The sequence below is a fragment of the Henckelia pumila genome, unplaced genomic scaffold (assembly GCF_033568475.1).
Source record: "Henckelia pumila isolate YLH828 unplaced genomic scaffold, ASM3356847v2 CTG_461:::fragment_3, whole genome shotgun sequence".
In the NCBI taxonomy this organism is placed as follows: domain Eukaryota; kingdom Viridiplantae; phylum Streptophyta; class Magnoliopsida; order Lamiales; family Gesneriaceae; genus Henckelia; species Henckelia pumila.
In genome coordinates, this window is record NW_027331831.1 from 3,800,447 (window position 1) to 3,943,449 (window position 143,003).

Here is a 143,003-nt window from a genome sequence, read left to right on the forward strand (position 1 = left end):
TTGTACCAAACGCAGCCTGGGTGTATTGACCTGTTCTCGAACCACCTACTTAACAACTAAAAGCATTCATACTATGGGTGTATTGACCTGTTCTCGAACCACCTACTTAACAACTAAAACCATGCGATTAACTTAATAAGTACGAAATCAATTAAAAGTAACGGAAGCTTGAAACCTTACGACAAAATACAACGACACCAAAACCCAAATGAAATATAGTTAAACAACCAAATCGAATAGTACTGAATACTCTCACTGAAACAAAAAACAATCACGATCCTCCAAAACAGCTGCAACCCCAGCCTTAACGACCACTCCATCGGATCCGTCCAAATTAAGTCTTGCCTCGTGGAATGAGGTGTCCAAAACAAAAAAAACTAGGAACGTGAGCGATAACATCGCTCAATACGGAAGTATGAATATACACATGCAATGACTGCGTGAATGTAAATGTATGGGTACCAGAAACCTATCACGGTAGAACTCTGCACAGTCAAGAGGCGTCATGTATGTAGTACCCTGGGCCGTCGCATTAGGAGGTGGCTCACACACCAGAAATAATATATGGATATAGCTGACCTGATCCCAAACTCACAGGTCTAACCATCCACTCGAAATAAGGGGCTGAGTGCCCCACTATAGACTATCACAAAGTATAGAGTCAACGTGATAATGCATGCAACACAATAATCATGACATAATATATGCACATAAAACATGACAGATAACATGCAAATATAGAACATGTATACTCAATCAAGATATCTCGGATAGTAGGTTCGTACCTCTAAACGACAACCTAACAACTATGGCTCACAAGTTCAAGTTTGTAAGCAAGTAATTATCATATCACTAATTTTTTTTAAAATCCTTAACAAAACTAATAGCTACTCTCAAAAGCTAATTATGAGTCTGGACTTATAATGCGTCCGTCGTCGGTCCACTTATGACAATGACCCCAAACTCTAGGCACAACTTCGTTACGATCTCGGAAGGGCTTCGATATTGCCCGACCTTCGAGACGACCCCTTAAAGCCTAAAATAATATACTGGAAAGGGAAAGGAGCTGTGGAATTCACAGTTAGAAATGGCAGCTTCGACCCTCATTTATAGATAGAGTTCGGACGTTCCGATCAGCGTTCAAAGCTTCCGATCGTTCAATCAGAGCTTTCGATCTCTGTCCACTGAAAGCATGTCCTGTGATTGGACAATTCATGTTGTCGACAAATTTCAGAGCTTCTGAACTAGGGGTTCAGAACTTCTAAACTTGCCCCTATCTAATCACCAATCAGAAACGTATATATGTCTGTCGGGAAAAAAGTTGGACCTTTCGAATTTCTCGGTGCCTCCGATCTACACCCTAACCTTCCAAACTCGTTCAGAGCTTTCGATCTGCATTTCGGAGCTCTCGAACTACTCAGACCCCTGGGGCTCCCCTGAAGATTTTATGATGTCTTGAATCCCATTTTTTAGTTATTCTACTTAAATAAAGATTCCTTACTCATGCTTTGACCACTTAAATATGTTAAAGGAAATTTAATTACCTAAACATGAATCGAGTTACTACGGGTGAGATTTGAAGTCAAAGATCTTAGTGTTCTTGATGATCACTTTTGTGATTTAAATTATGATTAAGTGGCGATTACAATTTTGCCTCTGCCTATAATATATAATTTTATTTTAGTTTGTAATTGTAAAATTGTGATTTTAATCGAAGAATGTAAATTATTATTAATCCACATGCTATTTTAATCCACAAAAATTATTGGGTGTTATTTATTTATTTTAAAAAATTAATAAATTAAGTAAAAAATTTTCCATAAATAAGGGTTAAATAGAATGAAATGTATTTGATGATGTCGGAATTTTACCTCGGGTTCGGTCTGGTAGAATGGATCCTCCAATTTCTTTATAGAGTAGGTCGGGTCGGGTGTGGCGAACTGCACAAGCAACAGCTAGGTCAAAAGGACGTCGAAGGTGTTTTCGGTGTGACCCCTCCGATGCCTAAGTCAGTGTCTTGAAGGCAGAGGGTATGATTAATGCGAAAACTTAGAGATATGAGTGCGTGAATATAAAAGTAAGAGTGAGTGTTGATGAATAATGAATACTGAATGAACTCAACCATAACAATACCTGTATTTATAGGGGAAAATAGAATAAGTTACCTAGTCGAATTCTAACATGTTAGGGAGTAGGACTCCTCACTCATTGGTCCCTTTGTAAGCTTATCTCTATCTCATAAATATTTGATAAGATCTAAGCTTATCTCGTATATATCAAAAATCCCACTTGAATTAGAAAAAGATTGTACATGGCCCATTAAAGCATAACCTAGCTCGGCCCATTATGACCAGCCCAGGTCATGACAAAACCCAACATAGCTTTGGACTGGACTGGACCCTACCACCTTGGGCTATGCTAGGTAAACCCATTATAAACGGGCTCGGGTGGAAATATTTTATCGGAGTAACAATAGTACCTCCCTAACTGGTCTAAAAGAAGAATGAGTTTAGACCAATTACTCAGTCCTGACCCCGTTCTATACAGGCTTTGTACAGACAGCCCAGAATTGAACCCACAAGATGTGTTTCTTTGAACGGTCCAGATCAAGATCCGCGTGATGTGCTTTTAATGGACGACTCAGATGTCTCAGGACGGTGCATCTCCCGAAGCCTTAGTGGCTCTGACCTGTCCCGTCCCGAACCGTAGATCAAGAAGCTAATCGACGGCTTAGATCATCTCACCTCCTCTATAAATAGGTCAGTAAAAATTTTGTTTTTTACTTTTCACTTTTGTACTGTCACGCTGCCAAAATTTCAAGAGCTCCCCCGACCCGGACTACTTGCTCCCGACCTGCTCATTTACTTACCAAGCTTCAACTGTTCCACCTGTAAGTCTTCCTTTCACTAGGTTAGTTAACATGTCTTCCCCAGATGAGACCTCTATTAGAGAAATAGTAGAATTTGTTGAAACACCCAGCTCTCCCCTTAACAACCCCGAGTCCTCCGACTCGGATAATCCAAGCTCAGACCTGGATCTGTCGGAGACTCGTATAGAAAAATTAAAGCGATTGCACAAACTCAGGTCGGATGAAGCCCGATTATCTGCCAAAGGGAAACAATGGTATGAAGTCCTGGCCTCCCATCTAAGTACAGACCTAGGTCCCCTCATTAGGGAGAAATCAGGAATGCCCGATACCTATGATCTTATAATCCCGGGCCGTAAAGACCGGGCTCACAGACCCCCTCCTAATTTCTTGAGCTTCAGCCTAGATCAAATCAAGATGGGTTTAAGATTTCCAGTCCCGAACTGCATTTCCTACTTGTGTCAATACTTTTGTGTGTGCCCGAGTCAATTATCCCCGAACTCTTTTAGTTCAATTCTATCATTAGGTGTACTTTTCTGTTTCTTCCGAATTCCCTTAGACATAGAAAATTTTATTTACTTCTTGAAAATTAAGAAAACCGCCCCGGGCCGCTTCTATATTTCCATGCGACCCGAATACCCCTTTCTGAAGGGTAAGCCTAGCTCCCACAAAGGCTGGACAAACAGATACTTTTTTGTCAACCCCAACCAGGCATGGGAATGCCGGTCTAACTGGGCTATGAACTTTACCAGTCCTGAACTGCCAGCTTTACCTACTCACAACTTTACCAATTTTATCAATACCATGTCTGCGCAAACTTTTGATATTGAGAGCCTGATTGAGGAGGATCTGCTATGTCATTATGGCTTCAGTGGGAAGGGAGTAGAGATCCAAGGGGATGTAGGTAGTACCCCTGTACCCGTGCTATCCTTATCTTAGACTGATTCCCCTCATGCCTTTGATTTACCGTATTTTTATATATGTATACATTTTTTATTTTTAGACAACAGGATCAAATCTGCCGCTATGCCTGCCAACTTCAGAGCTGCACTGAAGAACTTGAAGAGGAAGAAAACAGAGGACAGTGAGGCCAGAACTCATCCCGAACCTCCTCCCCCTGAACAGTCAAAAAAGAAAGCTTCCAAAACCAAGGAAAAGCCCAGCGCCAATCTTCCCGAGCTTGAGCAGCCGTCCATTGTTTCCTCGTCCCAAGCCCGTGGCAAAGAACCCATAATAGAGTTCGGGTCCCTACCTGACGCTGAACCTCAGGCAATGCCAGATCAGCCCGGGGTCCCAGAGATGTCATTTTTCTCGAAGCCCGACCCCCAAGGGTGCCTAGGCATAATGCAGAACCTGATTTCTCGTTCTGATTTAAAAATCCTTCAAGGAGTGCCTACCTTGGAGGCTGAAAAGAACTTCGCTCTTGCATCCCTGCAGGTATATTGCATTTTTTGATCTTACCTTGTGTACGGAGCTGTCATGTACCGAGCTGGGTTTTAACCTTCATGTTTTCACAGGCTCTAGCTTGGGGAGGGGAGATCACCAGCCGAGCTTTCAAAGACCGGGAGGAACACAACCTGAACCAGGAGGCCTTCGTTGCTCGGATTTCTGAGCTCACACAAAAAACCCGGGAAATGAAGGCTGATCATGATGAAAAGGTGACCGAGATGAGGGTGGAGATTGAATCAATACGGGATGCTCTGGAGGCTGCTCATAAAAAGACTGCCGAGCTGGAAGTGGACAAGATTGAACTAAAGAACCAAGCATGGGCCCTGACTCGGGAACTTGAGGCTGCGAAGGAGGTCGGGAAAAGAGAATTCTTGAATTCCGCTGATTTTGCTAACGTCGTAGCTGAGAAGGCAGCTACTTTTTTTGACGAGGGTTTTAAGGGGTGCTTAGTCCAGTTCAGGGCTAATGGGTATTCCGAGACCGAGCACCCCGCCCTTTTCCTGGACTGTTCCAAGGCCCTAGATGACATGCCTGATGAGGACTCCGAGGAGGCCGAGCCGGAGAGAACAACAAGTCCCGGCCAGAACTCAAGGCCACAGGATGCCCCCACCCCTTGATTATTTCTTCTTCCTGCTCTGAATTGTCTAAAAACATGATATGAATGATACCCTGCGTGGTCATCGATTTTTGTTATTGCTCGGGTCGGGCTGACACATTGTTGCTATGAATGAACGTTTATTTCTTATTCTATTTTTAGTTCGGGTTTCTTTAAAAAATGTGAGAAATTTTACCAAGTCCGACTGTTTTAAGGCCCCGATCTGCGTGTGCCCGGACTGTTTTAATAACTGAAACCAAACTTATCATGCAAGTTTATAAGGTCCCGACCTATATGTACCCGGACTGGTTTAATAACTGACCAAACTTTTATCATGCAAGTTTATAAGGTCCCGACCTATATGTACCCGGACTGGTTTAATAACTGACCAAACTTTTATCATGAAAGTTTATAAGGTCCCGACCTATATATGCCCGAACTGACTTAATAACTGAGCAAACTTATGCAAGTTTATGAAGTCCCGACCTATATATGCCCGAACTGACTTAATTACGGCAGGACGATAATGAATTTATTCAACCTTAATTCAGCCCCTGAGATCGATCCATATTTAAACTTTTAAGTTCTAAGTACCGTTAATGGAAATTGTTTTAATGCTAAACCTGCTTACTACCGAAGTAGTTGATGTGCTGGACCTGCTCAGCTATTAGGCTCTAATACTGATATGGGTTTTAAGTGTCAGACCTGCCTGGGCTTTGAGACCACTAATGTAGATTTTGAGTGCCAGACCTGCCTGAGCTTTGAGACCACTGATGTGGATTTTAAGTGCCAGACCTGTCTGGGCTTTGAGACCACTGATGTGGATTTTTAATGCCAGACCTGCCTGGGCTTTTGAGACCACTGATGTGGATTTTGAGTGCCAGACCTGCCTGGGCTTTGAGACCACTGATGTGGATTTTGAGTGCCAGACCTGCCTGGGCTTTGAGACCACTGATGTGGATTTTAAGTGCCAGACCTGCCTGGGCTTTGAGACCACTGATGTGGATTTTAAGTGCCAGACCTGCCTGGGCTTTGAGACCACTGATGTGGATTTTAAGTGTCAGACCTGCCTGGGCTTTGAGACCACTGATGTGGATTTTGAGTGCCAGACCTGCCTGGGCTTTGAGACCACTGATGTGGATTTTAAGTGCCAGACCTGCCTGGGCTTTGAGACCAGTGATGTGGATTTTAAGTGCCAGACCTGCCTGGGCTTTGAGACCACTGATGTGGATTTTAAGTGTCAGACCTGCATGGGCTTTGCAAGGTATGTTTCTCAAAAAGTTGTTTTATAAAAATAGACCAAAACTTTTCAGCGCCATATTTCCAAAATAAAATTGACACTAGACAGGAATGATCCTAATGTAAACAAGAAAACTTCAAAAATATAAATAACTGGTTAAGTGTCAGTTTAGTGAAAAATAGATAACATGATGAGGCCCGAACTGAGCTGTTAGGAATAATATTTTTTCAAGTGCTGAGCGTTCCATGGCCTTTTTCCCTTTTTACCTTGAGCATCTTCCAAGTAATATGCGGCTACTCCGGCTTTTCCTATCACTTTGAATGAGCCTTCATACTTGGCTTCTAGCTTTCCTCGTTCCCCTTGATGTTGTATTTTTCGCATAACCAGGTCTCCCTCTTGGAAAACCTTGGGGTATACTCTTTTGTTGTATGCTTGAGTCATTCGTTTGCGATAGGCCGCTAGCCTAATTGCAGCTCGGGACCTGTTTTCTTCGAGTAAATCTAGATCCATTGCTCGTAATTCTTGATTGTTTTCCCCATACGCCATGATTCTTGCACTCTCTTGCCCTATCTCTGCTGGGAGCACCGCTTCAGTCCCGTATACCATGCTGAAAGGGGTTTCACCTGTACCGGACCGAGTTGTAGTTCGGTAGGACCACAATACGGAAGGGAGCTCATCTGCCCACTTGCCCTTAGCCGCATCCAGTCGTGTCTTGAGAGCTTGGACTATCGTTCTATTGGTAACTTCGACCTGTCCATTCCCCTGTGGATACGCGACAGAGGTGAAAACCTGTTCAATCTTCATTTCTTGACACCATGCTCGGACTTTAGACCCACAGAACTGTCGCCCATTGTCTGACACTAGCCTGCGAGGGATCCCAAAGCGACATACTATATTTTTCCATAAAAAATTGAGTACTTCGTTCTCCGTAATCTTCGCAAGGGGTTCGGCCTCCACCCATTTGGAAAAGTAATCGACTGCGACCAACAAGAATTTCCTTTGTCCTGTGCTAACAGGGAATGGCCCTACTATGTCCATCCCCCATTGGTCAAAAGGGCAAGCAGCCACCACTGCCTTCATGTACTCTGCAGGTCTCCACTGTAGGTTAGCGTGTCTTTGGCAATTATAGCACGAATGAACCAGATCTGAGGAGTCTTTGCGCATAGTAGGCCAAAAGAAACCAGCGAGAAGAGCTTTGCGAGCTAGGGCAAGACTGCCCAGGTGACTTCCGCAAGACCCTTCATGAATTTCTCGTAATACGTAATTTGCCTCGTCAGGGCCTAAACACTTTAACAAGGGCTGAGAGAAAGATCTCTTGAACAAAATTTGATCGATCATGACGAAGCGAAGAGCCCTTCTTTTTACTTCCTTGGCCTTTTTGTTATCATTTGGTAATTCCTTCTTAGTCAGATATGTGTGTATGTCATATCTCCAATCCCCTTCTGGTACTTGAGTTAGCATATCATCAAGAGTTTCCAACTGAGACACAAGTTCCCGACCTGCAACAATGGGATCAGGCCGATCATTCAATGCACTAGCTAGGCGAGCCAAATGGTCGGCCTTGATGTTCTCAGCGCGAGAGATGAGCTCTAAATTCAGCTCGGTGAATCCTTCCTTAGCTGTGTCTAATGCCTTAGCATATTTCCTCATTTTATCATCTTTGAACTCAAACTTTTCGTTGCTCTGCTGAATAGCTAGTTGGGAATCGGAATATAGAGTAGCCCGGGAGATACCCAAATTCCGTGTTGCCTTAAGTCCGAGTAGCAATGCCTCATATTCTGCTTCATTGTTAGAGGCTCTGAAGTCCAATCTGATTGATATATTAGTTTCTTCACCCCAAGGTGAGATGATCACGATTCCAGCTCCGCTCCCTGACTGACATGATGACCCATCTACAAAAATCTTCCATAGCTCTTCTTGTTCTAGCTGGACTGTCTCTGCCAAGAAGTCAGCCAGGGCTTGAGCTTTTATAGCTGTTCGAGGTTCAAACTTGAGATCGTACTCACTCAATTCTGTGATCCATCTGACCAGTCTACCTGATGCATCTGGATTAGTTGCAATTTTTCCCAGGATGCTATTGGTGAGCACGGTGATGGGATATGACAGGAAGTAAGGCCGTAATTTTCTTGCGGTGATTACCAGAGCTAAGGCAAGTTTTTCTTGGGTTAAATAATTGAGCTCGGCTCCCTTCAAGACATGACTCACAAAACAAACAGGCTGATGATTTGCCCCGTCCTTCCTGACCAGGACTGAACTGGCTGCTCGGAGTGTGACTGCCAGATATAGGAACAACTCTTCCCCTGAAATAGGCTTATTCAGCACGGGCAATTGTTTTAAATAGGTCTTCAAATCCTGGAAGGCCTTCTCACTTTCCTCATTCCATTCGAAATTTTTGGTCTTTCGCAGTGCCTTGAAGAAAGATAAACTTTTATCTGCAGATCTGCTTATAAACCGGGCTAATGCGGTAATTCTTCCTGTCAGCCTTTGTACTTCCTGTACATTTCTGGGCGAGCTCATAGAAATGATAGCTTGAACTTTTTCAGGATTTGCCTCAATTCCCCTTATCGTAACCATATAACCTAGGAATTTACCAGCCCGGACTCCAAAAGTACACTTGCTAGGGTTTAGCTTCAATTGATAATTTTTCAATGTTTGGAATGTTTGAGCCAGGTCGGTGATGAACTGGTCTGCAGTTCGGGTTTTGATCAGGATATCATCAACGTATACCTCAATGTTTTTTCCAATTTGTTGCTCGAACACTTTGTCCATTAGTCTCTGATATGTTGCCCCGACATTTTTGAGTCCAAACGGCATGACCACATAACAATAAGTTCCAGTTGATGTGACAAAACTCACTTTGTCTTTGTCCACTTTTGCCAAGGGAATTTGGTGATATCCCCGATAAGCATCCAAGAAACTGAGTAATTCATGCCCTGCAGTCGAATCAACCAGCTGATCGATTCTAGGTAGGGGGTAACAATCTTTAGGGCATGCTTTATTCAAATCTCAAAAATCTACACACATGCGCCATTTTCCCGTAGACTTTGGAACTAGGACTATGTTGGACAACCAGGTCGGGAAGTGGATTTCTTCAATGTGCCCCGCCTTGAGTAACTCGTCCACCTGCTCCTTTATTACTGCATCCTTTTCAGGACCGAAGTGTCGTTTCTTTTGAATAATAGGGCGATAACCTTTTATCACATTGAGCTTGTGTTCTGATATTTCCCGATGGACCCCTACCAGGTCTGAAACTGACCATGCAAAGACGTCTTTATTTTTTTGCAAGCATTCCAGCAGTGTTCGCTTCAACTCTGTTTCCAGGGTTCGAGAAATTTTTACTACCCCGAAAGGAAGGGGAGATTATTACTTCTTCAGTTTCTTCTTCAGTGGTGACAGATGTATCTTCTATCAAGTTGATTTTTTCCATGCCAGAAATTCCAGGTCGGTCGACGTTATCAGTCCTGGCTACTTTTTGCTCTATTCTGACCTCCTCCACATAACACTTGTGCGAAATAACTTGATCACCTTGCACCTCCCCAACCTCATTACCCACTGGGAATTTCATTTTCTGATGCAGAGCTGATGCCACAGCCATGAAAGTGGTCATGGCAGGTCTGCCTAGTATAGCATTATAAGCGGATGGGGCATCCACTATAATGAAACTTATAATTCGGGTTTTGCGAGTGTTGTTTTTTCCAAGAGTTAAGGGTAGGTGGACTAATCCAACAGGTCGGATGGCATGACCCGTGAAACCAAAGAGTGATGTTACCACAGGCTCCATCTTGTACTGTCCCAAATCCATTTGATTTATTGCTTCTTGGAATAAAACATTGACTGAACTGCCTGAATCCACGAATATCCGAGCTACGTCATAGTTTGCGACTGTGGCCCTTATTACCAGCGCATCGTTATGGTTGCTGGAAACCCCTTTCAAATCTTCTGGACCAAAGGAGAGGGTCGGGCCAGTATGGAAGATTTGATTCCCAATCTCCATATTTATTAATTTTCTACTGCTAGTTTTCCTAGCTCGATTGGAATCTCCGTCAGTAGGGCCTCCAGAAATCATGTTTATAATTCCTCTAACAGGCGGAGCTGGTCTTTGATGAGCTCGGTCATCATCGGGCTGGCCCTGATTCAGGTGATTGAAATCTTCATGGGGAGGAGCAGTCCTGGCTCTTTGCCTCGGTCTTTCTTGCTGTCTCTTGTTCGGGCGATATCCCTCTTGACGGGTCAATATATTTTTTAATTCAGCATGTTGTTGTATTATTCTTTCAATCTCTTGATCTAATTGACGACAGTTCTCAGTAATATGCCCATACTCATTATGAAAGTGACAATATTTATCTGATTCCCTGTTCCGAGGTCCCTTCTCAGTCCATGGAGGCCTTTGTGTGAGCTTCCGATCATCACAAATTTGGAGGGCTCGGACTTTACTCATGCGCAAGGGAGTGAAAGAGCTGAATTCTCCCAACAGCGCAGGTCGGAATGGTTGTCCCATTCCTGTCCCATTGCTCGGAACCCTATTGCCCTTTGGACTTTTTGGTCGCTCCCTCTTCACAGCTGCTCGCGAGACCTGAATCTCTTCCATGTTGACATATTTCTCAGCTCGGGCAAGTAATTCCTCATACGTCTCCGGCGGCCTTTTTATTAAAGATTTAAGAAAATCTTTTGTATCCAGCCCTTGCATGAATGCGCTGATGAGCAGGTCTGGGGTAGCCATGGGTACCTCGAGAGCCAAGGCACTAAACCTTCGAATGTATGCCCTCAAATTTTCATATTCCCGTTGTTTGATTGCAAAGAGACTGAAAGTAGTGGTAGGATGCTTTTTGCTACTAGCAAAGTGATGCAAAAAGGATTTGCTAAAATCCTTGAATTCCTTGATCTCCCCAGCGCGTAACGTATTGAACCATTGCTGGGCTGGTCCAATGAGAGTAGTAAGGAAAGCCCTATACTTGATCGGATCCGAATATTTATGCAGCAGAGCTGCATTCTCGAAGCGTGCTAAATGTTCCTTTGGATCGCCTTTACCATCGCACTCCCCGACGTGGGGCAATTTAAATTGTTTGGGAAGGTCAGCGTCCAATATCTCCTGAGTAAAAGGAATGTTTCTGATTGTGGTAGCTAGGTACCCGGCCTGCTTCTTCCTGAGCTGCTCCATTTCTTCCTTCAATTTTTTGATCTCCTCGAGGTGGGCATTATGATCGGGGTGCGGAATATTTGCCTCATCCCTCTCTGCCAAAGCCCTCTGAACAGCCTGTAACAACTCTAAATTAGGATGATTTCCATTCTGATCAGCCATCGAAACTCTTTTTCTTCAAATTCCCACAGACGGCGCCAATTGATGATGTCGGAATTTTATCTCGGATTCGGTCTGGTAGAATGGATCCTCCAATTTCTTTATAGAGTAGGTCGGGTCGGTTGTGGCGGAACTGCACAAGCAACAGCTAGGTCAAAGGGACGCCGAAGGTGTTTTCGGCGTGACCCCTCCGATGCCTAAGTCAGTGTCTTGAAGGCAGAGGGTATGATTAATGCGAAAACTGAGAGATATGAGTGCGTGAATATAAAAGTAAGAGTGAGTGTTGATGAATAATGAATACTGAATGAACTCAACCATAACAATACCTGTATTTATAGGGGAAAATAGAATAAGTTACCTAGTCGAATTCTAACATGTTAGGGAGTAGGACTCCTCACTCATTGGTCCCTTTGTAAGCTTATCTCTATCTCATAAATATTTGATAAGATCTAAGCTTATCTCGTATATATCAAAAATCCCACTTGAATTAGAAAAAGATTGCACATGGCCCATTAAAGCATAACTAGCTCGGCCCATTATGACCAGCCCAGGTCATGACAAAACCCAACATAGCTTTGGACTGGACTGGACCCTACCACCTTGGGCTATGCTAGGTAAACCCATTATAAACGGGCTCGGGTGGAAATATTTTATCGGAGTAACAGTATTAAAATTGAAATACATCTTAAATTATTTGAATTTTTATTCATGTTTTTATAATATTTTAAAAAATAGTTTGCATATATTAATTTTTTTGGAAAGTAAAGGGTATTAATGTAATATTTCTAGGTTGGAAAAAAATCAGTTAAAATGATTATTTATCTTACTTTTTGTTTGTAATAAAACATCAAATTTTTAAGTTTAAATTAGATAAATATAAATGAAAATTATAAATTAATACGAGGCATGAAAAAGTAAGTAAATACGAGAATCGAGATTGATATTATCTCATGCTTATTCCAGCAAGAAAACACAATTTTAGCACAAAAAGTAAACTTTATAGTAAGTTGGGTCAAGTAAGATGTCCATCGCGCAAAATTAAGTACGAGATGATATAGTAAGAGATTCTACGGGCAAAAAAAAATTAAAAGACAAAAAATATTAAATAAATAAAAACTAAAAAAAGTTTAAATCTTTAAAGAAAAGAGAGAGGAAACAAGCCCTAGCCGCTGGTCATCTTCTTCACTCTCTGCTCTATCGCTCTTCAGGTATAAACCCTTCTCCTTCTTCTTTCTATTATTCGTATCGCGTAGTTATTCATTGGAATGACACTTTTCTGATTGTTTCTGTTCAAATCCTAAACAAGCATTTGAAAGTTTAGTTCGTTAATTAATCCTATGTGCAAGGATGGTGCTCAAATTTCTGCTCCTCATTCTCATCCAGCAAACCATCACCATATTTACATTTATGGGGCGACCAGTTTAACTTTTTTATTTTGCGAATTCGATGTTTTGTTCTTGCATTTATTCTTTCATCATGGTTTCCGAGCTGGGTTTCACGATGGAGTACACATATGAAAGCCATCTCAAGCTAACTCTATTTTTATCCTGCTCGTTTGCTATGATGAAATTGCTGTACCGGAGAATAAATTTTGATCCAGCGCCCCAAATTATAGCTGTGGGGATTGAATATCCTGCAAATGGTGATAGTCCAATGTCTTATTGTCAGTTTTAAACTGCACAAAGCCACAAACACAATGCACAAAAAATTGGTTATGGTTATAAATCATTTTGTTATTGCAATTAGTAGTTTTACTTGTATCCAGGGCTTATGCATCCTTTTTACTTTGTGTAATTTTTCTCCCAGACTCAGAGGCTGAGGCCTTTGTAATTTTGAACTGGAGTAGAACATAATTATCCCCTGTTGTAGTTTCCAAGTTCTGTGGTTGCAAACTGGAATTCAGAAGATCAAAACTTGTTCAAGCTTCCAAGTGCTGTAACTTTTGGTTGTTCACAATGGTGTCCTTTTCTTAACTAAATCTTATCAATCTGTTGGAAATAAGATATGTTGATTTATTTATTTTTAATATTTCCCTGGAGGTTCATCTGCATGTGTAGTTGGGACAGTTGTTGTCATGTTGTGAAATTGATGTAGTTATAAGTTATTCAGTCTGGATTTCTTGTGTTGGGGATGCTACATAATTTTTGTGTATGCCAATTGGCAATAGCTCACCTGATTACATATTATACGTTTTCTTTTGGTTGAAGCAGTTATTTCACCAACCTGAGATGACCAGTAGAGAAGACGCAGATGTTGACGACGACTTTAGTGAAATATACAAAGCATATACTGGTCCTCTCGGATCTAATGCAAACAACGCACCAGACAATATGACAACAAACAAACGATCTCATGTGGGTTCAGATGAAGACGAGGTAGCCCGTGACCCAAATGCCGTCCCAACAGATTTTACTAGCCGAGAAGCAAAGGTTTGGGAGGCTAAATCTAAAGCTACTGAAAAGAACTGGAAGAAAAGGAAAGAGGAAGAAATGATCTGTAAAATATGTGGTGAATCAGGCCACTTCACTCAGGTTCTTTTTACCCCTTTCCTCTTTTTTTTTTTAATTTTTTTTTACATACCTATGTTGCCCCCCTTTTCTCCACTCCCATAAGATACCATAGTCAATAGCATTTGATATTACTGTACAGGAGGCTCTCTTAGGTGATATTTTTTTGGACTGAAGAAGCTTGGCGATGGTGCCTGATTTTGTTTTTCAATTATTAAAGAGTCAAGGTCAACAACATCTGGTGTTCAAATGTATATATATATATTAAAACATAATGGTGTAGGGGTGTGGCATTTTCTTGATCTAATTTAGCTTTCTCTTTGTGCATCCCACCTTATTTCGCTATGTTTGCTTAGGAACCCATGACAGTTGTATGCTTTTGGGGAGAGATTGCATTGTTTTGTGATTTATGATGTTTGGTAAATTATGCTGTTTTTAGGGCTGCCCATCTACTCTCGGAGCTAGTCGCAAGTCTCAAGATTTCTTTGAAAGGGTTCCTGCGAGAGATCCTCATGTCAAAGCATTATTCTCTGAAAAGGTGGTGAATAAAATTGAGAAGGATGTTGGTTGTAAAATCAAAATAGAAGAAAAATTTATCATTGTTAGCGGCAAGGATAGGCTAATCTTGAAAAAAGGTGTTGACGCGGTTCATAAAATTAAAGAAGAGGGAGAACACAAGGGTATCCATAAATTCCCAGAAGAGGCTGAGCACAAAGTTTCTTCTGGTTCTCCTATTTCCTGGTCCAGGTCACCTGAACGCAGAAGTCCTGCCACCTCTCGATTAGGAAGAACTGATTCCCAAAGGTCTCATCCTAGCCCTCATAATTCAGCACATAACCCACACAAGTATGGAAGAACGGAGAAATTTGTGGAAGACCGTGTTCGTGACGATTTGCTGAAATTGTCTAGTGGCTCTCCCCAAGGTAAAATTAGAATTTAATCTGCCAGAGCTTTTGAATAGCAATATATCGGCCTTAGTTCTTTAGGTCTGTTCTTTCATCTGAGCTTCTCAACCAATAGTATCCTTACAGTTAATTTAGCAAAGGATTTATATGTTACCCATTTTTCTAGTCTACCTTTTCCATTAATACTTCTAGTTGCTCATCCATTTTTTTGCAGCAAGAGGTAAGTTTTACGCTCAAGCCTTCTGTTCGATTCTGAATAACATTCGTGGTGGTTCTGAAATGAAAGGACGGACTCTCCAAATGATTTTTTTTAATTGAAAGCAATCAAGTCTCATTTTGCTTCAGAGGATTCACTAAGAGAATTTAAGATAGTGTCTCATGATAAAGCTGCCAACATTGTTAGAGATCTTGAATGAAGTGCTTAATACAGTCTTCCTTTGGTGAAGCTTCGGGTAATGATGGAGGTAGAGGTCGAGCTAGCCGTTCAAAGTCACCTGCACGGCCGTCTTTCATTGGAAACACCTATAATTCATTTGATGGTCATAGTCAGAACAGAGGTGGCTACAAGACTGATGGATGGAATCTCGACAAAGGTGAAGCTGACCTACAATTGAATCATAATGTTGACCACTCTTCCTTTCCTAGAACATTGGAGGAATTAGAATTGCAATACAAAAGGGAGGCAATGGATCTTGCTAGACTACGCGACAAAGAAGAAGATGAGGAAATTTATAGGCATCGTGAGGTTTGTTATGCATCATTATGCATCTGTGTTGAAATCATTCAATTTGTTGTTTACTAGAACATGTTGAATGAAACATCGATCTCAAATAATGAGAATCAGTCGAAGTTGCATTTGGAAAATATCTGAATGCCATCATGTTCTATGTGCTATCCCTTTGGCGCTCAAAACATATTTATTTTATTGAATTGTTTCTTGGTTTTTTCCCCCCCAATTTAAGGCTGTTAGGGAAATCAGGGAGAGTTACATAAAAAATGTGGCTGTGCTCAAGGATTCACATGCAAAATTGTGGGAAGAGTTTCTTCAAGTTGAAGGTCAAAGGAGACAGCAACAAGCACGCCATCGCGTTCCAGTTTCTGGGTATGGTGATTACAAACAACCAAGCTTTCAAGATTTTGATAATTCAAGTGGCAATCATCATCATGCTGGACCCAGTGTACCAATGGATTCAAGGGGCAGGTACCAAAGTGCCATGGAAAGTTATCCTTCTTCTAGACCTGACACATATGTTGAAGTTCAGCGTCACAGGCGCGATGATTTTGGGAAAGCCTATAATCGATACTAAATTGGTTGATTAAAATTGTTGGTGAGTTGTCTTATCCCTAGTCATTCTACCAATGTTTGCAGCCATTTTAGCAAGATTTAGGATTTATTTACCTGATAACATTATTTTGTGACAGATATGAGTCAGGCTGGTATCCCCTAGTGAAATACAGGAGTTCTGTACTGTACTGTACACATTAGTATATTAATACAAAGGCTTTTCCAGTCTTTGGAGTGGGAGACAATTTGTAAATGTGATTTATATTCCACTCTACTTCAATACATTGTAGTCTAAATTATCGCTTAAAAATTTTCAGGATCTTCGCTACAAGTATTGCGTAGGGAGCCCACATTATAGGTAAGTATGCCTATCATGTTCTCAGCTCCGGAAGACTTGAGCTACTCTTTGCTGATGTTAAACTGTCACCTGTTGCTTCTAATTTAATTGCGCGAGAGTTCATCGTGGAAATGTCTCTTCCTTTTGGCCTGTGACTGTTTTCATATCAACATTCTTCGATTCAAAGAAGAAAACGAGAGTCGTTGGCTGCGATTTAGCTTATTATTTTCCTTCGTTTCGTGGTGTTTCTGCGTGCGACTCCGGAGGTTGTCTTTTTATTTTTCTCAATAGAAGCTGAAGTTTTAATTCATATAATAATTTCTGCTTTTAAATTTTGGTTTATAAAGTTTTTTACTTTATGTATGTACATGTTTTTTAAAACATTCTCTGTGTTTATAAGTGAACTTAAAATATATGTTTGGACAATTCTTATAAAAAGTTTTTGTGAAAATTATTTTTAAAAAAGTGTTTTTTAAGCATAATTTTTTTTAGTAAACATTGTAGATGCGTTTATTTATTTATTTTTATATATATATTTTTATATTTGACGTCCATGAAGAAAATTAGGTACATAACATTAGAAGGATGGTTTAATTATGCATATTTATTATTAAAATAGGTTTTAAAACACTTTATAAAATAGTACTTAGTTCAAAAGGTTAAACACCATGTTTTATAGACTGTTTTATGTGGAGAGGGTTTTATTGCTGAATAAAGAGACACATTTAAATTTGTTTAAAAAAGGTTAGGTACATTTGTTGGTACTTTTCAAAATGTAAAATATTCTACGTTACTTTCTCAGGATAGTTTGTTACAATCGTTACCGCTCCAATCTTGAAATTAAAATACTTATTTGAAGATGAACTCATGAGCATGTACCAAGACGAGCACAAATTAAAAGCGATTCGAAGTCGAAAGCTAATGAACAAAAATAAAAAAAATAAAAAATGCAGTACTCGTAGAGCAATAAAAAAGTATATGTTTCGATGTGAGAAATACGCAGAAGAGAATCACTGTGGTTTCAATAAAGGCCAAATACATCCAGTTAGCAACTCTATTTTAGTAAAACATGCATCCATGTTTATTTATTTATTATTTATCAAGAGCAAAAAACTATTTCCACACACAGAAACGAGAAGCATCATTAGGAAGGGGGAAATAAACAGATAAACGAGTCCAAAATGGTTCATTTCATCCTAACACATAAAGGATGTATTCTAATGCCGAATCCAATAGTTTAAAATCGATTTGGATACGTGAGATCCATAAAAATATATATACTCTTGGTAGCCAAATTAAAATCAGACAATTAGGCGAAGCATGATGTACTACCATTATGCTAGCATTAGCTCAACTGTCCAAAGGACCCACATGTCGAGTCTTGAATTCAAAATCTTATATATATATATATATATATATATATATTTATCAATAAGTTTTATTTATATTTATCTTAAATTTGGGGGGATGGTTGGGTTTTGGTGAACGATTCAACGAATGTTTGACTAGCAAGGAATCCTTTGCATAAAGAAATAGGTGTAGTTGTAACGTAGTTGGCTCTTCAAACATTACAACAATGTCCCCTTTTTTGCGCTTCAAAGCACGAGACCGTATTCTTGCACTGTTTTTGAGCAACCTGTTCCTCTTGTCTCCTCCACCCACCAAGATCATTTTTTTTAATGTATTTTATGTTCATCCCTTGAAAATGTATAGTGCATAATTTAGGCCTTTAATGTCGGCTCCGTTGCATGGAAATCTTGGCTCGTTTCGGTATTTGTCTGCCTTATAAAATACATGGGGTGTGACTCAAAAGTTGGCAACACCCGCTAAGTGTTGTTGAAAAACCAAAAATTACACGGAATTATCAAATGGGCAGCGCTCAAATTCCAGTATGGAAAAGGAATGTTTCGGAATGGCTTCAATATGCAGATCATGAGGATGATGAAGTCAAAGGAAAGTCCAGTTTACCTGTGATCACTGAGCCAGAAACTCCCAATGAGCCAATGGAGTTCTTGTCCAGGTCTTGGAGTCTTTCTGCAAATGAAATATCCAAGGCGTTTGCGAAAAAGCAGATGCCGCCGGCGTTTGACAGCAGTTTAGGTGCGATTCCGGAGATAGCCACAGCGAAACAGTTTGTAAGTTGAGCAAAATCCATTAATGAACCTCAATCATGTATGTCTCTTGCTGGCTCGAGTTGCATGGTTCAAGCTCAGCTTGAGCTAGACGATGGGTCGGGTCGAGTTTGAGTATTAGGCTCGATTATCTGTCCAGCACAGCTAAATATATCACAATGTTTATTCATTTTTGAAATAACATTGATCTAGTGCTTCATCGAGCTCAAGTACCAAATATTTTTTCAAACTCTAGCAAATCTTGACTCTATGTGATCACACCCGATCCACAGACACATACTCAAGATGTTTAGTTAAAAGAGTAATCTTGAAACCTCATTTCCATGACAATTTAGTAATTTCCTGCAGTCAGGCAAGGTGATGAAACCTGTAAAAGGTGAAACAAGATCGGGGGCAATTGGTAGGCTCTTGTTTCAGCACAAGGAGTCGGCTAATAGTGGTAACATGGTGAAAAAGAAAGACAAGGCGCGCATGGAAAATGCTCACATGCATTCTGTTGTCTCTGTTGCCGGGCTAGCAGCAGCACTGGCTGCCGCTACTGCAACTGAGAATTCCAAAGGTTCGAGCTCGAAAATGAGCATGGCATTGGCCTCGGCCACACAGCTCTTGGCCTCATACTGCATCGAGTTGGCTGAAACATCAGGAGTAGATCACCAGCGTGTGGAGTCCATTGTCAAATCATCAGTAGGCTCCTGCACTGCAAGTGACCTGCTAACTTTCACAGCTGCCGCAGCAACTGGTATGAATCGATCCTTCTCAGATAATTTTGTGTGGTGCAAGTGATTCTTACACGTTCATACTTGAATTTAGAGTACTCAAAGTCGAAAATATTCTTCTAGATGTAATAAAGAGCTACATTGAGAATGATACGTTCACCCTGGTCTAATTTCATGGATATGCACACGCAGATGCGGATTTAGGATCCCAGAAGTTGGGATAAGATTTTTAATTAGCTGTTTTTACAGTGATTCTTACAAAGTTTCATGCATAATTAATAGCCTTGCGCGGAGAAGCAGCTTTAAAAGCAAGATTACCCCAGGAAGCAAAGAGGAGTGCAACTATAAGCCCATACGACAAGGGCATGGTAGATGCTCACAGAAAAATCCAGGAAGGGTATATCCCTTGTGAAGGTGACTTACTACAACAAACCCAACAAGGTATATCATATCCTCAGTCAAGATCAAATAGCCTGTATTAAGAGTGCCATATAGTTTAAGACAAACCGTCGAAATCTTAAAGTTCATGAACTCAAATCTATTGATAATTATCAAACAAAACAAGGATGCCATAACTCGCTGTCATAGTTCCTAAACATCCAATTTTATTTCTGCTCACGAGTGGCAATGGTCATTTTGAGGAGTCTAACTTGACGTTTATTCGAATTTCTTAGGTGGGCTAAGATGGAAACATGTCTCTGTATTCATCAACAAGAAATTCCAGGTATGTAGAACAGTGTATAGGTGTAGAAACGAACATAGTACTCATACAACATCTTTGCATAGCTGACGAAAACAAATGTTGCGGCTGCAGGTAACAATAAGACTGAAGAGTAAACATGTTGGTGGAGCCTTCTCCAAGAAGAAAGAAAGTGAGTTCTCAACATTTTGCTAGCAGCACTAATGGTGAATTGTATAAAGCATGAAATATAGCACTAATTTTGGATATGTATGTATATATATATATATAGGTATCTTATACGAAGTGATTGATGAGAGTGATGGATGGCCATTCAAGAAAGAAAGGGACAACATGGAAGTGTACTTTGGGGTTAAAACCTCTCAGGGTCTGATGGAGTTCAAATGCAAGAACAAGATACACAGACAGAAGTGGGTGGACGGTATTCGGAGCATTATCCACGGAAGAAGTTGTGTTCAAGAAGCTGAGAACTACTTGAGAATGTTGAAGATCAATGATAACATTTGAATCCTTCACATTAATACTACTACTACTATGTATATTTTACAAATCTGTGATTTTATTGATCATTCTTCCAAGGGATTTTTCAGTCGATTATGGGACTATTACATTGATTTTTCAAAAAAAATGTTTTTTTTTGCCAATTCCACGCAAGACAGGGAGCAAATGCAATTTACCTATTTTGTCGTTACATCGGTGAAGATTGTACTACTTCGATTGTGCATTGTGTTTAAAAATAACAAGAGCAAATAAAGCTTTAATGTCACCAGGCAGCATTCAATATTTTAGGAAACTTCTAAGAAATCGAGAATGGAACTTTTTGACGGTTCATTTCAACCTACCTTTATAGGCATTACCCCCATGATAGATCTAAGGGTCCTCATTTATCAATACATGTGGAGTCCACTAAAAAATAATTAACCTCATATTTATTGGTAAATATACACCGTTAGATCTACGTCAAGACAGTGCCTGTATAGGTAGGATCTAACTTACCATTTTTGACATCATGATATGGTTAACTAATCTAGTTGGTCCATATAGCTTCTCCGTCCCCATTTTACTAAAGTTGCATTGGGATGAAAAAATTTGATTTCGAGTGATGAATTTGATTTGGCAAAAGATTTAAATAATGGATTTGAAATAACAACCATCTTGGATATATTTCAAATCCATCATAATTGCATATGTATAGATAGCAAGAATCCACCCAACATAAATTCATCCCAACAATCAAATGGACATGAAATTCATAACTTCAAATCCGTTCATCAAAGCGAAACCTAAAATGTAATAACTTAGGTAGAACATAACTTTTCTAAACTGAGCAGAATAAATGGGCAAAACAAGATTAATTTTACTGAAAACTGAACCCTTTCATTCAAGATCTAGGCTGAGATTCATATCCGAAAGGAAAATAGATATTACGTCTCAAATGTAACATAAAAAATAATTGTCTAAATACACACCGGGAACATGAAATTTGTCGAAGTTTGCACCGATTTCTGGCCCCATTTCCTTACTTCCTGATAACCAGACTAGTTTTGATTCCTCGACTGTCTTTCTGAAACACTCAACGCATGTTTCACGACAAAGATTAGCAAGCACAAACCATCAAAGTAGCCACAAACATAATATTTGAAATAAAACACAAAAAATAGGATTTTGTAGAAATAAACAGAGTTGGACATATAATACTTAGTAACATCTTTGTGATTTTTGAAAACTTTGCTCATGAATTTAAATTTCAGGTCGTTTCACAATATATGAGAAAGTTGAATAAGCTGAGCCAAATAATCTCCAAACCACTCATTTACATAAAAAACACTTGATTGAGTACGGAATTGAAAACCGTCGCGCATTTCAAATTATTTGCTCCTAACCCAAAAACTATCAGCATAGATACAAATATGGGGGTGTCTTAGTTACAAGTGATGAATAAAACGTTGGATTTTGAGTGCATAGCAAAATAATTGAATCCAAGTAAAGCTTTAATAGAGCAAATAAGAATCAGCTCAATGCAAACAAAATCAGTTATAAAAAATGCCGGAAGCTAGAGCTTTGACAATGTGAAGACTGAAGAGGCAATTCACTGCCTCTTGTCCGCCTTTTGTAATTGTTAACTGTTTATAATTTGATATAATATCGTTTCCTATCCAAAAGAAAGAAAAAAGAGAAGAGGCAATTCACTGTTGAAAAATAAATCGGTCAACATTAAAAATGCAATTTTGAAAAGGGAAACTGGTATTTACCATCATGCCACCTTCCCAGTGCTTCACCCATGCGGATCCTGTCGCCCCTCTTGATGCAAAACTTGAAATCTGATGACCCATCTCTGTTTGTAGAATATTGTGAATTTGGTGCTTGAAAAACTAGCACAACAGTTGATCCCATGTTGAAAGCAGCAAGCTGAAAATTATGTTGAGAAAACTGCAGTTATTAATCAGCTTCCCAGTTTGGTAAGCTTGATTAAGCTTGGATTGTTAAAGAAGCCCATGTTTGAATTGATTTTTGTAGTTGGACTATGATATGGATTGATAAAAGTTGGACTAGCTCATTGACAACCCATCAACACAATCTAGGTTGGATTATATTTATCCACATTGATTACAAAAATAATTTACAAAAATACCCCTTCACTATAAATAATAAAAAAACACAACTCTTTTGAATAACTTTGTTTTTAATAATAATAATTGAGAGAAGGGCATTTTGGTCAACCTAAACTATTTATACTAACTTATCTCACTTTTAAAAATCATATCAAACATAAAAAAAAGCTATCAAATACATATTTATTTATCCTTATCAATCACTTATCAATCAACATTCTAATCTATGAGTTATCACATCTTTATACCAAACGGGGCCTTAAAGTAAGGATAAATAGATTCATCAGCCATGAGATGCGGCATCACTACAAACTGAAAAGTCGTCCATACCACACCACATCTGTGTTCTCTTCCAAGCTATAAGTCAAGTATAGCCAGCTTGAGCTCAATATTACTTGTGCAAAAGTTCGTGGGCTGGCTCATGAGTTTATGATTAGTTTTCAAAAAGCTTTTTATAATTTTCCTAACATATATTGTATTATAAATTTAATATAATTCATTATTATATGTAAAAAAACTATTCTTATTACATATTATTGCCAATAATATAAACAAAACTATGAATAAGCTCATGAACCTTGAACTCACGAACGCGTCCATGAAGCAAAATTAGTGGGTCAAGATCTCAAGCTAAACTCAAAATCCCGATATTGAACTCAAACTCAAGCTTCTTCATTTTGAGTATAAGCTTGAGCTCCAATTTTTTTTTCCGGTCAGTTATACTCCATTTGCTATCTCACACCTGACTTGAAGTAGTGGTGCAAGCAAATTGAGAGACACAAAAAAAAAAAAGCTTGACTCGAGCTAGGTTTTGGACAAGTCAGTGTTTTGGTTGACCTCAAAAGACTCAAATGCTGTCGGGCTTCCCAAGTTAAGGTATGCATTCATTTATCATTTCCATATTGTATAAATTGCTATAACTGATTTTATAAAAACTAATTAGCAGCGTAGCTCTGCCCATTTGATCATAATATTTTCACGATAGATATAGATGGTGCATATCCTTTTATACCTCATCTCCCTTCTTAAGGGTCAGTCCCATTCCTTCAGGTTCGTACAACCGTTCGTCTGGGGGCTCTGAATGTAGCAGCTTCTTGTGAGGATGATTTGTCCGCAGTCTTGGTTCAATAAAAAGCTGTAATCAGATTAAATATATAAAGACAAGATTGTAGCATGTGAATCCCAGGAAAAGAGTAAAGGTAGAGTAGCAAACCAAATAAAAAATTATCGGCCCAATAAAATGATGAAGTCCAGAGAGACCTTATTCATTCTCACCAATTCATTCGGACTGAGAGTAGAACATGCTTTTATTCTTTATCAACACAATTGCTGTTTTCCATAACATTCCAGCATTTAATTCCACAGTCAAAACACTTGCCGTAAAAACAATTGATCGTGAGAGGAAACTTGCTCACATTTTCTAGATTCTTTATGACAACAAAGAAAGCTGCTGAATATAATTTTTTGTATCAAAAAGATTTTAAATAACTCTTTCAACTGCCAATAAAAGTAAAAAGTAATTACTTTATAGATATTTGATACTGCAACCATTATAATTCAGTAAGGATATCAATTCCAAAAGTTTCATGTCATTCTGTTAATGAACCGGTATAAACCATGTTCAACGGCCACACTGAACGTAAAGAAAAGAAACAGTTGAGATCTTCTATGGATGTCAACCTCAATGGAACCAATGTTGGTCGCGCCAACTGCTGCCATGGCCATGTAACCTTCTCGCCACTGACCTTCAAGCACCACCTGGTAATTTGATTATTATTCAGTATAGCTTCAACACTTTGTTGCGAACAAAAAAGAAAATAAATTGGTTCAAATGGTAGAAAGATATCAAAGATATACTCACCGTGAACTAGAATGACAACTTATTACCTACTAATTGTGTTGCATCTATGCTAGATATACTTATCAAGCTGCTTTTGAGGCAGGGTTTCTTCGATAATAAAGTCGAATTGACGTGATTAAGATATTAAATTGTCCTTTCATTATGACAAAATTTGAGACTAAAGATCTTGAAACCTTGAGATATTACTTATGGCACTTTTAACAAATGAATGGAATTGTTGGGAAATAAGAATCCCCTTTAATGTTCAACACATAGGTCATGATCTAGATAAAAGAAACATGGCTTAGTCATCAGAAATGCTTTCTGCAAGAATATCATGTGGCGCAATTGTGATTAACTTGGTGCCATGCCCAGCTGGCCTCAATATTAAAAAATAAAATATAGGAGAAGAAGCAAGGTCAGTATGTATCAGAATTACCCTTTCATTTTCTACATAAAGATTTCTGATAGTTCTTGCAGCACGCTCATTTACTGGAAAAAGATTACCTACATGGAAAAGGGTTAAGAGCTCAAGAAAGTTTAAGCTTTAACATAGTTAATGTGATGAAGAAGGTGTAAATGATACAAAAGCAACATACAAATTCTAGATTTGTTATTTCAACTACAACTACTTCCAATCAAAGCAATAAGTCGCCCCTATTTAAACTCTCTTAAGACACTAAAAAATTCTTCTCTAAATCCAGCATCATTAGATCAGCTGCATGTTCAACCCCCAATAACATCCTTTGGAATAAATAAGACTGAAACCTCTAAAAGTTCAGAATTTCAAAGATAACTTTCCAGGATAGTTTAGACAGTTGTAATGGGCAAGGCAATTCTCTGAGGACACACATCAACAAGACCAAATAATAATTTTTATTTACCATTTGCGACAACTTTATCTTGGTTTTATGCTATTTGACAGTGACTACCTGTTTATGCATGCTAGTGTGCATTCAGTATTTTCCATATAGTTTTATATCCCCATGCATCAACGCAGCACGGGATGTCAGCACCAAATTAGATAATGAGGTCATGAATCTCATACATATCAATGTCAGTAATCGGCAGAATAATGAATCCTCAGTAGGCATCACCTTTAAAATGCCGACGGACGATAATATTCCAATCAACTGGAGAGTGTATCCGGTGGTAATCTCCAGGATTCAAGTAAATCACGCAGTAAAAAAGGCCTTTCATAGGTCTGCATTGAAAGAAAACACACAAAAGATTCAAGTCACATTTTAGTATTTTACAATTCTATATTTCTAAACCATCTCTTTTTCTTTTTTTCAAAAAAATAAAATAGAATATTGTAGACAGATGGGTTTAAATCAAGATCAACCCTGCTATTGATTAAAACAGAGGTACACCAAGGAAGGTCAAGCCAGTATATAAATCACCACTTTCTTATTACTAATGAGTTGACAATCCATGTCCGGATTTCTTGTTCCAGTAGCAATGAAATGATAGTTAAAAATTAAAATCATCATTGAGCATTATGAGGACTCTAGTATTACTATAAGGAGTATAATAAGCTGATTGAGTGGCACCGCTTAATCATCGACTTGCATCAGATTTGTCAATGTTGTGAGAATGGTATAAGCAGTCACATTGTGGTTTGAATCTTACTCGGTACGAATGATGCAACTTAGACATTCAACTCTTTCTCAAAGAAATTTTAAGATGAAGACGTGTTCGGGCACAAGTCAATAACTGTTAATTTTTAAGGATAGTCATATTTTTGTAAAGTCGCAATCTATCGTTAAATAGAATCAATTACAATTATTAGGGCTAGAATGATTCCATCGATTACTCGTTTTCTTCTATTTACTGTACCCGTCTTTTATCGATTAGATAAGAAACAATACTTTCCTCTCTATGTTTTCTGATTCTCTTATCAGCAATGATACATAGAAGTTTTAGCTAAAATATTAAAATTAACTAGAAGTTAATATGATCATTAACATATTTGGATACTAGTGTTGCAGTAAACAATTTTTTCCTTACAGGAAGGAGATTATTTCTTACACGATCGATGATGTATTTCTAACTTTAGGAGAAGCCAAGGAAACTCTCCACCATGACTTCCGCTTCTCAACTCTCTCTATACACTCCTCGGCATTTTCTTGATCAATATCCTCCGCGGGAAGCATTGGAAGAAGCGAGTTCGTACCAATAAGTGAAGAAGCGGAATAAGAAAATCCTTTTACTTGCTCAATCATTGCTCCTGGTCCTGTTAACTGACCGAATCTCATGACAGTGCCATCAACAGGACTAGCCTACAAAATAACAATATACAGCGAAAAAGAAATTTAGAAATTGCCGAGGGGAAATAGAAAGAAAGAATATAAATGAGCCTCGTTACCAGTTACCAGACAATATGGATCCGAATCAATGGGCCTCGAGCCCTCTTTCAACATGCGAACAAAAAAATCCTTCAGAGAAGCATACTCCTCCAAAGGTAGCTGAACCTCTTCCAAATCTGAATTACAAACACAAGATCTCAGCATACCACTACAAAGGCTTATCGAGAAAATAACCCATAGTTCAAAATTCCATAGAATGTCGATAACTAAAAAATGAGAAATCATACTAGAGTGAAATGCACGAGCCCATGCTTTATATACATATGGTCGCATCCAGATGGGAAGTTCCTAGTCAAGATTCTTTAGCATGTTATTATTAAGTCATAACATAATCGAGAATCAAAATGTCAAGAAACTCACCATGCTAGTCAAGGATCCCCAAAATCTTGAAATAGAGCGCAGAGGTAGCAATCTCAAGAATCTAGCCTATCAACAACAAGAGTGACATGTGATAAAGAATAATTACATCCAATAATATCGAAACTTGAACTAAGCATAAAATTTACCTTAGCATCAGGGTGAAACTCCAATTCAACTCCTTTTTCCCTTGCCTCTTCAATCTATTCCTCCAGTATTAGGGAAAATACATTATACATTAATCACAACTCATTGAATTAACAGTTTTTCAGAATGATGGATAAAATAATATGATTAGGTCAAAATATCAAAGCTATTGTAGCAATAGTCAATATGTTGAAGGAAAGATGAAAAATGTTGTCTCCAAAATACTAAAGAGCAACAGTTGAAGAAAACATATCATTTCTTTTAAAATATACAACAAAAATTAACAATCGAGGTGCTTCCAAAAAATAGGACCGCGAAGATAAATAAATTTCTATGATCAATGTACAAAATGTCATTCTAGAGAAAAAGACCCATGGCAATTTAAAAAGAGACTAATTTGCCATGATACTAGAAGATTTATAAAACATAGAAGATAGTGGTAGGGGGAAAAAAAGGGCCCTGTTGATTTATCGTTTTGTCACCTTTTTTGAACATGCTTCGTCACTAACACAGCAGAATCTTATTCATTATTTTGATAATTCTAAAACCAGCTTGCATCCCTTTTAGTTTCCTCTAGGTGAAAACAAGAAATGACAAGATTTTCACCTACAGGAAACTAAAAGGGATGCATTAAACAGGAAAAAAACACCAACAAATAATTCAGAACCAAAGAGCGCCCTACCCTACTCTGCTTAATCATTTTTTTCATCTGCTCCCACTCATACCAAATAGCAAATCATCACTTCTATATTTATTTTGTTAACTATGTCATCCTCGTAGAACATTATTCCAACATTTCATAACCATGACTGGATACTTAAATGTGGGGGCAGAAAAATTTTAAGGTTTACATTTTTATAAACAAAATTACCATTTTATCATGATAAAGCCGACGAGCATGAAGAGCACCAAGCATAACTATAGTTGCGACGGTTGCACCAGGCACCAACAAAAAATTTCCTGCACATAATTTAATCACTGAGTAATCAATGAGTTATTAGTATTGTGCACAATCAAGTTCTAAATAACAAAACAAAGAGTATTGAGAATGATATGCACTTACATAGGATAACACAGAAGAGGTAGTTGTATTCGATTTTCTCAAGTGTTGCAATATATACTTGACATTTTTTAATAAGAGAATATGAACACCAAACTTTGGGTTTCACATAAGTTGGGTATCTTTTAAAACCATTCAACATTTCAAGCACCATGTTTTTATTACTATAAAGCAAAGACATTGTTGTTTGCAACCCAATAACTAATTGCAACTATGTTAATTGAATATGTGGTCTCAACTCTGATACAAGTTATAGGATATAACTGACGGTAAAATGCAATTCAAACCTTTTACATTGCACAATATCTCATACACTAAGTTTCAATTGTAGTGTCATAAAGGCTATTATTGCTTCCGAGACTTGTGTTTGAAGTAACTAGAGCCTGGGAATTGGAAATGAATATGATACCACCAACTCTGGAAACAATTACATCGGTTGGTTATTTAGCTTCTCAAGTAGAGAAGTTTCCACCTAAGAGTCCAGTAACTAATTGTCTTCATCTATTACAAAATCAACTTTCTTTGTTGTTCAAACAATATTTCTTCCCCTATCACTATCACAACCGCTTCGCTGCATCAGTAACCAAATAAATACATTACATACAAGAAAAACTAAATCAAAAACAGTTTCAGATAACAGGACAAGCTTTAATATTTCCTACCAACCGTTCACCATTACATTTAAACTTCGTGAGATAAGAAATTAATCGAGCAACAGTATAAACATGAAATTCAGTTGAACCTTGCGAGCTGCTGCCATTGCCAGCACCTCCGGAAGACACTCGCGCTTGGGCGGGTTGTACTTTGCGGAGGAAAGTAGCGAAGCGGAAACGGCGGAGCTGATAAATTCTGTTGCAATTGGGAAAGGTAAATACCCGAGAATCCCTCCACTTCATCGTCCTCCCGCGAGTACAGTGCTGTGTTTATCTACAATATATACGCCGAGAAATTTTTTATCCAAACTCTCTCCGCTGCCTTAGAAAACCTCCCCGCCGCCGCTTTTGCCCTCTGCACACGGTGGTCGTTTCTGGTCAAAAATACAAACACACGCGTTTATATACATACTTGACTTTCGACCCCACACAATCTTTTCCTCGCATTATAAATTTTTTTAAAAAAGAAAAACGTATTTCAAATTTAAATTTAATTTTAAAAAATAAAAAAACTATCATTTTTTCAAAAACTCCCTTATTTTAAATATACAACCATACAAGTGTACTAACTTGCAATAATTATAACATGAACTTCATTTTGTATAGGTAAATGAGTAGTCTATCGTAAACGGTCAATTATTTTTATATTTATAATAAAAATAATGTTTTTGATATGTGATATCATTTCATGAATTTTTTTTTTTTTTTTGTGAATATTTAATTTCTAGATTCTTTTGATCCATTACTTAATTCAATTTTCTAGATTCTTTTGATCCAATACTAATTCAATGTGTTAATTTGAACTGAATACCAACATTATTAGGATAAACACATACATAAAATATTGTTTTAAAATTTTTAAACAATATATTTAAATTTAAATATGTATACAGACATAAATCATAATCATATACAGATTAAGAACGTGTTAGGTCGAATAAGCCAACCGAAGTAAAACACTTACGTTTTGTACTTTTCTTAAAAAAAAAAAAAGTGTTTGATTACAGAAAAAGTCTTAAAAAACAATTATTTTAAGTATTTTTTTAGAAGCTAAAAATTTTGACTGTTGATATTTTTAAATTCTGTATCCAAAACTCACTTTGGCTGAGGGACAAACCAGGGGAAGTACTTGCTATTACCTAAATGGCCAAAAATAAAAATAAATAATAATTAGCTATTTAATTTTAATTACAAAAAAAAAATGAGAAAATAGGAAAGTCGTTACCTTCCCTCCACCTCATCCTCTTTCTCCGTTTGGAAAATTTCCCTCTCTCTTTCATTTGTCGTCATCAACAAATTTCCTTATCTCTCGTTGGCTTTCTATGATCGATCTTTGTTTCGAGGTATCTCGTCTTTTGCCTTTTCGTTTCGTCTCCATGAATTAACCAGTCACCACTAAATTTATTTTTCCATGTTGATGTATGCGTTAATTTGCTTCTTTATCATAGAATTTTAGCTGCTCCTTATTGATCTGAACGTCAGATACGTGATTGGTTTTTTTGTTAGAAATTAATGGATTTAGAGGAATCGTATGGATGTTATTTTGCCATCTTGTTCATGTATCCTTATGTTAGTCTGTTCTTACGAAAAAAAAAGTTTGCTTTTTTGTTTCCTTCTAGTGAACTAATAATCTTGAGTTGGTCCGCGAAATTCTGTTTATTTACCGGTGCAAGGGTCTCGGCCTTGTCCCCTGTGTGCCTTGTGGGTGTTGATTGTTTTCTCTGAGTCCTTTCCTTCGGCTTTCATCGCGGTTTGAAGTAATGTTCAATATTTCCATTTCTTTCCCAGGGGGTGGAAGGGTAAAAGGAGGAGTTAGCGAACTCGGTCAGCAATTTTTTTCCCACTTGGCATAGGAAAAAATCACTCCTGAATGTCTGCTGTGTATAACAAGTTTTGGCCTGAAGGTTTTTACAAGTTTTCTGATGTTAGGTATCCGTATGCTGGTAATTTATAGCCATATGTACCATCGCGGTTGAGTGTTTCTAATTTAACTTCGTCTCAGCTGTGTTTATACAATGAGAAAGTGAGCGTGTTCGGCAATAAAATGGTAGTAGATGTGTTATGCAACACTGTCTTGGCATCTAGTCATGAAGAGAATCTGACAGTAAAGTCGGAGTTTTGGTCTCAAGAAGCATTAAAGATGTTCAAAGTTCAGTATGGCATTAATCTACTCGTGGAAGTAATGACCAGCCGATATCTTTTGTATAATTTTCGAGGTTGAGTTTATTCTTACATGTTTTTAAGGCAAGACAAGATACACTGTTTGTACAAGAATGGCTAAGCTGTTGCTGCGGTTGATAGTCGTTCTGATTTTTAGAATTGACTGGAAGAAGTTGTTTTTTGTTGGTGCGGTTCTTACCATAATTAGTATTGTGATTCAGATTTCTTCACTTCCTTATCCATTGGATGAATGGATTTTTCAGCCACCGACTTCAGTTTCATCTTACAAACAAATCAACACTGGTGTACATTTGGGTAAAACCGATCCTTTGCCAGTGCATAGTCATCATGAAACCACTCAAGATGCCCCTGTTGCAGATTCACTTAATTCTTCCATGGAACTGAATCAATCAATGATAAGTTCTGCCAAGGAAGATAGAGCGCCGAGAAGGAGGAGGAGGAGGAGAAGAAGTAATGTAAAGTCGATTGATATAGTTACTCCACCCTCCTCTCCTTCTTTCGTCAAAAAACTGCCTAGCCACTTGTTGGTAGGTATTGCTGTTGTTAAAATTATTAGCTTTGAAATATAAAAGTTTCAAGCAAATATCTCTCTCTCTCTCTCTCTCAGACATCTTCTCTGTGCAGAGGTATCTATCGTCGCTGAAACCAGATGATGCACTTGCATTTGCTAAAAGAGACATTGAGAACGCCACACTAGTTAATGACGATGATCCAGAATTATATGCCCCTTTATTTCGAAATATCTCCACTTTCAAGAGGTACATCTTTTAAGAGAATGCATCATCGTTGACATTTTCGGTTTTCCTAAGCTTTGGAAGCACGTTAATGCTTTTGTTTTTACCTTAGATTCCCCGCTACTTCTCAAACTTTGTGTACATGGATTGGATTTTAGTTTCATTCTTAATTTTCAGTTTTCTGCCTCATGATCTTACAGCTTTATTGTTATTTGCATACAGTAGATCATTTAAAGTAGTAAAATTTGGCTCTGTTCCAAATCGGTGATGGATCTGAATCAGGGGTTTCAAAGGTGGTTGTGATTGAATGGGTGCAGATAGATCAAAAATTGGTATGTTGAGAGTGTAGCCTTTTATTCAGATCTGGACTTAACATCTAGATTCTAACAAGCAAATAAAAGAGGAAAAGACAGAAAATATATTAACTGAATGGAAGATGGTAAGTGAAACACCTTTCAAATGTTAGAAAGGAGGAAAACAAGACTGCAACCGACAAAGAGTATAAAAGGGGATGGGGGCAATGAGTTGAATAAAATGAAGGTTGTGGGATGTTGGAAAATTTGTTATGGACAAATGGATGGTGAATGAGGCTTTATGCTCATTGTCTCACATTGATAAAATGTGGGAATAAATTGCACTATATAATGTCAAAGTTTAGACAATGGGTTGGGGGCCTAAGGAGTACCCATGTTTGTTAAAGGGAGCGGACCTAGTCTAGGCTAGGTTCGAACCATTAGCCACACGCGCGCCGCCGCCGTCCGGCCGGCTGGGCTGGCTTTTGACATGAATATAACTTTTTTGGATATTTTATTTTGCTTCCGAATCAGTGCAACCATCCAACTCGAATCAGTGCAACTTTTCGTGTGAACGGGCACGACTTTTGGTCCGAAACAGTGCGTCCTTTCGGCTGAACAGGTGCATCTCTTCAGACCGAACCATTGCAACTTTTCGGCCATGCATGCATCGAAGGGGTGCAACCGTCCGAGGCAGCCTTCCAACGTCTATAAATAGATAGCCCCTGCATTCATTCGAACTTACCAATTCACTCATTCTTTCTTCTCTTGTCTTGCATAGAGAGTTCTGATCTCTCTTGTTTCTCTTCATAAAAGAGTTTCTTTAAAGCACTTTGTGTTCGAAGTTCTTTGGGTTTGCAGTGCTGCTACTCAAAGTTGTAAAGCGTTCTATCTTGGAAGACACTTTGCACAATCCCGTTAGCACCTAGGCGGGGCAAATTTTGTCTTAAAGAAAAAGAGTTAAACTCTTAGCTCGCTGTTTTGATCGTGTGGTTGCAAGTGGTGAAATTTGTCGCTACAAGTTTAAGACAAAATTTTCGTTTCATGGCTACTGATCCATCTGCCAGTATTACGCCCCCACCACCGCCCCCTGTTACGCCACCACCACATGATACGCCGCCGCCACCTACGGCCCCTGCTTGTACTGCCCATGCCGAGAAACCTGAGAAGTTCTCCGGTACTGACTTCAAAACATGGCAGCAGAAGATGTTGTTTTACCTCACAACACTTCATCTTGCGAGGTTTCTGAAGGAAGTCGTTGCTGTTCCGGCACCGGATGCTGACACACAAACAAGGTCTGCTTTCGATGCATGGTGTCACAGCGACTTCTTGTGCCGAAACTACATACTGAATGGGTTGGACAATACACTGTATAGTGTATATTCTGCAACCAAGACTGCTAAGGAACTATGGGAATCCTTGGAGAAAAAATATAAGACCGAGGATGCTGGCACAAAGAAATTTGTAGTCGAAAAGTTTCTTGAGTTCAAAATGGTTGATACCAAGATGGTGATTAGCCAAGTGCAAGAGTTCCAAATCATCATCCATGATATAATGGCCGAAGGGATGATGATCAGTGAGTCCTTCCAAGTTGCTGCTATAATCGAGAAGCTTCCTCTTTTATGGAAAGACTTCAAGAATTATTTAAAGCATAAACGCAAGGAAATGGGGCTCGAGGACTTGATAGTAAGGCTGCGAATTGAGGAAGACAATCGCAAGTCGTAGAACAAAGCTGGTAAGATACCGATGGAAGCGAAGGCAAATTTGGTGGAGCCAAACGCTATGAAGAAAAGAAAGCATTTTGGAAAAGATGTGAAGCAAGGGAAGAACAAGAAATGGAAAGGAACATGTTGGAACTGTGGGAAGACGAACCACAAGGCCAAGGATTGTCGCTTACCGAAGAAGGACAATCAATACCGGGCAAATGTGGTCCAACACAAATCTGTGCCTATTGATTTGTCCGAGATAGATCTGTCAGCAGTGATCTTTGAGGCTAACATGGTTGATCATCCCAAAGAATGGTTTATCGACACTGGAGCTACACGACATGTCTGTGCTGACAAGGATCTATTCTCGAAGTATACTCCTATAAGTGGACGAGAGCTCTATATGGGTAACAATGCGACTTCTAAGATCGTTGGATTAGGCAAAGTGGTGATCAAGATGACTTCGGGAAAAGAGCTTACCCTCATCGATGTCCTCCATGTTCCGGACATAAGAAAGAATCTTGTATCAGGGTCTAGACTGGTCAAGGCCGGATTTAAAATAGTGTTTGAAGCCGGCAAAGTTGTAATCATGAAAAATGGACAGTTCCTAGGAAAAGGATATATAGAAAAGGGACTGTTCAAAATGAATGTAATGACTGTACTTCGTGATCTTGAAAGTAATAAAGTTAATGCTTTGAATTACTTGGTTGAATGTTCTAATTTATGGCATACTAGATTAGGACATGTTAACTTCAACACTTTGAGAAAACTTGGGAAATTAAATCTTATTCCAAGAACTAAGATTGATTCAAACTACAAATGTGAAATATGTGTTGAAGCTAAATTAACTAAAGTACATTTTCACACCGTGGAAAGAAGTACAATACCTCTAGAACTAATTCACACTGATGTTTGTGATTTAAAGTTTGTGCAAACTAGAGGTGGAAAAAAGTACTTTATTACATTCATAGATGATTGCACAAGATTCTGTTATGTGTTTCTTTTAAGAAGCAAAGATGAAGCTCTTGAATCATTTAAGACCTATAAGAATGAAGTTGAAAATCAATTAGGCAAAAGAATCAAGAAAATTTGTAGTGATAGAGGAGGTGAATATGTTGCTCCATTTGAAGAATTTTGCACTAAATCTGGCATTATTCATCAAACAAGTGCTCCTTATTCACCACAATCTAATGGTGTTGCGGAAAGAAAAAACCGTACTCTGAAAGAAATGATGAATGCCATGCTAATAAGTTCTGGACTTCCCCAAAACTTGTGGGGGGAAGCAATACTTTCGGCAAATCATATTCTTAACAAAATTCCACATAAAAAGAAAAATGAAACTCCTTACGAATTGTGGAAAGGACATAAGCCCTCATACAAATACTTGAAAGTGTGGGGGTGTTTGGCGAAAGTAGAAATACCAAAGCCAAAACAAGTGAAGATTGGACCTAAGACTGTAGATTGCATCTTCATTGGATATGCAAACAACAGTAGTGCATATAGATTCCTAGTGCACAAGTCAGTGATTCCTGATATATATGAAAATACCATTATTGAATCAAGGAATGCTGCATTTTTTGAGAACGTCTTTCCTTGTAACGAAGGAAAAGAAAAGAGATCTTCAAAAAGAGTTCATGAATCCAATAATGAGGAAACTCATGAAAACGAAGAACCAAGGCGTAGTAAGAGAGCTAAAATAGCTAAAACTTTTGGTCCTGATTTTCTTAGTTATGCTATAGAAAATGATCCAAGGACCTTAAGCGAAGCGTTATCTAGTCCTGACGCTCCGCTTTGGAAAGAGGCCATAAAAAGCGAAATAGATTCCATCATGCAAAATCATACTTGGGAGTTAGTAGATCTCCCACCGGGAAGCAAAACTTTAGGATGCAAATGGATCCTAAAAAGAAAATACAAAGCTGATGGATCTGTTGAAAAATACAAAGCAAGGTTAGTGGCCAAAGGATTTAGACAAAAATAAGAGTTGGATTTCTTCGACACTTATTCACCTGTTACAAGAATAACGTTTATTCGAGTACTTATAGCAATTTCTGCTTTAAATAATCTCGAAATTCATCAAATGGATGTTAAAACGGCCTTTTTAAATGGTGAGTTAGAGGAAGAAATATATATGGCACAACCTGAAGGATTCATTGCTCCCGGTCAAGAAAAGAAAGTGTGTCAACTCATTAAATCATTGTATGGGCTCAAACAAGCTCCTAAACAATGGCACGAAAAGTTTAACAAAACAATGATGTCAAATGGATTCAAGATTAATGAGTGTGATAAATGTGTTTATATAAAAGGCACACATGACTCATATGTAATTGTTTGTCTATATGTAGACGACATGCTCATAATGGGTAGTAATCATGATATCATCATGAAAACTAAAAAAATGTTGACAAAACATTTTGATATGAAAGATATGGGAGAAGCTGACGTTATCTTAGGAATTAAGATTGTAAAAGCGCCTGAAGGAATTATCCTAACACAATCTCATTACATTGAGAAAGTACTTAGGAAATTCAACGCATATGACGTCACACCGTTAAAATCACCCGTGGATTTAAGTTTACATTTATCCAAAAATCGAGGTGAACCCGTATCTCAACAGCAATATGCAAGGATAATTGGGAGTCTAATGTATATTACAAATTGTACTCGTCCTGATATTGCATACTCAATAAATAAATTGAGTAGATTTACAAGTAATCCTAGTAATGATCATTGGAAAGCGTTGGAAAGAGTATTTAAATACTTAAAGTATTCAATGGACTATGGATTACATTATGCAACATATCCTTCCGTACTAGAAGGATACTGTGATGCAAATTGGATATCCGACACAAAAGATTCTAAATCCACAAGTGGATATGTGTTCATCATCGGTGGAGGAGCTGTGTCGTGGAAATCCTCAAAACAAACGTGTATAGCTTTTTCCACAATGGAATCGGAATTCATAGCTTTAGACAAAGCGGAAGAAGAAGCGGAATGACTTCGTAATTTTCTAGAAGATATTCCGTGTTGGACGAAACCAGTGCCAGCAATTATGATACATTGCGATAGTCAGTCGGCTATTGGTAGGGCACAAAGTAGTATGTATAATGGTAAGTCAAGACACATACGTCGAAGACATAATACCATTAGGCAGTTGATCTCAAATGGAGTTATCGCAGTTGATTATGTAAAATCAAAAGATAACTTAGCGGATCCGTTGACAAAAGGTTTAGGGAGAGATCAAGTAAACTGCTTATCAAGAGGAATGAGATTAAAACCTACAAAATTAAAGAATATTCATAGCGGAAACCCAACCTTGTAGATTGGAGATCCCAAGATCTTGGTTCAATGGGAAAATCAAGTTATGAATGTTAAAATGTGGGAATAAATTGCACTATATAATGTCAAAGTTTAGACAATGGGTTGGGGCCCCAAGAGGTACCCATGTTTGTTAAAGGGAGCGGACCTAGTCTAGGCTAGGTTCGAACCATTAGCCACACGCGCGCGCGCGCCGCCGCCGCCGTCCGTCCGACCGGCCGACCGGCCGGCACGGCACGGTCACGGGCACGGGCATGGGCTGGGCTGGCTTTGACATGAATATAACTTTTTTGGACAAAAATTAATTAAATATTTTATTTTGCTTCCGAATCAGTGCAACCATCCAGCTCGAATCAGTGCAACTTTTCGTGTGAACGGGCACGACTTTTGGTCCGAAACAGTGCGTCCTTTCGGCTGAACAGGTGCATCTCTTCAGACCGAACCATTGCAACTTTTCGGCCATGCATGCATCGAAGGGGTGCAACCGTCCGAGGCAGCCTTCCAACGTCTATAAATAGATAGCCCCTGCATTCATTTGAACTTACCAATTCACTCATTCTTTCTTCTCTTGTCTTGCATAGAGAGTTTTGATCTCTCTTGTTTCTCTTCATAAAAGAGTTTCTTTAAAGCACTTTGTGTTCGAAGTTCTTTGGGTTTGCAGTGCTGCTACTCAAAGTTGTAAAGCGTTCTATCTTGGGAGACACTTTGCACAATCCCGTTAGCATCTAGGTGGGGCAAATTTTGTCTTAAAGAAAAAGAGTTAAACTCTTGGCTCGCTGTTTTGATCGTGTGGTTGCAAGTGGTGAAATTTGTCGCTACATGGGATTCAATCAACAAGTTTTTAAAACATTTTTGTAATATTCTAACATGTTATTAATTATTAAATATATAAAGGTGTGTATACATGACTTGCGAACTATTGAACAAACTGACTTGGACTTGAAACTAATTTCAAGCGTGTACAAACTTAACTCAAATTATTATCAAATATAATGCAAGTTCACTTGGAAAACTCGTTAACCAGTCTGGTTTTTATACACCACTATTTGAAATGCATAGGCTGAGTTGGAGGATCGATTTTTAATTGCAGACGTATGCCTTTGTTGATTTACATTCTGTTTGGAATTTCTTGTGCTGTAAGAGAAATTATTTCTAGTTCACCCATTCAGAGTTTGTTGTGCACCACTTGCATTGTTATATCATACATAAAGTAAAGAGTTCATAAAATTGAATGTGTAGAAGTTGTGCATATCCTGTTAAGTAATCAATTGTCTTAGAACTTTTAATTCAGAATTTCTTTTGGGAAACATATTTTTGCTCCAGGAGCTATGGATGGATGGAATGGATGTTAAAAGTTTACATTTATGAAGAGGGAGAAAGACCTATTTTTCATGAGCCTCATCTTTACGGGATTTACTCATCCGAAGGATGGTTTTTAAAGTTGATGGAAGAAAACAGACAATTTGTGACGAAGGATCCTGAAAAAGCTCATTTGTTCTACCTACCATACAGTGCTCGCCAGTTACAGACGGCTCTCTACGTCCCAAACTCGCATAATCTGAGGCCCTTATCAATCTTTCTTAGGGACTATGTGAACATGCTGGCTGCAAAATATCCATTCTGGAATCGGACTCATGGCTCAGATCATTTTCTTGTTGCTTGCCATGACTGGGTACTGTGATTTGCTGACATGAACACTAACTCACACAGACTATATATAAAAACAGCATTGTAGGCAGCTGTTATTTCAGTTTGCACCAAGAAGTCTGGCATCATTCAACAATTTAGCCAACTGCAAATTTATTTAGTTTTATGTTTATGCAATTTGAATCACTTTCCAATACCATATCTGCTATCCTTCAGAATCATGCTTCAGTATTTGATTTTAAATGCTTGCATTATGTAAGACATTCAACTTGCTTCATTAATATAAGGAGTGTCAATCATGTCTGGTAAACTGAGGCTCAGCAAACCATTTAAACTGCTTCGACACTGCTCTGAGCGTTTTACATTGTATTTTTATTCTCAATGATGCCAGAGCATGGAAATGTTGTTTTAGCATATTTAATTGCGATTTATAACTAGAATACTGTATGTTTTCTGCTGTTGAGCCATGCTTATAATTATCTATGTGGTCTAGGGTCGCAGGAGTTGATTGTTGCCTAAATTTAATTGTACCTTTTCATTTGTCTCAACTTTCTCTGTTGCATTATCACTTCACAGGGTCCTTACACTTTAGTCCTGCATGAGGAGCTTGCAAGAAACACTATTAAAGCTTTGTGCAACGCAGATGCGTCTGAGAGGATCTTTATTGCAGGAAAGGATGTGTCGTTGCCCGAAACTACCATAAGGAATCCTAAAAGGCCCCTTAGGAACGTTGGTGGGAAAAGGGTGTCACAGCGTCCAATTCTTGCGTTTTATGCAGGACGCATGCATGGCAGGGTTCGTCCGATACTTCTCAAGTACTGGGGCGACAAGGATGATGATATGCGGATTTATGGGCCATTGCCTAATAGAGTATCAAGAAACATGTCTTACCCCGAGCATATGAAATCCAGTAAATACTGCCTTTGTCCCATGGGATTTGAAGTCAACAGTCCAAGAATCGTCGAGGCCATATATTATGAGTGTGTTCCTGTCATTATAGCTGATAATTTTGTTCCTCCCTTCAGTGAAGTTCTCGATTGGGATGCCTTTTCAGTCACTGTTGCTGAGAAGGATATCCCAAAGTTGAAGGAGATACTCGTATCCATCCCGTTGAGACGGTATCTTGTCATGCAAACAAATGTGAAGATGCTGCAGAAGCATTTCCACTGGAATGCAAGACCAATCCGATATGATCTGTTCCATATGATTCTTCATTCTATATGGTCTAGCAGGCTTAATCAGATTCAGATACCCCATTCGTCGTGAGCTTCGTGAGGTATTTTCATGTGGGATTTGCTGTTGAAGCAAGAAATAAGCTTGGATAGAGGTAGTTCGATCTTTTATATTTCCCTGGGCAATTCATTTTCAAGGGCCTATACATTGTGACAGGTGAAGGCAAAAACATACGATAACTAGGCCTATTTCGGGTCCTCGTTTCCTTATCTACCGAAATATGTTCACACAATTGCTGATCTTTACGTCGAAACTGTGAAATGCCACATCGAATGCGTTTGCTTAGTAGCATGAACATGTTAGCACGAATTTTGTCACTTGTAACAATGGCAGATTGAGAGTTGCATCCCGAATTCGTCGTCTTTTACGAGTCTGCAGGACTTATCTGCGCATCAGGTCAGTGTTGAGTTCTGCAACCGGCCGTGGATAAAATTTCAGGTATCACGAGTCTTGTAAATATATTTAGAATATTTCTTGAATACTACATCGTCTTCTTTGGGCAATTTCTTGAGGAAAAGCGTTTGCATTTGGATTTTGCTTCATGACCTAAGCCATTCAGGAGCTATATCATTTTTTTTTTCCTTCTTTCGTCAAGTAATTAGAATTGGTTTGATGCTTCTTTATGTTTTCAGATGATTATTAATTCTTGTTTTAATTCAAACTTCTTTGGGGATTTGACAAGTAGTATCAAATCTCAAATATTGTCGCAACATGTCTTTTGTTATTAGTGGTTATATAATTGACTAGGAAAATTATGAAATTCATAAATTTAAATTATCAACAACAATAATATCAGTAAATAAGAAGAAGAGGGCTAATAGAGAAGGATTTAAAGAATCTTACAATTTCACATATCATTTAAAATATCGATCATAAAATATATATTTTATTGTTGGTATTTCAAACCTTGATCATGTAAAGTATATAATATATATATATATATATATATATATATATATATATATTAGAATTATTGTAGTATTTCATTTAATTATGAAGACTAATTAATGTACTGCAAATAAATATTAGAAAAATTCAAAGAAAGTCTAGACATTTTGAATGATGAATAATGGGATAAATAAAATAGATATATGATAATAGTTTAAAAAATATCGATAAAATTACTTAAATATAAAATTAAGTGAAGATATAGGACAAATGAAATGGATTAAAAACTCTTGAAAGTGTATAATAATAATAATAATAATAATAATAATAATAATAATAATAATAATAATAATAATAATAATAATAATAATAATGAGATATTAATTCGTAACAAAAACTTTTATTTATTTATTTTATTTATTTTTTTGGTTGGGGGCGGAGGAGGTTGTGTTTATTTAACAGAGTTATCAATTAGATGTTAAATCACTAACAAACATTTCGTTCGCGTGGAGAATTTCTGTTCTATGTCCAATTGACCTATTCTGCCACCGCTCCTCACGAAAGAATGAAGTGGTCGAATTTTTTTAACAAAACATTTGATTCTCATTTCCTTTGAACTGAGGAGTAATTTCATTAAATTTCTTGAACGTATTGACATCGTTGGTTTCATGTCTCGAATTTCAATAATTATTGATCATGCCTGGATAGCAAGGTCAACTGTTCAAAGTTCGGGTCGACAATAACAAAGTTGGAGTTCATGTTTTTCACTGATGGATTACAAGTCAAGTAGATTTTATTGGTTTGCAACATGATTTTAAATTATGGGATAATATTGGAAAAGACAAGGGCAAGATTCACTTTCCTCCAGATCTTTAATCATGAGAACTTCGGGTGTAACATGTGAGATTCGGTCTTATCGATGCTATCCGTTGGAACAGTGCCCAATAGAATATCCAATTATCCAACTTTTTTGCACGCCAGATATGCGTAATAAGATTAGTTGTTGCGACCATAAATTATGCAGTCATGTTGGATCTTTTAACATGAACATTTCAAACGAGATATAAGAAATGTTTGGGATTGCTTCTAAGAACGTTTTCTTAAATATAAGTATGATCGATATAATGCCGATTTTATAATAACTAACCTTTATTCATATAAACTTTTTTGTACCATAGGCATAGAATGTCGAAATACATTGTACTTGTATGAAAAAGAGTTGGACAAATCAGATGCATGGCTAGCCTTATATCATAAAATGTGCCCGCCGTTCCTGAGATAAAATTGGACAAGTTTAATTCGGTGAGGTCGGTTATGATGACAGCATAATTCTACCGACTTTAATTGACTAAAAAACATATCCATAAGGATGGAGGTGGAAATAAGTTTAAGAACTTAGTAATTTTATTATTTATTATATTATATTCTAATTATCATTATATAATATATGACCATAATCTATAATACTTTTTCAAATGAAAAGAACTCACCGGATCAGGGGAATTAGGACGACAAGTCACAAGAATCATCGCAAAAACCAAGACTGGTTCAGTGGTCATAATTAAGATGACAATAACCAAAAGAATCGATCATTAAGATAAACATTTCTTGCAAAACTGAAAACCTACTAGGCTACTAATATTTACAAATGTTAATGATTTGTGTGTGGCACAATCAAGTTTAAACTTGCAAAAACCAAAACCCAACCAAGTGAACCAACAACAAATCATTAGCTTTCTGGATATTGGGGACTCCAACGAAACATAAGGCCAGTTGAAACATACTGCTGAACTCAATGATAGATAGCATCACCGGTTAAGAGGCAGAGCCAGAGGCTGGCGTTCTCGATGGCGAGCTTGATTCCTTGAGGGCCTGTATTCAACAAGTTCCAATTCGCAAGCATGTTCATTTACACTTTCAAGCAGTAATTAACATAAGCCTAAACACAATTGAGCAAGAAAAAGGAGGAAGAGCACGCTAGGATCAACAACTCATGGAGATGGAAAGACATAATTCTCTCATTCATATTCAGAAGAGCTGTAACTATATAAACAAAATTCGACAACCAGATTAAGCAAGAAAGACTGATAACGTGTTAACTTCTTCATAGACAAGGTAAACCCGAATAAACAATATTCTTCTACCAAGAAGCAGCAAGCCTTCACTGCTCCAACTGTCCTACCATTTCGAACCATCTAAACAAAACTACACAAATCCACAGTCTGTTAAATCGATTCCAGAACAGGCTCACAAGTCCTCTCCAATTCCGAAAGCAAAAGCACTCTGTATACCAACCAACACATCATCATCCCCTTCGAAAAACTCCACTCCACCTCCATCATCCTTATTCGTCGAGCCTCCGAAAGCAAACTTGGAATCCTCATTCCCATTCACATTTAAATCCCTCTCTGCCCCAACATCATTCATGGTATGCGTAACATTCCTATCAATTCTATTGCCTCTCCCCATCAACTTCTTTGAAATCAATGCCACAGATTTTCTCCTACGCCCGGTCTCCTTCACACCATTCTCCGTGGACCTACGGCCACGACTTTCGGGTTTTTCAGCCTCGGTATCCATACATTTACTCATGAACCCACTACTACTAGCTTCACCTACAGATCTCTTCTTTTTACCTCGACCAGGATGTTGAAATTCATTATTATCTTCGACTTCTTTAGCTTCATAAGCAGTACCCCAAGTTCCCTCGGTATTACATTTATCTTTAACATTGCTTCCTGGAATCGTGTACCCAAATGGTAACCACAGAACTTCTCCATTTACATCCCCATTGGTTTTACGCAACTCTAGTGGCATAAACCCCGGACACCAGTAATGCCCCTTTTCAATCAGCTCCGCTGGTGGCGCTCCAACCGCCACCGCGTGAAACCCTCTTCCACAGCTCCCATTCGTGCACCTCAAACAGCAGTCCTCAAAAACCCTTTCATACTGGTACACGTAGTAGCAGTAAGGGCACACTGTCCAAAACGCATCACCGCCATTTTCTGACGGACAGCCACTCAAATTCCTCATCAACTCTCCATCGAATCGAGCCTTTTCCAAAGGGTTAGATAGCACGGACCACCCTTTGAGAACAGCCTCATAAGCTTCGGAAGAATTCGGGTACGGGTTCACATTCGGGTCCAAAATGGACGTTAGGGTTTTGAAGCTGGACCCAATTTGGTCAGTGTCGGACTCGAAGCGAGGTAGATTGAAAATGGTGTAGTAATCGGGAAGTGTAGGTGTGATTTTGGGGACGGAGAGAACGGAAGCTATGGAGAGGATTTTGGTGGGGCCGGAGTGAGTCGGTTCCGATTCCTTCGCGCGTAAGGCGTACGACTGGCAGTCGGCGAAGCTCCGATGCTCGAGAAAATAAACCGCTGCGGCGAGGTAGCGGCGGGTCTCCGGTTTGGCATCCTCTTGACCCGGTGAAGAATTTCGGGTACCCATTTTTGGGAACAAATAAAACCGTACTGGCTCAAAATAACATTCTCGGTAAATGCCTCTCAGATATCTCGACCTAAATACCACGTATGGACTATGGATCGAACCGATATTTGTAATATTTAAAAATACGTTATCAAGATTTAATTCCAAAATTGCTGGTGTAGATTTCGTATTGACTACAATGCTTATTTATAATTTATAATTGATATTGTTGGAAAAGGTGATCGACGAGCAAACTGTTGGGAGCTGTTTTTGATATATTTTTTTCGACGTTTAAATCAGATATTTAGATAGAGAGATTACAGTGAGTGTTGTGTGTGAATGAGAGAAATTGAGTGAATCCAATAAAATGATCAATCTTGGTATTTTTAGGGAAGGTCACCAGATTTGATGCCATATTTTCTTAACGAAAATCCTTCCTCACAGGGATCATGATCCCGTGAATCTCGGCGGGGATCCCGCTTAGTTCTTTCCCTAAAGATGGAAGGTTGAGTCTTTCCTAATGCGAACAAACTCGTCCTACAGGTCGATGGTGACGAGATAATCTGGTGAGGGTTAATCATCTCAGGGGCATGATGTGCCGACCTGACTATCTGGCCGACTTGGTTGTTCTACCAACCTGACTGTCTGACTTGTTTTCATTTTTTTCTTTTAACTTGTAGTTACTTTCATTTTTTTTTTTTTATCTTTTTTATCGATCATAAAAGGATCGATAATAGTATATTATATATAGTATATGATATATGTTAGAACCAAATGGGGGGATTTAGGTTCTATTGGCAACTTTAGCAATTTAAAGCGATTATGCAAATACGCAAGCGGAAGACTTAAAACAATTAATAATAAGTGCGGTAAATAAATGCGTAATGTAAATAAAGCAGTAAAAGGGATAAGAGATGTTTATGAAAGTTCGACGATAAATCGTCTACGTCTCCCCTTCTTGGTTAAGATCGATTAACCAAGGATCCACTAGCACTTCGAACGAATTGGCTTTGATGGCTCCAAGATAGCCTTACAACTTGACACGATCACCGCGCCGATACAACTCAACACTTGGCCGTAAGGGCTTCAAGGATAGCCACAACACTCACAACACTTGGCTTCACACTCAAGTGTTTACACCAACGATTTTCACAACCCCGGATACAACTCGATATATGAATATATTTTGAAAGGTCAAAGGGGCTACAAATTGCTCAACAAATAGCTCAAATAATGCTTAAGAGGATTGAGAGACTTGAAGATGTTGGGATGCTTGAAATGGTCTCGGAATGCCTCTATTTATAGCTGAAAATTCGGCATCGATCTGAACTTCCGTTCCTAGCATCGGAGCTTCCGAAATTTGAATTCTGAGTCACGCGGTTTGTACAGGATCGGAACTTCCGATCCCACTTCGGAGCTTCTGATCGGCGCATTAAATATGTTGTCGGGCAAAAGTCTTCCGAACAAGATTATCAGGCCGCCGTTGCAGATTGGAACTTCCGATCTATGATCGGTGCTTCCGATCTCGTCACTTCTAGCTTCCGTTCTGCTTCCGAACAATATAAAATTCTTTGAAAATAGATCGGAGCTTCCGAACCTTGATCGGAACGTCCGATCGTCCCTTAGCTTCCGAAGGTCCTTCTGATCCTGATCAGAGGTTCCGAACTCCAATCGGAGCTTCCGAACTCGTAGCAGTATAAGTCTTTGAAATTTGTTTCTGATCTTGAATAAACTTGTACGCAATTGAGCCTTGAAAATTTTAACTCTGTAATAAGCTCATTGTAAACATTAGTAACATTTTAACCTAGTTTTGTTAATCATCAAAACATAGACAAAAGGACCTTGTTAATGCATTAAAAACATTAATCTCACAATCGAGATTTATATGCGTTTAAGGCGTAACAATCTCCCCCTTTTTGATGATCACAAAACTTGGTTAAAAATAGAAAATAAAAATAGACAGTAAAAAGCATATAAGTATTTAAATTTCTTTTAAAAACTCCTTCTAAAATAAGCAACAAAGTTTTTAACAAATAAATAATTTTTACTCAATTTAACTGATTAACCAATTAATTCTCCCCCTTTTTGTGATAAGCAAAAAGTAATAATAAGTGAATAAAAGAGAATGAATATAAACTATTTTATTCCAATAGAATTTAAATTTTACATAAGACCAAATACAACTTAAAATGCAAAATAAAAATCTAAGAGTCATCATCGCGAGTCGGCGGAGGATAGCGAGAGGTGAACTCATCAAATCGGGTCTCCAAAGAAGCAACTCTAGCAGTCAACTCGGAAAAGTGAGTGTGCATGCTCGTCTCTATACGATGAAGTGTCTCGAATAGACGGTCGCTAGGGAATTGGTTTGCTGGGGTTGCAGGGACCTCAGGAGTTTGGAAAGGAACATCTTCAAGGTTGGCCGCAAAAGCCTCAAAACCGGAAGATGATGGAATATCAGAGTTAGGAGGACCAGTCGGAAAACCTTTGATTTGGATAGAGTGGGGAAGAGAGGAATATGGTAAATGAAAGGCAGAAATAGGTAAAAATCTAGAAAATACTCTTCCTCGATCTTCAACCCATCGAGAGTACACAGGATTCCAGGATAAATACATCCTGGTGATAGACTGATGGTTAAAGATGTGACTTGGTGGGATTTCAATAGAAGGTATCCCCTCAAATTCAACATCGAAATGACTCAAAATCCGGTTGATAAACCGGGCATAAGGAAAAGAAACCTTTTTCACCGTCTTTGCCGTGTGATGCATAGTCGGCATAACAAGGCGCGGAAGGTTAAAAGGTCGAGATGAAATGATATGAAATAGAATGTATAAATCTAAATATTTGCAAGTGGAGAGGTCTCCACTGCGAGGAACGATAGAAGTGGTAATGAGTTTTTGAATGATTTGAAAATCAAGACAAAGACTCTTGAGGTGGATACGATCATCAGCAGCAATAGCTGGACGACCAAGAATGGTAGAAAGTAACAACTCGCGATCAAAAGTAGGATCATTTTGAGGCCAGTTTTGCGAGAAGTATTCACCGGGTCCATTCCTGGGAAGATCAAACCAGGAGGACAAATCAGCAGAAGAAAAACGAATATGCCTGCCTTGAACAATCGTGGCAATGGTGACCTCACCATGACCTAATTCGAGTTCAAGATTGGCATAAAACTCGTGAATGAGAGAAATGTAGATGGAGTCAGGGACAGATGGAAGAAAGAAAGATTCCCACTGTTGAGCCTTGATAAGGTCCAACAGAAGGAGAAGAGACTGGGCCAAATAGGTGGAATCTAAGATACGACCAGGATGAATAGTACGGTCCTGATAGTCTTCGGGAATGGGCCTAGAGATAGCAGGTTGGGTCAGATCATGGGATTGGGCTTGGCTTGTAGTGGCTAAAGCACGACGGCGTTTGGATGCCATTTAGAGAGGTTTGGATCGGATTAAAGGGAGAAAAGAAGATGATTTCTAGGTGTGAAAAATCGGAATGAGCGATCTGATATTTATAGGGACGGAATCGATCGGAAGCTCCGATCTGCGATTGGACGTTCCGATCGTGCGGTCGACTTAAATCAAGACACGTGTCGATCGGAAGCTCCGAACGTTCTTCGGACGTTCCGATCCTGAAGCGGTAATTAATTTTAAGGCGGTGAAAATAATTCAAAAAGCCAGATAAGATGTGGATCGGAGGTTCTGATTTGTGATCGGAGGTTCCGATCTATGTTTTGGAGGAAAAAATTACCGCGTAGAATAGGAAATGGCGGGATAGGGATCGGAGGTTCCGATCCAGAATCGGTGGTTCCGATCCACCTGAGGTAAAAATGCGATTTTTGACTCTTTAATTTTAAATTTTGCAAATTAATTCTTAAACAGATAAATCATATAAAAATGTGAGCTTTATAATATTGAAAAATACAATTAATTTGTATTATCCAACATTAATTTGCTCGAATTTTAATATTAAGCTCTCCCTTAATATGACATTAATTTTAACTTATGTCTACAAGCGATTACAACTCAATCATGCCAAGTTCACCACGCAAACGAATAAAAGTATTTTCATCTAGTGGTTTAGTAAAAATATCAGCAATTTGATTTGACGTGTCAACATATTGAAGTTCAACTTCATTTCGTTCGATGTGGTCACGAATAAAATGATGACGAATGTTAATATGTTTGGTACGCGAATGTTGAATCAGATTCTTTGTAAGACAAATCGCGCTAGTGTTGTCATAGAAAATAAGGATTTTTGAAAAAGATACACCATAGTCAAGCAATTGATGCTTCATCCAAAGAATTTGCGCACAACAACTACTGGCAGCCATATATTCGGCTTCGGTCGTTGACAACGCAACACAATTTTGTTTCTTTGAAAACCAAGAAACTAAACAATTTCCTAAAAAGAAACAGGTTCCACTAGTGCTTTTCCTGTCCACCTTATATCCACCAAAGTCGGCATCACAGTAAGCTATTAAATCAAAGAAAGAATTTTTCGAATACCACAAGCCGAGATTTGGAGTATTTGAAAGATATTTGAAAATGCGTTTTAAGGCGAACAAATGTGATTCCTTTGGACATGATTGAAATCGTGTACACAAGCAAACACTAAACATAATGTCAGGTCTACTAGCAGTAGCATAAAGTAAGGAGCCAATCATACTACGAAAGGAAGATTGATCTACAGTTTTACCATTTTCATCCTTGTCGAGTCTGATTGCTGTGCTCATCCGTGTGGATGATGATTTTGTGTTCTTCATCCCAAACTTCTTTAGAATTTCCTTGATGTATTTGCTTTGATTCACAAAGAACTCATCCTTGCACTGTTTGATTTGCAATCTGAGGAAATAGTTAAGTTCCCCCATCATGCTCATCTCAAAGTGTTCCTGCATAAGCTTGGAGAAATCTTGACAGAGAGTTTCGTCAGTAGAACTAAATATTATATCATCAACATAAATTTGCACAATAAAAAGATTATTTTTGACATTCTTGGTGAATAAAGTAATGTTGATCTTTCCTCGAAAAACCATTTGAAAGCAAGAAAGTAGACAGTTTATCATACCAAGCTCTAGGAGCTTGTTTCAATTCATACAAAGCTTTGTTTAATCTATACACATGATCAGGCAGTAAAACATCAACAAAGCCATCAGGTTGTTCAATATAAACTTCTTCTTTCAATTCACCATTCAGGAAAGCACTCTTAACATCCATTTGAAATAACTTAAAATTTCTAGAGCAAGCAAAAGCAAGTAGCATGCGAATGGATTCTAGTCTAGCAACAGGCGCATATGTCTCATCATAATCAATGCCTTCTTCTTGACTATAACCTTTCGCTACAAGCCTAGCTTTATTTCTAGTAATAGTGCCATGCTCATCAAGTTTATTCCTATAAACCCATTTAGTGCCAATAATAGATCTATCATGCGGCCTAGGAACAAGATTCCAAACATCATTACGTTTAAACTCATTCAATTCATCTTGCATAGCAATAATCCAAGAATCATCTAATAAAGCATCATTAATGCACTTAGGTTCAACATGTGAAACAAAAGCAAGATGATTGCAAATATTATTAATTGAAGAGCGAGTGGTTACTCCCTTCGAAGGACTTCCAATGATAAGATCCATAGGATGATCTTTGTGAAGCGTCCAATCCTTCGGAAATGGTGTTTCCTCAACAGAAACATCTAAATCATTTAGACTTGATGAAGCCATCTCTTCTTTGAGTAATTTTACATCATCATTGTTAGTGCGAGAGACTATTGACATAGATTCATCAAATACAACATGCATAGATTCTTCAACAAGTAAAGTACGTTTATTAAAAACTCTAAAAGCCTTACTTGTTGTGGAATATCCAAGAAAAATATCTTTGTCGGATTTGGCATCAAATTTGTCAAGGTTGTCCTTACCGTTATTATGTATATAGCATTTGGAACCGAAAGCCCGAAAGTATGAAATGTTAGGCTTTCTCCCTCTCCATAATTCATATGGAGTTTTCTTGAGTATTGGCCTTATTGATACACGATTGATGATGTAACAAGCAGTGTTCATTGCTTCAGCCCAAAAATATTTTGGTAGAGAATGCTCACATATCATGGTCCTCGCAATCTCTACGAGTGTCTTATTTTTCCTCTCAACGACCCCGTTTTGTTGAGGAGTCCTAGGACAAGAAAAATTGTGACCAATGCCTTTCTCTTCACAAAAAATTGTAAAACTCTCATTTTGAAATTCAGTTCCGTGGTCACTACGGATCTGTTTGATAGAAAGATTTTTCTCATTCTCAACATGTTTGACAAAAGTTTTAAAATAATCAAAGGCATCATTTTTGTGGGCTAAAAACAATGTCCATGTGAAACGAGAGAAATCATCCACAATGACAAATGCATAAAACTTCCCTCCTAGGCTAGCGTTCCTCGAGGGACCACATAGATCTAGATGGAGAAGTTCAAGGGGCATAGAAGTTGATACAAAATTTTTGCTTTTAAAAGATTCTCTTGTATGTTTGCCAATTTAACATGCATCACAAACAGAATCTAATTTTAAATTAAGTTTTGGCATACCAACAACTAAATCAAGTTTAAAAAGTTTTTCTATGGTACTAGGACCAACATGACCTAGTCGTCTATGCCAAAGAATGTTGTCATCAACATTCAAAGATACAAGGCTTTTGATATTTGATAAAGATAAATTATTTAAAGAAACCTTGTATACATTTTCACTTCTATATCTGTAGTAACCCAGATTCTATTTTAAGATAATAATATATTAAACATGATTAAGGGTTAGTAATTTCGGAGTGTTATTGGACTTCGGAAGGGAATATGGACTTTTGATTTTGGGCCGGATCGGAAGCTCCGAACTCAGATCGGAAGCTCCGATCCTAGCCACTTCGGAAGCTCAGCGGAAGCACCAAGATCGGAAGCTCCGATCCTGGAACGGACGTTCCGATCTCCAGCTGCCAGCAATGCTCGATGACTCAGTCGCGAGTTTTGACAAGTATTGAACGTAGAGCAGATCGGAAGCTCCGATCGCCAGATCGGAAGTTCCGATCCCGACGTGTCACACATGCACGCAGTGAGCTGGATCGGAAGCTCCGATCCTGAAATCGGAAGTTCCGATCCTGGCCGGGAATTTTGCCTATAAATAGGGCTTCTCAGATTCATTTCTAAATACGAATTCCCGAGTTTCTTTCTTCAGTTATATAGTTTGAGATATACACTTGAGGGCCCTATCGGTTATAATAGAGGTTCTGGAATAACCAAGGTGCGGTTATAGTCATCCGGGACTAGCGACTTCAAAGGGCTAACTACGGACGAAGGTATGGTCCGGGAATCTATTTAAGTTTTGGGAGTACTTATTAGCTTAGTTAAGGCTTATAGAATTTATGTAGTGATACGGTGAACTTTTGAATATAGGCTTGGAACCTAGGATCTTACTATACTTGAACTAACCTAGAGGTACATACACATTGACTGAGATTGCCAGCGGGTATACATGTTTATATGTTGCATTTATTTGGCATTATTATATGGCATGATGTATGATTTACCATTTTCTATACTCATATGTCATGTGCATATACACGTTGAGCCTATACCTTGTTATACCTGACTATAGAGCCGCTCAGCTCTATACTCGATAGTCTGTCACTGAGAGTACTGCGACGGCGGGGGCATTTATGTCTGTCTATTCTAGTGTACTAGACGAGTGTGGTTGCACCCAGAGGTTGATCCGCGCGGTGGCAGCACTCATGTGGCGCCGGTTCTGAGCATGACTTTTTAGATGACCCTGTACCAGTCATCATGTTGCATGCATTATATACATATGTTTACTCATGTCTATGTACTGGGCGTTAGCGCTCACGTCCTAGTTGTTATCTTGGACACCTTATTCCATGGGACAGGTCGCAGGATGGACGGAGCCGGTAGTTCGAGGCAGGACTAGGGAGCCGGATCTTTTCAGGAGAATTTATACAGCATGATTTGTTTTAGTTGTTTACTGTTTAAGTATTTCGATTTGGTTGTATCACTACAGATTTAAGCCTGGATTATGTTACTAAGCTGATATGTAAATTATGGTTTTGTTTCCGCATGTTTTACTCTGTTAAGTTATTTTGCTGTATTAAGTTTAATGCATGCTATTAGTTGCCAGTTACTAGGTGATACCATGCAAGGTCACTACATTTTTGGTATCAGAGCATGCTTAGATTTTGGGATTAGTACTTGGGATTTAGAATTAGATTTGAGTAATTCTTGCGCATTTGGGATTTTAATGTGCAATTCTTTTCAGGATATGGCTGACGAGAGTCACGGTAGTGTTGGCCAGGGAGGTGGTCATCATCATCATCGTCACCGCCATCATGATGATCATCATCGTCATCATGAGGGTAGACATCGCTACTCTATCAATAAGTTCATGCAAGTAGGACCGAAACCTTTGGTGGGAGGCGAGAATCCTGAACAGGCGAGGAGTTGGATGTCTAAACTCGAGAGTACTTTTCGTGCTTTCGATTGTACTGAGGATCAGAAATTGGAAGTTCTAGAATTTGTTCTAGAGGATCGAGCACGTTTTTGGTGGGATGCCAAAGCTGCTCAGGCAAGTACTGAGAGAGGACAGGTGACTTGGGGGGATTTCTGTCGGGAGTTCCAGAAACTGTATTTTCCTCCGGCTATTCGCCAAGCACGATCTATGGAGTTGCTTACTCTGAGGCAAGGATCAATGACTATTGATCAATATCAGCAACGATTTCTTGATCTGCTACCTTTCAGTCCTCATATCAATGAGAGTGATGCATCGAAGTATGATATCTTTCTACAAGGTTTGAACCAAGATATCTACTCTCAGGTTGTCATCTGTGATGACCCGGTATCTTTTGAGACTTTGGTGAACCGTTGCCGTCTTGTGGAGACTAGCAACAGGCGGGCACAGTTGATGATGCTAGGACAGTCTAGTGGATCTTTTGAGCCTCGAGCTCAATCTGTTGTGCAATCTGGACCTACGTCTTCTTCTACTCCTACTACTTCATCTGGATCTCGTGGTTCACGAGGTATGTTCCGTTTTGGGAAGAAGAAGAAGAAGGAGGAGTTTTGTAGTCACTATGGAGGGAAGCATCCTGCAGCTTCATGTCGGAGAGCTACTGGTGCTTGTTATATTTGCGGTCAGCAGGGACATCTGCGGAGAGATTGTCCTCAGCGCATGGGTTCTGCTAGTGGATTGGGATCACAGGTTGGATCTCAGGCTTCTATTGTTCCACGTCAGCAGCCAGCACCACAGAGTTCTTCTGGTTATCATCCCCAGACTCAAGGGCAGGTGTTTGCTCTGTCTCAGGAGCAGGCTACAGAGGGAAGTGATCACATGGTGGCAGATACCTTTATGTTATGTGGTATTCCTGCACTTGTATTAATTGATACTGGAGCATCACATTCCTTCATTTCTAGTCGCTTTGTTAAGAGACATAGATTACCTTATGTATCAGTAGATATGGATTTATTTGTATCTACTCCGTTGAAGCAAGAGATAGTAACTAAGCGTCTAGTGATGGGTTGCCTTCTGGAGTTTGAGGGTAATGTGTTAGCAGCTAATTTGATGATATTAGCGATGACAGATTTTGATTGTATCTTGGGAATAGATATGTTGACTTTGTATCACGCTACTATGGATTTTTATCTGCGTCTGGTACAGTTTCATCCGGATGAGGGTGATAGCTGGTATTTTTATGGTGAGGGTGCGCGACCTCCGATGCCATGTCTTGGAGTCAGGTGGGGAGGGCTACCTCATCTATGCAGTTGATATGTCCACGAGTAGTACGGGTATTGATCAGTTACCGGTTGTCAGCGAGTTTCCTGATGTATTCCCTGATGAGATTCCTGGTTTTCCTCCGGTGCGAGAGGTTGAATTTGGTATTGATTTAGTACCAGGAACTACGCCTATATCCCGAGCACCTTATTGTCTAGCACCTTCAAAGATGAGGGAATTGAAACAGCAGTTACAGGATCTGCTTGATAAGGGATATATCCGTCCGAGTGTTTCTCCATAGGGAGCACCTGTTTTGTTCGTCAAGAAGAAATATGGATCGATGCGATTGTGTATTGATTACAGGCAGTTGAATCGTGTCACCATCAAGAATAAGTATCCTTTGCCGCGGATTGATGATATGTTCGATCAACTACAGGGTACTTCTGTTTACTCCAAGATAGATCTGAGATCTGGTTACCATCAGATGTGGTACGAGACTCAGATATATCTACGACTGCTTTCAGGACCAGATACGGGCATTATGAATTTCTGGTGATGTCATTCGGTTTAACGAATGCACCGGCAGTCTTCATTAATCTGATGAATCAGATAGTATCTGGATAGATTTGTCATCGTCTTCATTGATGATATTCTTGTCTATTCTCATGACAAGGATGAGCATGCACAACATCTAAGGATTGTTTTACAGACGTTACGAGATAATCAGCTGTATGCGAAATTGAGCAAGTGTGAATTTTGGCTTGATCGGGTAGTGTTTCTCGGTCATGTGATTTCTAATGAAGGGATATCTGTTGATCCTAGTAAGATAGAGGCAGTGCTGAACTGGTCTCGTCCGACGACGGTTGTTGAGATTCGTAGTTTCTTGGGTCTAGCTGGATATTACCGTCGGTTCATCGAGAATTTTGCACAGTTGGCAAGGCCTTTGACTCAGCTTACTCGGAAAGATGTTTTCTTCATATGGTCCTCGAATTGTGAGGAGTCATTTTACGAGCTGCGTAGACGTCTTACTACTGCACCTGTGCTAGCTCTACCTTCTGGATCAGGAGGTTATGTTGTCTATACTGATGCCTCTGGTCAGGGGTTAGGATGTGTTTTGACACAGCATGGACATGTTATTGCCTATGCTTCTCGACAGTTGAAGACGCATGAGACTAACTATCCAGTGCGTGATCTCGAGTTGGCCGCCATTGTATTTGCGCTCAAGATTTGGAGGCATTATCTTTATGGTGAGAAATTTGAGATATTCACGGATCACAAGAGTTTGAAGTATTTATTCACTCAGGCGGAGTTGAATATGCGACAGAGACGCTGGATGGATCTTCTGAAGGATTATGATTGTGAAATCAAATATCATCCAGGTTCTGTTAATCTTACTGCTGATGCCTTGAGTCGGCAGGTGAGACTTTCTGCACTTCAGACTAGTGAAGTATCTCATATGATTCAAGAGTGCTGTTCATTGAGTTTTACGCTCAAGCACAAGAAAGGGAGAAATGGGATTCGATTGTATACTATTCTATCTGAGCCAGCATTGTATTCTCGGATCAGAGATGCTCAGATATCTGATGTTAAGACTCAGCGTTTGGCACGTCTGGCCAATGGAGTTAATACATCTGGATTTCATTTTCAGGCAGATGGTTTATTGTGTCTATCTAATCGAGTGGTTGTACCTAATGTTGCGGAGCTCAGGAACGATATTCTTTCTCAAGCTCACAAGAGTCGATTATCAGTTCATCCTGGTAGCATGAAAATGTATAAGGACTTGCGAACTAGATTTTGGTGGAAAGGGATGAAGAGGAGTGTGTATCAATTTGTTTCGAGATGTTTGGTTTGTCAACAGGTCAAGGATGAACATCGACGACCAGGTGGATTACTGCAGAATCTTGAGATTCCCGAATGGAAGTGGGAGCACGTAACTATGGATTTTGTCACCCACTTACCTATGACTTCACGTCAGTGTGATGCTATCTGGGTCGTTGTTGACCGTTTGACAAAATCAGCACACTTTATTCCTTATAACCGGGAATATTCTTATGATCGCATGACACGTTTTTATATCCAAGAGATAGTGCGATTACATGGGATTCCAGTGAGCATAGTCAGTGATAGAGACCCGCGATTTACCTCACGTTTCTAGGGTAGTTTTCAGGAGGCGTTGAGTACCACTCTAAGTTTGAGCACTGCATATCATCCGGAGACTGACGGGCAGTCAGAGCGGACGATTCGTAAGCTGGAGGATATGCTACGTTCTTCTGTCATGGATTTTGGCTTATCTTGGCAGGATCAGTTACCTTTGATCGAATTTACCTATAATAACAGTTATCATCGTAGTATTGATATGACACCTTTCGAGGCATTGTACGGTCGACGGTGTCGTACTCCGTTATTCTGGGATAAAGTCGGGGAACGACAAGTCGAGGGTCCTGAATTGGTGCAGCAGATTGTAGACAAGGTAGATTTGATCAAACATATGATCAAAGTTGCTCAAGATAGACAAGCCAGTTATGCTAATATTCGCCGCAGGCCACTTCAGTTTGAGCCTGGTGAATATGTGTTCCTTCGAGTATCACCTTTCAGAAAGGTGATGAGATTCGGCGTGAAAGGCAAGTTATCTCCTCGTTTCATTGGGCCTTTCCAGATACTGGAAAAGATCGGAGATGTTGCATATCGTTTGGCGTTACCGCCAAATCTTTCCAGTATACATAATGTTTTTCATGTGTCGTTGCTTCGACAGTACATAGCTGATGAATATCATGTGATTCAGTCTACTGATATTCAGCTAGAGCCAGATCTGTCTTTTGTTGAACGATCAATCCGTATCCTAGACAGGAAGGAGAAAGTTCTTCGGAACAAGACTATACCACTTGTGATGGTACAGTGGCAGCGCCGAGGCGTTGAAGAAGCAACTTGGGAAACTGAGAGTCGTATGCAAGCGGAATATCCTGAGTTGTTTGCTTTGTACTTTTGATTTACCATGTAAGATGTAATTACAGTTGTTGTAATAAAACATGGTTTGATGTTTCATATTGTTATCTTGATTTTGTCTTTAGATGTTATTTCGCGGACGAAATATCTAAAGGTGGGGAGAATGTAGTAACCCAGATTCCATTTTAAGATAATAATATGTTAAACATGATTAAGGGTTAGTAATTTCGGAGTGTTATTGGACTTCGGAAGGGAATATGGGCTTTTGATTTTGGGCCGGATCGGAAGATCCAAACTCAGATCGGAAGCTCCGATCCTAGCCACTTTGGAAGCTCAGCGGAAGCACCGAGATCGGAAGCTCCGATCCTGGAACGGACGTTCCGATCTCCAGCTGCCAGCAATGCTCGATGACTCAGCCGCGAGTTTTGATAAGTGTTGAACGTAGAGCAGATCGGAAGCTCCGATCGCCCGATCGGAAGTTCCGATCCCGACGTGTCACACATGCACGCAGTGAGCTGGATCGGAAGCTCCGATCCTAAAATCGGAAGTTCCGATCCTGGCCGGGAATTTTGCCTATAAATAGGGCTTCTCAGATTCATTTCTAAATACGAATTCCCGAGCTTCTTTCTTCAGTTATATAGTGTGAGATATACACTTGAGGGCCCTATCGGTTATAATAAAGGTTCTGGAATAACCAAGGTGTGGTTATAGTCATCCGGGACTAGCGACTTCAAAGGGCTAACTAAGGACGAAGGTATGGTCCGGGAATCTATTTAAGTTTTGGGAGTACTTATTAGCTTAGTTAAGGCTTATAGAATTTATGTAGTGATACGGTGAACTTTTGAATATAGGCTTGGAACCTAGGATCTTACTATACTTGAACTAACCTAGAGGTATGTACACATTGACTGAGATTGCCAGCGGGTATACATGTTTATATGTTGCATTTATTTGGCATTATTATATGGAATGATGTATGATTTACCGTTTTCTATACTCATATGTCATGTGTATATACGCGTTGAGCCTATACCTTGTTATATCTGACTATAGAGCCGCTCAACTCTATACTCAATAGTCTGTCACTGAGAGTACCGCGATGGCGGGGGCATTTATATCTGTCTACTCTGGTGTACTAGACGAGTGTGATTGCACCCAGAGGTTGATCCGCGCGGTGGCAGCACTCATGTGGCGTCGGTTCTGAGCATGACTTTTCAGATGACCCTGTACCAGTCATCATGTTGCATGCATTATATACATATGTTTACTCATGTCTATGTACTGGGCGTTAGCGCTCACGTCCTAGTTGTTATCTTGGACACCCTATTCCATGGGGCAGGTCACAGGATGGACGGAGCCGGTAGTTCGAGGCAGGACTAGGGAGCCGGATCTTTTCAGGGGAATTTATACAGCAGGATTTGTTTTAGCTGTATAATGTTTACTGTTTAAGTATTTCGATTTGGTTGTATCACTACAGATTTAAGCCTGGATTATGTTACTAAGCTGATATGTAAATTATGGTTTTGTTTCCGCATGTTTTACTCTGTTAAGTTATTTTGCTGTATTAAGTTTAATGCATGTTATTAGTTGCCAGTTAGTAGGTGATACCATGCAAGGTCACTACAATATCCTTTGAAATTTATGGATTTGTCAGATGTGAGTGATATAGTGCAGTGTTGGGGAGTGAATTTGACTTCATAACCTCTATCGCACAATTGACTTATGCTTAGTAAGTTATGCTTAAGCCCTTTCACTAGGAGTACATCATCAATCAAGCAGGATTCAGATATACCTATTAAGCCGATTCCTTCGATAACTCCTTTGCTGTTGTCTCCAAATGTGACAGTTCCTTTCTCCTTTGGTTTGATGGATTGGAGTAGCTCTTTGTTCCCGGTCATATGTCTAGAACATCCACTGTCTAGATACCATATGCTTGGAAGAACAGCTTTCCTATTTCCCTGCAAAAATTTATTTTGGTACCTTTTAGTTCTTTTGGGTCCACAGAGTTAGAAAAAAGAAATACAAAATAGATTTCTAAGAGTTCAGTCTCTCATAGCGACATCATCGCCACTTTCCAAGAGTGCTCCCAGTAGTAGGTAGGGCTATGACCTCTTTAAAAACCTATTTTCTTGGACAGAGCAGCGTTCATCAGTAAGACCAGTCGCAAGTCAAGGCAGTTTAAACCGGTCTATGATGAACTCTCTTAGATCATGATCTCATAATGCCAACTGATGAGTTGTTAAGTACTCTTAGGCCTCCATTTCATATAACTTTTTTGATCATATTGAAATCTCAAGGATCTACATTTATATCTAGCATGACCAATTTTACAACAATAAGAGCATGTAGGGGGTGATCTCATTTTTGCTTTAGCAATTAGATTAGTAAAGTCTATTGATTTCTTACAGTACCCTATTCCACCCTTATCAAAACTACATTTTTGCATGCTAAGTAAATTATTCAAATTATTACTACTAACATTGAACTTATCAAAAGATTTTTCTAAGTGAGCTATGTCATCCTTTAATCTTAGGTTTTCATGCTCCTTAGTCTCTAATTCATGTTTGAGCTTTCTATTTTCTTTTCTAAGAGATTTAGCCATATCAAACATGTTTTTATATGCATGTAGAAGTTCGTCATAGGAAGGTACCTCGTCATCGTCGTCGGAGACGATGTCATCACTTTTAGCCATGAGGCAGATGTTTGCTTCCTCCTCGTCATCGTCGCTATCACTCCAAGTGGCTATGAGTGCTTTCTTCTTTCCTTTGTCAACTTTCTTCTTGAGAGGACACTCATTTGCATAGTGGCCTTGTTGTTGACAGTTGTAGCAGGTAACTTCTTTGTCCGTCTTATTTTTGAAGTTGTTTCCTCACATAAATCTTTTGAATTTTCTTGCAAAGAGTGCTATATCATCATCTTCATCTTCTTCTTTAGATTGGCTAGATAGAGCAATCCTCTTTGCCTTGATATCTTCTTTCTTTATTTCCTTTCTTGTAGACAATTCCAACTCATGGGTTTTTAGAGTTCCATGGAGTTGATCAAGGTCATAGGAAGCGGTGTCGCCTTTGTTGGATTCTATGATAGCCGTCCTCTTGGCATCCCACTCCTTGGGTAAGGCGCGTAGAGCTCTCCTCCACACTTGTTTGGTTGGATATTGTTTCCCAAGTTGGGCTAACTCATTGATGATTTGAGTAAGACTTCGAAACATTGTGTCAACATCCTCATTGGTTTCCATCTCAAATGTTTCGTATTTGAGTTGGAGTAGATCGATCTTTGTCTCTTTGACTTGATTAGTCCCTTCATGGCATATCTCCAACTTATCCCATATCTCTTTAGCGGATGAGAACATCGAGATCTGATTGTATTCGTTCATATCTAAGGAACAATGAAGAATATTCATGGCTTTAGCATTTTGAGATATAAGTTTCATATCCTCCTTAGAAAAGTCGTCCATTCCCTTAGGAATTTTGACACCCTCAACCTCTTTAGTAGGTATGTAGGGACCTTTCACAGTAACCTTCCAAAGGTCATAGTCTACGGATTGGATATATAGGGACATTCGATTTTTTCAATATCCGTAGTTTATGTCATTGAAAAGAGAAGGACGATTTGTTGATTGCCCTTGAGCATAGTCGCTCGCAAGATTTTCCATAAGAACCTTTTTGAAAATATTTTGAAAAGGGTGGCTCTGATACCACTTGTTAGAACCTAATGGGGAGGGAATTAGGTTCTATTGGCAAATTTAGCAATTTAAATCGATTATGCAAATACGCAAGCGGAAGACTTAAAGCAATTAATAATAAGTGCGGTAAATAAATACGTAATGTAAATAAAGCAGTAAAAGGGATAAGAGATGTTTATGGAAGTTCGACGATAAATCTTCTACGTCTCCCCTTCTTGGTTAAGATCGATTAACCAAGGATCCACTAGCACTTCGAACGACTTGGCTTTAATGGCTCCAAGAATAGCCTTACAACTTGACACGATCACCGCGCCGATACAACTCAATACTTGGCCTTAAGGTCTCCAAGGATAGCCACAACACTCACAACACTTGGCTTCACACTCAAGTGTTTACACCAACGATTTTCACAACCCCGGATACAACTCGATATATGAATATATTTTGAAAGCTCAAAGGGGCTACAAATTGCTCAACAAATAGCTCAAATAATGCTTAAGAGGATTGAGAGACTTGAAGATGTTGGAATGCTTGAAATGGTCTCGGAATGCCTCTATTTATAGCTGAAAATTCGGCATCGATCGGAACTTCCGTTCCCAGCATCGGAGCTTCCGAAATTTGAATTCTGAGTCACGCGGTTTGTACAGGATCGGAACTTTCGATCCCACTTCGGAGCTTTCGATCGGCGCATTAAATATGTTGTCGGGCAAAAGTCTTCCGGACAAGATTATCAGGCCGCCGTTGCAGATCGGAACTTCCGATCTATGATCGGTGCTTCCGATCTCGTCACTTCGTAGCTTCCGTTCTGCTTCCGAACAATATAAAATTCCTTAAAAATAGATCGGAGCTTCCGAACCTTGATCGGAACGTCCGATCGTCCCTTAGCTTCCGAAGGTCCTTCTGATCCTGATCGAAGGTTCCGAACTCCAATCGGAGCTTCCGAACTCGTAGCAGTATAAGTCTTTGAAATTTGTTTCTGATCTTGAATAAACTTGTACGCAATTGAGCCTTGAAAATTTTAACTCTGTAATAAGCTCATTGTAAACATTAGTAACATTTTAACCTAGTTTTGTTAATCATCAAAACATAGACAAAAGGGCCTTGTTAATGCATTAAAAACATTAATCTCACAATCGAGATTTATATGCGTTTAAGGCGTAACTATATATATATATATATATATATATATATATATATATATATATGTATAATATGATAGATAGATATATCAATCAAAAGAAATGAACCTAATTTTTGCACTATCCATATTTACACTTCTTATAAAAGACATGTTTAGAATTAATAATACACGGATACAGAACATCTTCGCATATATATATACACACACACACTAATTTTCATAATTTATACTTATTATATAATACTTGCACAACTTATAATAACCGGTTTGATGTATCAAATTGCATCAAATTTCTTCTCATTTTACCTCAAAATTTAACTCGGCTCTTCTTTAAGTTAAATCTCAACTCTACACATCTTCTTTCACTCTAACATCTTTTTTAGTAATTACATTTTGGCGAGAAATTACTATATTTAGTAAAAACTCAGTTTATATATATATATATATATATATATATATATATATATGGATAGATTGCTGGTGTAGATTTCGTATTGACTACAATGCTTATTTATTTTTTATAATTGATATTGTTGGAAAAGGAGATCGACGAGCTAGAGACATGTTTAGAATTAATAATACACATATACAAAACATCATCGCTCACATACATAATATATTAATTTTCATAATCTATACTTATTATATATATAATACTTGCACACTTTATAATAACCGGTTTGATGTATAAAATTACATCAAATTTTTTCTCAATTTACCTCAAAATTTAACTCAACTCTTCTTTAAGTTATATCTCAAATGACTAACTTATCCTATTTTTTTTTTTCTCTACACATCTTCTTTCACTCTAACATCTTTCCCAAATTTAATCTGGTTATAAATTCCTATTAAATTATTTACCCAAAATTTCAAATGTAGGTAAAACGACGTGAAATTAAGAGTCCAATAATAAGAAAAATGATTATATTATTACTATGGTTATAAAAATCATGATAATTATTTTATCACACGATACATGCGTGTCCATAGTTCACTAGTTTAGATAACATATCCACGTGCGAATCACGTGCTTCTCGTCAGTGCGTAGGAAGATAGAAAAATATAAATGGCCGGAGACAAAAATTATGCATCTCCCTCGAGTTCAAGAAAATTTTTGACCCATTCCAAGCCCTGTGTTCCTGGAATGGATGGTTCACATGATCCACTGCAGGTTTCTTCTTCTTCTTCTTCATCATTTACATGATCATCACAACTACTCTGCATCGAATTCTCATTGCCCAAGCATGAGTGTATTATCGATGAAGCTGGTAATTTCTTCATTAATTTCGCTTTCTTACTCAAATGAGAATTCCAATAATTCTTTATCTCATTATCCGTTCTGCCTGGAATTCTTCGCGCAATCAATGACCACCTATATATTATAAAACGTAACGTACCCATTAAATAGTATATATAATAATTACCTATATATATTATTAATTAATAATTACCTATTTCCTAAAAGCCTGTGAAGTCTAAGTATCAAATCATCTTCTGCATCAGAGATATTGCCTCTCTTAATATCAGGTTTAAGATAATTCAACCATCTTAACCTGCAACTTTTTCCACACCTATTCAAACCTACAAAAGGAAACAAAAGATTTTAATTAGTTTCAATAAAAATAATCTGTATACAAATATGTGTCCATGTAATATGTATTTTTTCAAAAAATGTCAATATGCAATTTATAAAAAAGATATTATCCACAAGAATGTTAGCTTGGCAGTACCTGATTTGTTAGCCACTGATTTCCACTTCTTGGGGCCATGTTTCTCTATGTACTGAGCTAGTTTTCTATCCTCTTCAGCTGTCCAAGCCCCTCTGTTGAATGATCCCGATCCCGATCCCGATCCCGATCCCGATCCCGATCCTCCGGTTTTCTCCGAAGCCATATATATGTATATTCAAGGTTTGCTCAGACTTGTATCTTTTCGCATATCATTATTTATATTATTTTTATTTATCTATAAATATACAGGGAGTAACGAAGAGAAAATCGTCGCGGGGGTTAAGAGATATAGAAATAGACGTAGCTGACTGGCTAGTGAACCGCGTGTGTACGAGCATATAAATATATATATTTATACTTTTCAATTATTATCAAGAATTCCGCAAACATGAACGTTAGTTAATTAATTACTCACGCAACAAGACAATGGACTTCAACTACCACTTCTTGTCATGTCGTGCAGTTGCCAAGCGCAAGTGTCGATGCTACCCACAAATACTACCCATGGATATTACTCCATGGACACGTTTTTCATCGGCCAATCATGTGGGCTCGACATAAAATTGGCCAATAAAAAACTGACACTATGCCCTCACTGCAGCATTCATCGATTTTTCTGTTGCAAAGCATCGTAAATTTATAAACTATTATTTGGATAATGATATACGTATACATAAAGAGTTACATGTCATATTAAGTTTTAGGAAAGTATCTCAATTTTTTTTTAAAATTTTTTTCTTTTCAACTTACAATTATTTTTCTTGTTCAAAATTTTTTTTAATAAAAATATTATTATTTTTATTTATTACTTACTTATAGAATTAATTTTACCGAGTTTAACAAAAATAATTATTTTATAAAATTTTAAAAATAATTATTTACTGAATTCAAAAAAAAAATTATTTATTTTTATGGTAAATATATTTTAAAATTTTTAACATCAAACTTTCAAATTTAAATCATATATAGGCTAGATTTTATTATTATTTATTTAAATTAAAATATATTTATTATTATGCGTGTTAATTAATTTTTTGTTAAAAAACAACAAAATAAAAAATCAAATCATGTAAGTTTGGGTTGATCGGGTTAGTCGAGTTCGGATCGATCTCTTTTGGATTTATTCACGCATATATATATACTCATCTATTACATTTTTCTGAATGAATCTCCGTGTGAATAGGTTCACGCATATATACTCATCTTACATATTTCTACAAAAACAAAAAAAAAAATTGTAACTAACTAAAGTGAGAATTCCATCGCCCTTTGCGTGATGTAATCTTCACGGCTTCACCCCACGCAGGCTTGTGACGTCCTCTCAAAACTTCAGATATCGGCGTTTCTTGGGCTGAAATAGATGTATACCCTTTGGTCTCTAAGTTCTTTTGTACTTGGCCTGACTATTTTGATATTATCCCCATCCGGCCCATTCTTTAACTTGCTGCCCCAATAAAATAGAATGTGTCTCAATAATTATTGGACTATTATATATATATATATATATATATATATATATATATATATATATATATGTTTGATATTCTGAATACTCATCGTGAGAATCGGTTGACATGACATCTTACATTCAATATGTGAATGTCGTATCAGTACTTGATCCTCATGTTAGGTGATCATGAGATCAAAACTCTATAATATATGTAGATAGAGAGAGCACTTCCATGTGTAGATAAATTGAAAAGTAACTATTAATTTCCATATTTTGAAAAAAATAGCTTATAACAGATTGCCTAGTATGGTTTACCTGGCTAACGTAATTTGCAGGATGTTGCGTAAGTATGGAGGTTTATATGATGCGCACCGAAAGGTAGCGGCTGCGGATTCTCACATCATAAAAAATATAAAAAAATAAAAATATCTAGGGATGTAAACGAGCCGAGCCGAGCCGAGCCGAGCCAAGTCGAACTTTTGAATGTTCAAGCTCGGTTCATTTATAACCGAGCCGAGCCCGAGCTTATTTAACGAATATATTCATGGCTCACGAGCTTAATCGAGCTTTTATCGAGCCTAAACGAGTTTAATATATTTAAACTATAAATTTAAATATTCATTAAATTAATTAAAAACTAAATTATATATTTTAAAAAAATATAATATTATTATTAAAATTTGTAATTTTATTCTAATAAATTAATTTTTATAGATTTTTCAATATTTTTCATAAGTAAAGTGTAAATTTATAAATTAAATATCAATACTATTATTTTTTCGTCTAAGAGATGACTTACGAGCTTGTTAACGAGCCTGTTAACAAGCATGTTCACGAGCTAACGAAACGAATATTGTAAAACGAGAGCTTGGTACGTTTGCCTTAACGAACCTCATTAAACGAGCTCGAACGAGCTTTTAATGAGCCGAGCCCCGAACAGCTTGCGAACTGTTCGGCTCATTTACATCCCTAAAAATATCTCAAACTCTAATAAAACAAATTAAGCAGTCCGACTGTGGCAAAAAGAAAAAAAACAGAAAGAAAGAAATTCAAATTTGACCTTCCCGAACCATGTATGACGCAAATAGAGTTGGGCTCAAGTAAATGCCCAGGAAATACAACAATATTAATAGGCGTATTCGGAGTGAAATTTGAAATGGTATACATTTTGACTTTAATAATTTGGGTAAATGATATTTTTGGCCATTTGGTTCACTCATTTTTCCTACATATTTTGATTTTATAGTCGATTAGGTTCTCAAATTTTGGTTTTATTGTTTTAACTTTCATAATATATATATTTATTGTATTAAGTTCAAACTGCCTTTATTTGTACTTTACAGTTGTCAACAGCTTAGAACCATTCAAGACAGTTCAAGCCATTTAGAACCGTTCAAAAAGGCTCAAGACAGTTCAAGCTAAGATCAAAACCGTACAAGATCATTTCAAAGACTTGCAAACTATTCGAACATATCAACTGCTCAGGGTATATCTGAAGATCTCAACCGCTGACAAGCAATCAACTTACCATAACAGTTCAAACCGCAGACCGTTGGAAATATTATCGTTGAACTGATAAATCCACTTCAATATTCGTGCAAGAGAAGTCACTCTATGTATACTTCAAAAAGTTCTGACAAAATCGTTGGACATCGATGAGTAAAGAACATATATTCAAATATTTTCCAAAAGTAATAACCGAAAACTGTCTACTTTATTTGTAACAGCAATCACTCTCACCCATTTCAGGAACTATCTACTACATCTTTACTTCTCGCATTAAATAAAAGATACAATCGAACGTTAGCAAAGTTATCTACAAATAGAGGATGCCAAGTGATGTTTCAGAACACACGAAATTATCGCATTGAAAATCACAAGCTTGCATTCTCAAAGCACTATCAAAGTTTAACTCTATTTTGCTCAATTAATTGCTCACACTTATCAGAAAATGAATCAGATAATCAAAGATCGATCACGGAGGCTTAAAGAGTTAATCGTTAATCTTTAAATTATTGAAGGAGTTGCTCACCAATTTGAATCTAATGATTTTGAGTATAAAACTTCATAAAAACTCTTGGATCGTTTTCCACATTTACTTTGTGGTTTAACTGTTTTAAAGTTGAGAAAAACAGGTCTTTGATAGCAAACTTATCAAGACAGTTTGCAATATTTGTCAAAATATTTGAAATATTATAAGACTGTGTATTCACACCTTCTACATACACAACCGATCGATAAAAACATATATATTTATTGCTAGAGTTCATTTCTTATTCTTGCAATCCATAGTTACAAGGTTATACATATCTTACTATATTATTAAAGTAGCTAGAGACCCTCTAATTAACAAACTTTCAGTTAATTGGTGAAACTTGATTTGAAATTACCATTATCTCCTAACTTAATTTTCAATAAAACCAAAATTATTGGGCAAAATAGTCATTTTATATAGTTTCATCTTTTTTAGCCATTAAAAGCTCACTTTGTGTTCTTTGATATTATTTTATTTACAAATATGACACTCACTTTATAAGATATATATATTTTTTGTGAATATTTGTTTATGAAAACGTTATATTTTTATTATTTTTTAATTTTACAATTTATTATTTATTGTTTTATTATTTTTTAATTTTACAATTTATTATTTATTGTATTTTTTAAAAAATGAAATGTACGAGCACGCAACGCGTGCAGCGGAATACTAGTAGTAATAAGGTGAGAAATGTTTGGATCGAAATTATTTAATTTGTTAGCCAAATATTAAACGTGAATTGAACAGAAACAATATACTAATAACAAGTAATGATCGTAGTACAATACAACAATATAATGAGTGCTTAACTACTGATCAACAGTAATAAAAAACTGATTAAGCAGCAAGAGAAACAGTAAAGCAAATGATAAATAATAAAAAAAACTGTAAAGCAAACCGAGGCCTGTAACAATTACAATTTTCTTAAAACAGATTCATCGCCTCCACAAGATGCTTGAGGATCAACACGTACAGACGTCTATTTTTCATGATACAACGGAAAAACCAGTAGCAAACTAAGCACAATTTCACTATTCCGACGAATTGAATCGTACCTTCACCTTATCATCAAAACTTAACGGAGGCCAAATGAAAAGCTAGCAATATGACAATGCAAGAGAATTTTTGAGTGAGATCTTGAATATTGTGTGTGTGGATTGAGAAAATGAGCACACTATTTATAAGCTTCAAAAAGCACAACAAGAGTCATAAGATTAATTAACTCAATTAATCTTTCATTTAACTCAAGAATGTGGAAAACCAAAAGTTTCAAATTACTTCTAGAATGTGGAGAGCCAAATGACACTCTCATATTCATAATCCATTATTTGCATTCAAAAATTTTATTTAAATATATTTCCAACATAATATTTAAATAAGATGAATTGCGGATTCTCGTATAAGATGGACTACCCATTTATTCTTCGAGAGGGAATATTTAACAAATGATTTTTAGTTTGTTTGACCCGAATTTAAAATCTAACTTTTTAAATTTTTTAACATTTGTTTGATATCTATACTTCCTACGTGTTTCATGTTTGAAAGTTATTTTGCAAAATAATAATAACAATAACAATAACAATAAAAATAAAAACAATTATTATTATTATTGAAAAAATGTCACAATTCGAAAAAAAAATGTTGGACGAAGAACATTTTTCAAACTATGTCACGAGATACAAACCTACCAAAATATAATATTTTTTATTAAATAAAACTGGAATATTAGTACAATTTGAGACGAATGTGTTTTTGGTCCAGAAACTATATAATCATATAGCACAGTCCAAACCCCCCCTTTTTTTAAAAAAAAAAAAAAACTATTATATAGGTAACCAAAATAATTAATGATGTGTAAAACTTTTACCCTTGATTATTTACGCGTTGTTTAATTTCTATGAAATACTTATGTGAAATTCAGCTTCATGACTTCGTGATCAATTCTTAAGTACAAGTACACACACGAAATCTCTTTGGCTCAGATTAATTTTTAAATATTATAATCGTTACGCGATGTGAATGTATAAAAAGTGAGAGTATTCATAATCGAGAGATTAAAAATCATAATTCTTGAATAATTAAAATTTAATTTGTTAATTTCGATAAATTTCGCTACTTCAAAATAAATTGTAATGGTTGGAAAAAAAATAAAAAGTTCAAGTCATATTTATTTCCGTATAATTATAAATTCATGATATTCTAAAATGAGTTCCAATATATATTGTATATAAAATTTAACTTTTTTTTGTTAAGGAAAAATTACAATTTTGGTCCGATAATTTTGTATTAATGATTTTGGTCCTTTATGTTTTCAAATTTCAGTTTCGTCTTGTGTGTTTCAATTTCCGACAATTTTAGTCATTTTTATCGAAATGTTGATATAATACTGCACATGTCAACGCTGTTAATTGAAATATGACAACATAGATGATCAAAATCACAAAAAGACAAACATACATGATCAAAAAAATAAATTTTTTTGTTAATAATATATAATTTATTAAATTAAATTCAAACCCGCTCTCATTTTAATTTCTGAACCGTTCTTGTATCATGATCTTAAAGTGAGTTGTTCTAACCCTTCAACTTAATTTAATAATATGATAGCCAGTAAGTATTGGTTTATTACATATTCAAATACATTGTTTATATTTTTAAAAAAAATCAGATCCAGCAAGAAAAATCAGTTGGATGTAAAGACACCATCACACCAATGTAGAAATTATTGGTTCAAAATCTTTGAAGTGTCCAAGTACCAAAAAGAAGAGTAGTTTATTCAAAAGCGTGAAGCCAATTTACTCAATTTAACGATTAATTAATTTGTGTTGTATAATTAAAAATTATTTAATTTGATCCTATTTATTGTGCTTTACACCACACATTCAATTGATTAATGGGTGTCGTAATCATAAAACAGTATCCTATTTAAAATCACGTAATTTTATAACATTATGATTATATGATTGTGTGAACCTGAGCTACACACACAAATATATAATATTATTATGAGAGTATGCTATTAGACATTTTATGAGCACTGTAAATGTTCACATGAACACTTTGTGTTATGTGTATCAACGATCCCTTCATATATATTTTTAAATCTTGATTACTGTGTTGCATTAAATGTTTTATGATTTTCACATAAACATCGATATCTTGTGGCGTTCATAATCTTGATAATTGTGTTGTATTAAATGTTTTACGGTTTTCACACATGAACATCTTGTGGCGTCCAAGGCTCAAAATATCAAAATTATATATATATATATATATATATATATATATATATATATATATATATATATTAGAGTTTTTTTCAAGTGCCCACCTACCATGCCCATCATCATGCTCACCAATGATGTGACACTATTCAATTGGACCTACAATTTATCACATCTTTATCACATCCAATAGAATAGTGCCACATCATTGGTGGACATGGTAGGTGGGCACTTAAAAAAAATTCTATATATATATATATATTCTCTTTTATTTATTAGTAGGTTCACATATTAAAGTGTTTTTTGCCATTTGGAGGTAAGATTTAATTAATTGGTGAGTGAAAGTTAATTTCGGCGCAAAGTTAACTTTTTCAAAGTTGATTAAATCAGGATTGCAGAGGAGGTTTAAAATACATACAGGATTATGATTTTCATTGAGAAAATAAAACTCATTTATATTTTTTATGATTACGAAATATTTTTGTTGGTCCACAAATTATTTTTCAGTGTAGTATAGATTACTATCACAAAAACTTCAGTAAAATTGTCTTACGGTTTAATTTTGTATGACGTACAGATCTTTGACACGACCCAACTCATGAAAAAAATATTAATTTTATGTAAAAAAAAAAAAATATGACTTTTAATTTCAAATATAGTCTAGGTCGAGACCATATCACAATAGACTTATCCTACCATCACGGAGGTGATGGCCGGATGAGACTAGTCAACGATATACAAAAACTCTAGTGAGACGGTCTTTCACGTTAATCTTTTGAGACATATATATTATTTGGATCACCCGTGAAAAAAATTATTATTTTTATATCAAAAATATTACTTTTATTGTAAATATGAGCATGTTTAACTCTCTCAAAGATAAAGATATATGAGACTGTCTCACAAGACACCTGCCCCTAACGAGATAGAGAGATGCATGATAGGATATAGAGATTACGATAAAACAAATTACATTTAATTTACAGTCTAATTATACACGTCTCGCTCATCTCATCATAAGTTATGCATTAATTTTAACTTAACTTTGTGTAATAGTTTTATTTTTAGTTTAATATTGAGAATGCAAAGTTCATGAGAGGGAAATTATAAAATGACCTAACTGATTTTAATATATAAAAAAAAGTGTAAAATTGCACCTCCTCAAGTGGAAATCAATAAGTTTGGTGACTGTCTGCCTCAATAATCCATATGACATATCCAAGTTGGTTATATGTGTGACAATTCAATTTGCCATTTAATTAATTATTTAATTTCTTTCGCAATATAATTGTTTGGCGACGTCATAATTAATTTGTGTTAAAAGTTAAAACGTTTCACGACTTTTTAGCACAATTGGTCTTATTAATTAATGGTATCTGACTCACAACTACAATGCACTGATGTAAAAGATCCATGGTGGATACTTCTTCCATTTCTCCTACACATGATTTATATATGATGCATATATTTTTGTTTATTCTAAATGTATATATATAGAAAATTAATGACTATTTTTATATAACTCGGATAACGTATATGTATGTTCGATTCGACTCTGCTTATGTACACATGTATATAAATATAAATAAAAAAATACTCATGTATGTCGTATGCGCGCACTCAAAAGATAGATATAAAGAAATTGTTTTTACTTTATTTTTTTTATATTGAATGTGGCTCTTGATGGGCAGAAAATTCCATTGCTGTGATCATGTATACATGGTGTTGATACGCTGTGAAAAGTGGATACGACGTTGGATGCGATATCTTTGGTGAATTTAAAAAACTTGAAAAGTTTGAGGTTTTAAAGGGGCATTGTGTATTAAATACAAAGATTAGATTGTGGATGATCTATATAATGATTTTGTCACATGCGTGCAATATTGTAGTTAGTTTTATAACCACACGACAGATCGAGTTATTTTTGTATAAAAATATTTGGATGGACACAAATGTGATTTTTGGAATTACGTAAAAATACAGAACAAAGATTATTATTACTTTTTTCGAAAAAAAAAAAGACAAATTCATGTTACTGGTTTTATATTTTTGTCTATTGACTCATTCTGTAATTTTAATACCCAAAGAGCCCAAAAAGTTATCTTTTATTATTATTATTATTATTATTATTATTATTATTATTATTATTATTATTATTATTATTATTATTATTATTGTTATTATTATTATTATTATTATTATTATTATTATTATTATGAGACACTTCGAATTTTTTAAAACTATTAGTTGTACTTTTATCTTAGAGCTAGCCATCATGATACCCGAAATTTTCAATAAATATTTATTGGGTAAATTATATACTTCTAGTTTCGTATGTTTGTTTATTTGTGATTTTGATCCTTTATGTTATCAAATTTCAGTTTTATTTTGCTTTTTTTTTTTTTACAATCTAAGTATTTTATCTTATACGATAACACTGGTGCAACGTGTGTAGTGTCATGTGATATGTCAAAATTCCTAATAAAAGAACTAAAATTACCAAGACTCAAATGATATAATTAATATTAAGATTTAAATTTGATAATATAGAAAATTAAAATCACGAAACAAATATACAAAGATAAAAAATATGATTTTCTTTAAATTTTCTTTCATGTAATAATAATAATTATAAAAGTCAACTTTATGATCGGGGCAAGTAAAATAGGACAAGTAGGAAACAAAATAATTAAATTTTTGACATTTTTATTATTTCCGATTAGGGCAAGTATTCTCGGCCAACACAACTCAAGCGAAGAAAATTCAAATTTTCTTACATAATTGCTACTCAACTGTATCTAATATTCTCAAGAATACATTAGTTTTTATATTGAAAAGTGGATTTTCGCGTTCCAAAAAAAAAAAAAAAACATAACAAAAAGGATTTGTTGCATTTTTGTGTAATGTCATGAAAGCATTAATACTGAATATTGATTCTGTATCATTGAATGGATGAATCATGAGAAAAATATTTTGGTTTTGTAACTTACACATTTTTCATTTTTTATTTTGTTATATAGGTCAATTATTAGTTTAGTCCACTAACTAGTACCATATTTTTCATTTAATTTGAACATTTTTCTCTGGAATATTGACGTGATATTAAATAAGTCAACAATGTTTGATGTCACGTCATCATTTTTCAATACATTACGAGGAAAAAGATCTGCTTTCCCATAAATCCATCTAAAAGTTATTTGTTTCTGTTTTCCATTTTTTTTCTGTAAATTTGCCTCAGACTTCTTTTTTCTTAAAAAAAATAAAATAAATCACAACGATTTCTTTCATTTAGTTTCGTATTAATCATGTGGACCTGTGGCTTCGAAATACTACTCCACAATTTGGTAATATATACTAATTAGAAATGGATGTTTTAATTTCGACTATTTATATTTATATTAGCAGGAATCGCCCTTGTTCATGTCATAAAACTAAGAGGTGGCTAAATCTTGCATACAGTGGATGGCTACGTTTGTATACCAAAACGACAACAAAAAAAAAAATGTTTACAGTGGATGGCTACGTTTAAATATCTTTGTTTTAATTTTTACGGAGTTTTTTTCTATAAATTTTACAAGATAATGCATGGATATTTGAAATAAGAAGCTGCATAATGTACTATTTAAATATTCAGATTTCTTACACAATAGAATCTGGATATTTAAAATAAAAAATATACGATATATTACTTAAATATCTTTATTTTTCTATTAATCTAATAAGATAGTATGCGGATATCTAAAAAGTACATACTATACTTTAAGTTTGTCAAATACTATTGGTCATAGACTTTTGTATCACTTAAGCATTGAAAAACACCTATAAATTCTCATAAACCAACAAAATTTATGATCACACTATCAAAAACAGAAAATGGTCAATTAACAATAAATAGTGATTATGTTGGTTTTGAGTCTTATGTTATTAATTGATATACAGATCGATCGATGCATGACATTTTATAAAAAAAAATATTAAGAATTTAATTTTTTCGTGATTATTTTAGAAAAAAATATTAGTAACATAAATTATATTTTAAAAACATAAACCGTATTCGATATGGTACTGTACGATACGGTATACCACCCTAATACATCATAAATATAAGAAAACTACGGTATTATTATATAAAGTTTTATATCGTAATTTTAAAGAAAATTTAATTTTTGCATGATTATTTTAGAGAAAATATTTGTAACATAAATTATATTTTAAAAACATAAACCGTTTTCGATATGGTATGGTACGATACGGTATACCACCCTAATACATCATAAATATAAGAAAATTACGTATTGTTATATACAGTTTTATACCGTACCAAAATTTCAGTATCGTTATATATAGTTTTATACCGAAAAAAAACCTTATATTTGTAAAATTTATTTTTATAAAAACCAAATATATATATTTTTAAATACTGTTTCGGTATTCGATCGGTACACCGGTATATACCGAATTTTTAAATTTCATACTGTTACTGTATCGAAAAATTCAATATCGTTACCGTACCGAAAATTAGGTAAATTCGGTATTTTTTTATACGAAAAATTCGAATTGGTGTTTTTTTTCCACCCCTATGATGTATGCATTTATTGTACCAAACCTACTAAAAAATCGACGAACCAGGTGAGTTGCCTAAATTGCGTCAAATTAAATATGGACATTGATTCCAAAGTAATTAATAATGTCATTTAGAAAGTTCTCCGAACAATATTCCCATGGTAATTGATAAATAATTATTAAAACATTTATTCAGCCTTACAAATATAAGTTTATTAATATTCAATTATTCATAACAGATACATTATGATATCAAATATATATCATGATGTTTAGTTTTACAAATATAAATTGATAATATTGATAAAATATGGAGAATTAATGTTATTGACATTCCAAAAAGTATTAATCACACTCCAAATTATATTTTTATTATACTAATTGACAAAATTACTCTTATTTATGAATTTTTAAATACATATAAAATCTTGTTTGACCTTCCAAACTTATACTTTTGCATTTATTATGAAATTTATTATGTTTACATTATTCATAGATTTATTCTAGATATAATCAAACAATAAAATTTTAACAACTCAAGTACAAAAATATTAATATATTTTATGTTTTATCTCGAATTCTAAAAAATATTATAAAACTTTGGTTAAATCAAATTAAATATTAATTATTATCTAAATTGGTATATAATTTTTATTTTATTATATCATGATTATCTCGATTATTAATTTTAATGACATATATTATTTTATTTTAATTCATTAAATATTTGAAAATTTGACCAAAAAATAAATTGAAGTTCCGGGAATATATTTGTTATTTTTATTTTAAAAAATATTCAATTTCCTTTAGTTATTGAAAATATTTACTTAATTTTATTACTTAGAAATAAATTATTCTGATTAGTATCATTTTAATTATTTTATTTTATTGGTTTCCCAATCAAGTGATCACACAGTAATATACATTATTTAGTTTATAGTGAAAATAATATTACAATTCACAATATATTATAAAAAAATTAAAATAAATTTTATATTCCATTTTTGAATATAATATATTTTTATTTAAAAATTATGTTATTACTTTGATAAGCAAAATATCGAGTCATATAAACTAATGTAATTAATGGTATAAAATTTTTTTATAACTATATAAATATTTAATAATTCATTTAAATTTTAATATTATTTCTATTGTATAAAATAATTAAAAATCCTTCAAATTCAGTCAATACGACGATAGATTATATTTGTAGGCGGTTTACTATATAATTTTTTTTTCTATTTTGAAAATTAGTTTTAAGATTTTCTCCAAAAATAATTGATTGCTTATTTATTTGTTTATTAATTATACAAGTTGGTTTATATTATGTATGTGTTTAAATTTAGAATTTGAAAACTTAACTAAAGAATATGAAAGTATGATATTGTCAATATATAAATAAAAATTAAAGTGGAATGTGATCATTAGTATTTTTTGGATGATAAATAACACTCCTCGTAAAAGATCATTAACAATAATATAATATAAGATAGCAAAGATCATGATGTTTGAGGAAGTTGTGCAGAAATTCATTGGTTATCATGTTGTTGAAGATGCAAGCAAATTGTTAATACGTACTTTAGGTCGTAAATGGACACCTTCGACGACTAAAATCACTTTTGATTAACATGAATCACAATAGATAGTCGTGAAAAATCGACAAATCATTCACCAATAAATCAAACATATTGTCGGAGAAGGAAGATCATCAAATAACAACAAAGCAGGAAAAAAATGTGATAAGAAGCAAACTATATGAGCATTTTTGAAACACGTGTCTCCCAAAAAATGACATGATAAATGTTGAAAACGATGAAATAGGTCATTATACCAAAATAAACACTTGGAATTTAATTCTGATTGGGTTATATATTGCGTGGTTGATACGTTTCACAAGTCATCATTAATGGGTTAATGAGATCCTAATTCCAATCATATGGATAATACCCAAATCATTCATCTAAGGATCTACATCTTAACACACATGCATAACTAATATTATAGGGTTGACATGACAAATCATGGGTTGTGAAATAAGTTAGTTCAACTCACCAGGGTATTACCCATTACGGGTAATGCTACGTGTACACAGAGTCTTACACGTTGGGTTACACATGAGACTTAAAATTACATGATTATTCTTGCACTTTATTTGGAAAAAATCTTTCAAAAATACATGTAGGATAATCATGTAATTTTAAGTCTCATGTATAATCCAACATGTAAGACTCTGTGTACACGCAACATTACTCATTACCCTAATAAGAGATCTAACAACCCATGAGTTGTTACGTCAACCCTATAATATTAATTATGCATATGCGTTGAGATATGGACCCTGGATAAATGATTTGGGTATTACCTATATAATAGGATCTCATTAACCATGTATATGCTTTCATACACATTGAGTAATATGGAGATGCAAATTATATCAGATAGTGTGTGGATTTACAGCAGTTACCAAACATGCTAATTAAGATTAGATGTTGATGTGGGTTTTGATGCATATGGTAATCGGTTTAGTGTTGGGGTTGTGGTAAGAGATTTTCAAGGTTTAGTATGAGGGCCAGCAGTTCGTTTTTGTATGGATTTTTTACTTCGTTGCGATTTTAAGGATGTATGCATTTATTCTGATTCAACACAAGTGATACAAACCATCAATGAGCCGGAGGAAGATTTGGGCCCCTACCGATGCAACCGCGAAGGCTATACAAGATACATTGAAATCTGATTGATTTGTATCACTTCAACATATGCGACGATCAGCGAATGAAGTGACGCATCTTTTGGCCCGATCGAAAGGCAATATATGGATTAATATAGATATATATTCTTAGGTGGCTTCAAAACTGTGTAACTAAGGATATTGTATCTTAGTTTAATGGAAGATTTTATTTTGAAAAAAAATAATAATAATAATAAATAAATAAACAAGACACATTGTGCACATATATATATACATGCACACGCGTGCATGTTCTTGAAAATACGAACATATATAAACATCAGACACATACATACATATATACATATACACACACATATACATACATATACATATACACACACATATACATACATATACACACACACAGAAATATATATACATACATATATATATATATATATATATATATATTCAAGTCGATCGAGTTCCATAGTGGGGAAACCATTAATATAAAAACTCATAGGCTAATGTCTCAAATCTGACCAAACATATTAATCAAAGACAAAATCAATACAAATGTTAGGTCTTGTGTGACCATGTCACAATAATAAACTTTACCATCCTTATAAAGGACAAACAACATGTAAATTAATAATGTATATATCATTGTCAAAAAAAAAAATGTATATATCAATGTCCGTAGCCAATATTTCGCCATATGGATTTCTTCGTTTCCAATACTTCATCCTCCAATCTCAGCCGTCCATTTTGCTTTTAAACCTCTATATATACCCCTCCAAAGGCTCCCACTTAATTTCAGCTTGCAGCCTTGTTATATATTCCCACAACTCCTCATCAAATGGCATCGTCCTTAGAAGTATTATCCAAGGAGGTTATAGTCCATTCCCATTACTACTAATTATTTACATTTTGTCCTTCATTTTCAAAATAGCTAGCTAGCTCGCTTAGCAAATTCTTGTACTCGATCGATCTTTCTATATATATATTCACTTGGAAATATCGAGTGAGTGACTGAATGAATGAATAAATAAAAATTGTTTTTTTCTTCGATACATAGGTTCATTTGAAGGGGGAGGAAGAAAGGTTTACCGGGGATGGAAGTGTGGATTTGCATGGGAAGCCAGCAACAAGAGATAAAACTGGAAAATGGGTTGCGGGAACTATAATTCTTCGTAAGTCCTTGGTTAATTTACGTGAATATTTTTCAAAAATATATTACACCCACAATTAATACTGATCAGTGTATGTATTTCACATTTCCAATATTTTATTTTTGCGTTTTTTTTTGTGGTAGATATGTACAAGTAACTATTAAAGAATTAGCACATGAAATTTATAAAATTATTTAGTCATTTAATTAGCTAGTGGCCGGAGATGCTTGAGTTCGGTTTTTTTCCTCGTTTCTTTTAAGCAAGTTCGGGAGGGGTCAAATTAGTATCCAATTGTTGGTCTGTTTTATGAATTATGCGCCGCCTTTTATGTGATAATACACCATAAACTCTAAAATGATACGAACCACTAAAATAAGATATATATACGATCACTACTATTATATTATATATTATAGTCATCTTAGTATATTTTTATTTTCGTTAATAATAATAGTAGTAGTAGTAGTAGTAGTAGTAGTAAGGTATTATTGTATTATGTATATTAATGCAATGAATACCATGCATGAATACTCTTTTATGGTACCTACACACGCACATATGAATACTCTTCCCGACGTGTTGCTATCTGAGAACATTTTGATTTGGTAGAAGAAAGAAAATAAAATAAAAGAAACAAAAGAAGAGAAGAGAAAAGAAAAGAAAAGACTTTACAATTTTGAAATATTAATAAATTTTTCAATATTCTTTTTGGTTGCTTCGCATTTGCATAGATTTTACACATATATATATATATATTGAAGAGACTCAAACCATACTCTTTTAAAAGCATAGATTATAGACACATATATATATAGGCAAGAGTAGTATAGTGGGGGAGAATTAAAATATACTTTAAAACTTTAATCACATAACTTGGATGAGAAATAGTTGAAAATGTATATGACCAAGCAAGGGTCCCATTCAAGTTTCATTAGTACTGATTCTATTTTTTTGTAAATAAGACTATTCATTAGCTTTCTCTGTCGGCCAATTAAATTAATTAGAGCTCAAAGATTAAATGTGACGAATTCAATAGTTAAACTTTAATTTTATATATATATCTTTACTCAAATATATATGAAGTAGAATATATCTTGTTCAATGGTGCAGTGAATCAAGGTTTGGCTACTCTTGCATTCTTCGGAGTTGGAGTGAACTTGGTGTTATTCCTGACTAGGGTTTTGCAACAAGACAACGCCGATGCAGCCAACAGCGTCAGCAAATGGACCGGAACTGTGTATATATTCTCCCTCGTCGGCGCCTTCCTCAGCGACTCTTACTGGGGACGATACAAAACTTGTGCCATTTTTCAGATCATCTTTGTCCTTGTAAGTATACGTTAGAATCAAGTGGACTCTACGTGGGATCCACATGATCCATCGCTCTGCAGTGCACACGACAAGCAAGGATGAGACTATGCTGCACCCAGAGTTCTTCTCCAGGTGCAGCACAGCCGTTGGATCAAGAGCTCAAACATGAAATCATGTGGGAGCTCCCATGATCCAACGGCTAAGCTCCACCAGGTGTAGCATAATCTCACCCCAACAAGCAAGCTGTAGAGTATTGTTTTTTTTTTAATTTTTAATTTTTTTTGTTCTATTAGGAATATGCATGGTTTTGAAGCCACTTGACCATATGATTAAAGAGGAAAAAAAATTATAAAGAATATTTTTATTGTTACAAAAAAATCTCAACACAAAAAATGATAATATAAATAGATTAAATTATTTTTGTCACTTAGTATAAATGTCAAATTTGTTGAATCCAAGAATCTAACAACATGATGGTGTGTATATGGTTTGTAGGGGCTGGCGTTGCTCTCACTATCAACACAAATTTTCTTGCTCAAACCCCATGGCTGCGGAGGTGAGTCGAGTAAGTGCGAATCCCATTCGAGCTGGCAGATCAGTCTCTTCTACATCTCCATCTACATGGTTGCACTGGGGAATGGAGGCTACCAGCCTAACATCGCCACGTTCGGGGCCGATCAGTTCGACGAAGAGCACCCGAAAGAAGGGCACTCGAAAGTGGCCTTTTTCAGCTACTTCTATCTGGCATTGAACATCGGATCCCTCTTCTCCAATACCATTTTGAGCTACTTTGAGGATGAAGGGATGTGGGCACTTGGATTATGGGCTTCTACCGCGTCGGCTTTCGCAGCTCTAGTACTCTTTGTTGCTGGTACCAAGAGATATCGGCATTTTAAGCCCAGTGGCAATCCCCTGTCTCGGTTTTGCCAGGTTTTCGCCGCGGCTGCAAAGAAATTCTCTCTCAGTTTCTCTCCCGGCGAGGATGATCTATGCGAGGGCGACGCGAAAGAGAACTCCAACTCAGGTGCTAGGAAAATGCTCCACACTCATGGTTTCAAGTGAGTATAATGTACATTTGATACGAAAAACTATTCATATTAATGAAAACATTTATAATCATTGCCCTGTTTCACAAAGCTAACACAAACTTCACTGAATAATGCAGATTTCTGGACCGAGCGGCGTACATTACCTCGCGAGATTTGGAGCACATGAAGGAGAATGCGCGCAACCCTTGGCGCCTATGTCCTGTTTCTCAAGTTGAAGAAGTGAAGTGCATACTGAGACTCATCCCCATTTGGCTCTGCACCATAATCTACTCGGTCGTCTTCACACAAATGGCTTCGCTCTTCGTCGAACAAGGCGATGCAATGAACACCGAGATCTCAAGCTTCCGGATCCCGCCAGCAAGCATGTCCAGCTTCGACATCCTAAGCGTAGCCTTCTTCATCTTCCTGTACAGAAGAGTGATCGACCCAATCGTATACAGGGTCCGTGGAAAGAGCCTCACTGAGCTTCAGAGGATGGGGATAGGCCTGGTTATAGCGATCTCGGCCATGGTCTCCGCTGGCATCGTCGAGTGCTATAGGCTCAAGTACGCTAGAAAGGACTGCAGACACTGTCAAGGGTCGAGTTCCTTGAGCATCTTCTGGCAGGTCCCTCAGTACGCGCTCATCGGTGCATCGGAGGTGTTCATGTACGTAGGGCAGCTGGAGTTTTTCAACGCACAGGCGCCCGATGGGCTCAAGAGCTTCGGGAGCGCCTTGTGCATGACCTCCATATCATTGGGGAACTATGTAAGCAGTTTGCTTGTCTCTATCGTGATCAAGATCTCGTCCGAGGATAACATGCCCGGATGGATACCGGGGAACCTTAACAAGGGTCATCTAGACCGGTTCTACTTCCTTCTAGCCGGCCTAACGGCCGTCGATCTGATCATGTACATCGTGTGTGCCAAGTGGTACCAGAATGTGAAACATGAAGACAAGTCTGATCAAGAAGACGATGAGGCCGACGATTTCGAAGTTTAATGACTTGGAACCACGTACACTTGGCTGAACATGATCATATGCAATAAAGATAGATTACTGACCTTAGTTCAAGAGAGTGTTCTGTCCTGGTACTGTATCAGAGGGAATTGATCGAAATGAATCTTCGGAATTTAATCCAAATGAATTCGAGGTTGAGAGAATTATCTATTCGAATTTGAATAGAAGTGTAACCGATAATATATATATTTAAGGGTTGGATTTTTTTATGTCCAAACATTCTTGAAGCCTGCTCTAAAAGAGAATTTTAAATTTGTCCAACTTTCTATTTCACAAACGATCTCAACGACCCTCATTAAACGAGCTCAAACGAGCTTTTATTTCCATCCCTACCTCCAAACAACTTCATGTATAACAGTAAATAATTTGTAATGAACTGCAAAATTGTAATCACATCTGATGAATCAATTCATTTTACAATGTCGAACTACAATAAACAATAATAATAACAACAACAATATTGATGAATGATGAAAAATCTGCATATCAAATGCTAGGTGCAAATCGTAAGAGTGTACGTGTATATTTCCTACGCTCAAAGAACAACCAAGGACGAACAGAACAATAACGAAAGTGTACGTATATTTTCATACAAGGATAGTCGAAGGATTTCTTCATGATCTGAAGCAGCACCTTCGCCCACCGTAATCGCGTAGTATTTATTGTTTCGCAGCAAACTATTGAACAAAACTCTCGAATCTTTATTCAGCAAGATTACCACCATTTCAAGTCCATCATCCTTGGTCATTCAAAAGGGGGCTGGATGCAGGCCCTGCAACAAACAATAACAAAAACAATTTGAGACAAAGCAATGGATTTTTCGCGACGACACAAGATAGAAGCAAAAATCTACCTGTGCGAATTTTATGTCTCCCGTCTAGCCGTTTGTTTAATTTTTCTCTTAATTCGATCAGTACTAGATGAGATAAAAGCAGACCGGCAGCAAAGGCACCGATTATGAGCATCAAGAAAACTGCATCCCATCCATTGGATGAAAGAAATCCGGTCAAAAGAGGGCCTAGAGCAGCACCCAGAGAACCCGTACCATCGATGATGGCCGTGACCGTTGCAAGTGCTCGAGAATTGCCTTTTAAAGAACTATGAGTGCCGAGATCAGCAGAGACTGCGGTTGTAATGAGTGCATAAGGCCCGTTTACAAACAGACCAACTATCATCATAAGCAAAATGTTAACTGCCCTTGATGTGCTTCCATATTTACGGTATAGAAGAATTGACGGGATCGCAGCATACATGAAGCTGGCAGCTGTGGTAGCCCGAGCTTTTAGTTTATCAGATATATAACCAGCAAGAACTCCACCAAATATTCCTCCAACATCAAACAGAGTCGAAAGATTTCCAGCCGTCTTCACTGACATATATTGTCCCCCAATGGCTGTAATCAACATGCCAAGAAACCGGTTAAGACTTTGACAAATAAACAACAAGAAGAATGATAACTAGCTCAGAAGCATTCACAGATGCATTTCCAAAACAAAAAAAAAAACAGTCGAACAAAACTAATATCTGTAATCATCTACTACGGGTCATAGAATGAGGTCCTTCGGACAAACAGAGACAAATTGAAACTATGGCTTGAATCTTTTAACAATACACAAGGCATCCTAAACAACTTATATCAAATTTATTCAATTCCGATGTCTCCAATTTTGGTCTTAGGAGACCTTCACTTGTAACTCTGTTGAAACTAGTAGTTATCAGGACAGCCTATTACAACTATTCACCAAATATATGTCTCCAAAGTTTGACTTTTTTTTTTCTTTTTTCGTAATGATAGCTTATAGCTTCGGAGATTGATTGTACATGTAGGTAGCTTCTCCCTATATATATTGGATTCATTTTGATTAATAATGACGGAAACTGCATAGAAACGCAAACATATAATAAGGGCATAATAAGATATTCATCAAGTGAAGAGCTTTGAAAATACCAGTCTGGCTAAGGTAGAATGGCAACCAATAAAGAAACGTGTATGCAACCATCTTTGCAAAAAAGAGACACAGTGCAAATGGAATAACTCCCGGTATCGAACAAGCTTCAAGGAGTCCAACACTTTTTCTATTTCCAGAATCATTTCTGCCATTCACTTCATTGCCCTCAGCAAGCTTTCCCGATATCTGAGCTTCTTCATCTTCCGGTACCGATACAAACTCGGAAGATGGACCATTAAGTCTAGGGAATCCAACATCCTCAGGGTAAGCAGGCAAAAACAAGTATACAATTATCCCACTCATGAATATAAATGCCCCTGGAAGGATAAAAGCCCAGCCCCATCCATACTCTAGAACACCGGCAGCAAGCAAGGATCCAGCAATGTTACCAACCGAAGTATGTGCATTCCAAATACCCATTATAAGTCCTCTCTTCCTCTTCCCAAACCAGTTGCCTATAACAGCGACTACAGAAGGCCAACCTGTAGCCTGGAACAACCCCGCCAGCATTTGCATCCCCAAATAAAACCAAAATACATGGACATCAAAGAAATAACCCATCCCAAACAAAGCCACAAAAGTGCCACTCCCAATCATACCCGTGGTCAAGAACAACCGTAGGTCCAATGTGTCACCTAAATGCCCAGCCACGTACATTCCCACAGCATAACAAGAAAGAAAAGCCACATCAATCACTCCCAACTTCCACGTACCATCCTTCCCATCGAAAGGAGCCCAACCCATATTTTTCTTAACCATATCCCCATCATCACTCATCACCACCAACTCGTTCTTAACAAACAGATTGCCAACCGGCCAAGGTCGAAAGCTGACAAAGTTACTATTAGACTCCGGATGAAGAACACTCTTAACTATGCTACTGGGCTTTCTGGAAGCATGGTAGGAAGTATAAGCTATGAAAGTAACAATCAAAACAGTATATCTGTACGTGCTCAGAGTCCAACCCCTCCCCCTAATGCTCCTAACAACAGAAATCCCCGGTGGGTATCCTCCCATTTCACTCACTCACTCAAATCGTCACAACACAAATAAACGGCCTCGAATCACCTGAAATTTTCCACAAAAAATACAGTCTTGGAAGAAAAACAATAAGCCCGTTAAACCAGCGCACGTATATTCAACGTAAAAGCAAAGCGTTACCGTGACAGGGGACCCAATTCGTAACAACACGCAGACGAAGCAAAAGCTCCCATGAATCTTGTGTCGATTATTTGCACGGTTTCAAAATTGTTCCTGGGATCCAAAGATATATGCGTGTTTCATGAGAGAGATGGGGGAGCGGAGAGAGACATGTGGCAGCACAATAGGCGACCCGAGAAGAGGCTCAACATACATTGGGATTCGCGATAGTGACTGCATTTTCACACGTCTCACCATTTATCGCAAGCCACACACGCATGTGTGTTGCGTAATATGAATCATATGATAGCGAGACCAGTCATATGTGTCCGTAATTATACCAATAATTGTGTGTTTTCAAATTATTTATTACTATTATATATCTGCTCTTTCTAGGTGAAAACCAAAACCTAAACAAAACCCCGAAGATAACACAATAATAAGACACAAACGTGGCAGCTTATCTCGAAACCTAGTGAAGTGACGCCAACAAATTCATTAAAATTATTATTATTATATAAATTGGATAATATAATAATGAGCATCATAAAAATATATATCATATATCAAAACTCTAATATTTCAATTAAAAAATAAAACGCAAAAACTCATGTGAGACGATTTTTTTACGGGTTAATTTTATGATAAAGATCTCTTATTCGGGTCATTCATAAAAAAATATTACTTTTTATTATAAACATGGGCAAAGTTGACAATTTCTCACGAATAAAGTTCTGTGAGACCGTCTAAAAAGAGACTACTACTAATTAAAATATGGGTTAGTCTATGCTACACCGAAAGTGTTTCTTCCCCTATTTCAATATCATTAGATCACGTGGAACCCATATATTTTTATGCAAATTGACATATGTCTTGATGATCCAATGATTGATATTTGACCACATCATGGGGGAAAAGTACTCAGGTGTAGCATAGAATAATCCTTAAAATATAATATTTATAACTATGATTTATGGATTAAAAATAGTCTCATGTCAGATGGTTTTACGGATCTTTATCTGAAATATGGGTCGATCGATTTATATTTATAACGGAAAGTAATATTTTTGACATGAAAAATAATATTTTTTTTATGAATTAGGTCAAGTAAGATGTATGTCTCACAGAATTGACTCGTGAGATCATCTCACATAAGTTTTGTTAAAAATATAACTTATTAGGATCGAGTTTTTTTTTTTAACACAAAAACTCATGTAAAATGGTTTCACGGATCAATTTTGTTATACGAATATCGTATTTGAGTCACACATGAAAAAAATAATATTTTTTTATTATTATAAATAAGATTAGAGTAAACCTATTTCATAATAAACTTACTCTTTTTTAAATTGGTATTTCCTCCTTATAATGCATTCAGTATATATATATTAATTTATTACAATAGCAATACATTTGACATAAAAAATTATATTTTTCATGATATCGCGAACAATAAAATATATATCTCACAAAATTGACTCTGATATCGTTTCATAAGAGTTTTTGTGTACCTGCAATTATACGTGTGTTGTGTCTATGGAGTATATGTGTGGATTAATGTTTTGTATCATTCGATCACACAAACAAAAACATCTGTATTTATTGCACATATGGATAGTGATTATCCAATCATAAAAGCTATTTTAATATATCTGTCTTTCTCCTGGCCCCTCCATTAACTAATGAAGCAACTAAAAATAGCAAAATATATGTGTGTATATTTACGTGTGTGTATATATATATATGTATGTGTATATATATTACTCTCAGCAATTTTTGAGGGGGCGTAATTCATTTTCCGCCACCCAAAATCGATTTATTTATTGATTTCTGTTCCATGCATTCTACTTGATCCTTATTTCTCGTCTCTTTGATTAGCTCTCTTGGTTTTGTGATTATTCTATCATTCATTGTTATGCTATATTTTCTTTTTTCTTTTTCTTTTTCTTTTTTTGTATCTGATCGATCTTTAATTTGCTGGGATCACTCACAATTTAATTAATTTGTTAATCTGCTACGATGACTGTTGCTAAGCAATTGGTCTCTGTGCGGCCGGAGGAGCTCAGATTTCAATGTACCTTTTTTTCCTTTTTCATTACGATTATTATTTGGTTTCCCTTCTTGTTATTATTATTATTATTATGAACTAATTATTTAGTTAATTCTTAGGGAATATTATTCATGGACATGCTACATGTTGCATGAAAATATTTAGGACGTGCAATTAGTCGAGCTAACTAGTTTTTCGTGATCCATTCGGTTCGAGTTCGGTTATCGTGGTGTTCGATATATTACATGTTCTTTGAAAATTCTTGAACGGTTTCGTGATCTTTATTATTGTTATTATTGTTATTCGTAGATTCGAATATGTGTGTGTGTGTGTGTTTTTGTATATGTTGATTAAATATTGGACAATTTGAAAAACTTGTGTTTATGACTTATCGATTATCGGTTTTTTTTGTGGGGTCATTTTATCAGTTGAATTGGAGCAACAAAGTTATTGCGATCTTAAAGTTACAAACAACACAGAGAACAATGTTGCATTCAAGGTATTATAAATTTATATATGATTCGTGTTCAATTTTTCGTGTGTAGAAATTATTTTATCCTCAATCCATGAAATTTATTTAAAATTTGGTTTAGGTGAAAACAACCTCTCCAAAAAAATATTACGTGAGACCAAACACTGGTGTAATTCATCCATGGGATTCGTGTGTCATAAGAGGTGATTTTTCTCATTACCATTTTACACTTCGCTAAAGCCTGAATTAAGGATCTGTGTAATATAATTACATGTGGATTAATTTATGATAAAATTTTGGAAAGGATTTTAAGGTTGAATATTTGACTTTTGTAGCTATGTTTGTGTCAATCATATATACATAATTGATTCAAAGCGAACAAGGATAAGAAATAAGGGTCTCGTAATAAATTCTTGATGTTAATACATTAAATGAATGACAACAAATGTAAAAATTTTGGCATCAAAATGGTTTCAAAAGCTATATGATGATTGTTTGTGTATGTATAATATAATGTTGATGTTTTTGTTCAGTTACTCTTCAAGCTCAGAAGGAGTATCCTCCAGAAATGCAATGTAAAGATAAGTTTCTCCTTCAAAGCACAGTCGTGCCTCCAAATACAGAAGTGGATGATCTTCCACAAGATACTGTAAGTACCTAATTCCGCCAATCGAACTGTTTTGCTCGACTGAAGTTGTCCGGTTCATCATCCATTTTTGAGTACATGAGCTAGTTTTTGCAATGGGAATTTTGAAGTGGAGTTTTGTTGCAACAGTTCAACAAGGAGGGTGCAAAACCATTAGAGGAATGCAAGCTTAGAGTTGTGTACATGCCTCCTCACACGTCTTCTGATAAATTGGATGATGGAATTAAACAAAACAATCCAGTAAGTTCAAATAATCTTTTTTTTTTATCACCTGAGAACGCATAGCTGCCATCATTCGGTAGACAATGAGTAGACTTCGGGGCTAACGCAATAGCTTACAAATCATGCTAACCAATGCGATCAGCTCGCCCGAAATGGGGTTGGTAAGGAGACTCAAACTTCTGACCATTAGTCAAACGTTCACTTACTCCACCAACTCGGACACCCCTTTAAAGACAAATTACCTATCTTTTGAACTCATGCCTTCTTGTCTTGATCAATTACACATATAATCTCTTGAAACACGGTTTGATTATATATCTAATTCTAAACAATAATGAGGGTGTTCCCAAGTGATTAACTAGTCATGTCTTCACTTCAAAGGTGGGCAATGAAAAATTATCCACAGTAAGTAACAACCAGACTAACCAGTAAGCCTCATAAGAGCATCACAATATTCATCCCAATTCTGGTGTCTACAAATTCTCCATCAAATTATTCATCTAATTCCCAAGTAGAACTTACCATATAATTTATAGCATTGATAGGTACTCAGATGGGAGCTGATTAATTTGTGGTAATCATGGTGTGCAGGATCAGGTTTTGCAACGGCTTCAGGATGAGAGGGATAAAGCCGTTAGACAAACTCAACAGCTCCAGCAAGACCTGGTTTGTACTATAATACTCCTGTTGTATAAGAGTAACATATATACTACCTGGGATTTTTCCAAGAGGCAGAGAATGTTATGCATATACAAGTTTTCTACATATATATTTTTTCGAAAGGGCGAAATTCATTTTCATATCAAGAACAGATGATTGTATTTGAGCCTTGCCGCTTCATCTTCTTAACTTGCAGGAAATTCTTAAGAGACAAAGAAATCGGGGAAGTGTTGAAGGGTTCTCCTTCAAATTTTTGCTGCTTGTGGGACTCATAGGGATCACAGCAGGATTCCTTTTAAAGTTACTGCTGTCTACACCTTCCACAGATTAAAACAAAATCTCACCTTAATTGTTTGGATCATGTGGTAGTCACCCTGTGAAAAAAGATCAATGGGTCTGATCGAACAATCATTTTTTTATTTAGTTTATCCACATATACTTTTTCATATTGGCAAATTCTGTAACCAACTTTTCCAAAATGTAATACACAGCATATAATGAAATATTATTCTCACCTGGACGATCTCAAAAGCATATCGGTGTTAGTTGATTTGCGAGGTCTAGACGCAGAGGAATCAATCGGTGTTCTTTGGTGCTGAACAAGCGACACCCATATATGGCAAGCCATTGACATAGGAAACCATGTTCTTAGGTTTTCTTTTCTCAAGAGTTTGTTGCAACTAGTATGACTGAAGTTATCAAAAATCTTATCAATGAACTTGGCAGGTTCGTAAGTCATATCTACTGATCTACATAAAATCTCACTTTCAGAAATAAATCTCATGAAAACTTGTAACTATACGCTCCATTAACATGATAAACGTGGAAAATTTATGCACGCTCTATGCAATATCCCAGAACACCATTCAGTTTGAAAGAATAGAAGTATAAGCATGAATCAACGATGGGAACATAAATTATACATATTATGAAGCATTAGATCAAACCAAGGAATCTAGAACAAAAAAGAATCTCACATTTGAGAAAATTATAAATTATAAATAAAGAAAAAATTCAAACTTTTATTACAGAGGACAGTGGAGAAATCGCTGAAAGACCAACTAAACAGTTACTTGTCCATACATATTGGAGAAACAGAGTTGGTACAGGGAATGAACAGATTTAGAATTACAGTCTACAAACAATTTCTACATATAATAGAACAACACATGGTAAGTAAATTTACAACAAAACATTCACAAAAATGTTTCATGTGGCTGACATTGTTGGCGCATGAGAACTGAGAGTCGCGCCTTGTCTATGCAGTTTTTGTTTTCTAACAGCCACATGACATGAGGCAAAAAACTCGTGCTTGAGCGCTTCCTCTGCACTGATCCTCAACCGAGGATTAACTGTTAAACATTTATCCACCAAATCTAAAAGCGATTTGGGTATGTTTTCAAGGAACTGTGGTCTTCGTGTATTCTGTACACACCAATCTAGAAGCTTTACGGGCAACATATATTTTGCGTCGAGTAAATCCTGTTTTCAGCAAGGTAATCTAAGAGGGAATGTGAGATATGAAAAACAACATATAGAACAGGTAGTAGCGACAATACCGTAGAAAATGATGACTCCTGGTTGTGTAGCTTGGCTACTTCCCAGAGATCTTCACTGCCCCTTAATTTTGCTATCTCTTTTATATTCCTGTCCATCATTATACACAGCACGCCGAAGCAAGAATATCTAAGTTCAAGTGTATGGGGGCAAAACGAGTTGAATCAAACCATTACAAATATGTTTTGATATACAAGCTAAAGCTTGAGTTCTATTGTGCCCACTCAAGTATAACTTCAAGCTCAAAAAATGAATTTCAATTTTGAAGAAATAACATTTTTGAGCCTCAGTCTGGCTTGAGATATAGTTCGAGTTAGAGCTGAATACATAATGTTTGAGCTTGACTTTGAACATTAACAAGCAAGCACTTGAAATACGATTCAAGTTTAAAAGCACGTTAGTTTCCAATACATTTTTACACAATATCCTAAATATACTAATGTTCACAGTGCCTGCAAGCTATAGAACATAACAATTTGAACCCAAAACCAAATGGAGATACTCTTGAATATGTTGAAATTAGATTCAAATTTGAAATTTTAAAAAATGAATCAAATTTTGTTGCAACCAATTTGAAAAGCTTGTAACCCTGTGTTTACTCCTCTATTCAAGGCTTTTAACTGCTCTTACTGGTCAGGGTCGCCAACGAAAGGTGTTCGTCCAATCATCAGGTATATTAAAGTTACTCCAGCAGACCAAATATCTACTTTAGGACCTTGATGTGGAGATCTGAGCAGCACCTGCACAATGCACTTTTTCAGTAAATAAATGGTATTGCCGTGCTTTGTTTTTCTGAGTGAAGATTTTGTTTTTACCGTTACTGGTACCAATTTATTATCCATTTATGAAATGATCACCCTGTTGATGTTCAGTGAACACTAATACATGACCAAGTTTATGCCACCAAATATTCTATCATTGTCGAAAAAGGGAAAGAAAACGATGACACATGCAAGTAATTCCCAAAAACCATAATTGTCTTCGTTCCCTAGATCAGTTTTTGAAATCACGACATACATTACAGAATAGATTAGGAGGTTTTACAACCTTTGCAACCTATTCCAATGATATTTTATTTTTCTCGGTTTTCTGTTTTCTATTAAATCAAATAAAAGTGTTGCCTTGTAGGTGTAAGAATTTGACAGCTTAAATGGTTTTTTAATTTAGTCATTGAGCTGGTGACCCAAACTCATCAATTCTGACAATCAGAGTTTTATAGGTTACATGAATATTTAAGCCTTGTCAATCAAATGCCAGTAAAAAGGTGCAGGCTTCTTACCTCTGGAGCCCGAAAACCTTTAGTTCCCACACATGGACCTTCTCGTTTGTTCTTTCTCTCACCTATAGACAATACAACATATTCCATCACCACAATCCAACTGCCCAACTCACGAGGATACAAACAAAAATTATAAGAGAGGGGGGGGGGGGGGGGTGCACAAAACCTCTATTCTTTAATAATCCTGCTCCACCAATCACCACTTCAGAGACATGGAAAGGCATTGGAGTCGGATAAAAGAATTTTCTATCTAAATTTGTAGGAGGAGCAGCAACTCTTTTGCGCTTAGAAGTGGGAGCATTTACTGATTCACTGTTTCCACCCTGCAAGGCTTCCTGCACAAGGTTTATCAACTCTTTCCTACCTTGGTTTGGCATGGGTTCTCTCAACCTTTCTGCTGATTGGGTTTTTGTGCTAGTTGGATCCTTTGCGGAAGTTATCCCAGAGCCATCTGCACCCTGGCTTTTGATGTTGTTCCTACTGCAAGTGCCAGTGAAAATTTTTGCTTGGCCAATATTCCTTTTCAGATTGCTGGCTGGTAGCAAGGGCTTCATGCCTTTTCCTGCATTCTGGCTGATGACTTCGGGAAACCTGCCATTGGGGAAATTCCTATTTTTCACAGGTAGAGACTTTGTTTGGGAAAGAGAAATATGATCGATGTTTACACCATGCCCTGACTTTGAATTAGCTGTGAAAATGTTAAAATGATATAAGAAAACACTTTCAATTTATCAAATATTGTGTAAAATTGCTCTTGGAGCAAACCTAAAAATATCATACCATAAAGCATTAGCATAATAAGTTCAGATTGGGTTATTTGGGCATAAGATTATTCGTCTTTGAAATAAAAAAGAAGAATTTATGACAATATAATGAGTTCACTTTAGAGAACAAGTACTAACCAGTGGACCCGAATTTTTTGTGCAAATCCTGATAGAAACGAGGAGAAGAACCAATATAGACTATCAGATAATTGGCTATCAGATAATGTGCATCAAATACAAAAAGGAAGCTTCACGCATTGGAAAGGTTAAAAGTAGCACAATTCACAAGTTAGCTTCACTTACCAAGGCAAGATTGAAATCAATGAGGTAGCCTTTATTGACCTTGCGGGAGAAAAGAAAGTTTCCAGGTTTAACATCTCGATGAACTATGCCCTAAAAGCATGAGAAGAAGTTCAGAACTCATTCTTGGAAGATAATTTTGTAGCACAATTTATGGATCCACTTAGATATTCTTACTTGCTTGTGCAAACCAGCTAGGGCTCTAAACATGCAATAGCCATACCATTGCAGCTGAAAGACATCTATTTCTTTCTTCAACACCTGTGGATAACAGAATGAAATGGAAAACATGGTAAATGAAGAAATTACACAAGTTAAGAAAATGAAAGTAATGATTATAACCTCAGGTCTATCATGCTCAACATGCTCCAACACAAGGCAATCTGAATTCCCATTCTTCAATGAACCTTCGAATTTGATCACAAAGTTTTTTCCCCTATTATAAGAGGGAAAACCAAAACAAAAACAAAATTGAACATTAAATCTTGTTTTCAAAAAAAATTTCTGTATGAATTGGTGTAACAATAAACATTTAATGTATTTTATATGTATTTTTACCCAAATCTCTCCAGCATTTTTAACTCGTTGTACACATGATTTCTATTAGCATTGACATGAGGACCTGAAAAAAATAAATAAATTAGCACATTTAAAAGGTATCATTAGGCTGAATATGCCCTTTGTTTTATTATAGATTCTAATGGACCACCAACAACGCACTCTAGCTGCTATTAGTGTAACCTCCAATTGAGGAAGTCATTCGGTTAATGTCGCCCTTGTCAAGGAATATACCACCAATGAAGAACTCATGAGAAAAATAGCATTACAGAGTGATATTCAAAAAGCAGTCAATAGTTTCAAGTTTCGACAAAATTTCAGTTGAAGAGCACGGGATAGGGTGCCACTCCTACTAGTTTGGTCAGAGACTAACAGTTTGAGGTCTTCGCAAGTTAAAATCACAGATGATCTCCAATAGGTCGTTTCTACTTGCTTAACTAAGCTTCTGACAAGAGAGTAGGTTCATTATCTTGCGTGCTAGCATTGTTATTAATAGTAAGCTTTTTCAACAGAAAGGAAAATATGACATGAACAAACTTTAATTACTACTATTAACATATATAGTGCCCCACATTTGATGGCGAAAGCAACCCCGTCAGATTTTCTTATTGCCTTGTAAACTGTGCCATAACCTCCTGCATAATGACATCAACATAAAGGTAAATCATAGAATAAATAAAGTCCGGAGACATATGTGACTTTTTATTAATTAATTAATTAATATTTAAAATGGCGCAACACCTGACCCCTCTTCTTCTTCTATAGTAAAGGATTTGAATTTGGGAAATGGTTTGTTCTCAATACCATTCTGCAAAATAAATATGCATCACTTTCAGCGAGATATTTATTGGTTAGACCAAATGTTAATACATATATGTACAACAGAAACCTGAGGTGCCAGCTTACTGGAGGAGTTGAAAGACTTTTCCCTGTTCTCTGTTACTGTTTCAATTCTCAAATTAATATTCATATTTTGGTCAAGGGTGCTTTTCAACTTTTTCTTGGCTGGGATTGGCTTCTTTTCTATTTTAATGTTCTGTGGCTCTGCATGATGACCAATATGCTTGCAATTCTCCATGGTCTGGCTGGTAGTATTTTTTCTAGAACTCGGTGCGTTCTTTTCATCAGAATTTGGGGTGTCTTCCTCACACAGCAGATGCGCTTCTGTTCTCGATTTGTCCTGAAGAAGAGCCACATGATTGGCTTCTGCCACATTTTTACTTCCAGATTCATATTTACAAAGTGGCAGAATTTCTTTATGCCCTCTGCATCTACCAGAATCTCTTAATAATAGTCCTTTCCCTTTCTCATTGAAATCCGTGGTAAACGAGGCACAAGCATCAGCAACCTCTCTTTTTACTCGTGAATTTGTTATCTGCTGATCTAATTCCAACTGAGATGAAGAACCAACAAGGGCACCACAAAGAGAATTCGTGGCATCAATTTTACAAACTTGGCTCACATTTGAACTGCCCAAAATTTGTTGTGGACGTGAGAACCTTGGAGGAGGCATGGATTTCATTATCTGTTCTATGACCAAGGGTTTGAGTGGAAGCGGGATTCTATCACAAAACTCATAGTCAGGATGTGTGCATCCAGAACAGTTCCAGTGCAAAAAGCTATCATCCATCCCCTTATTTCCATGTCCATTATTTTCAATTTCATGAACTACTTGTTCCGAAATGGAATTTGTCAGCATGGGTGCTGTGGATATAACTTTTGACTGTTCCTGGAATGTCAAGATTGAAGAGAAATTAGACCGGTTCATTGTGTTTCTGCTCGATTCTCCATCAAGGGAATACTCCTGAAGCAACAAACAGTTAAAGGTGGTTGAAAATCAGCACAGAGTTTATGCTAACAAGTAGAGTAATAAATCAGAATAATAATTATTGAATATCCCACAACACTGAAATATTCTGTGACAGGAAACTAGAGAAAGAGATGCTAAATCATAATCAATATGTTTAAATTTCTTTTTTTTTATGAAACATGTGGCTTATGCCTTGAAACTTCAATGATAGTTTTATCATGAATCTTTATATCATGGAGGAAACCATATTGACCACTCAGGCTGTAAATTAATCATAAAAGATATGCCAATAGAAGTCAGGCAATAAGTTGGACAATAAAAGACATGAGTGGTTGATAGAATAGAAGAGTCATTATTGTATCTACATACTGCAAATCATGGAAAAAATTAATTAGTGAATTAAACATGTACATTAAGTTGGAAATGAATTAGAAAGGATTGATGTTCGTATGTTAGTCTATTCAGATTTATTGGAATTTTTAAACGTGATTTTTACATAAATATGTAGCCATCTCGATTCATTTCTCAGTTTACCTACTGACTACACAAATTGCTCTTGCATGACTTTATCTTGATAAAAGAACGTATATTATATAAAATAAAATAGAAGTCACTGAAATTACTTGAAAACGAACATTTTGAAAACTGCTGGGCATCACATTGTCGCTTTGATCCGAATTCTCCTCCTCTGCGGGAAATTAAAAAAGTTCAAAGTCCAAGGTGAAAGCAAAGAACGAGCAAGATTAAAAACATTAAAAATAATAATTTTACCGCTAAAATCCTTGAATATTGTCCTTTTCATCACAGAGAGATTATCAACCTCCGGTCTCATTCTCTTCCTTCTCCTACAATAGGTCTTCGCTAATTCATTTGAAGCGACAACTTTCAGCGACTGAAGAACGTATTCTGGTGGATCGAAATGTACTGAATTCATATCCGAATTAGCAAAAAATTGAGTGATAGCAAAGAATCCAGCATTAGAGAAGGTCACGAGTCCTTCGGCAGTCAAAAGAAGAGGAGAATTAGGAATCGAGCAAAGAAACCGTATGTAATGAGGTGTATCATGAAGGAACGAGCATTTGGAAGCCAGTTCTTCGATCCGCACAGGGCGGCGAAATCCGAGCATAAGACCGAATACGAGCCACGCGGCGGTGGTGTGGTTTGTGGCGGCTTGTTGAGTGGTGCTGAATCGCAGCCTGAGTTCAGAACTCGGCGGGGCGGTCTCCATAATTATCAAGATCAGCAAGCATTCAACAAAAAATGCATAAGCGATAACATTTTCTAATCTAGGGTTCCTTTTCCTGTGAGAAGAGAGAAGAAGCGGGAAATTGAAACTGCACTGCAGCGGGTGTTGAGATTTGGCACGTGATCATTTCCCGCCAATATCCAAATTTAATTTATTTAATAAAAACTAAATTATGGTTTATTTTATCGGTAAATTAGAGGTAAATCCCCAAACACAAAGGTATTTTGCTTTCCAATCCCCATGCCAGTAGATTTCCATTTTCAGTACCTGACCCATGTTCATGTTTTGTTTCAGCTCCCCATTTGCCCCGAAATTACCCATATACCCTTTTTTAAAAAAATATATTTTATATATGTTAAATAATAACAAAAGATAAAAGGGCAAAGCAGAAGAAGTCGATCCATCCTTTCTCCCTTTCTTCTTCACCGGGCCTAATCTGCGTATGGTCTTTTGCGCATCCGAGATTTAGTCAACAAATTTGGCGTGGAAGATGATGAAAAAGTCGCCTAAACCCAAGAAGTCGAAGAACATAAAAAGGGCAAAGCAAAAGAAGTCGAGCATTGATCCTCCAGATTTGAAATCGAAAAGAGCTTCACAATGTAATATTTTTTGGAATCCATTTCAGTAATTCTTTTCTATTCTATTTTGTTATTATTGGTTGTTGTTGATATTACTTTTTTTTTTTCGTATGCTAAATCTTAATCCCTAAATTCTAGGTTTTTTGTTGTTCATTCGCTTACAGATCATTCGAATTGTAGGGTTTTTTTCTTGTTCATCCGGTTACAGTTAATTTGTTTTAATATTAAACTGAGTGTTTATTCTTCCTGATGAAATATAAAAAATTATGTTTTAGTGGAGAAAATATTTTTATGTGGGGCAAAAACCACACCCCTGTTTCCTGTTAGAAAGAATTATGGCGGGTAGTATCTTAAATTCTCTACGTCGGTTACCTAATTTTGAATGTTAACTTTCGACATCGGTGTATTGAAATGAAACTTGTATATTTATTTATTTAGATTGAATTGAGTATTCGAAATGCTTATATAATTATAAGCTGGATTTAAAAATCAATGTAACAATGATTGAAATAGAGATTTTTATCACTTAATTAAATGGTTTTACATTTGGTAATGAAAATGTGATGATCATATCTATATTTTTGTGTGTTTGTGATTTATATGTAAGTTATTTTTTGTTTGTTTGTGATTTATATGGCAAAATTTTTTTTATCGCAGTTCTTGATCATATTATGGTTTATTAATAATTTTGTATATATATATATATGAGTTCAGGAACGACAGTGGAAGAGAACGTTGTTGATGAAGGACAAAACAAGAGAAGTACGAAACTGTACTGTAGTCGATGCTCACCCACTTGTTTTAAAGATGCGATGACAGAACTAAAACCAATTCTAGGACAAAAACAATGGATTAGGATAAATGAGACTCCTTTTGCTAATTGGGTTGACATTCCCGAACTCGCTGTTAGTAGTCGTAGAGTTGATTTCATATTGAATAGATTTCAGATTGAATCATGTTCTTTGACTGTGGGTGATGGTATTATGATTCCCTTTTCTCCAGAAGAGTTTTCTATTATTTTTGGATTGCATCATATTGGGCAGCCTATAGACTTGGATCTAAGAATGGATTCTATGTTTGTGGCTCGTCAATTTGGAGGTCAAGTTGGAAAAGCAAAGCGAGCGACAATATATAAAAAACTTATTTCTCTTGCAGGCAGTGATGATGACTTAGAAGTTGATGATTTTGTTCGGCTTTACATTTTGTTCATCTTCAACTCCATAATATTTTCCACCGGAAATTATTTTTACCCCGAGTTTTATATTTCCTTACCTGGACAATCTTACCACATTCTTTGAATATGCTTGGGGAGATGCCGCGTTTTGATTTATTCAGAGAGAAATACGCAAAACTGGAAGTAAAACTTATTTCGATGGATGCACTGTTGGATTAATGGTGCGTATTTTGTTACTTTAGCTATTATTGTATTGTTTTATCGATTAATTGACTATTATTTAATTTGGTTTAGGCTTGGGTGTACGAGAGAATGCCTTCTCTAGGTGTACGACGTAGTTTAGAAATGTTCCCTCGCTTGTTTCGGTGGATGGACAGCAAAATCCCATTGAACGAGGAAAAAGCTGAATTATTGCTGAAATCCATAGATTCAACGAAGGTAATTGTTTGATATAATGAATTGAATTGCTCATTTCAATTTCATGGTTTCACTGACAACATTTTTTGTGATTTTATAATTTTACAGGTCTTGCCGATATATCTTTTTCCTGAGGAGAAGAAATTGGACGTAAGTAGTTTGACCTTTTGCCAAATACTTTTTTTGGAATATGGATAATTGACTGAAAAGTTCAAACCATTAATTAATAGTTTACTCAACCATAGGTGTTGAAAGTGGCTGACGGTACTACCGATGTAGTAAGATCAGAAGTTGTGAGAAAAAAAGTTGTTGTGAGTAATAATCGAATGTGTTTTGAATTAGGATGTGGTAGTGTTAGGCGTCGTAGGAAGACAAAGATTGTGATTGAAAAAAAAATGATGGATGTTGGAGCATAATTTAAATTGCAGAGCAAAAATGAAGTTGGATTTGTGACCAAAGAAGATGATCCTATTGAGAGAAATGATGGGCATGAGAATACTGAGACAAATGAGGAGAATGAGAATATGAAGAGAGATAAGAATTTTGAGAGAAATGTTGAGGATGATAATATAGAGAACAGTCAAGGTAATGTGCATATTTTCAGAAACGAGGATGAAGAGAATATTGAAAAAAATGAGAAAGAAATGATTGAAGCTGTTGGAAATTCATATGAGATTGGATCGTCTAATGACCATGACAATTACAGTGATCTTAATTTGGTGGTGCAAAATGTTATAAACGAAATTAAGAATGATGTGGGATTTGATAAAAATGATGGAACAGTTGAGAAAAGGAAAAGTGTGAGTTGTGTTGGTACCAGTAAAGCAGAGATCATGACCAGCTTTCAATCGTCAATTGTGTATACAGTAAGAACAAGGGTTGACCGCAAGAAGAAAAGAAAAGCTTCGATCTTTGTGACGCCGCCCAGTTCATCGCCAAGACCTAAGAGAAAGGGTCAAAAACGGGTTTGAAATTCTCTTCATCCTTTATATTTTGGTTTTATGTATTTCCACACACTGACAATTTTTTGTTCTTTCCTATTGCGGTTCATAGTGTATTCGTTTGAAGGAAAAGTGCATTGTAGATGTTGATGAGAATGCTAAGAGTCCAATGAAAGATGATCTACATAAATTCAAAGGTAGGACCGATTACTGTGGACATGAGGAAGCAAGTGATGAAGAGAAACAAATTTTGACACAATGTCTTTCGATGGAGGAATTGGAGTACGCTTATATTTAATGATTTTTTTCATAACTATTGTTGAATTTATAGATTCAGAAAACATTAACTTTTTGTTTTTTATGTAGTGTCGTAATTTGGGAAGACGAAAGTATTATGTTAGATGGTCGAAAATTTTGCCACTTTGTCTTTGGCCAACCCGTTGATTTCGAAATCATAAATGTTTATATGCAAATTATGCAAGCAAAAAGTAAGGAATATGGATCTGAAATATATTGTGTGGACACAATGGTTCAGGTTCGTCTTTGCACCCCGATTATGTACGTTTTATTGTCTTTTTTGACCAAATAAGAAGTATGATATTTTTGCAATCTTTGTTCTGCAGAGAGAAATTTTGAATAGACTGAAAGAATATGGGAGTAGACGTAAGTTGCGGAGCGGTGATTACGGAGATTTTATTGCAAGCTTGACATCTGCGACTAGGGAAAGATTGAAGCACTTAAACGAGGAGCTATTTACAAGATGCAAGTACATCATTTTTCCATTGAACGATAGGTGGCATTGGTTTCTGCTTGTGTATAAAACTGCAGAAGGTGTGTTCAGTATATGGAATTCCTTGCATGATCCATACGCATCTGGCACCACAAATGTTTTTGTGAGTATTAGTACGACCCTATTTTAATGTTTAAATATAATATTAAGAATGAAATCTTGTAACTTTTAAATTTTGATAGGTATCATTTTTTTTCTGGATACATGCGGTTCCAACCTGGTTTTGTCTTAGCCAATGAGGAAGTGGTGATAGAAAAGTGTCGCGATCAAGGTCCAACACTTGAGTGTGGTGTCTATGCACTTATGTGGACCGAATGCTTGGCTAAAGACACAGAGGAAATCTGGGCGTATCAAAGGGATGTGAATATGAATGCTTATCGAGCTCGTGTTGCAGCTACCATTTTATCCGATAAGAAAGGATTGTTGAAAACCATTTAACTTGTTTGTTATGTTGGTGGTGATTAAGTTTGGATAATTTTGTTGGTTGAAAACTTACACATATTTTGAAAGACAAATCCTTGTAATTGTGGTTAATGATTATGTTTTGATGCGAAGTTCTTTTTTGAAATGGTAATTCCAAGTCATTTTCCTATTTATGTCGTACATTTGTGACATTTATGTAGTTACACGATAGAGTTATGTAACGACAATTGACAAGTTAATCAAAGTACAAAATTGAGTAATTTCGGTACAATTATATCATAATAAGGTACATAACTAGCTGAATAATAAATACATTTTAGAAGTATCCTGACTTGTTACATCAGCCGCTATAAGCAAAAACTTAATTGAAGATGCGAACTAAACAAAAAAAAACTCATGTTTATGAGTTTAGACCCCAGTATTCATAATTTAAGATGCGAACTCCAGGTTCAGCAGATGCTCTAAAACAAGCCGCATATGCGGTGATTCATTCGTTTTATTCCCTGCAACCTCACGCAGATGCGTGTGTTTTTTCCGCAGATGCGCCCCTAGCTTCTTCAATTCTCTGCCTGCTTCCGCTTATGCACCATATTTTCATGCATATGCGGTCATTTGTATCTTCAATTCTCTGCCATTTACCGCATCTGCACTTTCTTTTACCGCATATGCGTTCCTTGTTTACCAAGATCTCTGCCCTTTGCCGCTTCTGCACAGATTTCTCATGCATATGCGCCCCTAGCTTCTTCAATTCTCTGCCTGTTTTCGCTTCTGCACCATATTTTAATGCATATGCGGTAATTTGTATCTTCAATTCTCTGCCATTTACCGCATCTGCACTTTCTTTTACCGCATATGCGTTCCTTGTTCATCTTTACAGTTGTTTTATCTTTTCCAGTTCACAATTTGTCAAATATTCGGATACTCATGTAATCCATAAAAATATATTTCATCATTGTTCGTTCATTCCATTTCTTTTCATGACTTTGTATTTACAACTAACAACAACTTCACTCGACAAACAAAACAAAAATACAAACTTAAAACTCCACACAAACTGAACTCAACTCAAACATACTCACTTTCATAAAATCTAAATCACCCCCCCAAACTTAAACCAAATCATTGTCCCGAATGATTTAAATCAGTAAACAGAACAAGGGACATGTACCTCTCGGTACCGAGCATTAGGACTCGGTACCATCATCGTCAGACTCGTCATTTGAAGACCATGGTGGTGGCGGTGGATATGGCACATTGGTAGGAGGGAAATTCTGAGCGAGTGCCGCATTAAAATCATGCACATATGCCATGTGCTCTCGCATTCTCTTCCATTTCTTATGCATTTGCCTTTCCAAAGCATCGAAGCGGCCAGAATAGTCACTTCCTTGAGCAGCATGTGAAGGAAGTGCTGTTGACGGATGAATCAGTGGAGGGGCAGGCTCAGACGGCTGTGGTGGGGGCTGTGCAATATCTGTCTGCTGTATCTGCTTATGTTTATCCCTTTTCAATGGCCCGACAAGAACAATAGGAGCACGAGTAGGATGAAGTTGCTCAGTGGCATCCCAAGTCACTCCAGCATAACAACAAAGATCCGTAATCAATGAAACATGGACTAAGCTGCTAAGATGAGATTTTTTACTAGTAGCGTAAATGGATTGCTGAAGCACTTTACCCGCATTAACGGTCCTTCCTGTGACTATGCAGTACACCAAACTAGCCCTTTCCACCGTAATTTCAAAAGTGTGACCCGATGGCAACATGCGTGCGGCGACAAACTCATGCCAATTATTGGCGTCCCGATTAAGAAATCTGGAGTACAATGTAATAGGGACACCTTTCTTATTCAATTTCCATTCGGCACCCTCAATACAAAGTGCCTGTAGCACGGCAGCGGCTGGGAACTCATTCTCAGTGAAAAGCTGATAATCGTCAAATGCAACGTTCGACATTTGATACATGGCGTTGATAGTTTGATCATCAAACGCCACCATTTTACCTCGCACTTTCACTTTGTATTCATCATGTTTCACCATTAGATTGGCATAGAACTCCCGAACAATAGACATGACAGCCTCGGAAGGTTGTTTGACGAATGCTTGCCAATTACGTCGCCGTGCTTCAATCAAAGTTTTAGCGTTTAAGTCCCTCATATCCATTCCCCGCTCCTTATGCATACTTTTGAGCAACAATTCAACAAAATTTGCCACCGCGACAGCATTCCAAAACCTATTTTTATCAAAAGATGGTTGTCCCGAAGACGACGAGGCCGATCCTTTTCCTTTTGTTTTTGGTGGCATCCTTACACTCAATTCAACCAATTATCACAAAATAACCCACTAATCACAAGCAACAAGTGCACAATAAATATTTCAACAACTCAGCCCCTTCACACTCTCTTACACAATTTATCAAACACCTTGTGTACGTAAGGCTAACTATATTTTCCTTCACAATTACTCAATAACAATTCAAGCAACCTAAGAGGGATAGCCAAGTACGTACCTACTTCGATGTAGTACACTCGGGCAAAGGCAGAGGCAATTCGGAGACTTTTGTGTAGAGTTTTCACACGATGGCTTCGACCGGAGAGAGTGAAGTATTGCAATTGTCAAGTTTGATTACGGAATAATTCTTGAGCACTGGCCGGACCGTGAGCTTGGCAAGAGTAGATCACACTTTTGAGGATATTGGGGGCGTGAAGGTGGAGTTAGGGATTTTAAAAGTGAAGATGGCCGCTTCTACGGAATTTTGTACCAGAAAATAAAGAACAATTAAATTTGCGCTTAAATATTGAAATAAATAACGAGAGTACATATTTTTTAAAATTAGGTACAGCCAAGCCTACCATGAAGTACAAATGACCGATAAATAAAGTACAAAACGTGGTAAAACAAGCACATTGGAATAAAGTGAGACTTAAGAAATTTCATTTGTAAGATATTAAAAGCATTTGGTATCTACTAAATATAGTATAAATGACGTATAATCACAAGCATGGTCTTCGATTTATTCACTACATTGAGAATGTGAATATAGGAGATGCAAGTGCACTTTGGTTAGTGAATAAAATTTCTTGGCAAATAAATATGCACTAACCAATAAATATTGAAATAACTAACGAGAGTACATATTTTTGAAAATTAGGTACAACCAAGCCTACCATGAAGTACAAATGACCGATAATAAAGTACAAAACGTGGTAAAACAAGCACATTGGAATAAAGTGAGACTTGAGGAATTTTATTTGTAAGATATTAAAAGCATTTGGTATCTACTATATAGTATAAATGACGTATAATCACAAGCATAGCCTTCGATTTATTCACTACATTGAGGATGTGAATATAGGAGATGCATGTGCACTTTGGTTAGTGAATAAAATTCCTTGGCAAATAAATATGCACTAACCAATAAATATTGAAATAACTAACGAGAGTACATATTTCTGAAATTTAGGTACATCCAAGCCTACCATGAAGTACAAATGACCGATAATAAAGTACAAAACGTGGTAAAAACAAGCACATTGGAATAATGTGGGACTTGAGAAATTTCATTTGTAAGATATTAAAAGCATTTTGTATCTACTAAATATAGTATAAATGACGTATAATCACAAGCATGGCCTTCGATTTATTCACTACATTGAGGATGTGAATATAGGAGATGTATGTGCACTTTGGTTAGTGAATAAAATTCCTTGGCAAATAAATATGCACTAACCAATAAATATTGAAATAACTAACGAGAGTACATATTTCTGAAATTTAGGTACAGTCAAGCCTACCATGAAGTACAAATGACCGATAATAAAGTACAAAACGTGATAAAACAAGCACATTGGAATAAAGTGAGACTTGAGGAATTTCATTTGTAAGATATTAAAAGCATTTGGTATCTACTAAATATAGTATAAATGACGTATAATCACAAGCATGACCTTCGATTTATTCACTACATTGAGGATGTGAATATAGGAGATGCATGTGCACTTTGGTTAGTGAATAAAATTCCTTGGCAAATAAATATGCACTAACCAATAAATATTGAAATAACTAACGAGAGTACATATTTCTGCAATTTAGGTACAGTCAAGCCTACCATAAAGTACAAATGACCGATAATAAAGTACAAAATGTGGTAAAACAAGCACATTGGAATAAAGTGAGACTTGAGGAATTTCATTTGTAAGATATTAAAAGCATTTGGTATCTACTAAATATAGTATAAATGACGTATAATCACAAGCATGGCCTTCGATTTATTCACTACATTGAGGATGTGAATATAGGAGATGCATGTGCACTTTGGTTAGTGAATAAAATTTCTTGGCAAATAAATATGCACTAACCAATAAATATTGAAATAACTAACGAGAGTACATATTTATGAAAATTAGGTACAACCAAGCCTACCATGAAGTACAAATGTCCGATAATAAAGTACATAACGTTGTAAAACAAGCACATTGGAATAAATTGGGACTTGAGGAATTTCATTTGTAAGATATTAAAAGCATTTTGTATCTACTAAATATAGTATAAATGACGTATAATCACAAGCATGGCCTTCGATTTATTCACTACATTGAGGATGTGAATATAGGAGATGCATGTGCACTTTGGTTAGTGAATAAAATTCCTTGGCAAATAAATATGCACTAACCAATAAATATTGAAATAACTAACGAGAGTACATATTTTTGAAAATTAGGTACAGCCAAGCCTACCATGAAATACAAATGACCGATAATAAAGTACAAAACGTGGTAAAACAAGCATATTGGAATAATGTGGGACTTGAGAAATTTCATTTGTAAGATATTAAAATCATTTTGTATCTACTAAATATAGTATAAATGACGTATAATCACAAGCATGGCCTTCGATTTATTCACTACATTGAGGATGTGAATATAGGAGATGTATGTGCACTTTGGTTAGTGAATAAAATTCCTTGGCAAATAAATATGCACTAACCAATAAATATTGAAATAACTAACGAGAGTACATATTTCTGAAATTTAGGTACAGTCAAGCCTACCATGAAGTACAAATGACCGATAATAAAGTACAAAACGTGGTAAAACAAGCACATTGGAATAAAGTGAGACTTGAGAAATTTCATTTGTAAGATATTAAAAGCATTTGGTATCTACTAAATATAGTATAAATGACGTATAATCACAAGCATGACCTTCGATTTATTCACTACATTGAGGATGTGAATATAGGAGATGCATGTGCACTTTGGTTAGTGAATAAAATTTCTTGGCAAATAAATATGCACTAACCAATAAATATTGAAATAACTAACGAGAGTACATATTTCTGCAATTTAGGTACAGTCAAGCCTACCATGAAGTACAAATGACCGATAATAAAGTACAAAACGTGGTAAAACAAGCACATTGGAATAAAGTGAGACTTGAGGAATTTCATTTGTAAGATATTAAAAGCATTTGGTATCTACTAAATATAGTATAAATGACGTATAATCACAAGCATGACCTTCGATTTATTCACTACATTGAGGATGTGAATATAGGAGATGCATGTGCACTTTGGTTAGTGAATAAAATTTCTTGGCAAATAAATATGCACTAACCAATAAATATTGAAATAACTAACGAGAGTACATATTTCTAAAAATTAGGTACAGCCAAGCCTACCATGAAGTACAAATGTCCGATAATAAAGTACATAACGTGGTAAAACAAGCACATTGAAATAAATTGGGACTTGAGGAATTTCATTTGTAAGATATTAAAAGCATTTGATCAAATCACGCATATGCACGAGAATGTCGCGCTTCTGCGTGAATTGACTGAGATTTGAAGAAATAAATAGAAGAATCCAAGTTGCGCATATGCAGGAGAAAGTCACGCTTATGCGTGAAGAGGCAGGGAGCAGAAAACTGAGAAGGAAGAAGAACCGCATCTGCGGCTTAATTCATGCATCTGCGTGATTGTACAGAGAATTCAGAAACAAAGGAAGCGCTTCTGCCCTTGTTTTAATGCATCTGCGGGAAATCTGGATTTGGAAGAAAAAGGCATATGCGTTTATTTTATGAGCATCCAACAATACCAAATAACAACACCATCAACATTAATCGTCAACGATAACAAGCATATCAATATGCTGTGCACAATACAAACACAAGAACCATCTAGGCAAAACAAAACCATAAATAAATAGAAGTTCACAAAGTTCGGACTAAAATGTTTAAGAACTGAAACCATTAAACTAAAACTAAACCACAAATCCACCACTGGAACGTGTATGCTTCCTAGCAGGCAAATCCACGATCAATTGCCCTTCCTCTCTCCTTTTTCTGCTGCAGAAATGTAAAAAAATAAATTAGTTATCAATACTTCGTAGTAATCATAAATAATAAGAAAGGATGTCGACAAGTAAATCATTGTAGGTACACTCAATATTGAGATACTATTTCAATTAACAATATAAACCTATTCTATGGCTTCTTTGCAACTACGTCTGTTGTGCCCTGGCTTATGACAATGACCACACTTTGACACACGTGTTTCAACTTGAGACGGAATCCTCTTAGTCCTTCTACGGCCTGGTTGACTTCGTTTATCCGGAGCATTGATTACAGATCCTTCATCATTGTTGGTCTCGTACATGTCAAATGTCGGTATGGGATTGATCATTCCTTTATATGCTTGACGATACATTTCAATATGGAAATACTGATCACAAAAAGCATATAGCGACATTGACTTTGATTTAATAGCTGCACAAGCATGCTTGCACGGAAGCATATTAATCTGCCAAGATTTGCATGAACAACTCCATTCATTCAAATCAACCGCAAATGATTTATCACCATCAACTACCTCAAATTTCCAACCACATGATTTGTTAATACTCAAGTTTCTGGATTCAATATATGTGGTAGCTAGAGCCTTCTCCTTCTTCGGGCTTAATTCCTGAACCAATACTGATGTTGTTTCTCGTCGTCTGTGCAACATGTTTATGATTTGCACACGTACATGATCCACCATAGAAACAATTGGAAGATGACGAGCTGGTTTAACCCAGTTGTTCCAACATTCGGCAATGTTATTATTTATTACACCCCATCGCCTACCAGGAAACAAAGCATTTGCCCAACTTTGTGGATCAGAACTTGTGATAAAAGTACTAGCACGAGGCATGGATTCCAAAATATTATTAATGTGGCGTGTAAATTCTTGTTGTGAAGGGGCATATGCAGCTTTCTTGAACACAGATGACCAATGTTTTTTGTTGTGTAACGGATAACTTCGCAAGACCTTCAATGACAAAAAAGTTAACACGTTTATATGACCATCAATAAATAATACTATTTGAAGATTTCAAACAAAAAGTTAAATTACTTACTAACCTGCTTCACAAAATTATCCACCAAGTGCCTCAAACAATACGCATGGTGACTTCCCGGAAATAATAGCTTAACAGCCTTGATAATACCGGAATGTCTATTTGAGAAAAAAATGAACTTTTCAAACACCATGATATGTTGCAAAACAAGGACACCTCTCAAATGAAAACAAAACCATTCCCAATTCGAATCATTCTCAGCATCCACTACAGCGTATGCCAATGTAAAAAAATCATCATTGGCATCTTTTGCCACTGCAAGTAGGATACTACCTTTATATTTGTTCTTAATATGAGTTCCATCGAGAAAAATCATTGGTCTACAACCAGTAGCAAAACTAACTGCACATGCATTAAAACAAAGGAATAACCGTTTGAATTTATTGGTTACTACATCAATCTCACAATCTACCACACTACCAGGATTTGTTTCTCTAACTGCACGACAATACCATCTCAATTTGTCATAACACCCCTTATCTGTGCCATGGAGATCATGCATAGCTAATTCCTTGCCCTTCCAAGCCTTGTGATACTCTAAATCTATTCCAAAATCTCTGTGTACATCTTTCACCATTGCACAGGGACGGTAAGATGGCTCTCCCCTCAATTTATTCTTCATCAAATCTGCGACCCAAGCTGAATCAGCTCTTGGATGTCCTCTACCAGATAAATTGTCCTCTCTACAAGTGTGTTGTAAATTGCATTTTCTGATCCCAAATAGATTGTCTGCCTTATGTCTGGATGCATAAACTCGCCACTTGCAACTATGTTCAGTACAAACAACAATAATCTTATCTCGATCATTTTTGGCATACAAAAATGAGCGTCTTATAGCAACGGAATATTTTTTCATATAAATTCTAAATTCTGCAGCATCTTTGAATGTTTGGCCCACCCCACGTATGCAATGAAACCAAGAATCAAGGGAATTTTGTGTGGGAGCCTCTTCAAGCTCATTATCACTTCTGGATTGTCTGTCATCTTCGTCGTCCCTTATGAATTTCACAACCATAACTTTAGAATTACTTTTAGGATGAATCAACATTAAAAATCACCAAAAAACTATAACAAAGTACACCAACAAAATCACGCTTTCAAACTCTATCTATACATAAAGATAACAAATAATTATTGAAGTAAACAGTATAGACAGTGCAAAAAAAAAAAAAAGGAACGAGTGAATTATACCTCTCAGTATTTAAACCTCCTGTAGTTTGATCTTTTTTCTCGGCCCTCAATTCAATCATAGTTAGCCTCATACACATGTGAAGATGTATCATATTACGGACATCATCATTGTTGTTCAAGGTAACGTACATCTTGTACTATGGAGCTATGTATTGTAGTGACATAGATTGAGGATTAATTTGTTCATATTTGCTTGACAAACTCTGAAATAAATCATCCAAACTAGATCCACTCATAATTGAAATCACAAATAATTTCTCATTACATTTGCAGCAACCCAAAAAAGCAAGGTTGGAAGAAGACCCTACTCCAGATTCCATTCTACAAAAATAAAAGTAGTTTTCAATCAATAAAAGTTCTCGCATACGATATTTGTAGAACTATAATTCATTTAAAGCTGAAATGTCAATCTAAACCAAATGTTATTATTTGGTAAAATATTTGATTCAGAGTTTTATGAAATTCATATACAAGAGAACCATGGATTTGGGCATCTAAAAAATACAACAAATGAAGATAACATTACAAAATATTAGAAGCCAAAAAAAAAATGGTGAATGGATTGCAAAACAATATCATCTTCTTCGGATAAATAAAACTCGTTGGTAGATAGATGCATAACAATGATTGAGTTTACAATTGATTTTTTTAAATCCCAAAAAAAAATCTTGAAGCGTTGCACTTCAATATTCATGCACTATTATCATCAATATTGAAAAATTAAAATCTTCACTTACTTCAACTAGAAGAAATGCAATAATTGGCTATAACATAATATCGTATCAAAACCTATATAAAAAATATAAAAACAAGACCCAACTTCATATAACCAAAAACATGAATCTATCTATCAAATTTCGGAATTTCGATTGTAGCTCATACGATCTATTTTAACAATCATTGAATAACAAAATCTTGCGGGCTACACCAATTAGAAAAACTTTAAATCACAAAGTTATAATGTCCGGGTAAATCCCCAAACCACAAGGGTAATTAATTGTTTCTTTATATCAACCAAAAATCATATATTTCAAGTAAAGAAAATAATAAAAAAACAAAATGAAGACTTCTCATTCATAATTTATATTAATGGCATTATGTTTTCGGGTTTAAAACCTAATGAATATCAAGTACCTCAATTCCACTTGAAATGAGTCTGGATAGATCAAATCTACACAAATCTGGAAAAAAAAACATATAAAGAAGATCAAATCGACTGAAAAATCTCAACATACAATTTACGACACAGAGGCATCGATGGTCAATAAATACATACAAAAGATGAGCACTTACACACAACTTCGGTCAATATGCAAGAGCGAAGAACGGAGAAGGTGACTCGTTGCTTGCTTCAGTCTCTTTGTAGGTGAGTTTCGTCGGTTGATGGGTTTCGTTGGTTGAGGCCGTGAGTTTTCTGCCGTTGAATGGGTTGTGAGGGCTTTAGATTGGAGGTGGGGTTTAGAAAAGAGAAATTGCCGATGAAAATAATAGTATATGTATCTATATATATAAAGGGTAAATATGTAAATTGGGCTTTGTAGGGAGTGAAAAACAAATAAAGTGGAGTATCAGGGAGTGCAAATAATACTTGCCTGTTGGAAGGACTGAATGCTGAAACTTGTTTATATTTAGGGATTTTTTTCTAATTCACCCTTATTTTATATCCTTAATTTTGACAAATTATGTGTAATGATTCAGTTTTTTTCTTCTTTTTTCTTTTTCCTCTAATAGAATAACCTTAAAACAATTCAATGCAAAACGTAAAATCAATGTTTTTTGTTCCATAATTCCATTATCAAATAATGTCAATGTTACAATACCAAAAAACAAATTTTACAATTGACACAATAAAATTGAATCCGAAACATGCGATACAAATTTTCAAAAAAATGTTGAGGTACAAAAAATGCATCTAAAGTCGCATAGATCAATTGGTAATATTTAACAAAATGATCTTTATTTGATCATGAATTTAAAATCAGACCTTCTCAATTTTCTATATATTTATATTTCTTGAATGTTTAAATATCCTTTTTGGGGAAAAAAGTTTGAAGAAATTTGACAATTCAGGAAAAAAAAAATTATTTGACCAAAATCATTTTTTCAAGCTCTTTTTTTTTTTTTTTTTTACAATATCCATATATCATAAACTACGTAACTTCATCCATTGACAAATCAACATTTTTCATAATTACAATAAAAAATAATATTTTTAACATAAAAAATAATAATTTTTTATGAATGACCCGAATAAGAGATATGTAAACCATTTCGCCTGAGTTTTTGTAAATTTGCACATTAATTTAGGAATTCATACAAACTGTTCCTTCGTGCACATCCGATAAAATTGGAACAACACAGGAATACGTACGAACTCGTATTCCTTCCGACCCAAGTGCCAACGGAAAACTAAAGGTTATTTTTCAAACGATAAGTGTAAAAAATAATTAATGCACGAAACTTGCTCGTTGAATCCTCCATAAAGCATGAATTCGATAGGTTACACTCATCGAGAATATTGCTATACACTTGATCGTATCGCTTCGTCGACCGTATATAAAACGTGGCTTTGTGTTCCAATCTCCACCAAGTTTGTGGTCTAAAGAGAATCGGGGTAATAAATACACGTGATATCATAATTTTGAATTCTGTTTCCAAGGGCAGCCACCCACGAAAGCTTGTTCCAACACATCCTCCATTCTCTTTGCAGGTAGTATCTGTTGCAACAAGATTTATAAGAAGATAAACCACACCAGTACAATTTAAGTCCTCATATTTAGGAACAAAACTTGAAATAAATTTTCAAAAAAACTTTACATATTATATTAACATCACTTTTTTTCCGTATAACACTACAACTACACCTACTAGTCCTTCCTAGTAACCCCTTTGTTGAGAGCTCAAACTCAATTAGTGATCGAGCAGGAGCAGAGTTACTCAAGCTCGACTTTAAGAATAACTTTTCGAGTTTGAGATGGGACAAATCAATAACCAAGTTACTATCTAGTCTTTATAAATTGAGATGCAAAGCATTCAGTTGTAAAAGAATCGATGATATAATGATAGGTTTAATCATATCAAAAAATATATTTTATTCTAAAAATTAAATATGGTAGATCAAAGCTCAAGTAAAAAGTGTCAAATCAACCCAACCCAACATAATAATTCACCTCTTCTAGCTCGGTCACAACCAAGCTCGAGTTGAATTTTTACTGAACCACTGCTCAGGAGCCACTTGACTCACTTGTACTTTTTGACTGATCAAAATGAGATACTTATCTAGATAAAATTGTATGCATATTGTTTATAACTAGACATCTAAACTCATAATTCCAAACTCAAGTCACAATTACAAAACTGAAAACATAAAATCGTATAGAGCATAATTTACCTCCAAACAAGAGAGCACGGCTGCTGGTACCTCCACTAAGTCTTTTAAGTTCCTCTCTGGTAGAATAACTCTTTTGACTCCATATCTGTGGGCCGCTAGAACCTGTATAGTGCGGACAATAAAAAGAATTTACAAAGTGGCAAGCCCAATTCTTACTTGAAGTCAATGAAAAACGAGAACATGACAAAATGAGCTTATTTATCTCCATCTGTACATCAACAGGATATAGAGGCCACAATGTTTTGGTAAATATTCATTTCGAACAAAGAGCATTCAAGAAAACAAAAATTATAGCACACTATTTTATGTATAATAATGTGATCAGAAGAGAATTATTCAGTGTTCATGATCTTACAGATATCACCCATACAAAGAAAATCCCTGAACATCTATGTCTTCGATCATACAGATAACAGAAATTATTTATGATATCAAATCTAGTTCAACGGTTGCAATTCCCTTGTGTTCGTTGGGTGAGAGTTTCAATCTCCAGAAGTTAGCAAGCTCCAAAAATTAAGCAGGGGATAAAATTCCAATTTGACAGACTTGAGATTTCGGAGTACAAAAAGCCAATTTGAAATACTTAAGATTTCGGAGTATAAAAAGCCGGAACGGGAAATTAACGAGGAAAATATTTCACTTCAACTGCTGTTCATGATGGTAAATATTTGGCTTCTATCCGATAATAAAAATATATGGCTTCTATTGATTTAAATTTTATGTACAAATGAGCAACTTCAACTTTTCGATCCTCATATATACTGCATATTTATCCTTCTTTCAAGAATGGCAACATTTCTCAAACGATAACATCTTCTATGGTTTTCCATCCAGTTTCCACCAAATAAGAGAAAGAAAAACGAAAAGAAATGTTAGTTCTCATTTTCCCCGTTAGTTCTCATTTTCCCCGATCAATTTCTCACCCCTCGAAAGTCGAAACAAAAATCGCTACATTTTTTTTAATTTATTTTCTTTCCTCACAACAAATTCTCCGACCTTTTCACATTTACTAAAATATAGTTGTTTTTCGCATAAGTTATCATCATACCTAGAAATACCACATGATTCTACTCCCAAAATATACTATTTCTAGTATTATTTTATCCAGCCATTGGGTGAAAGTTTATCAACAATTTTATTTCTCCAAAAAAAAATCCCAACACATTTTATTATCCAAACACTTCCAAAATATTTCCTTAAAATTCCCAAAATAAAACCTCACATTGCCCAAGTATATCTTCCCAATTTCTAGCTGATATTTTACTATTATTTGTCTAAGCTGGGCATTCATTGGGATACCGCAACGGTAACATATTTATACCGATAATAAAACTTAATTGTGTACTGTAGCTACTAAAATATGCTTCGTTCCAACCAACCCCCAAAAATTAATCCATAATTGAGACGTCTAGCAATGAGAACCTCAAAGTTACTTATTTAACAAAGCAGAAGTGAGGCCTCTGATTCTACACTACTGGAAACGAAATGTCAATCAATAGAACATTCCACCAGCCAAGATAATATCGATCTAGAATTGACAAAACTAACATAGAGACGCAGGCAGCGAGGCAAAAATCCTAAAAAAACCAAGTAGATTGGGTTGGGAGCATCAATAAAGGAAAGGAATTGTATGTGCAAAACCTTGTACTTCAATTTATGCAGCAAATGACATAATACCATTTTCTGAAAAATATTAACATGGGAAATTAATAAGAATCAATTTGAATTTCTGATAAATAGTACAAATTGCTTTTATTTAATGACATTATATATAAATAGATGAATTTTAAATTAAATTCTAAAATTTGCTTTTGAAATTTAAACTCAGTCAAGTTTTTATTACTATTTTTTAGTTTTTTATGGTAGTCAAAAATGCAAAAGTTGCCACTCATTTAAAATTCTAACGATCAATTTGATATCATACAAAGTTGGGTTTAATTGAATACTCTCGACATAGGTCAGACTCCACCAGGTAATCAACTAACATGAAAGACAATCTCTATGCTAGACAAAATGCATATCTGGGTTTGAGGGAAAACAAATGAAATTTGAACTGACTCATTTCGAGCCAATATAATTTTCCTGATCCCATCTCTGAAGAATCTCATCTAACTGGGATTTAATCCCCATGTCCACCCTTATCTAAGAGAGATAAATTTTATGTAGCATCAAATCAATACTCATCACTGAAAATTATTAGGTCTGCAAAATAATAGTTCATATTGGTAAACTAAAATGTAAAACTCACAAGTGTAACTGAGAATTTACTGTGAAAACTCCAAGAAAATGTACCTTGTCCTTAATACCACCAACAGGTAAGACTAAACCCCTCAAAGTCAACTCTCCAGTCATTGCTGTATCTGCTCTAACTCTTCGCTGACTGAATAGTGAAACCAATGCGGTTACAAGAGTTACACCAGCTGAAGGCCCATCCTTTGGGACAGCCCCAGCAGGAAAATGTATATGAATGTCTCGACCTTCGAGGAGATTAGAATCTTTAGCAGCGGCCAAATTAAGTTCAGTTGCTCTTGCTCTTACCTGTGTGCATGAATAGAGAGAACCATAAAGCCTACAAACACTTCTGAATAATGAGGAAACCTTTATCCTTTTGTTTTCCATGCAATTAAATGACACCGCACATCAAATTGTACGAAGGAAATTTAAGCAACAAAAGAAAACAAAGAACTTAATTTTTCAACTAAAAATAGAGCAGCCGGAGGGAATAATGCTTAAAACTGGGCAGTCAACTATTGCTTCATTGTGAATCTGCTAGTTCCAACAAGTATGAATATGGGATTCATATTCACGCCAAAACACTCAAGATTTGACAAAATACCGTGCAAAAAGTTTGCTTGGTGGCACCCACACAAGTTTCTAATGGATTCTACCGTACAGTAAGAGTTGGAATTACGAAAACGTTTTTTAGATGCCAAATTCCAACTCGCACAGCATCCTTAACCTCGTATCTACTTTACTAATACTCAAAACAAGCATGTTATTTATGAATGCATAAAACTGTATGTGCAGTGAAAGAATTAAAATTATTACCCACGTCAATGCAATTTGTGCCGATTCTTTGATTACATCCCCAAGTTGCCCGGTCAGATGCAAATCACCTTTTCCCACCAGTGCGGTAGCCTCAACAAATTGAACCTCCCCACCAACGGCTGTCCAAACAAGTCCAACAGATATCCCAGGAGTTGCAACTCGATCAGCAGTTTCTCTATCATCATATCGTGGTGGCTGGTAGACAGCATACACAATATATAAGTCATACCATAAGCAACGACAAATAATAAGAAATGCAGAAACAAGAAAAGAGGTACAACAGATGTCTAACAGAACCCAAATAGCCTCATAAAGCAATCAAAGTTACAATATCATTTGGGTTTTTAGGATTCTATCATTTATCATTTATTTAAAACAAAAATACTACTTACTCCGAGAACTTTTTCCAACATAGCTTCATCCGCAACCAAAGGTGAGGTCATACGATATGCACTTGAGATATCATGGTTGTTGACATCCATTGGAATGACTTCCATTTCTACTTCAGCCTCGTCAGAAAGTCCACCCTCCAATATAGGTGAAGCCAGCCGCTGGACATCTTTGCTAAGTGGCACAGCCTGATCTTGTTCAGCAACTCTGACGGCCGCTGCACGAGCCAAGGCAGCCAAATTTCTCTCCAGATTGCGGACACCAGCTTCCCTAGTGTATCTTTGGATGACAAGCTGTACCATTGCCTACAACAAAATCAAGGAATCGATATGGTTTAAGTTCATTAGTTTTCGAAATCTGACATGATGACTAGCCAATGATGGAAGGGATGGACAGGAGGCACTTCATAAGCATGAACATACTTGTGACATCATAAGAACAAGACTATTTAATTATAAATTATGTAATAATAGTGCAAGCGTCAACCGTGAAAGGGGCCACAAAAGCATGCCGCAGCATAGTTATCCACTCAAATTGATGATGTGGTTTGCCAGACTCAATCCTCAAGTAAATAAAATGGTCTTTGGGTTAGAAGCAACACTTATTTTTGCATTGGTCTGTGTGGTTGGAGAGGAATAGAAGAATTTTTGAAAACATTGAAGAATCGATTGACGAGTGTTGGGAAAAGATCAAAATTCGAATTTCTACTGGGATTGGGTCTCATGTACAGTTTGAGAATGTCTCAATTTCAGATTTATTAAGAGATTGAGTTTTTGTCCATTGTTGAGCTGCTGTCTCATTGCTAACGAGATGGTAGAAGAGTTCAGATTAAAGAAAAAGAAAGGATGGGCTTTTAAAGCAGATTTCGAAAAAGCATACGATAATGTGCATTTCAGATTTCTGGATTTTGTACTCATGAAAAAGGGATTCGGGGAGAGGTGGAGAAGATGGATCAAAGGCTGCCTAGACAACGTCAACTATTCGATTCTTATCAATGGCAGGCCTTTAGGCAAAATAAGAGGAGAAAAAGGTTTAAGGCAGGGAGATTCTCTATCTTGGTAGCTGATGTTCTGGCTAGGCTGATGGACAAGGCTAAGGCCATGAACTTTATTCAAGGCTTGGATATAGGGAGGGGAGGAGTCGAGGTTTCTCACTTACAATTCGCAGATGACTCATTATTTTTTGTGAAGGACGAAGGATATCTAAGATTTTTGAAGGACATTCTTGTTACTTTTTGCGAAATGTCGGGTTTGAAGATCAATCTAGAAAAGAGTGCTTTGTTGAGCATTAATTGTGAGGCCGCAGCGGAAGTAGAGATGGCTAGAGAGTTTGGTTGCGGGCTGGAGTCTTGGCCCATTACATACCTGGGGGTCCCTTTAAGAGGAAATCCTCTCAAGGTATCCTTTTGGGAGCCGGTGTTGTTCAAAATGTCAAAAAAGTTGGCGAGTTGGAAAAAATCTTTTCTATCGAGAGGAGGTAGACTAACCTTGATTGAGGCAATGATGAACGCCATTCCGTTGTATCAGTTATCGCTATTCAGAATCCCTAGGGGGGTGGCGGAGTCCATGGAAAAGTTAATGAGGAATTTTTTGTGGGATGGGCCGGACGGGGACAAACACTGCCATTTGGTATCTTGGGAAAAGGTTAGCTTGCCGAAGAGTAGGGGAGGGCTGGGGATCGGCAATATTCGTTCAAGGAATAAGGCTTTGTTGGGTAAATGGTGGTGGCGTTTCTCGGAGGAGGGTAATTCATTGTGGAAGAGGATTGTGGCCAGCAAATACGGCATGCAAGAAAATGGATGGGATGTGGGACTGGCAAAACATAACACTTTTCAGAGTCCTTGGAAGTTCATCTCTAGGATTTATCCGGATTTTATTCATTCGGTGAGGTTAGAGGTTAAGGGGGGAGATAGAATTAGGTTTTGGGAGGATTGTTGGGTAGGGCAATTCTCATTTCAGTTTCTGTTTCCTTCGCTTTTTCAGCTCTCAAGAGCTCATAATAAATCTATTTCGCATTTTCTTTCTAGCGGGTCCTTCTCTTCGTTTAATTCTCTTTCTTGGGATTTGCATCTCCGTCGTAATCTTAGGGACGAGGAGCTGGGTGAGTTATCTAGTTTGCTGGAAGTTTTGGGCAGGGTTAGCTTAGTGGAGGGAGGGGAGGACGTTCGGAGGTGGAAGTGGGTTGATTCAGGAGTGTTTTCAGTTAAATCCTTCTTTGATTCTTTCTTCTCGGATGATTTGTTTCCAAAATTCGATCTTTTCCACATAATCTGGAAGGCCCAGATTCCCTCTAAGGTAAAGGTATTCGCATGGACAGCTGCGTTGGGAAGATTGCCGACTTGTGATGTGATTCAAAGGAGGTTTCCGAACTGCTATTTGAGCCCTAATTGGTGTGTACTGTGCAAACAAGGGGCAGAGAGTCAAGATCATTTGTTGGTTCATTGTCCATACACAAGTTCCTTATGGTGGTTGCTGCTGCAGGAAGTGGGTCTGTCATGGGTGACACCAGGTACCACGAGAGAGCTGTTCGGAGCAGATTTGGGATGGTCATTGGGAACAAGGGGGAAAATTTTGTGGGGTGTTTTAGTGCATTGCGTTTGTTGGATTGTGTGGCTAGAAAGAAACAGAAGGATCTTTGAAGATGAAGAAGATTCGATTGAAGAAAGTTGGGACAAGATTAAGTTGGGCGGATCAACTTGGTTACATAATATAAAAGAATTTCAACCTTTTGCAATTTCAGATTTGTATAGGGATTGGAGCATAGCATTGAGCTAGATTAACTTTGAACCTCTTTTGAGGATTAGTGGATCACTGGTCCACACTTTGTATTTTAATCATTTTAATTATTAATAATATTTGTGTTTCTGATAAAAAAAAAAAAAGATATGAGTAGGATCACAACAAGATTTTTGTTGAGTGCGGATCACTAGTCTGCCTATCGTACTCAATAGTTATCCCGTAATTAATATAATATTGTTTCTTATTAAAAAAAAATTTGCATTGGCTTCCACGTAAACCAGAGTACTAATTAAGCTAAATAATTAAGATAATAAAATCCAAAAAGTTACAAATGTAATACATCCCTAGATATGATATGGATAAGCTAGGAGATGCAGACAATAGTATTCTAACATAAAATTATGCCACAGAAAAGGACTAAGCTATATCGTCATGATGACATGCAAAAGCCAAACGTACAACAACGAACAAAACATATCCGCATCATGCCAATTTACAACGCATATCCAATCATACTTCTATATGAGGAATTACAATACGAGCGAACAAGTGCATAATAACTTCCATACCTCCGGAACCTGTAGAAAATCATAGCTCAGTCCATGTTGATCAAGAACTCGTGGAATTAAATGTCGGGTTGCTATTCGAAGCTTTTCTTCAGGGGTATATCCAGGCAGCTCAATGACTTCCATCCTGTCTAAGAGTGGCGGAGGAATAGGCTGCATCCTATTTGCAGTAGCCACAAATATAACCTTCGAAAGGTCAAATGGCACATTCAAATAGCTAAAAACTTCAATCAAGGATCACCTATTTTTATTTTCAATAAGATTGTCCCAAGAAAATGAAATATTCAACATACATACATGTAATGAAAGAACAAAAGCATGACACAGGCACTGTTTTTCATATTTCTGTGGCCCAAGAAATTGTCCCGATTCTGCAAAATAAAGTCGTATCTTTGGACCTCCATAATCTTAAGGACGTATTTCTATTCGTGAGCAGATTATAATGAAAGAAAAGAAAAATTAATAAATAAAATATGTTTCCAAATTTCCCATAAGTTCAGTGTGGGTTTATCAAATTTTATCACAACCATATTTTCATAACTGAATTCCCAACGAATTATACATTTAATTATTAACCTAGACAGAGACAATAGAAGCATATTTTTACCAGGTTGAATAGATGCAAAAATGAAAACAGTTTCTTACTATCCAAGTACTACACATTGTAAACCAAACATGACTGGTGTAAGGATACTGATCATTGAACGTTTTGTTCTGTTCAGGATCAAGGACCTCAAGAAGTGCTGAAGCAGGATCACCCCGGACATCGGAACCTGTTTTGTCAATCTCATCCAGAAGCATAACTGGATTGCAAACACCAACTTTCTGGAAATCAAAAAAGATACATTAATTTCAACAAGAAAAAAAATCTGTGAAATATGCACCTGCAACCAAACTCGGGATGAAAACTATATATAGAAACATCAGATTATTTTCATCTTGATGAAATATTACTTTTATTTAATTTGGTGTACTTCCTTGTGCAACTCAGTCCCAAACCTCAAAACAAAACAATTAGAAGTCCAATTTATGAAGGACCATAATACATAAATTGATGAGAAGAACACAAAATTTAAGCCATGATAATCACAGATCGTTTGCATAACAAATTTAGTTTTACCTTTTCATTCACGGAATTCACTCATGCGCTGTAGCACCTAAAAAACCTCTAATACGAAAGGGTGAACAGATATCAAATAAAATCCCACCCACAGCCCCAAATGAAAGGTCAAAACCCGCAAAAGGACAAGGAATATACATCTCAACTCATTTTACCAACAACATATTATTTAAAAAAAGAAAATTATAATGTTTTCAATATCATCAAGTGAACTTCCAAGAAAATATTTGATATGATCACTTCTCACCTTCAGCCCATCAATAAGACGTCCAGGCATGCTTCCAACATATGTTCGCCGGTGGCCCCTAATGTCAGCCTCGTCTTTGACACCACCAAGGGATATGCGCACAAATTTTCTGCCCAAAGCAGCAGCAATTGACGAGGCTAAAGATGTCTTTCCTACACCTGGTGGGCCGACAAAGCACAACACTGGGCCTCTTGCGTCTGGTTTGAGCTGTATGGCATGTTTCAGAAAGATTCAGTCGGATTAACATTTGCTAGATTGAAAATGTAAAGAATAAAATGAGAACACGAAGTCAACCTTCCGAACAGCTAGATATTCAATTATACGCTGCTTGACTTTCATTAAACCATAGTGGTCACTGTCGAGACGCTCTCTTGCTGCTTTCAAATCCAATTCCTGTTCTTCACTGGCTTTTTGCCAGGGAAGGTCAGCAAGAAGCTCCAAATACGCACGAGAGCTGTTATATCCAGGTTGCTGCGGCTGCATTTTTTTAAGCCTCCTGTACAAAAATTAACTCGAAAATGAAAAGAAGTACTCCACTAGATTTGAAATTCTGAACCAAGAGCAAGAAGAATTCCAAACTATGTGTTGTACAGCAGAATCTCAGATCTTAATGTATGGACATCACTAATATAGTTTCAACATAATTTAGATGAAATGTTTAAAACCAATATCGTTGCTCTTTTTGGCAGTGAATACCGCACCGTAATTCTCTTTGAGCATATTTCCAGATGTTTGCAGGCATCCCGACATCTTGTAATTTTCTCTCTAGTGTGGCCACGTCATCCTCGTCATCCTCGTTATCACCAAGTTCTTCCTTTATAGCCCTCATCTTATACATACAAAAAGCACAAAGGTGTAGGTGCACCATTAGAATTTACAAGACAATTTATAAATTAACAGAGATTTTTCTAAAGAATTGCTGGTACTGAGAAACTAGATGGTGAAGTTAGTTATAACTTTTCCTCTTTGAATACTGAATAGGTTACTGCAAGTAAAAGTTGATGGTTTCTGCAACAATGGAAAAAGGGTGGAGCCCGGACATAAGTATAAAAATGTGATCAATTGATTATTTGCATGAAGCAAGCACAGGACTAGCTGGCAACTTTATAAGGTGCAAACCAACGAAAATTCTTTTGCCTCAGTTGTATTCAAATACTTGACCATGAGAGAAAGCGAAAATTAGACAAGATCGGTAGATTTTTAAGTTCAAGTAAAACACACAATCACTATGTTATGTGAATGCATGCAGGCACCCCTGATAACTATAGTTGCACCTCCTAAATCATATTTGTTATCGCAATGACAGTTCTGCATGCCAAGGAGCTTTCTCGGGTTTATTTTAAAAGGAATTACTATAATCCTTAGTGTGAAACACATATAGTAAGAAAAACCTGTTGCCGAAGGAGAAATTCTTTCTGTGACTTTGACAACTGTCCCTCGACCTTTTGTGTAATCTTCTCCGCTACTCGAATAGACTACAGGAAGCAGTTATATAGCATGACTCTTAACTGTACATAATCCACATCAAATGTAGAAAGCCATAAGATGAATTTTACAGACCTGTAAGTGCCTATCAACCAATTCAGTTGCTTTTGCTAGCCTCATTTTGATATCCACGGAATCTAAAGTGGATAGCTGTTCTTCAAAGCTAATCTCGAAGCTTGCAACAAATATATCTGCCAGTTTGTGCACGGGGACTGTTTCCAGGAGAATTTTAGTCCTGCCACCTGTTTTTTGTTTCTAAAAGCAGAAATCAAACAAGGATCAAATGAAAGTCAGTAATGCTACAAAGGAAAACATTGAAATGAGTGTCCGTTTCCAACACTAAGAAATTTCCTCCATTAATTCTTAGGTATTTCACGTAACCAACCTGCTCGAGAATAGAGATAAGTTCCATTGCAGTGGCCTTGAATTGTCTAGATAGTGCTATAAAATCTGGATCTTGTTCCACTTGATCCATCTCTATACCATTATAAAAGAAAAAATCAGTCAATAAATCAAATATGACGTGCAAAGAGCAGTAAAGTAAAACGTACTGAACATAAGAATAACAATATAACTAATGTCAGAATCTGAAGCGCAAAAATTGTCGATGCAAGGCTAGATATAGCATTCAGTGAATTCTTTCCACACTATGTCAAAGGACAGAAACAGGTGTCAAACTTCCAGATTCATTAATCACACCTGTGGGAAGTATGGAAAGCGGATATAATGAAAATAAAATGAAATCAAGCCATTCAGTTCCTTTTCTTCTTCCCATGTGGTTATGAAGGATTTCATTGCGGTCCAACAAATTTGTTAGCCCTCAAACTGTATCAGTACCATTTAATACCTTTTTCTCCGAAAATGCGTAAGCACATTTAGGAAAATAAAGATTAAGATAAAGATCTATAAGGGTTGCAAATATTTCATTAACTCAAAACTCAGTATGAGAACTATCATTTGATAAAAATGTGACACCAGCCTTCATGGCAAAATTATCTTGATCTTGCATTTGTCATTTGAAATTACCAAATATGGTTAATGTAAATTCCCTCAGTGGTAAACAGATAAATAAGCATGTCACAACAAACTTCTACCCACTCTACCCACGTTATTTCCAACTCCTGTGAATGCATACTCAAGTCCATAACAAGTTGAGTCCAATGATATTTTTTGGACCCAGCAATCTCATGCAAATACTATTATTGAGTTGTTTATGAAAAATAAGCCAGCCTTTCTATTTATAAGCACATCGTATCATAGGGATTTCAAGCAAACAAACTTCTTTAAGATACTACATAACCATTTTATAAAAGATTAATAGTTTAAGTAAAAATACTTAGGAAATAGATTTGACTAGAGAAAATACTATGTAAAATTCAGGTGCATATAAACAACATAAAACCTCAAAAGCAGTTATAACTAAAAAACCGGAAGGAGAGAATATACAACTAAAATACGTCAGAAAAATTAACCAAAAATCCTAGACAAAAGCCAAAGAGCACTGGTGCATTAAATGAAATATTAATAGACACTTTGCTAATACATATACATACTCCCTCCGTCCCACTCATTTAGGTTACATTTCCTTTTTCATACGTCCCAATTATATAGTCTAGCTTCCACATTTAATGTTATCTTTCCTGCTCTTTCACCAATTTATCCCTAATTAATATTATTAATTGTTTGTACAATTATTTTATTCTATTAAAATCTTCATTAAATAAGGACAAAATGGGAAATTGCTTTGCAAAATTTATTTTTCCAAACACTTTCTTAATTTGTGTGAAAACGCACTCAAGCTTAAATGAGTGGGACGGAGGGAGTAGCATATTAAATGATAGAAAATATACCAAAAATGGCAACCACTTTTAAATAAAACCCAACAAACTTTTTCTATCACTAAATGTCTGTGATTAAAAAATGTATAGAAAAATACCAAAAGCGAGGGAAAGCTTTTTTTGTAGTACTACCAACTATCTATTCCGTAAAAGCCCAATTTAGACAGAGAACGTGGGCTTAACTACGGTTCCAAAATCAGTGATTGTGATTCTGAAACCAATGATTCCGTCTCAATTAAAAGTGGAACTATATAGGTTAATTATTATACTAACAATTGTGGCACACGCGATGCGTGTATATAAAATATAGAAGATGAACGATTTTTTTTTAATAAAAAAGATGATTATATAAAATTGAATGATTTATAATTGTGGCACAGTGGAACAAATTCAAACATTCTTTTACTAAGGAAAAAGAAAATAAAGTTTAAAGAAAATCAAAAAAGTAAATCAAAGTTGAATAAAAACAAAAGCCACAACAAAGTAACAAACTAATTAAGGGTACAACATGTGAAATATTAAAAAAAGTCTCACCAAAAGTAGTTATTATTAGTCTATCTCCCTTTATTAATAGTATAGATATTAGAAATATAAAACTTAAGATGGAATTCTCAGTTCCATGCAGTTCTAGATTAAATTTCAATTCTGGTTTCTAGAGTTTAAAAACCTGAACCAAATTGTCGGTCATTGAATTTGATTCTGATTATGAAACTAAAACAGAAAAATGGTTTTGATTCCATTTCTAGAGAACCAAATCCAGGTTCAATTTACACAAAAGAGGAAATTGTGGTCAGCTCCAGCCGTCCAGGGACGTGGCACCATGGCTGAAATTTTAGTATACTTTTTATGTTTCAAAATGTATATAATTAAAATTAACTGAGAGAAAATCTGCCAAAAATTAAAAGCATGCATGAAAAAATAAAGAAACCAGTACCATGTCGATTCCTTGTGGTATCCATACTTCGATATTTGAAGAAAAAACAAACTAAGAACCTCATGTGAGGCCATGATCTTTGTAGGACCGTGTCAACTCAACTTCATCGGTTTGTAGTTTAAAGTTTCAAACATTGTAACTTCATGATTACAGAATTGTGAGTTATGATATAATCACGCAAATGCGACCAATTGTACAAATTCTTCAAAAGCGATAAACTTATAGGGGTGTGGGATAAATTAAATTATTGCTTTTTTCCAATAGCATGATCTCAAGAGCCCAAGGGAATGCAACAAAATCAAGAAATTTCCTCATTAATCAAGACGGGATTATTTATATAAACTAAATGCACAATACCCAGTGCAACATGGATTGTACTTCCTAACATAGGGATTATTTTTTAGCCAGAGCAACATTTATTGATCAACTGTGGTCCAAAGTTACCAATAACAACAATTAACCTGTGTCAGAAATACAAAATTCAGACTGCTTACCAGCTTTTGTCGCATCAAGGGAAGTGATCCGAGCAGTGTAGTATGTCCCTCTTGTGCTCAGCTCCTGCACGCTAAATCTGCACAAACCTTCGAGCACTACAGTGTAGGTGACCCTGCCACTTGGTTTCTCCACTCCTCTTGACAGATGTAAAGCTCGGGCAGCAACTCCCCTAGAAGAAAACCATCAAACACTGGTATATAATCCCTGATATTCAGACACTCAGGACACAAACAAAATTTAGCTTTGGCATTATTAAAAAAAAAACCTGTTATGCCAGTGAATAACTTCTTGTTGATTCTTGCCACCGTGTTTGTGGGAGATATCGGCGGCTTCCTCTTGAACTTTTGAGCTTCTTTCACTTAAGTTAGTTCCAATGCCTTCAAATACAATTCCAAAATGACTCGTGAAGCATAGCAGTATAACAACTCCTATGACTACTCCAATTACATTCAACTCGTATTTTTCAGTTCACTTTTTATATCACCACTAACCTGGAGAAGGCGTGGGGCCAGCATCCGGGACCTCTGCAACATCGCGAACTGGCAAAATGCCTATTAATCCCTTATCTTCTCTCTGCCACAACTCTTGTTCTACCAATTTCACACTAGCACGTTCATAATCAAAAAATAACTTCCATCAAATTCAAACCGTTATCATGCAAATATAACATATTGCTTTCCATAATCTAAGAAAATAAAGGATTTTCGATTGAAAACACATACTAATTCGGCTGGGAACAATATTCAAATAAAAAAATAATAGTGAAAAAGAAAAAATTAAATAAACACCTGCTGGGTGAAGTGCAACTAATGCGAATGATTGCTCCAGGCAACAAGACTTTGTTTCGGAATGGAAGAATAGCAAGTCGGCCCGGCAGCTCCACCGATTCAGCCATTAGCTTATGTAAATAAATTTTAGAAGTAATTCTCAGATAAATTCCTTTCGTTTCCCCTATCTTGTCGTGTGACTTAATTTGCAAACTTGATCATATCAATTAGGGTTCGGTGATGAAGAAAAAAGAGGGGTGAGGGTTGAGGAAGAAACAGACAGGTGAGGTTTCATCAAATTTCAGTCACATAGCTTCTACGCCCCTCATACAGTCGTACTACATTCAATTGGTTGACCGCTTGTTCTCCTTTCCTTGTTTGCCAAACGTTACCATTTTTATTACAAAAGATGATTTTTTTTTTTTAAATTATTATTATTAGTAGTAGTAGGAACTCCCGAATTTCTTGAACCAATATTTACCATGAAATTATTTAATAAATTTTTTAAATAAAAATCAAACTATGATTACTTTTTTAAAAAGAAAAAGAAATTTCATTAATAATACAAATAATTACAAATATCATCTAATCTAAATGTTCAAGCAAACAGTGCGGAATCTCAAATAAAATAGAAAGACTGGAGCTTGAGCAAAAGAACGAGTTGTTATACTTATATTTGCTTGTCCATGAACAAATTGAACTGAAAGCGAGGTTTCTTGACGCAAAATTTTTTTGCATTGGTGCCAATATTTCCAAATTCACTATCACGGTCAGTTGAAGATTTTATAGCATAAATAACAATTTTTTGCATCCAACTAGAAGATCACATTTTTTCAAGATTCAATTCCTTGATCCAGATAATCGAGCATAAAAACTTTTCGAGACCGTCACTCGGGTTACTTTTATGAGAAATATCTCATACTCGACTCGATCTATTAAAAATATATATGTTTATGTTAAAAATAAAAGTATTACTTGTCGTAATCTATATAGATCGAATCGATCAATCTCATGGATAAAATTATTAAGACCGTCGAACATCACATGAAACTGATGTAGTATAACTTTGAATAAAGCATTTTACGTTTTTTTTTTATATATTAACAAAGACAAATATATATCTTCACATATGTATGTGTTTTTTCCTCTTATCAATTTTTTTGTTTTTTTTTATCAATTTATTGGTAAATTTCAATCTCAACAAAAATTTGACGAATACACGTGGCGAGCTTAGCTGATTGGCTTGTTATCCGATGGAACGACGTCGTGTGTCCTTATCGTCAAGTGATGGGCTGCTCAATCCTCTGGTCCACCATAAGTCAACCGACGCCACACGCTTTCTTTTTGGTTCAATGCCATTATCAATAATCAATAGACAATAATGAGACTTGATCTTTCATGGGAAAATAGTGGGTTCGTAAACTAATATATATATATATATATTAAAAACACGAGATTCATTATTTTTCTGGCTTAATTAATAAAAATTTAATTTGAAATCAAAATTTCAAATTTATCACGAAATATCGAGTTCGGATCTTAATGACAACAAAAGATCGTCTCAACTCCAAAAACAAAAACATCATTTCCTGATTTCGATTAGATGGGCTTCGATAACTATAATTAAGTGTCAGTACCTAAAATTGATTAATAGTGCATTTAATAGTGTCCACCATTGAGGAACAACTCAACTATGATACATGGTAAACATAGAGATGGACACCATTGGTAGCAGCATAGCAAGACTATATATATATGAAAAATGCTAGATGTACACCTTGTAGTGTACACCTTGATTTACATCCTTAAAATTTTTCTAATTTCCCGTATTAATTGCAAAATACACATAATAAAAAATAAATATCTAGTTGATCAAGGAAAGTTTTATAATTAATAAGGAAGGGTGTAAACCAAGGTGTACATCTAGCATTACTCATATATATATATATATATATATATATATATATATAGTTGAGTTGTTCCTCAATGGTGGGCATTATATATATATATAGGGGTGTCAAAACTCAACCCAACCCGACACGAATCGACCCGAAAAATATCAGGTTATAGTTGGGGGTTTTTGGGTTTGGGTCGAATCGGGTTGACCCGAAAGCTAATCCTAAAAAATTAATCGGGTTCAGGTTGACCCGAAATGACCCGAAACTTTTAATTATTATAACTTTGTATAAAATTAAGATAGATTTACTACATTTTTACACGTTGTATGTTTGAAAAAATTTTATCACATATTGATATAATAGATCGTCATTTAATGTTTATTTTGTACAATTTTTATTTTTAAAAATATTTTTTTATTTTTTGTAATAAATATACTTTAAATTTTCTACAACTAAAAGTTAAAATTTAAATTATATATAAGTTTAGATTTTGTTATTATGTGATTAAATTAAATATTAATATTATTATTATGTGTTTTGAATTTTTATTTAATTATTTTGTTAAAATAAATAAATAAAATCGGGTTGATTCGGGTTGATCGGGTTAGGTGGGTTAGGTGGGTTTGGGTTGGGCATTTTTTGGTTGGCTCGGGTTCGGGTTGGAGAATTATTTAGAATTATTTTTGTCAATGCGACCCGAACCCACCCGAATTGACACCCCTATATATATATATATAACATGAATAATTGAAATCATGATACGGATAATTGAAAATTGAAATTCAAAGCCAAGTTGGATTTCAAATTCATGTCCCCGATTACACCCTTACATTTTTTATTTCTTGGCTTTGAAACGCTTTAAACATCTTTCTATCGCATAGATATATATATATAACATGAATAATTGAAATCATGATACGGATAATTGAAAATTGAAATTCAAAGCCAAGTTGGATTTCAAATTCATGTCCTCGACTACACCCTTACATTTTTTATTTCTTGGCTTTGAAACGCTTTAAACATCTTTCTATCGCATAGCTAAATCAATTTGTCTTTTTATAAATTGATTCAAAAAAGCTACAACTTTTTCTTATATAAAATCGAGTCAAATGGCAAAGACTTTGTTGAAAGCGAGATTGGTATGACAAAAAAAATCCATCAAAACAAATAGGAAATCAAATATCAAACGTTGTACTCGCGATATCTTTTGAAACACCAATGATTTTTTTTTTTAGGAACAAAACTATAATGTTATGTTCAGAATGAACAAAAATTCAAGTCCATAGATTATGGTTATAATTTATTATTAACAATGAAATATCATATCAAATTATAAATCCATACCTACTTACTTATTTACACATTAGTATAATGAATTTCAAATAACATAATTATTACGTGTATTTGAAATAATACGACTCAATTAACATAAAATACTTTATAAATATGAAATACATTGATTTGAAGTTTATAATCTTACTTCTCTAAACAACAACAAAACATTTGAATACATTTAAAAATTCTCACATCTAAGCGCAAAATATCCGATTTTTGCTCGTGACAATCGATCATTGATTTTGATGATATGATAAAAATATTATTATATATTTATTTATATTTTATAGATATATCAGAATATTGCATGAATATGCATGAATCTAGTTGTCTTATACATTAAAAATTTTATATGGATTGAGACTCTCTTCCTATAAATAAGGGGACTCTAACCCTTATTACGGTACTCTTTCCATAACGTCTCTCATAATTTTCTTAAAAATCTTATTTATGTCTTTTACATGTTTTTTATCACTTACAATTTTCATAATTTTTCTATTGAATCCTATACTCAATATACTGACTTGAACGTCGGAGTGGCTTCGCCTTCAGGCGAGTCATCTGACATGTTTTCTTTGATACACATAAATATTTTAGGATCATTCGGCTCGATTTATTAAAAAAAATGATTCGTTGATTACCGGTTTGAGTAGGGGTGGATCCAGGAATTTTGTCGAGGGAGGGCAAAGAACCAAAGATAAAAGATATTGTTCCAAATATATAGACTTAATTTTTTAAACTCACAAATTAAGAAAAATCATTGGAAAAATAAATTTACACTCAAAATTCATATTTTATCCTTACTTGATTCATTCAAAAATGGTTACATTTATTTTCAAAACATATTTAATAGGAGTATATTAGTAAAAGATTAGAAACAAGATTTTTAAATATATTATATATATATAAGCCTATATATTTGAGAAAAAACAAAAAAAATGTGACCTATGTAATCGAGACACAAACAAACTAAGAAATATATCAATTTCAATACACGTGTAATTGAACTATCATTCAGATATTCATCTCCCATTGGATTACGAAGATGATTCTTAAATGACATACGAAGTGGTAAACTTTAACTTCTAGATAATTGACTTAATTTTATGTGCATAATTTTAATTTTAAAATCTATGGACATACTAGTACTTTGATATCAAAACTCAAGGGCCCCGTCTGCCCCCTTGCCCCTTAATAGATCTGTCCATGGATTCGAGATAATTTATTTGATGTAAAATTTTTGAACACATCAGATTTCTAATTTCTCAAATGAACCCCAAACATTTTTACTATATTCGAATAAGCAATTTGCAAGACTATGCACGTTTATTCTGCAGTTATGAGTCACGACTTACGATAAAAACAGATACAGTTGGTTGGAACCTGCAAATTAAATAAATTTAATTTGATTAGCAAAAACATCAAAATAAGATATATATATACATGTCATGGTGATCGTACATCTCACATCAAAACATCCAAGTAATATATGTAAATATATATACAAAGTTTTGATTATATTGACAATACTATGGACAACTACGTGAGCAACAACTGACGTGATAATCACTCATTAGATATATAAGGTGTCACGTCAGTTGTTGCTTATGCAGTTGCTCATGACAATTGCATTGTTCTAAAAGGCACCGCCTAGGCACTAGGCGGTTGCCCACCGCCTCGCTTTCTTTCTAGGCTATGCCTCTAGGCGTTAGGCTGACAGAAATTCGCCTAGGCAGGCAAAAATCCGTCTCTGCGGTTTCTTTTTTTATTTATAAAAAATTAAAAATAAAAAAATAAAAGAGAGACGCGAAGCGAGAATCAAACACAGAAAAAAAGTCAATAAAAAAATTAAATCTCATATTACATATGAAGACTTTATATCTATTAATATTTATATTGTTGTTGTTGTTGTTGTTATTATTATTAAAATTTTATAAGATTTTCGTACAAAAAAATAAAAAACACAAGATATAAAAATTATATTTTATAATAAAACTCAATAATATTTCAAGTTATTTATTATTTAGGTTTAAAAAAAACCGCCTACGCGGCTAGGCTCTAGGCTATGGGTCGCCGCCCGCCTACTGCCTAGCGCTTTTTAGCGACTCACAGCCTAGTACTTTTTAGAACATTGGATAGTTGTCCATATGATCAAAATTCTATATATACATGTGTGTGTATGTATAAAATACAAGCAAATTAATAACAAGTTATAATCGACCGAAACAATTTTATGTAATCTCCAAATCGGGATAAAATCAAGGGGGAAAAAAACACTCCCACCATTTTTCCTTCATAAACACTATAATAATATTGATCTCTTTTTTTTTTTCGAAAAATATGATAATAATATTTATCTCTATTTCGTCAAAAAAAAAAAAAAAAAAAGTTAACTCTATTGCTATAAGTTTGAGGTGGTATCGCTTTACGTTGACATTACTTTTCTTTCTCTTTTTCTTTTTCTTTACGAAAACAACATTTTTATAAAATTGATCCATAATAATCTTTTGTCATTTGGTGATCATTTATTTATTTATCAAAATCCACTTTTCGAAATTATTATACTCTTTTATATTTTTCTTGTTCAATTTATCATTTACCTTTTTAATTGTTTTTCGTTTAAAAAAAATTGTCTGTACAAACATGTAATGCATTATCCGAACATTAGTTAATAGTTATTATTATTTTTGCGCATTGTTTGCACTACATAACAAATAAAAAATACTCACTTGCGCGCATATTTGATCGGTTTATAATATGGTTTGAGTTTGTAAACTTTTCAAACAGGGAGGTAATAAGATATAAACCTACGAACGATGCACACGCATTGTCATGTCATGCGTGTATGATCCAATTTTTTATTTTTTTTTATTATATTGTGCATTTATTAATTGGGTTCGTAGATTTTCTTGGTGTCTACAGACGAGTCAAAACCAATTTTTACGAGGCATTCATTTTTTTTCTATATAGTATGTAGATTCACAAATATGAGAAGATCTAGTTAATTTTGTGAGATAAATATCCAATATGACTCATGAAAATATATTTCATTTTATGTCAAAAACATTAATTTTCACTTATGGATCGGATCAACTCGTCTTATATAAACATCTATACTATATATCTATACCATATATAAAGTAAGAGCACTTTAGTGGTATCTTGGTATGCTCGCTTTTATTATTATTTTTTTCAAAAAAAACCCCAACAAAATTGTCAAGTTGCAAAAAAAAGAAAAAGAAAAATAAAGTCAAATACTTAAAAAAAATAAATTAATATTATATACACATAAAACATAATATTTATATATAATATTACACACACAATGCATGTGCACTACGACTAGTACACATGAAATCGGTTCGCAAGATATCTACTCATATGAATATATTATCAATGCAATCGATCGAGACGCGGTGATTATTATTACTAGTAAGAGAGGACGATAATGATGAGGATGATTATGATAATTATTATCTCACCCGTTCCATTTATTTAGGCTGAAGTTTTATTTTCCATCCGTCCAAATTATGTAGTACAATGTTCATATTTTAGTATTATCTTTCATGCTCTCTTACATATCCACCTCTATTAAGTGGTGTTTTGATAAGACTATTAAAAAAACTTATAAGCTAGTAAACTATTAGAATTTTAAAGTTGTTTTAGAAGCTTATAAGTTATTATAATTTATTTGAAAAACAATATGTTAAAGTGTTTGGATAAAATTATTTTAAACAACTTAAAGATCGATATGGTTGTTATTATAAGATCTATTTATTATTGTCAAAATTATCAAAAGTAATATAATGTTATTATGGCGATGTAAATAGTTATACATATCCAAAATATTGTTAGAAATAAACCTATAATAAACAAATATTTTTTATATTTAAAATTTGAAAAATGTATATTATTTGGGTAATTTTTTAAGATAATATTTAATAAGTGGAGGACATGGTGGGGATCAATGCAAACACGAATAATATTTCGGAGAAATAAAATATTAAAATAATTTTTTTTAAAAAAAAAAAACAAGGTCACCTTTTAAAAAAAAACAGCTCATACCTTGTTTGGAAAAAAAAATTATCAAACAAATTTTAACAGCTTATAAGCTTCAAAATAATTTTTGCGGAGCTTATAAACTTAGTCAAGTTGTAGTAATATGAAATCTGTTTTACGTGATTAAGTTGGCCAAACATATTTAGAGTAATTAAACATGATTAAAACTTTTTAACATGATAAAACGGAATGAAAAATCGAATACAGGACGTCCGAAAATGGTATGTATCACGTATGACATAAATGGTTTGGACAGTTCGAAAGGACCGAACTTGAACTAAGGAAGTTCGAATGACCGCTCCGTCCCGAGTTGACACCTGGCTAGTCTGATTTGTCTGTTCTGCCACTAAAAGATGTTGGGTTGTGTTGTGATTTTTGCGTTCCATTTGGAGGTGGGCCAAAATAGACTAATCCGTTTGGGTTGCGAGTCAAGGCGGGACAGACAAATTCGTCGGTTTTTTGTTTTATTCAACGAAGATTTTAATACGATAAGAAATTCATACGAGTAGTTAATGATTTTAACTTAGATGGTGTTTGTGTATTGACTCGTCTCGGCCCTCGGGCCAACTACTAAACAGAGACTTAAACATGTATTTAAAAATTAAACATAAATAATTAAAGATAACTGCGAAAACTTAAATCAAATTTCAACCCGATATAATATAACCAGTGAATAACTAAAAACCAAAACAATGAATAATATACAACCAAATCGAATAACAAATAAACACTGAATTCATACTTAAACTAAACCGCTAACAACCCCCGCATCCAAGCTCTAGTCACTGACTACCAGGTCCAATATCTAGATAACATGCAACTGCCCCGTCGAATGAGGTGTCTAAAAATTAAACCTCATACGTGAGCGACAACAACACTCAACACGAAAATATGAGTATACACGTGCTATGAGCACGTGAATGCAAATGTATAGGACACCGGAAACCCATCACTTGCGGTCAAACTCTGCTCAGTCATGGAGGCGTCATTGTATGTAGAACGTTGGGTAGTCGCATCAGGAGGTGACACACATACAAGAATAAACTGTGGATATAGATGACATGATATTGTATCAGTGGGTCCAACCATTCATTAAGAAATAAGGGGCTGAGCGACCCAATTACAGGTTATAACAATATATAAACTCAACATGATAATATACGTAGACTGTAGCATAATAATCTCGGCAAGTTGGCAACCCGTCGAAAAATAAATTTTTTTGACAAAATATAAAAAAATTAAAAAATCATATAATTTTATAAATAATATACTTTTCAAATTATTAATTATTACATAAACTATTATAATTCATATAAATATTTTAAAACTTAGAAGACATATATAAATCACTCAAAACTTATTAATCAACATAAACAATCAGAAATAATAATTATAATAATATATAAAAATAAAAAATTGGTTGTCGACCCGCTTGCCTAAACCATGGTTCATATGGGCAAATCTCTTTAACCAACCTCCAAATGGACCGCCAAAATTAAAACCCAGCTCATCCTCTTTTAGTGAATGGGCGTTTAGGCCGGTTGGTCCGTCGGGACAAACTTAATTAACAGCTTTATTTGACGTATTCGTACGACCTCCCTCGTACTTTTTTGTCATTTGATTGTTATTTAGTTATGAAAATATCACATGCAATTTATATTTATGAAAATATATTTTTTGTATTTTTTTAATTTCGATTTTTTTTAAACAAAATTGATAAACAAACACGCTTCACATCACACGTGCATCCAAATACTGAAATATTTTTGTTGTTGTTGTTGTAATTATTACTATTATTATTATTATTATTATTATTTTAAAGGATTATTATTATTATTATTGCCAATGCTATTGTTATTCTCTTTTAAGGACTCAAAAACAATTGTTCTCACGAGATAATTCTTAAATATATTCTTATAGTTTCGTCATCGTCTCAATTATATCTATTTTGTTTTTCAAGTCCTGAATATATCTCTTATTAATTAAAAGGTGTCTCGAATATATCCTTAAAACTAAATAATACATATTCTGCCCTTTATTTTCCATTTTAATATTTAAAAGTTTAATCTCATCATGCTTCCGTAAGTAAATTAAAGCAAATTATCTCTTTGACCAAACTGTTGTCGGGACTCGGGGTATGTCCATCGGGTTTTACAGGTTGCTCCTCACAACCGAACCACGCGATCGCAACCGATTGTTCCTGATGCAAACTCCTTCAGCAGCAGCTAGCATAGCCTTATTTCGTTTCCTACCTTAAGGCGTATAGTAAAAGCTTAATATTTAAATAAAAACAACATGATAGGGAAGAGCTTCGGAAATTTATTCAGACAACATATTATTACATAAATCAAACTCTTTTGAAGAGGAAGAGATAACTAGTTTAGCTACTCATCGTAGCCTTGTTCTTGAAATACATGAAATTACAGAAACTTAATACAAACGTAGAAAGAAAAATATTACAATATTTTTATTTGTAAGAAAACTGAAGGGAATGATCGATGTCTTCAGCTTTCTCGAAAGCATGTATTTATAGTTGTAGTTCCACTCGTTTCACCGAGAAACTTAAGGGAATCTTACAGTTGTCTTGTCTTTTTATGCCATTATTGATGACATCTTTTACTAGTGGAGGAGTCATATGATTGACTTTGTCTTTTGGATTTATTCCCTCACATGTCTTCTTTATTGTTGTCGGGGCATCTTTTGTTTTTGCAGTGGGCCCTGGAAAAACGCGTTTTTGGTGGTCCCTGTCCACCTTTGCTTGTCTCGAAAAAATCTTTTCGATCCATTTGGGGTCTAAAGGTTTTTTCGAATTTTGGATCCTTCTGGTTTGGACATTCTGGACAGATATTCTCTGACCATCTTCCGATATGAGCCATGTTACAAAATTTTTGGCGAGTTTCTTTACTCCTCGGCAGCTTGTTGTTCCACAATAAGTTTCTCTTCTTTTTGAAGAGTTCTTCCGCAAAATTCGTAGTTTTTCCTATCATTGTGTTTAACAGGAATGATCCATTCACATAATTCTGATAAAATTTGAACGAAAACTTGACCTTGTCCATCTCGGTGAGACAGACCCAAATACCCCATGCCCTTCTGGTTGAGATTTCATTTTATCCGAAAGTGGACACCAATGTATTTCTTTAGATATGAGATCCTTGATAAATCTTTGATTTTCATATCAGGTCTCCTTAGCTTGATGAAATGAAAGGACTCATGTGATCCTTTCCCTATTGGTTCTGGAGTTGCACTAAAGAAGTATAACTCGAGCACATCGCCTCTGGACAAATGATTATTATTTGCCCATGTTTCTTGAACTGCTTCCTGAATCCATTTTGGTAGTTGTGATATCTCCTGGAAGCCTGGTGAAGTTGTATAAACTGAGGCTAAAGCCCCAAATTCATACCATATCTTTACATCATTAGGATTGACATTGTTTTTTAGCCAAATCCTTGGATATATTCCCGCAACATCAACCATGCAAGTGGTCGGGTTGATTTCACTTCTTGTACTTAATTTCTCTCACCTTTGTTGATAAACCTGAAATGGAAAAATGACAGCTGAATTAGAGGGTGTTTGGCTAAATTTATTAAAAGGAGCTTATAAGCTGTTTTACGAGCTTATAAGTTGTTATAACTTATTTTAAAAAAAAGTTGTTAAAGTGTTTGGATAAACTTATTTTAAATAACTTAAAGATGTTGATGTATTTGGTATTATAAGATCTTTTTATCGTCAAAATTACCAAAAAGGGTATAATTATATGAAAGTAATGTTTCGAGTTATACGTATATGAAAATAGTTTTAGAATAAACATATATTAAAAAATAAAATTGTTATAATATTTTATTTTAGAAAAATTTATGTGATTTGGATTTTTTTAAAAAAATAATATTTAATATTTAATGGATGGAGGATATGATGAAGATTTATTAAAATATTTAAGGATATTTTAGAGAGATAGAATGTTAAAATAAAATCTTTTTAAAAAAAGTACCTCCTCCCTTACTTTTTAAAAAACAACTTATAAGTTGTCAAACAGTTTATTTTGACAGTTTATAAGCTGTTTTTAAAAAAAATTACCAAACAAAAATTAATAGCTTAAAAGCTCTGAAACAGCTTATAAGTTGTTTGAAAGAGCTTTTAAGCTCTGTCAAGCACCCTCTTAGTATCAATCTTAGATTTGCCCTTGTATGTGTTGGGCCTAAAATTGATCTCTTCCTCTTTTACCCCAGAGGCGTAGGGTTGACTTGATTAGTTATCTTCATCAATTGTTTCTTTATCTGGATCATCAAAAGCTGATGATAGATTAACAATTGTTTCTTGAGTATTAGAACATCCACATCTTGTTCTTGTAAAACCAATGGTTTTAGCATTTCTTGTTTCTGAAAACCTAGTGGTTTCTCTATGGCACGCATAATTGGCCCTTGAATGACATCTCATAATTGAGTTTGAGCATGCAGACATAATGTGATTCGATTGGATACTTTGATTCGACCAGCTTGTTGTAACATGCCCGCCATATCGGCACTTATGACAAGCTGGTTGAACTCAGTTTGAAGCAACCCAATGTGTTCCCTGAGATGCCTCTGCATTTTCATGATGGAATCCACGTCACTGTCTTCCATCTCTTGTTAATAAATCTGCAATAATATTTTCATGATATTTAATAATAACAATATCAAAAATATAATTTTGACATAATGTTTGTCATCTTAATAACTTCCTAGCTTTCTCATGTTTAGATTCAATCTTATTTCTTAAGAAAGCTTTTACCTGGTGTTATCAACCTTCAAATTGAATTATTTAGCAAGTAAAAATAATTGTCATTTTTCGAATGCTCTTTTAATTGCATAAAATTCCTTCTCGTTGATATGTCATCTGATAGCTTTAAATTCTGAAAAAAGACCGCTACAGTATTTGCATGGTATTTTCCCATCCGAAGAGATTTTATTAAGGACTACTAACCACCGTTTGTCGCTGGCATCCGTAAATAACACCAGATCATCTTCATCTACGGGTATAACCATTTTTGGGAGATTCTTACATATCTCCTTTAATTGGTTAACCTCTTTAGTATGTTCATCGGTCCATATAAACCTTGCATCTTTTTTTTAACAAATGACTGAACACCTTTCTGTACAATGCTAGGTTATTTATGAATATCCCTGCAAAATTAACGACTCCTAGAAATCTTTGGAGTTGTTTTACATCTTTTAGTTTATCTGAAAAATTATTTACCTTTTCCACAATATGGGGTTGTATAATTATTCCAGATTCATCAATCTCAATACCAAGGAATTCAATTTTCCTTGTTGTTATGACTGTTTTCTCTTCAAATAAAATCAGTCCTTCTTGTTTACAAATTTTAGAGAAAATCTCTAAATGTTTAACATGTTCATCTATGTTTTTTGATGCTATAATAATATCATCAATATAAACAAACATGAAGTTGAAATAATCTTTAAAAATATTATCCATCTTTCTTTGAAATATTTGGGGTGCATTAGTTAATCCCATATACATAACTTTCCAGATATAATTTCCTTGTGGTGTAGAGAAGGCTGTGAAATTCTTACTGCCTTCTTCCATTCGAATCTGGTAAAATCCAGACTTACAATCAAATTTTGAGGGCACTCTAGCATTTCGTACATAACTAATTAGATGTTCACAACTGGGTATGAAATACCCATCAAACTCTAGGATTTTATTAATTACTTAGTAGTTAATAACTAACCTGGGTTTCTCTCTTTTTATTTCACCATGATTTCTGACCAGAAAACCTGGGCTACTATATGGTGAAATTCATTCTTTGATTAAAACAAGGTCCAAATGTTTCTTGATAATAATCCTCATATCCCTTTGATCTGTTATGTTCATCGGAATAGGCTTATATCTAACGAATTCATACTCTTTGCCTTCTTTCAGAGTAAAACTGACTTTGAGTTGATTTCTATCCCACCATGCCAAATGATGCTCATTATAACTTTATTTGAGCCTCTTTTTGACATCTTCAAGGGATACCTTATTTTCTAACTCTATATCTCTGTGGGTTAGAGTTACCTTGAGAAGCTTCATATCCTTTGTTTGGAGTTCTTGTTCTGTTGTTATCTTCAACATGATTTCTCCAAACCTTCTTGAATCTTTCATCTTTGGGTGAAAAAGTCGTCCTTTATCACCACGATGGCTGCGGAATATTATCGACATTTGTCGATAAAAATCAATCTTGAGTCTTGAGACGATAATTTTATGATCACAAATTGTAGTGAACATAAGTCGTCTTAACTCATTCTCTTGTGTATAATTCTTAAACATTTGTAAGAAGTTGTTTCCCAACAGGATGTCGGCTCATGTATCATGGAAATATATTGGCGGTGTCTTTACCTTATACCATGGTGTCTGACCAGCTCCTCCTATAAGGATCTCTGCTTGTTTTATTCCCTTGCAAAAAATTAAAATTCTGAGAGAGAAATCTCGTCCAGAAATTTTTTGCAAGTCTTCTTCACATCCTTCAGAGAAGACTCCCTTATTTGCTGTACAAATTCTTGCTCCTGAATCAATATAAGCTGCAAAGTATTCAGCCTTATATTGTTCGTACAACATCCCAATTGGAATGTATATGGAGAAATGGCTTGTTGTCATTTTACTTGAAGGGATTACTAAATGGTCATGCCATTTTTAGTAAACTGCTTTGTAATTATGTAATTCGATTAAAACTTTTTAGCCTTAATGTTTCTAAGGCCTCAGTAGGTAGATTATTGTTACTCTTTTCTACTTTATCAATGCGTCTTAGTAAATCATGCTCATGACTTACTAATTTCAAAAGTTGATTTTTTCTCTGTTTGTGAACAGAGTTTTCGAATCTGGTTAAGGGGTTGTCCCTTATCCAATTCTCTTGGTTTTCCATCTCGTACGATTATTACTGAATTCTCCAAGTTTTTTCTTTTGCCATAAACTATATTCCTTTTCCAAGGCGTTTCCATGGTTTATGGTCTCTCAGGAATTCTAAGCCAATAATTAGTTGATTTGTTTTTTTTTCCTGGGATTCCCGAAATTTGAACTTCCAATTTACCAACATTTATTAATCCTTGGTAAGTTCCTTTTACCTGCTGTTCTAAATAGTAAATCGAGTTACAAGGAAATTGGTTCTTGTGACTTGTAATTTCGAATATTATTTTTACTCATTTCCATCCTTCTAGAGATCTAAGTTTTCCTATTATAGAAAACTCTTTTTATTCTGGTGGAATTTCCTGAATAGGAGATTTTTTCCACATTTGACTTGTCATTCGGTTACCTTGGAAAGATAACCTCTGGGGTTCTATTTTAAGATCTCTGTATAGAACTGGCTTATCTTGAATTTGAATGTATGTTTTCTAAATTAAAGGAAACTCTATTCTTTACGGGTATATTGCTTGAGCAACCTTTCCAAAAATCTTTGGAATTTCAATAAACCCATTTCTAATAAATAATTCAGAATGATGAGTATTAGAAATAACATATGAAATTTGATATGTAATAGAATATGACCTATTACCTTCCTTCATTAATCTTTTTTCCTTGAAGTTTTGATGCAACGTCAAGGCTCGACTAAAGTCTCTGTCGGCTAAATTGTAGGCTATTCTCGGATAAATAACTCGTATAATTTTTCTTGCACATAGATTTTCTGAGATAGTATCCAGAACATCATCTTGAATATTCCGCATTCTTTTATCGCATACAACGATATCTATGGGTGAATATATTCCTTCTTTAAAAGTTGTCTTGATCATTATTTGGATTGATCCACTATGAATCCAAGACATCGTCCTTGCGACCTCATTTTTCAGCTTTTGCAATTCCTCTCTTATTTCTTCAAAATGAATTAACTGTATCTTTATTTGATTACTTTATTTGATTACTTGTCAACTCCATAGGGATTGCCATTTCCCTTCTTGATACTTTGTAAATCAAATGATGTCTTATTTGTCTAAGCTCTAGGTTTTCTAAGACTATTTCTACTTGACCTGCCAAAAATCATTAGTACTTCTGTAATGTTGGATTTTCTATCATAATCTTTTGGACCATATTATGAGATATCGTGGTTTGACTAAAAAAACCCAGCCAAACTCTCATGTGTTCGTGTCGAAACACTTCTTCTTTAGTCCGGTTCTGATTCTGATTCATCATCAGATCCTTATTGGCTAAAAAATATATCTTCTTTGTATATGCTTTCATCTTTGGAGATATCCTCAAACTGATATACTTGGACTATAACTTGAAAGAAGACTGCATCATCCATATCCGGTGTTGCTTCAAAGAGTTTAACTTCTCTTTTTTTTCGTTTTCTGGACAATTTGTAGATATATGTCTTCTTGCTCCACATGTCCAGCAATTGCAATCTTTGAAAATTTCATTTGTTTTTGTATGCGTTCTTCTGAAAGTTCTTCTGGATGATATTCTTCCTCTGCTTTGCAATGAGCTTGTTGCTGGGGATGTTCTTGTAGGTCCACTTATTTTTCTCGATCTATAAGATGTGGCCTTTTGTTTGGACCAAAATGTTCTTGGTTTCCAAGAACTTCTCATTCTTTTATTGTAAGGATTATTTCTGAATTTCTTCCTGTTAATATCTTATTTTCTTCTCTGTATCTTGATTATTAAAATAATCCACTCCTATAAATTATGCCTTAAATAGGGTGGTCATTCTTCCTCCGATTTCGCTTAGAGATTCCCCTGCTAAGACTGATTCTTTAGTCTCTGACATAGTCATTTCCCAAGCTATCTTAACAGATCTCATTAGAATCATTTCCAGAAGTTTGATAAATCTTTCTTTATTGAGATCTAAAGTTCCTGCTTCTATTCTCATAGCTGAGGTCCAATCGTCTATGAGATCTTCTTTGTTTTTGAAGTCCAGAACATCAAGATTTAACATAACCCCATAAGGATTTATCGGATTTAAAACAGTTTTTTTA

At 35.7% G+C, this 143,003-nt stretch overlaps 13 protein-coding genes across 25 annotated transcripts; 5 read left to right on the plus strand and 8 right to left on the minus strand.

Annotated features, from left to right (window-relative positions):
* Positions 1-9,421: 9,421 nt before the first annotated feature.
* LOC140871912 (uncharacterized) lies at positions 9,422-11,449 on the minus strand. Its single transcript, XM_073274655.1, has one exon. It carries the CDS (start codon positions 11,447-11,449, stop codon positions 9,422-9,424), a length of 2,028 nt encoding a protein of 675 aa, XP_073130756.1.
* A 1,108-nt stretch (positions 11,450-12,557) lies between these two features.
* On the plus strand, positions 12,558-16,883 carry LOC140871667 (uncharacterized). 3 transcript variants are annotated; one of them, XM_073274282.1, is made up of 6 exons: positions 12,558-12,654; positions 13,657-13,977; positions 14,393-14,876; positions 15,305-15,603; positions 15,821-16,186; positions 16,461-16,883. In XM_073274282.1, exons 2-5 carry the CDS (start codon positions 13,675-13,677, stop codon positions 16,163-16,165), a joined length of 1,431 nt encoding a protein of 476 aa, XP_073130383.1. In that variant the 5' UTR covers positions 12,558-12,654; positions 13,657-13,674; the 3' UTR covers positions 16,166-16,186; positions 16,461-16,883. The 3 variants fall into 3 exon arrangements, with proteins under 3 accessions (XP_073130383.1, XP_073130384.1, XP_073130382.1); XM_073274283.1 differs by lacking the exon at positions 16,461-16,883 and adding an exon at positions 16,281-16,454; XM_073274281.1 differs by lacking the exon at positions 16,461-16,883 and having other exon boundaries at positions 15,821-16,454.
* A 1,181-nt stretch (positions 16,884-18,064) lies between these two features.
* Positions 18,065-20,917, plus strand: LOC140872160 (VAN3-binding protein). Its single transcript, XM_073274942.1, has 6 exons — positions 18,065-18,615; positions 18,961-19,351; positions 19,611-19,769; positions 20,003-20,052; positions 20,143-20,200; positions 20,300-20,917. The coding sequence occupies exons 1-6, from the start codon at positions 18,349-18,351 to the stop codon at positions 20,533-20,535; spliced, it is 1,161 nt and encodes a 386-aa protein (XP_073131043.1). The 5' UTR covers positions 18,065-18,348; the 3' UTR covers positions 20,536-20,917.
* LOC140872159 (phosphatidylserine decarboxylase proenzyme 1, mitochondrial) lies at positions 18,725-29,418 on the minus strand. Of its 3 annotated transcripts, none has more exons than XR_012147764.1 (14): positions 29,156-29,418; positions 28,225-28,313; positions 27,356-27,409; positions 27,210-27,275; positions 27,077-27,137; positions 26,856-26,965; positions 26,512-26,762; positions 25,578-25,684; positions 24,920-24,987; positions 24,321-24,398; positions 23,653-23,775; positions 22,281-22,437; positions 21,498-21,592; positions 18,725-18,743 (listed from the first exon to the last, which is right to left on the minus strand). XR_012147764.1 is itself a non-coding variant. In XM_073274941.1 (13 exons), the coding sequence occupies exons 1-13, from the start codon at positions 29,307-29,309 to the stop codon at positions 21,567-21,569; spliced, it is 1,344 nt and encodes a 447-aa protein (XP_073131042.1). In that variant the 5' UTR covers positions 29,310-29,418; the 3' UTR covers positions 21,254-21,566. The 3 variants fall into 3 exon arrangements, 1 of the variants encoding a protein (XP_073131042.1); XR_012147763.1 differs by lacking the exon at positions 18,725-18,743 and adding an exon at positions 19,712-19,750; XM_073274941.1 differs by lacking the exon at positions 18,725-18,743 and having other exon boundaries at positions 21,254-21,592.
* An 889-nt stretch (positions 29,419-30,307) lies between these two features.
* Positions 30,308-40,831, plus strand: LOC140871629 (probable glycosyltransferase At5g03795). 3 transcript variants are annotated; one of them, XM_073274230.1, is made up of 6 exons: positions 30,363-30,409; positions 30,855-30,890; positions 30,996-31,774; positions 31,872-32,005; positions 38,619-38,967; positions 39,519-40,831. In XM_073274230.1, exons 3-6 carry the CDS (start codon positions 31,340-31,342, stop codon positions 40,206-40,208), a joined length of 1,608 nt encoding a protein of 535 aa, XP_073130331.1. In that variant the 5' UTR covers positions 30,363-30,409; positions 30,855-30,890; positions 30,996-31,339; the 3' UTR covers positions 40,209-40,831. The 3 variants fall into 3 exon arrangements, with proteins under 3 accessions (XP_073130329.1, XP_073130331.1, XP_073130330.1); XM_073274228.1 differs by having other exon boundaries at positions 30,308-30,409; positions 30,855-31,774; XM_073274229.1 differs by lacking the exon at positions 30,363-30,409 and adding an exon at positions 30,419-30,485 and having other exon boundaries at positions 30,855-31,774.
* Positions 40,832-43,063: 2,232 nt separating this feature from the next.
* LOC140871630 (uncharacterized) lies at positions 43,064-44,567 on the minus strand. The gene has a single exon (XM_073274231.1). The coding sequence runs from the start codon at positions 44,511-44,513 to the stop codon at positions 43,311-43,313; it is 1,203 nt and encodes a 400-aa protein (XP_073130332.1). The 5' UTR covers positions 44,514-44,567; the 3' UTR covers positions 43,064-43,310.
* An 18,366-nt stretch (positions 44,568-62,933) lies between these two features.
* On the minus strand, positions 62,934-64,021 carry LOC140872155 (transcription factor MYB114-like). Its single transcript, XM_073274936.1, has 3 exons — positions 63,723-64,021; positions 63,444-63,573; positions 62,934-63,364 (listed from the first exon to the last, which is right to left on the minus strand). Exons 1-3 carry the CDS (start codon positions 63,883-63,885, stop codon positions 63,076-63,078), a joined length of 582 nt encoding a protein of 193 aa, XP_073131037.1. The 5' UTR covers positions 63,886-64,021; the 3' UTR covers positions 62,934-63,075.
* Positions 64,022-78,505: 14,484 nt separating this feature from the next.
* LOC140872095 (protein NRT1/ PTR FAMILY 7.3-like) lies at positions 78,506-82,376 on the plus strand. Its single transcript, XM_073274838.1, has 5 exons — positions 78,506-78,563; positions 78,750-78,864; positions 79,954-80,171; positions 80,649-81,211; positions 81,319-82,376. Exons 1-5 carry the CDS (start codon positions 78,531-78,533, stop codon positions 82,181-82,183), a joined length of 1,794 nt encoding a protein of 597 aa, XP_073130939.1. The 5' UTR covers positions 78,506-78,530; the 3' UTR covers positions 82,184-82,376.
* Positions 82,377-82,585: 209 nt separating this feature from the next.
* Positions 82,586-85,539, minus strand: LOC140871675 (putative glycerol-3-phosphate transporter 4). 2 transcript variants are annotated; one of them, XM_073274302.1, is made up of 4 exons: positions 85,312-85,539; positions 84,150-85,218; positions 83,055-83,594; positions 82,586-82,973 (listed from the first exon to the last, which is right to left on the minus strand). In XM_073274302.1, exons 2-4 carry the CDS (start codon positions 85,165-85,167, stop codon positions 82,936-82,938), a joined length of 1,596 nt encoding a protein of 531 aa, XP_073130403.1. In that variant the 5' UTR covers positions 85,168-85,218; positions 85,312-85,539; the 3' UTR covers positions 82,586-82,935. The 2 variants fall into 2 exon arrangements, with proteins under 2 accessions (XP_073130403.1, XP_073130402.1); XM_073274301.1 differs by having other exon boundaries at positions 84,150-85,539.
* A 1,548-nt stretch (positions 85,540-87,087) lies between these two features.
* Positions 87,088-89,856, plus strand: LOC140872246 (vesicle-associated protein 2-1). 2 transcript variants are annotated; one of them, XM_073275058.1, is made up of 7 exons: positions 87,088-87,364; positions 87,769-87,839; positions 87,934-88,015; positions 88,346-88,461; positions 88,588-88,698; positions 89,272-89,346; positions 89,537-89,856. In XM_073275058.1, the coding sequence occupies exons 1-7, from the start codon at positions 87,310-87,312 to the stop codon at positions 89,669-89,671; spliced, it is 645 nt and encodes a 214-aa protein (XP_073131159.1). In that variant the 5' UTR covers positions 87,088-87,309; the 3' UTR covers positions 89,672-89,856. The 2 variants fall into 2 exon arrangements, with proteins under 2 accessions (XP_073131159.1, XP_073131158.1); XM_073275057.1 differs by lacking the exon at positions 89,537-89,856 and having other exon boundaries at positions 89,272-89,515.
* Positions 89,857-90,378: 522 nt separating this feature from the next.
* On the minus strand, positions 90,379-96,898 carry LOC140871785 (uncharacterized). Of its 4 annotated transcripts, none has more exons than XM_073274482.1 (15): positions 96,380-96,898; positions 96,244-96,296; positions 94,688-95,527; positions 94,540-94,606; positions 94,371-94,433; positions 93,799-93,862; positions 93,583-93,676; positions 93,418-93,501; positions 93,244-93,333; positions 93,079-93,106; positions 92,343-92,864; positions 92,177-92,238; positions 91,528-91,637; positions 90,900-90,987; positions 90,379-90,822 (listed from the first exon to the last, which is right to left on the minus strand). In XM_073274482.1, exons 1-15 carry the CDS (start codon positions 96,834-96,836, stop codon positions 90,550-90,552), a joined length of 2,895 nt encoding a protein of 964 aa, XP_073130583.1. In that variant the 5' UTR covers positions 96,837-96,898; the 3' UTR covers positions 90,379-90,549. The 4 variants fall into 4 exon arrangements, with proteins under 4 accessions (XP_073130583.1, XP_073130581.1, XP_073130582.1 ...); XM_073274480.1 differs by having other exon boundaries at positions 94,688-95,602; XM_073274481.1 differs by having other exon boundaries at positions 96,232-96,296.
* A 10,748-nt stretch (positions 96,899-107,646) lies between these two features.
* Positions 107,647-109,577, minus strand: LOC140871913 (uncharacterized). Its single transcript, XM_073274656.1, has 2 exons — positions 108,567-109,577; positions 107,647-108,474 (listed from the first exon to the last, which is right to left on the minus strand). The coding sequence occupies exons 1-2, from the start codon at positions 109,575-109,577 to the stop codon at positions 107,647-107,649; spliced, it is 1,839 nt and encodes a 612-aa protein (XP_073130757.1).
* A 2,611-nt stretch (positions 109,578-112,188) lies between these two features.
* LOC140871566 (lon protease homolog 2, peroxisomal) lies at positions 112,189-127,147 on the minus strand. Of its 2 annotated transcripts, XM_073274129.1 has the most exons (17): positions 126,794-127,145; positions 126,497-126,609; positions 126,271-126,382; positions 126,005-126,174; positions 123,124-123,215; positions 122,814-122,993; positions 122,645-122,728; positions 121,955-122,082; positions 121,548-121,749; positions 121,254-121,460; positions 120,581-120,711; positions 119,890-120,103; positions 116,585-116,887; positions 116,193-116,387; positions 115,437-115,682; positions 113,145-113,246; positions 112,189-112,470 (listed from the first exon to the last, which is right to left on the minus strand). In XM_073274129.1, exons 1-17 carry the CDS (start codon positions 126,898-126,900, stop codon positions 112,387-112,389), a joined length of 2,670 nt encoding a protein of 889 aa, XP_073130230.1. In that variant the 5' UTR covers positions 126,901-127,145; the 3' UTR covers positions 112,189-112,386. The 2 variants fall into 2 exon arrangements, with proteins under 2 accessions (XP_073130230.1, XP_073130231.1); XM_073274130.1 differs by lacking the exons at positions 112,189-112,470; positions 113,145-113,246 and having other exon boundaries at positions 115,544-115,682; positions 116,197-116,387; positions 126,794-127,147.
* Positions 127,148-143,003: the final 15,856 nt, after the last annotated feature.

Excerpts from the sequence above, each read along its gene's own strand:
- LOC140871912 (XM_073274655.1), bottom strand. The coding sequence starts at position 11,449 with ATGGCTGATCAGAATGGAAATCATCCTAATTTAGAGTTGTTACAGGCT.
- LOC140871667 (XM_073274282.1), top strand. The coding sequence starts at position 13,675 with ATGACCAGTAGAGAAGACGCAGATGTTGACGACGACTTTAGTGAAATA. Across the intron at positions 14,877-15,304 it reads GTCTAGTGGCTCTCCCCAAG|CTTCGGGTAATGATGGAGGT; the intron begins GTAAAATTAGAA and ends CCTTTGGTGAAG. Across the intron at positions 15,604-15,820 it reads AAATTTATAGGCATCGTGAG|GCTGTTAGGGAAATCAGGGA; the intron begins GTTTGTTATGCA and ends CCCCAATTTAAG.
- LOC140872160 (XM_073274942.1), top strand. The coding sequence starts at position 18,349 with ATGGGCAGCGCTCAAATTCCAGTATGGAAAAGGAATGTTTCGGAATGG. Across the intron at positions 19,352-19,610 it reads CACAGCTGCCGCAGCAACTG|CCTTGCGCGGAGAAGCAGCT; the intron begins GTATGAATCGAT and ends CATAATTAATAG. Across the intron at positions 19,770-20,002 it reads ACTACAACAAACCCAACAAG|GTGGGCTAAGATGGAAACAT; the intron begins GTATATCATATC and ends CGAATTTCTTAG.
- LOC140872159 (XM_073274941.1), bottom strand. The coding sequence starts at position 29,309 with ATGAAGTGGAGGGATTCTCGGGTATTTACCTTTCCCAATTGCAACAGA. Across the intron at positions 22,438-23,652 it reads CCCTTAAGAAGGGAGATGAG|CTTGCTGCTTTCAACATGGG; the intron begins GTATAAAAGGAT and ends CATAATTTTCAG. Across the intron at positions 21,593-22,280 it reads ACTGGGAAGGTGGCATGATG|AAAGACAGTCGAGGAATCAA; the intron begins GTAAATACCAGT and ends TGAGTGTTTCAG.
- LOC140871629 (XM_073274228.1), top strand. The coding sequence starts at position 31,340 with ATGGCTAAGCTGTTGCTGCGGTTGATAGTCGTTCTGATTTTTAGAATT. Across the intron at positions 32,006-38,618 it reads AATATCTCCACTTTCAAGAG|GAGCTATGGATGGATGGAAT; the intron begins GTACATCTTTTA and ends TTTTTGCTCCAG. Across the intron at positions 38,968-39,518 it reads TTGTTGCTTGCCATGACTGG|GGTCCTTACACTTTAGTCCT; the intron begins GTACTGTGATTT and ends ATCACTTCACAG.
- LOC140871630 (XM_073274231.1), bottom strand. The coding sequence starts at position 44,513 with ATGGGTACCCGAAATTCTTCACCGGGTCAAGAGGATGCCAAACCGGAG.
- LOC140872155 (XM_073274936.1), bottom strand. The coding sequence starts at position 63,885 with ATGGCTTCGGAGAAAACCGGAGGATCGGGATCGGGATCGGGATCGGGA. Across the intron at positions 63,574-63,722 it reads ATCAGTGGCTAACAAATCAG|GTTTGAATAGGTGTGGAAAA; the intron begins GTACTGCCAAGC and ends TTCCTTTTGTAG. Across the intron at positions 63,365-63,443 it reads CACAGGCTTTTAGGAAATAG|GTGGTCATTGATTGCGCGAA; the intron begins GTAATTATTAAT and ends TATAATATATAG.
- LOC140872095 (XM_073274838.1), top strand. The coding sequence starts at position 78,531 with ATGGCATCGTCCTTAGAAGTATTATCCAAGGAG. Across the intron at positions 78,865-79,953 it reads TGCGGGAACTATAATTCTTC|TGAATCAAGGTTTGGCTACT; the intron begins GTAAGTCCTTGG and ends TCAATGGTGCAG. Across the intron at positions 80,172-80,648 it reads TTCAGATCATCTTTGTCCTT|GGGCTGGCGTTGCTCTCACT; the intron begins GTAAGTATACGT and ends TATGGTTTGTAG.
- LOC140871675 (XM_073274302.1), bottom strand. The coding sequence starts at position 85,167 with ATGGGAGGATACCCACCGGGGATTTCTGTTGTTAGGAGCATTAGGGGG. Across the intron at positions 83,595-84,149 it reads ATTCTACCTTAGCCAGACTG|CCATTGGGGGACAATATATG; the intron begins GTATTTTCAAAG and ends TGTTGATTACAG. Across the intron at positions 82,974-83,054 it reads GAGACATAAAATTCGCACAG|GGCCTGCATCCAGCCCCCTT; the intron begins GTAGATTTTTGC and ends TGTTTGTTGCAG.
- LOC140872246 (XM_073275057.1), top strand. The coding sequence starts at position 87,310 with ATGACTGTTGCTAAGCAATTGGTCTCTGTGCGGCCGGAGGAGCTCAGA. Across the intron at positions 88,016-88,345 it reads GGATTCGTGTGTCATAAGAG|TTACTCTTCAAGCTCAGAAG; the intron begins GTGATTTTTCTC and ends GTTTTTGTTCAG. Across the intron at positions 88,699-89,271 it reads GAATTAAACAAAACAATCCA|GATCAGGTTTTGCAACGGCT; the intron begins GTAAGTTCAAAT and ends CATGGTGTGCAG.
- LOC140871785 (XM_073274479.1), bottom strand. The coding sequence starts at position 96,836 with ATGGAGACCGCCCCGCCGAGTTCTGAACTCAGGCTGCGATTCAGCACC. Across the intron at positions 95,603-96,231 it reads TTCAAAATGTTCGTTTTCAA|GAGTATTCCCTTGATGGAGA; the intron begins GTAATTTCAGTG and ends TTGTTGCTTCAG. Across the intron at positions 92,239-92,342 it reads AGGATTATTAAAGAATAGAG|GTGAGAGAAAGAACAAACGA; the intron begins GTTTTGTGCACC and ends TATTGTCTATAG.
- LOC140871913 (XM_073274656.1), bottom strand. The coding sequence starts at position 109,577 with ATGGTTGTGAAATTCATAAGGGACGACGAAGATGACAGACAATCCAGA. Across the intron at positions 108,475-108,566 it reads TGGATAATTTTGTGAAGCAG|GTCTTGCGAAGTTATCCGTT; the intron begins GTTAGTAAGTAA and ends TTGTCATTGAAG.
- LOC140871566 (XM_073274129.1), bottom strand. The coding sequence starts at position 126,900 with ATGGCTGAATCGGTGGAGCTGCCGGGCCGACTTGCTATTCTTCCATTC. Across the intron at positions 126,383-126,496 it reads TGGCCCCACGCCTTCTCCAG|GCATTGGAACTAACTTAAGT; the intron begins GTTAGTGGTGAT and ends TTGTATTTGAAG. Across the intron at positions 122,083-122,644 it reads AATTTCTCCTTCGGCAACAG|ATGAGGGCTATAAAGGAAGA; the intron begins GTTTTTCTTACT and ends TGTATGTATAAG.